The 144,179-nt window shown below is 40.7% G+C and overlaps 1 protein-coding gene across 14 annotated transcripts; it reads left to right on the forward strand.

Annotated features, from left to right (window-relative positions):
• Positions 1 to 2,196: 2,196 nt before the first annotated feature.
• On the forward strand, positions 2,197 to 92,087 carry EMSY (EMSY transcriptional repressor, BRCA2 interacting). 14 transcript variants are annotated; one of them, XM_004767996.3, is made up of 22 exons: positions 2,197 to 2,341; positions 4,072 to 4,180; positions 9,501 to 9,600; positions 11,107 to 11,181; positions 12,518 to 12,559; positions 15,819 to 15,994; positions 17,611 to 17,763; positions 20,118 to 20,377; positions 28,917 to 29,193; positions 40,669 to 40,923; positions 54,501 to 54,650; positions 57,367 to 57,537; positions 63,371 to 63,507; positions 65,928 to 66,101; positions 68,205 to 68,403; positions 74,364 to 74,528; positions 76,242 to 76,397; positions 77,532 to 77,573; positions 79,727 to 79,878; positions 81,751 to 82,314; positions 83,298 to 83,798; positions 87,603 to 92,087. In XM_004767996.3, the coding sequence occupies exons 2-22, from the start codon at positions 4,111 to 4,113 to the stop codon at positions 87,795 to 87,797; spliced, it is 4,014 nt and encodes a 1,337-aa protein (XP_004768053.1). In that variant the 5' UTR covers positions 2,197 to 2,341; positions 4,072 to 4,110; the 3' UTR covers positions 87,798 to 92,087. The 14 variants fall into 14 exon arrangements, with proteins under 14 accessions (XP_004768053.1, XP_004768054.1, XP_004768062.1 ...); XM_004767997.3 differs by having other exon boundaries at positions 17,614 to 17,763; XM_004768005.3 differs by lacking the exon at positions 83,298 to 83,798.
• Positions 92,088 to 144,179: the final 52,092 nt, after the last annotated feature.

The raw sequence follows: 144,179 nt of genomic DNA on the forward strand, positions 1-144,179 counted from the left end.
TTAGAAATAATAGTTTCTACCTCATAAAATTTTAAGGACCAAATGATTTATATGTGAGATGCTTATAATAATACTTGGCACCAGGTAAGCACAAGAGTAAGCTATAATTCTTGACTTATATGCTACGTATTATGGTCAGAGTCAGTTTTATAAGCAGCTTGTCTTTCCATTTCTACTCCATTACTGTTTCCTTGACATCTGATGTAGAGGAAGACACTTGAAGTCAGAAAATGTGGGGTTATAAAGTCCACTTCAATTCCTAGCTTTGTGAAATTGGGGGAGTTCTTCAATTTCTGTGTTTTCCTCATTCAAACGTGTTTGTGGGGGTGGAAGGAGGATCTAAATTATGCCTACCTGAGATGCTGTGAGGCTCAAAGAATGTATGTTAAACTAAAAACTGAAGTTTCTTTTTTTTTCTTTTTTTAAAGATTTTATTTATTTATTTGACAGAGATCATAAGTAGGCAGAGCAGCAGGCAGAGAGAGAGGAGGAAGCAGGCTCCCTGCTGAGCAGTGAGCCTGATGTGGGGCTGGATCCCAGAACATTGAGATCACCAGGACCCTGAGATCACTACAGGGGCTGAAGGCAGAGGTTTAACCCACTGAGCCACCCAGGTGCCTCAAAACTGAAATTTCTTTTACCATCTTTCCTAAAGTTAAGTAACCGACCTGAAAACAGGTGGGAAATAGATGGAACAGAATGCATTTTAAGATCAAGGAGGGAGAGAAGGGCCTGGGTATTATGTCCCAATTCATGACTTTCTGAAGGGGCAGGTTTGGGTTTCAACAGTAACAATTTTCTGGGACCTCAGAGACTATTTTTAGCTAATGGGTAAATAGAAATAAGAAACTTAGATGCTATTTATTTTCTCTTTTTAAGCTATAGCTCCATTCAAAATATCACCAGTCTCACACGTTTGCAGAGGTCTACAATTTACAAATAACTTTCTTCTATGTTGTGTATCACCAACATCCCCATAGGGTACGATTAACCTCATTTACATGAAAACTGTTATTATCAGAAAGTGTATTAAGAACCCCATTTGAGGGGCGCCTGGGTGGCTCAGTGGGTTGAGCCTCTGCCTTCGGCTGGGGTCATGATCTCAGGGTCCTGGGATCGAGTCCCGCATCGGGCTCTCTGCTCAGCGGGAAGCCGGCTTCCTCCTCTCTCTCTGCCTGCCTCTCTACCTACTTGTGATCTCTCTGTCAATAAATAAAAAATCTAAAAAAAAAAAAAAAAAAAAAAAAGAACTCCATTTGACTTGGGCATTTTAACCAGATCCTACATTCCCCAAAATACAAAATTTAAGCGGAAGAACAATCACAAAACTTGGGATTGAATCTTCTACAATACCAAGCACTGGCTTCGATTTTATGGCCACGAATAACTACAGACTGGGTCCCTTTTCTCATACGTAAAATAGGGGCAACAATACCTTCTTCGCACAATTGTTCTGTGATTAAATTAGAACAAAGGCTAGAAGGGTGAACCTACCACGCCGTAAGGCCTCTAATAAATACCTTCTCCTTCTTCCCTTTGACAGCTAAAGCACGAGATATCACTATCATTCCCACTTCACACGCGGGGAAACCCGAAGTGGAGAACGCTCGGGTTCTCCTTATCCACTGGCAACTCCGCAATCCCCAGATTGGGTTTGGGCAATTGAGACGTCCGCTATGTCGGTTCCTGTAGCGTGGATTCTCTCCTTGAGTTGCGTCTGGTGGGGGCTGGAGGCCGCTGGTAATTGCTCCCGTGACTCTGAGGAATCCGATACTAATCCTGAACGGCGGTTCAGGGACAAAGCTTCTTTCCTACGGTCCCTAACCTCGCCTAGAGTAAAGGTCGCGATAAACTCTCTGCTCCAGCTACCGACGCCATTTTGGCCTCTACGTGTGACGCCACACGTAGCAAAGAACGCAGTTGATTGGTTGGGAGACAGCACCCGGAGGAGAGGCGCGCGAACCCCGCGAGGAGGGTATGGAGGAGAAGCCAAGGAAACTACAATCCCGGCCTTCCTTGCGCCTATGACAGCATACCAAGAACGAAAGAGAAGGGAGCTTGGTTTCGGACCACAATTCCCAGAACCTCCCGCGATGTCTCCTCTTTCCTTTCAAAACGCGGAGGAAAAGAGGGACTGGGAGAACGGAGGCCTTCTGGAGTCCGCTCTCCGAAAGGCGGGAAAGGCGAACTACACCTCCCGACTGGCAGCGCGCGGCTGCGCTTGCGCCCTGATGCCTGTCGCCATCTTGCCCCTTCTGAGGCACCGCAAACAAACCCAATTCCTGGTGTTCCCTAGTCTTGGCGGAGGAGCCTTTTAGATGAGCCCCGAAAGGCCGGGCAGGTGCGTGACTCTCAGATAGGGTGCTGGGAAGAGCTGGCAGGTTAGCCAGGCTGGAGGAGCGCCGGGCCAGCCATTTGGTCCCTGGCTTGGGGCGCCCAGCCCCATCCTCCGTTGTCTCCTAACGGGATCGTGGGGCTCCCCGAGGTGGGCTGAGAGGGACTTTGGCAGGCCTGGTGCTGGGATCCTCGGGGTCCAGCTTTGGGAGCCTCCCGGTGAGTCTCGGTCGTCCGTCTGGCTGTCCGCGCGCCTACTCTCTCCGTTGTCCTCTCCGCTGAGGGAGCGAGCTAGGTGCTGATGCCGGCCGGGGCCCCTGACACCGGCTACTGGTCCTGAAGGGTTTGGGTAGTGGGATTGACATTGGGGTTGGCGCTGAGCGGCACCGGTGAGGAGGGTGGGCGGGCTGCTCTTGTTGTGGTGCTGCGAGAGAGTGCGTGTTTGGGGAGGGGGCGGGGCGGGCTCGCCTCCTTGACACTTGAGTGGGGGAAGGATTACTCGAGATCCCGGCTCCGGAGCGAGCTCCTGCTACTGCTGCCCAGATTTCCAGTGCGCTGCGGCCCCGCGGCGGGGTGCGCTGGCGGGGACGCGTCGGGATGCCGTGACGTGGTGCTTGATTCGGGCGGTCGCCGGCCGCCTCCAAGATCCTGTCGGGGGGCGGGGACTGGCCTGTGGAGGGAGCGGATTCCTTTGGCTCTGCCCCTTCTTCCTCCTCCCCACCCCTTTTCTTTATGTCATCCTCCCGGCTGGGGCGCGCAGTCCGGTTCTCCTTGCTCTGGCTTGGTTTGTAGCTGAGAGGACTATGGGAAGTCGGGGGAGGGTGGGGATCAACTCCGGGCGCAGAGCTGGAGTTAGGAGCCCCAGTGCCTGGAATGGGATGTAGCAGTTATTAGGGTTCGGTGCCTTTTTCCTCGACTAGACATTGAGCTGGCTCGTTCACTCACTCACTCACTCACTCACTCGCTTACTCATTCATTTTACCCACTCTTCTCTATCTTCATTCATCTACTTAACAAATATTTACACTGGGTCTACCGGGTGCAAAGCAGGTATTGTGCAAGCGCCCAGCGCTCTTGTCTTTTTATCCTTTAGACCAGGCAATTCCCAGTATGAAGTAAGTTCCTGACATCTAAACTTTTGGTAAATGATTCTTTAATGACTACAGAGTGTAAATTCATCGCTTATTGTTAAGACTTGAGAAGAAAGTTTTTAGTTAAGTTCCATTAGCCCATGTAACGTGGTAGGAGGTATATGTGTTTTATCTCTTGTAACTCGCAAGTGAGAAACCAGACACAAATCAGGTAACTTGGGCAAGGTTACACGGGTAGTAGCACCTATTTATTAAACAGCATGCCAGCCACTATCATAAGAACTTCACATACTGTTCTTTAATCCTTAAACAGATTGGATGATAGTACTTCTGTTTTACAGATGTGCAAAACTTTTTTTCAGATAGTCCACTTTACCAGGATCACTCAGCCAGTGAGTTGAAAGCTGGAACTAGAAACTAGAGATGTCTGACCCTAAAGCCTGTGCTCTTTCCACTGCCCTGTGCTGGAATAATAAGCTGCGGAATGATCGCTTAGTTCTTCATTTATCAGAAGTTGGAAAGTGTGGTAGTGAAATAGGATTATGAGATGTTCTTACTGGTTTTACTTCTTAGTGTGTGGATCTCCAGGTAAGTGGCCTTTGAATGTACTTTGGTAATTTGATTTTTGTTTCATTTGTTTTGGTAGGGAAGACAAGCTCTTTGGGGCTACCAAAAAGAAGCAGCAATGCCTGTTGTGTGGCCAACCCTTTTGGATCTCAGCAGGGATGAATGCAAAAGGATTCTTAGAAAATTGGGTACGATTTTCATTTTTGATGTTTATACCTTTCTATGATACTTTTCCCTTTCTGTTTTTGTCATGGCTGTTTGCCTGGATGTCATCTCATGCTGCATTAGAAATTCTTTAGAGGTGTACTTTTCGTCTTCTCATTATTTCCTCACTGCCTAGCATAGTGCTTTTTTTTTTTTACGTAGTAGATGCATGGACCATAATAATAAAAATAGTAGCTCAGAGTTCTTGAGGGGTACTGGGCTATTCAGAGTTCTTTACATTCAATATCTTATTTAATCCTCACTCAAATGGGAAAGGTGGGTATTTGTGTATGTATGTGTTTCCATATTACAGATGACAAAACTGAAGTTTAGAATTCAACATGATGCTGATAATAAGTCAGGGAGTCAGGACTGTAACCCAGGGAATATGATTCCAGTCTTTAGCATTATTTTAATCTTCATGAATGTATGTGTGAATTATAGACTGTTTCTGAATTCTAAGTAAATGTTAACTATGCTGACTTTCCTAAATTATGTTTACAGTCAGTAATAAAACACGCTCTATGTTTCTTTCTCAACTAGCATTTAGGGAGAGAATTAAGCACTAATCCCAAGCCTAATTTATTGTATGTAATGAACTGTATGTAACTTCTTTTTATGCATTTAGAATGGTAATAGTTTTGTACTATTCTTGAGAAAATTACTCAAATCATTTTTTATATTCTGTGGCTCAAATGAAGATCCTTGTTTGAGAACGAATGCTTTAGACTCTAAGGTCCAAGAATGACCTTGTGTCTTCTTTACCACTGTAGTTTCAGGCTAGCACATAGTGAATGCTCAGTAAATGAAAAAATAATTTGAAAAAGAACATTAAATGTTTTGGAAGTGGATATGAATTATTTGTTTATAATTTTAAAGGGGAAAGTGTGGGCCTTGAATTCAGAGGGACCTGGGGTCTTGGTCTTATCACTAATGACCCACAGGATCAAGGACAGTTTATTTAATCTCCTTAAATGTGTTGACATTTTTGTAAAAAAAGCATAATATCTGCCTCATAAGTTTGTTATGTGGATTCATTGTATATAAAAGGGTCCTACCATAGTGCTTGACATCTGAGGGTATAGTGTTTTAGAGCAGTTGCTTTCAGACATTATTTGCAGGAGAATCTTCAGAGGAAATCTTGCTTGGGAATTCTTTTGTGTAAATCTGAATCATAGCTGCCCTGGTGCTGTCTGCTAGTAACATTCTTTTTTATTTCCCATCAGGCCACTGGGAGGATTTCTCTTATTTTAAACTATTTCTTAGCATTGTATTTTAGCATGTTTAGAGAGCTTTTTTGGGCAGTCATCCATTATCATTTTTTTCCTTTAACCTTATATCCAAACTTTTAGTACTAATTCGAGGATGATTTTCTACACACTTGCATGCAATTGCTATTGCTTGCTATCTACCATTTATCGAGTTGGACTGCTATTTACTCCATAACTAAAATAATTGCAGATGAACAGATCCCAACTACAGTAGATTGGATTAGAGTTTCTGGGCTTTTGGGGCCTGAGTCAAGAGATTATGTTTAAATATAAAAATGGTAACCTTTAAGTCTAAATTTATCCTTAACTTTAGCCAGAGCTGTGTGGGTAATATTGCGGGAGAGCTGTTTCTATACAAAAGAAAACAGCCTTCCTACAGGGTAATGTCATCTTCAATGACCCTTCACTTTGGGAGGTGAGTCCTGATAGTGATTTGCAGAAAGACTTCCTCCCCACCCGTTGGCTCATTATCATAACAATGAAACTTTTGAATTGCCTTCAAACACTAGCGCTCGTTCCAAAGTTTAGAGAAAGTACTGTACTTAAGAATTAACTTAAAATATTTTAACAGTTAATTTTGTTCTTTTAAAAATAGTTAAATCATTTAACATAAAATGCTAAACATTTAAATTTTACTTAGATAAAAAACACTGAGATCAAGAATTTTTTTTTTAAGATTTTATTTATTTATTTGGCAGAGAGATACGGGGAGAGAGGGAACACAGCAGGGGAGGTGGGAGAGGGAGAAGCAGGCCCCCTGCTGAGCCGGGAGCCCGTTTGGGGCTCGATCCCACATGACCTGAGCCGAAGGCAGATGCTTAATAACTGAGCCACCCAGGCACCCCAAGAATTTTTTTAATACTATACTGAACATGCCAGTGATAGATAAATGCTTCCCTCTTTCTATCCTGCCTTTCCCATGCCTTATTTTAAAAAAACCATTCCTCAGTTACAACACCTACTTGGGGCTTCATGGACTGTAGTATAATTGAATGGCTGATTTGTTTAAGTGGAACGTTGAGTACTTTATAGAGTGATTTGGCGAATCTTTTTGTTTTCCGTGGTGTTTGCATGTATCTCTTATATTTATGTGCTATTAGAATGGCACCAAAACTATGAGAAATTCAATTAAGTTTGATATTTGTCAGAATCTGAGGATACCCATCAAAATGGAAATCATATGTCAGGGAAGTTGGGAAGTCAGTAAATGTTCTTTACAATGAGTGAATTTCTGGAGAATGGAGGAAGTGCCTCAGATTGTGTGACTATAACTGTGGTCTGAGTTCCGGTTTAGTGTGAGGTTACCACCTCTTAACTTTTGTCCATGATTTTTTAGTTAGACTTGGATTGAGACTTGAAATGTCAAAAACCTTTGCTGCATTTCTCTGATTAATTTCACTCTTTTTGAAGTAGTATCTTGATCACCATAAATTGCATAGGCCAAAAGTGAACTTCTTTTTCTTTTTCTCATACCATTTCCTCTCTCTGACCTCTCCATTTCTTTTTATGGTATTGCCCTTCACCTAAATATCTTGCGGACTACAAAATCTGTTTCCTTTCATTCTGCTGTTCTTCCACATTCAGTCAACCTCTGGGTCCTACAAATAAGCTTTTTAGCCTGGAACTAGAGGCTTAGTCTGGCCCCAAACTACTTTTCCATTTTATCCTTCTTTATTTCTATGTACAGGTCTCTTCTTTGATTTTAATGACCTTGAGGATAGGGACTTTGTCTTATTCATGTAGATATTCTCCATGGTACCTTGTAGTAGTAGTAAGGTGCAGTTAAGTTTGGTTTGAGTTAGTGACTATCCAAGTTCAGGCATATTTTTACTTATACTGAAGTAGAACTCCAAAAATATTCACTGACTGTTCCAGGAAGTTTGATGTCTGTATGAGACATTATTTGCTCTTTTAATGTATTCCTTCTGCATATTTGCATTTTTTTTCCTAATTGCTTAGAGCACATTTCTCTTTCTGATGAAAGCTTATACTTCTAGACTGGGTGGTGTGTTTCTTCTCTTTGCTTTTACCACTGTATTATAAACTGTATCATCATTGTCTGATGACTTGTTTCACTGTAGCTTTATTCTGGAGTTAACTTCTTGAAGGCAGGATTTATCATACTATCTGGTATATATAAAGGGACTCAGTACTGACCTGTTGAGTAAAATATTCCATAAATGAGGTGTAAACTTTTAGCATAGCGATTTCTTAGTTGGTTATTCCCAGTGTCTTTCTGAACTTTACTTTGGGTCCTGATAAAAGCTGAAATAAATGTTTCTTGGTACTAAGTATTTTCTTCACTATGCTAAGAGCAGGAAAGCTTTGTTCTTCCAGAGATACTCCATGAAACATCTACATAGTATTCATCATAGATTGAATATGCAAAATGTTTACACATGGGATAATTCAGTTGGATCAGACATTTCTTTCCAGCAGGGAGGAGGAGCAGGGGGAGAGGGATAAGCAAGACTCCCTATTGCTCAGGGAACCTGATGTGGGGCCTCAATCCCAGGAACCTGGGATCACGACCTGAGCTGAAGGCAGACACCCAACTGACTGAGCCACCCAGACACCCCATGGATCGACATTTCTGTTTAATATAGTCAGCTCACTCTTTTTTGGCTCTCAGAACTGTGAATAACATGAACTATACTTGTTTATTATTGGTGCAGTACCTAGGAGGCACATATGTATACCTTCATTATTTGTGCATCAGGCCTTGGGAAATACCAAATACTAGTAGCAGCTTGAATTGACTAAGAAGATAACTGTAGTTTGGACACTTATTCCCATCATTCTAGTTTGCTTAGATTTACCTGTCTCATAGTGTTAGTGGCTTAAAATGACTATTTTATTATTTCTTTTGATTCTGTGGTTGCTGGTTTTGCCCGAGCTCTCTCAGGTGGCGTATTCAGCTGGTATGTTAGCTGGTTTGCTGGGCTTAGCTCAGATGGCTGGGCCTCTCCATGCGGCTTTTATCCGGGGCTTCTTTGCAGCTTGGTTATCTCAAGAGAGATCTCAAAAGAGAGAGCAAGGCCCTGCAGGCAAATGTTAGTGAGCTTCATACATAATGTTTGCATTATGTATGCTGATGTTCCACTGGCCAGGGCAAGTCACATGCCAAGCCCAGAATCAGTATGGAAAGGGAGTATTCAAAAGTAGTACAGTTCCCAAGGAGTGTGCTGGGAGGCAGGCATGGTTCATTGGGAGCCAGTGAGGACTTTTTGCTTTTATATTTTAACCAGTATTGGAGATTGGCAGTTTCATTTCATAATGGTTATTGCTGTGGAAAGATAGTGAAATGAAACTGTCTGGCATTAGGGTTCAGTATATTATATGTTGGCTGCTATAAGAGCAACTCATGTTTCCTAACTGGTCTTAGTCATTTCGATCGTAGATGCAGAGGATCTTAGATCTGGAAGATACCGTGGATGTCCCTTCTAGATAAAGAAATTGAGGTTCAAGAGTGAGAAAGAACTTGCCCAAGGTCACACAACTAGTAAGTGGGAATGCTGGAGCCAGAATCTGGTCATTTGACTCTTGTTCTAGGAGTTTTCTATTGTGCCGTACTCATGGTATTCTCAATCCCAGGAGGGAGGTAGAACGTAGTTTGAATTCTAGGCAGGACTAAGGAATTATTTCAAGGATTGGTCATTGTAGGTAAACTGTCAGTAAAGCTAAAAATTTCTCTTAACAGCCTTGTATCACTTGGAGCCTGTTCCCAATTGTTGGTAGCATCAGAATTACATGTTCTTCAGTGATAATGTGTGAGATAAAATACTTACCATTAGATTTTTCTACCTAAACATTTTGTACACATGACTTCTGTGACACAAAAAAAAGATATACAATTATAAAAGCCACATTTTAATCAGTGCTCTTAGATAACCTTTTTGAGAGGAACTTTAAAAATTTTGTGTTGATTTTTTTTATTGATTTCTAGGTTTTTTTGCCCTGAAGTTTCACTATATGTAGCCACACTATTAAAATATTGAAGGCCTATCTTGATAAAATAATTTTCTTCTTCTAGAATTGGAGGCATATGCTGGAGTTATCAGTGCACTTCGGGCACAGGGGGATCTCACCAAGGAAAAGAAAGATCTTCTTGGAGAACTCTCAAAAGTTCTTAGGTAAATTATCATAAAAGTTTGTGAGATGTGACTCTAGAAATTTCATTTTGAGGAGTTTTAATACTTTTCATTCTCAAGTTGAAGACAGAGTTGTTCAGGTTGTTGGTACTTAGTTCATCCTAATTGTGTGCTTTTTACAGAAAGTTATGTAATTTATCATTTATTCTGTAACCAGAAAGGGTTTAAGGCAGGTTATCTTAGGTTTTGGTCACCTGGGAAGGGGAGGTATTTTTGACATGGGTGAAGGGAAGAAGACCTGGTAGCAACAAGATCTGAAGACTTGGAGTGGCCCATTGTCATTTGTTGGGAGGGAAGAAGGACATACTAGGAAGTTATTATCTTAATTTATAGAAATGGGTGGTTTTGAAATAGTCATAGCCCTGCAGATAGTTTATACCCCCATTTTCCTGCTAGAGTGGCACTTGAATCCATTAAAAAATTCTAGTGAGTGGAATTCTTTGATACCTGTCTTGATCCATTCTGACATCTTGAGCTTTCTCCGAAAATAGTGTTTTAACTGAAGTTTCCTTTCTACATTTAAAACCATTTTGTCCCGTTCTTTTTTTTAAATGAAAATAGAGAAAGAAGTTGTTTCCTATCTATGGAAACATTAATATAGGGATAACATTAATATAGGGATATTATTAAGTTAAATCCTTAATCTTATTGTCTTCATTTTTAATGGTTTATATATAATTTTTTGTTTGTTGTTTCTGGTTCCCCATAAATCTGCTTTTCAGCCCCTTACCTATTTTATATTTTAGTCCATGATACAGATTTAGCTTAAGCAGTAAAGATTACAATTTGAAGAGTGGTTATTCATTTTACTGAATATTTACTAGTGGAATGGGTGTAGCCTCTTTTCACTTTTTTAGTATTAACTTTACATTCATTTAGTCAGGATCAATATCTGCACAATTTGACTGGAATGGTAACAGTGTAATGTAGAAGACATACAGCTGAAGTGTTGAGTAGGGGAGTAATGTCTTGGTGTCAAATTTCATAGCATATAGCCACAGGAAACAGATTATCTTGCCACTTTTGTTTCTTTATTATATTCACTGAACATAAAATTATAGATTCTTAAGCTTTAGAAAGAACTTTAGAAGACTTGCCTCTAAGTGCCAACATCTCAGTAACCAAAATTACGGGTCATTCAGTGGCTGTTTGCATATTTAGATAACAGGAACTTCTGCTAATCTTGAACATGGTCTGACATTTCTGCTGCGTTTTGGAAGTAATGACTTGCTACCAAGCTGATTTGTCTTCCTGTGATTTCTAATTTGCAACTAATTCTTTCTGCAGTTACACAGAATCACTTTGAACCCTTTCCTATGATCTGAATTAAAGCATCTGAAGACATATATTAGGCCCCGTCTATATCTTTTCACAAATCAATCTTGTCTCCCCTCTTCCCCAAACAAAATGTTGACTTAAACATTAATAAAAATATAGAAAAGAGCTGCCTGCTTGGCAGAGTTCTATAATGGCTATTTTTTTTCATAGCATCTCAACAGAGCGCCACCGTGCTGAAGTTCGGAGAGCAGTAAACGATGAACGGTTAACAACAATTGCACATAAGTAAGCCATTAGTCATACAACCCCTGATTTTTATGACGTAGTATAATATAGTTTTGAAGCAGTCTTCCTGTTGTATAGCAGATTCCTGAGTCTTTTATCTTAATAGTAATATTTCTTTACTCGGGGATCCTGACCATAGAGGTGTTAACTGTTTATTCAGTTGGTTATGTTTTTGCATTTGGTTAGGCAAGCTTTAAGTACTCAGGTCAAATCCAGTTATAATGTGATCTCTGGATAAAAGGCCACCACAGTTTAGCAGATGATTTGCTTACTTAAAGCAAAGTTCAGTAATAAAGTAGTATGCTCCCCTCATTTGACAGCCCCTTAGAGGTTCTTTTGTAATGGTATGTGGTATACATATTGCTTTATAAATAGGCATTATATATTTTCTTTATAACTAATATTTCATGTATTTTGAGAGTCAGAAAAAAGATTGTAAGAATATATGGTCTACTTTTAAGAAATATGAATATATCTTAATTTACTTTAAAAAAGCCAACAAAATAAAATTATGAAGGATTCTTATCAAATTATTTTCAGATCATTATAACTATGTGATAGATGGGGGGGTGAAGCGGGGTGGAGGACTATGGGCAAGGATCAAACATTGTATGGAGATAGTGCCTCCTAAAGAATAGAAAGAAACAAATTATCCTTAAATGTTAATGCAAGATGACAGGAACATTTCATTAAAAATAAGATTTATTACAGTATAATTCATTTTTTAAAATTTTTATGTTTTAATGTGAAATAAAACTAAAGGAAAAAATTCAGTGCATTTCCATAATGTGATCAATAGTGTGTTTAAACCAGTTGGCAGTGTTTGAATTGACACTGCAGATTCATTAGCTTCATGTTGTGCTTCATTGTTCCTCATTTTACTTAACTTATAAAATGGGGTGCTACCTTTTTAACTGTGTAGTTAGAAAGCTTAGGTATCTGGATTTTGAGGTTTTTCAGTGGTGGGTATGTATGCATTGTAGAAGTTTGGAATTTTTCCAGTAGAGACATTAAGTATTTAGTTGTCAGGCCAACATGGTTGAACCATTCAAATATTAATGTGTTCCTTCTTTAATTTGCTCTAAACTTTTGAATTGGGTTGCTCTAAAAATAATGACTGAACCTAGATTCTAATTTGAGATGGTAATAGGAAACTTATGTGCTAGATAATAAAGTAGTAAACAATAGCTTAACATTCAGAGGCACTTAGAGACAGTTAGTACCTTAAAAGCACTGGAGAAATGTTGTGGGGCAATTAGTTGTAAGTTGATGCATCAGTTTCATACTTAAAGGATAACATTTATTTAGTCTCCTTTTCCTTTTTTCCCCTTTAAAGAATGAATTTATCCTTATATTTGGGTGAAAGACCAAGTTACAGGTATGCAAATAGGTTATTATTATTTCAGGCTTTTTCTTGTATTATTTCAAAATTGAAGCTCTCAATTATTCAGGGGCACATATTCCCATTTACGAATTAACCGTGCCCTCTGCTTTTCCTTCTCTTCCCCTCCTCCCCCTCCTAATACTGCCCACCCTTTAGCCATTTTGCTGCTTGGGAGTATCTCTAGTCAGAGGGTGGGAAGGGAGAGGAGGTGAAAATTTTAATTAGTCATTTTACTGCTTGTTAGTTGACCTGGAAATGGCTTGGTGGAAGAATTTACAAGTATTTACCAAAGTATTTTTGGATAATATATGGATTTCTTTAATCTGTTTGACCTCTCCCTTTCCCTCCTCTCTCTATTAGCATGGATAATTGAGAGTTGGCTTTTATCTGCCTGTGTTTCCTTTTTTCTCTCCTTTCTGATTTCTTTAATACATGAATTTAATTTTCTGAAGAGTTTACTTCAGCATATAATTTTAAAAGATTCTTAGGTCTTTCTGTATTCCTGTTTTAATATTTTATGCTGTGGTTTTAGTTTGACTAGGTGTCGTATTTTACTTGTTGAGCCCAGGGGTTGGTGAGTGTGGAGTGGTGAGGAAGGCATAGATCCCTTATTCTCTATACCTCCTCTGCCTTCTTTCCTTCAGAAGTAGTAACAGAATCTAAATCCAAAGATTATCTATAGGATGGCCTCATACTCTGAGCCTGAAAAAAGCGACCTGAGCCAAGGGGAATGCATCTGAGCTGACTACATTCTCTTCCCCTCGCCCTTCCCTCCCCCACTCAAAATCGCAGCTTAGGCCAGAAGGAATGTGGTTGAAAGGTGAAGAGAAAGCCGAGAAGATTGAGCACAAAGGAGGTGGAAACAAAAGGAGCTGGGTTTCTGGGATCAAAGAAAAGCCTTGCTTATGGCTGGAAGCATAACACGTGTTTATTATTTGGCACCAGACCATTTTTTAAGTTTGATACTCGAATTCAGTTTGAAACATGTCAGAATATTATAATATTAAAAGCCTGGAATGTCAAAGGGGCTTCAGAGTTTTTAATTGTGCCCCCACCCCCCTGCCAGTACTGTCTCTAACATTCAAAGAAAGTGGCTATCTGGAATTACTGTTCTTTTAAACTCCTTCCCCATAAGCTGGACATTCATAGGCTACTGTGTGTGAGTTTCTGTGTGAGGGTAGAGATTTTTTTTTTGCTGGTGCACTGCAAAGGATATGAGGGCCAAGGTAGTTTCATTAGTATCTTGTTAGATTTCTCAGGGAAGGGTTTGGAGCAAGGTTTCCACCCTCCCTTGCCATTCTTAATCTAAATAGGGAAGCGATCTTTATATTGAAACTTAGGGGCTCCAGGGAAGCCCCCGAGTAAGATGTAAAATTCAGTTAAGATGATTTGTGCAACTAATGCATCTTTACACCCTCATTACTAAGCAAATAGGAATTTCTTAATCTAACATAATTTTTCACTCACTTAAAAAAAGTTTGAGCATGTTTGCATGAGTAGAAATTTGGAAGATTTACAGATTTTTTAAAAAGTTGCAGTTCTGTCTTTTGCACTGCAAATTCTATCTTTTCAATAGCAAATATTCATGTGTTTCAATCTTCCATAATTTCTGCCACCATTTAAGCAATGCACCAGGTAAGTGTAGACATCACTTTATTTGTGTGTAAACAATCACCTAGCAAATTTACTAGTGATGTTCTAATAAAATGATAGCAAAACAGCAGTCAGAAAACACTAAATAGCTTTTAGAATTTTTTCCTTTGACAGTTAGCCAAAGCCCATTTCTGTTTCTCTTATTTATACCATTCTCTATTTCATAACTAGTGTCAAATTGGAGATTATGTGATGATAAATTTATGGAGTTAATTGGGGTTTTAGGAACTCTTCTTTCCCTCGTTTTAGGTAGGACTGGTTAAATAGTTTACAGATTTCTTATAGTAACCCAACTAGATTCATCAACTAGAAATTCCTTTCTGAACTGAAAGTAAATCTTAAGTTGTAAAGTAATTTATTTGTTCCATTCAGCAAAAGTGTATGAACTTAGGAAGTTATTTAACCTTCCAGTGATTCAGTTTTTCCATCCACAAAATGGAGATAATAATATTACCAATTTCATAGGATTATTGAGAGAATTATGAGTTAATACATAGAAAATGTTTAAAATAGTGCTTAGTTGATGTTAACTACCATAATCATCATCATCGTCATTATCATTATTCCATTATCCACTAACAAGGGCTTTTGTGTATGTTCTCTAAATATGAAGAATCAGTGGACATTTCAGCTCTTAGGCCTTAGATTGGGTTGTAGAATCCTTGGTTTGGAAAAGGTACAGAAATATTTCTGATGTAGTAAAGAGATTGATTAACTGATTCTGGTAATATTTTAAACCTTGACACACTAATCATTAGGAGAAGTGATGCAACTGCCTTTTGTGAAGCCAAATCAAGAGAAGTGACACAATTGTCTTTTCATATTTCAACCATATTTCAGTTGGATTCCTGGGATAAAATTCACTCCAGTTTTTAGAGGAGAGAAACAGAATAGTGTCTACTTACGGGGATAGTTCAGTGGTCTCAAATATTTCTTAAAGAGTGGTATAAGTAAAATTAAAGTAGTGGCAGGTTTCTTCTAGTGATCTCAGATCTAGTTTATTTTTTAATAGGAAGGATACTAATATAACACACCATCAATGACACATGCAGTTATATATACAGCCCTCTTCTCTCCCTCCATACTTGGTCTCCCTCGTTTACTGCCTCAGTTTCCCTTGTTTGAAAGCCTTAGAACCTCTGGCCATGCAGGCAGTTAGATCATTTTTGCAAAGATTCAGTGAATTCTATCCTCAATTATTGAAATCTAATCTTAAAAATTATAAATACCTTTTATCTTTTTAGTTGAATTACAAAATTAAGTCTAAAAGTAGTTGAGTACTAGTTTTCATTAGCAATGCCAGATTTAAAGTAATGAAAACAAGTTCAATATTTAGAAGGCATAAAACATTCTTTGGTAGTTTCAGTTGTGTTAGTTATAAGATTTAGATTCTAGAATAAAATGTGTAAGAACTTTGTGTGTGAAATCCCTTGAATTCTGATAATTATTCATAATTTTGATTTTGCTTGCTTAAAATAAAGTCTCTCCTATTCACTCAGGATAGTTTTTATAATTTAAAAAGTTATATTTGCTTGAGAAAACAGTTGATTCATTTTTAGTGATTGAGAACCCTTGTAGCAGCATTTTCTTTTTTGTTTAGTATGTCTGGACCTAATAGCTCTTCAGAATGGTCCATTGAGGGTCGTCGCTTGGTTCCACTGATGCCCCGGTTGGTTCCCCAAACCGCCTTCACGGTAACAGCTAACGCTGTTGCCAATGCAGCTATCCAGCACAATGCATCTCTTCCAGTGCCTGCAGAAACCGGAAGCAAGGAAGGTGAGTAGAAAACTGTACTTCTATATGTAGAGATGACTTTTCTCAGATTCTTCAAGGAAAGGTATTCTGTTTTTCATCTGTTTTTAAATTCCAGTGTACGAAGGTTACAAAAACACAGTAAGCAGCTCTTACTCTGAAACTAGAAACTGCTAAGTTTTTAGTCTCAGCCAAAACTAAATCTCCCTTTTATTCAAAGTGTGAATTCTATTAATCAGAAAATTGCAAAAGCCTTCTTGGAGAGAATTTTTGATATCAGCGTATTTTGTGAGAAGTACAGAAAAGGCCTTAATGGGTGATATAGGATGGAAATCACTTACCTGCTGGGGAAAGATGCCTAACTGATTACTTAGACAATAAATCTCTATTTTATCTTCTGGAGTAAGTGGTATATGGTGTTTCTCTGTTCTAGTCAGTGTTCTGAAGCTATTAGGGATTACCTGGCAGAGGAGAAGGCTTTTTTATTGTTATTTAATCTAGTAATTGGTATGTGCTTTACTTGAATTCTCTTGAGATCTCCAAGACTAATACTAAATTCGAGAGCTTGTATTCAGATTGATTCTAGTAGCTTAGTTTGGTATTGCTTGAAAGTAACCCTGAAAATAATGAAGTTGTCAGATTACTTTAGGGAATTGTCGTTTCTTGACTAGCAGTGGATTGTGGAGCAAAAGGAGACACTTCATGCATGCCAGGCTCTGTTTTCGACTACAGAAAGCTATATTTAGAGAGAGACAGGTACCAATATACAAAATCCTGTTTTCTTTGTTATAGGAGAGTTACCTTTCTCTCTTCTTTCTTTTACCTTTTCTATCCACCAGCTGTCTGGTAAAGTGAAAAGAATATAGGATTTCCAGTAGTCACATCTGCCTCTGAGTCCTAGTTAGCCATTTCTTAGTTATATAACCTCCAGCAACTTAAGTTTCTGTGAACCCTAGATTCCTCATCTTTAAAATGAGGATGTGGTGGTATGAGAATTCGTGCTAATATATGAAGAAGGATTTAGTGTAATGCATGTTATCAGTAAATGGTGTCTTACGAACTATTTTTCCTTCTTGTTGTCATTCAAGAAATTGACATATGATGTTGTGATTTAGTTGAGTTATTGTGGTACTGCTCGGATGGCAAGTGACTATAAGTTGTTTTATAATAAAGTAACCTTGCTGTGGTTCCCCCCAGTAGCCAACTTGGAAATTGCCAATTCCCTAACCATATGGTTAGGGAAAAATTACGCATCACTCCATCATTTGTGCTGCTGTCAGTATTAAAAAGGGAGTACAAGTATGTGCCTTTTGTCTAACTCTTGCCGTGAATGAAAAATTATTATTTTTCTCAGTATAGTTTTAAACTTGATTTCTTTATAATTGTGCTCTTTTCCATTGGCGATGTCACCTGTAGACCAGCTGTTAAATACTTGAGTAAAACCCAGTGAAGTGATGATTTTCAGGAAGGGTTATTAATACCTTTTAACTTAGTGGACCTAATACCTCGTAATGGCCTCTAACTTCTGATCACATGAAAATGTTAAAATTGGCCTGCAGTAAAAAAAAAAATTACTTTTCTGTATATGCGTGGACAGTTTTGGTGAAAGTTAACAGCAAACTTTCTTATCGTTCCTTCAGTAGTGGTTTGCTATTCCTACACAAGTACCACGTCAACCCCAACCTCTACCCCTGTTCCAAGTGGCAGCATAGCAACGGTTAAGTCTCCAAGACCTGCCAGTCCTGCCTCCAATGTAGTTGTCTTGCCAAGTGGAAGTACTGTTTATGTCAAAAGTAAGTGATATTCTCAGTGTTATCAGGGCCATCTTGGCTAAATGCTGCAACATAGGCTCCAATTAGATCTGCCTTCCTGGATTAAATCATCGGTCCACTGGCTATTAGCAGTGGTTAGTTTTTGAAGGTTGTAAATTCCTTTCTTTACATGTGACTAGGTATATATTGCTTTTTAATCAGTTCTGGGGGTTGAGAAATGACTTTTTTTGTTCTCCGTGGGAAATCTGTCTTGAACAGTGCTATCTTCCAAATATTCACTTATTTTTGTTGTCATGGAGTAGAAATGTGAATGGAAACTGAAGAAATGTGCTTATGTGATTTATTCAGCATTTACTCCTATAATTGTAATCTCTGTAATGTTCTTTAAAAAGTTATTTATATAGCATATCATCCAACTGTTACATTCAGTGCTACGTTCTAGAGAGTCCATCTTTTATATTTCTAGTTGACTGTAAGCTTTTGAAGTTTATTTACAGTTCTTAACCCCTTGATTCTCTCCTGTGAAACAGTGTAGAGACCAGATCATGTTTTGGTTTTAGTGTCTGTTATGTCAGTATTGCTTTACTTTTGTTATCAGCTGGAGATTACTAACATTTGAGTTTCATTTTTCTCAATATGGCGATAAACCTGATTTCTTTGTAACTTTTAGAGGTAGAGTTGCTGTTTTAGGAATGAGTTTAGGTCTTTGTCAGCCTTATTCAAATTAAAGTCTAAAAATGAAGGTATAAGTTTGTAAGGAGTTACATTTTATTAGCAATTCCATAAGTCCTGCTGTATACTTGTTTTTGTCTGTAGAGATTTCCTGTGTATGTTGCAAGGTTTTATATTTCTCACTTGATTTTTTTTTTTTTAAAGTCTGCAAAAATAGTTGAGGCTTTAGTTCATAACGAAGAAAACTAAGAATCTGGAACTGTTAAGTTTCTGATTTCTGTAGATTGAGCCAAGGTGATTGGAAGAGATCTGTTTTTTTGTTTGTTTGTTTTGGTAATCTCTATACCCAACATGGGGCTCGAACTCACAACCCTGAGATCATTGTATGCTCTTCTGACTGAGCCAGTCAGGTGCCCCACAATCTACTTTTTTTTTTCTTTTTAACCATTTTTTAAAACATTGAGAGTGAATCCCAAACCCAAGGAAACCTTTAAACTTAAAATGTTGTTTAAAGTAATGGGAAGTTTATTGCTTTATTCTCAGAAGTCACACAGGCAACATTAGTTGGAGATATAATCATTCATTAATCTAACTTCATATGTACAAGGCACTTGCCAGGGAAACAAACCAATAAGTCTTAGTCATTGCCATCTGGGAGCCCCTTAATAATGGGAAATATGCAGACCAGCAGCTACAGTGCCATGGGGTAAGTGATACAGAAGAGAATATACAAAGTGCTTAAGCTCAGAGGAGATGTGGATTAGTTTTGCTTAGAGGAGTAAGGGAGAACATCACTGAGGCGATGATTTGCAGGATGATGAAGAGTTCATTGTTGGTAGGTAGTATTCCCCAAAGAACAATAGTGTTTGGAGAGTCTGGTTGGGTAGAATGTGGTAAGGTGGCTTTGGGGAATCGTGAGCAGTTCAGTGTATCGGGATTACAGGGGTGCACAGGGTTGGGTAGAATAGGGTATAGTTGGCCCTAGAGCAATGTGGGACTAAGGAACGCTGACTCCCTGTACAGTCAAAAATCTGCATATAACTTGACTCTGCAAAAACTTAATTACTAAGAGTCAACAGTGGGCCAGAAGTCTTACTGGTAACATAAACAGTTGACTAGTATGTATTTCGTATATGTGTTATGTACAGTATTCTTACAATAAAGTAAGCTAGAGAAAAGAAAATGTTACTAAGAAAATCATATGAGAAAGAGAAACATTTACAGTAATGTACTATATTTCTCAAAAAAAAAACACATATTAGTGGACCTCTGCAGTTAAGACTTGTGTTTGTATTCTTGGAGAGCTATAGAACCTTGAATGATGTAGTAATGATTTAAGTGCCTCTTCTTGTAGGGAGATAAAAACTACTTAAGGATTTAAAGCAAAGCATTGACACCATTAGATATAACTGACAGCAGGATGGAGGGTTGAATTGGAGTGATTGGAAGCATGGACACCTTTTAGGAGGTTGCTAAAATACAGGCTGGGGATAAGAAGACCTGACATAGCCAAAGTGTTAGGGAAAGAAGGAAAGGGATTCAGAGAAAAATTCTGAGGGAGGATTGATAGAACTTACTGTTTGGTTGGGCTTGAGGCAAAGGGAGAGAGGTCAAGGACAGCTGATGACACAAAGACTTAAAATGAAGTATAAAATGCAGGGTTAGATAGTGATAAGTACAACAAAACTGTCATTTCCTTTCAGGTGTTAGCTGTTCAGATGAAGATGAAAAACCCAGAAAACGAAGGCGAACAAATTCTTCTAGCTCCTCCCCCGTTGTCCTAAAGGACGTTCCAAAGGCTGTTGTTCCGGTCTCAAAGACTATCACTGTGCCTGTGAGTGGCAGTCCCAAGATGAGCAACATCATGCAGAGCATTGCCAACTCCTTACCACCCCACATGTCTCCTGTGAAAATAACCTTCACCAAACCATCAACACAGACGACAAACACAACAACACAGAAGGTATGTGAAGGAGGGAGTCTCTGTCTGCCAATTGCTGTTTCCATCTCTTTCAGTCAGTATGATTCAGATTTAACAAACGCGCACTGAGTGCTTACTATGTGCTTGGCATTATGCTGGGAATGATCAGGTTTCTTTATTTCTCCACAGAAAGCTTTGGGATAGATATTACTAATTCACTTTTTGTAAACAAGGCTCAGAGATGACAAATGACTTGTCTAATGTCACACAGCCAGCAGATGTCATACTTCTAAGACTTGTTCTGTTTTATTACTGTAATGCCATTTGGGAAAAAAATGAAAATGTAGATTTTTTTAACCTGTATATGGATAACTTTACCTTTAGGAACTCAGTTTTTACTTTGCCAGAGTAACAAAGTTGTCAGAAGTGGGTGTTTTATAGAAGAAAGGAAGGATATGATTAAGTGAATAATTATTGTTGCCTTCTTTGTTTTATTCTTTGTATGGTATCTGTAGTTCTTTTCTGAAACTCTTCTTAGTATGTTCAAATCATCAGTATTCTGTCAGTTATATGTTATTAGAACACTAACTTTCCACACTAATCTGGATGCTGATGGCACCCTAGGCTTATTGCACACCTATATTTCTGGAGTCTACCTTCACTAGCATGCTGATACCCCTCCCCTCTTACGTTTATTTAGTCATTTGCTGGAACATCCTCTGGTAGCTTCTTGGTGTATGGGTGGATGGAAGGTACAGTTTTGGAGACCTTGTATGGTGGACTGAAAATGTCTTTATTTTAGTTTCCCACTTTCTTGATAGTTTAGGTAAAGTATTTTTTAGGTTGGAGGTACTTTTCCCTGAGAACTTTGAAGCTAGTGCTCCATTGGCAGTTGCCTTCAGTATTGCTTTTGAGAAGCCCAATGCTGTTTTAATTTCCGCTTTTCTCTTTGAAAACTCTTGGTAACTTTTAGATTTCTGAAATTTCAAGGTAATTTTTCTTGGTGTGGGTCTTTATTTTATCCATTGGTGCATACTCAGTGGTCCCTTTTACTTTAGACACTTGGATCCTTCAGTTCTGGGAAATTTCTTGAATTATTTCCTAGGTCTTTCCCTGTTCTCTCTTTTTGGATCAACTATTTAGAATGTTGAACTGCCTGGATCGATCCTTTTGCTTTTCGTTTCTTGTTCCCATTTTCTATTTGTTTGCTTTTTCTTTCTACTATAATAGTGGTTAAAAGCCTGGATTTTGGGAACTAGACTTCTGAATTTCAATCTCAGTTTTTGCCACTTAACCAGTTTTTTGACTGTGGGGAAACTAAATTCTGGAATTAAGTATTCTCATTTGAAAACAAGGAAGACAATCTATAAGATTTTGGGGTGTAAATAAATGAGATAATAAATATAAAACTGTTAGAATAGAGCCTAGCACGTAGTAAATGCTCTTTAAGTATTATTTTCTTTATCCTTTAATGTTATTCTTCACTACTTTTCTGGATTTGTCCTTTTAGCTATCATACTTTAAACTTCTGGTAACTCTTTCTTGATCTCTAAAAGTTCCTTTTTTAAAAAATAGCATCCTGTTCGTTAGTAAAATCACTGTATCCTGATGATACCGTGATTTTTTTTGTTTTAAAGATTTTTATTTATTTATTTGACAGAGAGAAATCACAAGTAGATGGAGAGGCAGGCAGAGAGAGAGAGAGGGAAGCAGGCTCTCTGCTGAGCAGAGAGCCCGATGTGGGACTCGATCCCAGGACTCTGAGATCATGACCTGAGCCGAAGGCAGAGGCTTAACCCACTGAGCCACCCAGGCGCCCCCGTGATTTTTTTTTTTTTTGATGTTTTATTCTTTTATGTTTTCTCTCTTACCTGTAAGTTCCTTGTATCTGTTTGTTTTGATCTCTGTTTCATTTTAGAGTTTCCTTAAATGCTGACTAGCTGTCCATTATATATGAATATGGGCACTAAAAACTGACAGAAAGCTGTGTGTATAGGGTGGGGCATGTTGGCTGGTGACTTTCATTGTAGACCTACCTAGACTGTTCTGTTGAGAAAAACCTACTACCCCTTTACCTCTATCAGTTACCAGTCTCGTTATGGCTTTATTATGGACCGGTCAGATTTCCCCAGAGAAGAATTTTCCAGTCTCCTGCTTAGAATAGTTAGCCAGTCTGCTAGTGTTTCGGGAGCAAATGGAGGGAAGGGCTGGGTAGTCTGACCATTCAGTATATAGACTTCACTTAACCCCTCTGTAGCATAGTACTCAGCTCCCTTGGCCCAGTGTTAGCAAATTCTCTTGGATTCAGTCTCTCCCTCAAGAGACTAAATTCCTAAACTTCCTTTAGGGTGGGGAGGATAGCTGTAGATATATATGCTGCTTAAGTATATTTTCAACTAATTTTCCCCTCTCTTGTGCTACATTTACTCCCACTTAAGACATATCTCCTGCTCTCAAGTCCTGAGTCTTTCTGGGGTTCTCTGTTTCCACTTTGAGGTTATGCTTGATTGATTACTACTTATCTGTTGTCTACTTTACAAAACTTCACAGCTGTTATCTTCTTTCCATTATCTTCTTTCCCTTTAAAAAAAACATTCCTTCATACCATTTTAGAGGGATTTGGGGGAAGGAAGGGAGAGGTATATTCTTATCTTCGGCAGATGATCTTTTCCTACCTTTGAACCCTCAGACACACAATAACTTTCATTTAAAGAACCCCTTGACTTTCCTGGAAAGATATCATTACATAATACATGAGAAATTACTTTCTTAGTAAATTGTAAGCGATAATGAGCTGATCTGTGGAATGTAATTCTGTTTTCAGTTTCAGGATGAGGCATTATGGTACAGTGTTAAAATCAAGCAAGAATTTTTGTAGTCAGGGAGGCCTGAGTTGGAACCCCAGCTCTTCTAGTATGTCTTTCTGAATCTGTTTTCCCATTAGTGAGATGAGAATAATGCCAGTCTTAAAAAGTTACTGTGAGGATTAAATGAGATTGGGTATTTTAAAGTACAATGATAGCTATATACTCAAAAAAATGTTAGTTCTCTTTCCTTGCCAGTATTTTATGTAAGGCAATGTTTTATTTATTTGCACTATTGAGAATGAGCTTTTCTAAATGAATTCATCAATTAACTGAAGCTTACCCCTTAATATGTAGAAATTGACTATTTTTGATAACTTTTTAAATGTTAAACTGAACATGATTTTTGCATTTGTTTTTGATGACTCCAAGGTAATCCTTCTGAATATCACTTTTCATATAATATAATACAGTTAATGCTTTCTGGACTAACCCTATATTAAGTGTTATCAGCCTCCTCTATGAGTTTTTAAGTCTGCTTACTGTAATTTTTTACTGCCTCCCCTTTTTTTGCTGGGACTTAACTTGTCTGTAATTCTTCTATCTTCCCCCTTCTTAACTACTCTTTTAATTTGGTATTTAAGAAATAGTGTAGCAAGGTTTTTGTTTTGTTTTTTTTTTTTTAAGATTTTTTTAAATTTATGACAGAGAGATAGAACACAGGTAGGCAGAGCAGCAGATAGAGGGAGAAGCAGGCTCCCTGCTAAGCAGGGAGCCTGATGCGGGACTGGATCCCAGGACCCTAGGATCATGACCTGAGCTGAAGACAGACGCTTAACCAACTGAGCCACCCAGGCATCCCAGTATATCTGAAAGAGCACCCATCTCCCATCATGTCTTTCTGTTTCTTTACTCGTTTTATTTTTATTTATTATACTTCTAACCAGTTAGTAACCTATTATATTTTTATTCATTTCCTGTTTCTCCCATAGAGCATATGTTGCTGAGGGTAGAAACTTTTATCTTATTCATCACTGTATTCCCTAGTATTTAGAATAGCTCGTAGAAGGTGTTTATTAATGTTTGTTGAATGAATGAATGAAAAAATGAATAAATAGATCTGATTCCTAGTTCTGATTCTGCCAGCTCTCTTGAGCCTCAGTTTCTATATAAAACAAAGATCATAGTACTTACTTCTAGAGTTATCAGGAATATTACACAAGATGATTCATGGAGACTTAACATAGCATATACGATGAATGCTTAGTAAATGTCACCTTAACATTTTTATATTTCAAATCTTCTTTGGAAGATAGACATAGATAAAAATATTTGTAAAAGATGGAAGGTTCACCTGTAAGTAAAGTTGGCATTTTTTGTTTTGTTTTGATTCAATGACTTTATCATATCTTTATTTTTGCTTTTTCTTCGGAATTGCCAATTGAGAATGGGTAGTCGAGTTGTCGACATATGATGCTTATAAGCCTATTTATCTCCATGGTCATATGAACCATACCAGGAGATTCCAAGCTCAAAACCTTAGATTTGTCCTACTGTACTTAAAAAATAAACATTTAAAACAAATTAAATTAAAAATAAAACTCATTCATTCCACAAATATTTACTGAGTATCTACTATGTTCCAGAGGCAAAACTATACTCTTTGATTTCATTTGTACCCAGTGCCATTGGTTTTGTTAGGTCTTGGACAGGCTGAGTATGGTAGCACTAATAGATCTTCTTTGGGATTTTTGTTTGTTTTTTGTTTTCCTTCTGCTGGGTAATTGGACTTTCTTAAAATCTCTGTAAAGCTGTTTTCATTATTGCATTCACCTTTGATTTCTCACAAATCCTATGTAAGTCAACTTAGGAATTATTTTAGGTAAAGTGACTTTACATTAAGTGTAATTATTTATGAATTTGTGGGCTTGATTCAAATTCAAATAGGTCATATATTTTCAGGGTAGACATATTTCCACCTACGTTAATATGGTGCCTTCATTTTAAGTATAACATTGGTACAGCACTTATATGAAAAAAGCAACAAAATATAGCTTTATGCTTTCACGTGCTTGATTGATATTTTTCATTTTATCCTTAGGGTGCAAGTCCCAGCACTCTTAAGGAGTTTTTGTGAGTGCTAGAAGGTCAGTAATTTGAATTATGGCCTGAATAAACACTGTTTGGTTCACTTGGTTTCAAAATCCCTTTATTTCCCCTGTTGTAATTCATAACTTTAAAGTACAAGTGCAATTTCTTTAAGGTGGATCTCTAATTTTGGATAACCCCCTTTCAGATCAGAAATCAACATGCAGACTGAAATCTTAAAATATATTTTATCATTTGTCTATAGCCTAAAAAATGCTCTTAAGGACTTCTAGATTTATTTTGCTGAAATTTTGTCATGTTAGAAGCCTACATGGATACTCTAGTTTTTAAACATGGGAATTATTTGACACAAGTGTGAATGCTTCCCCTTCTTGCCCATGACAGACATTATTAATTGACTGTGGCATACTTCCCTGCCAAGCCTTGGTGAATCCTTACCTGTGTCACAGAGTCCTTATAAACGCTGCTCCAGGAAGCTACTACCATGAGTTCAGAGTTGGCAGATGTGAAGATGTGAAACCTAATTACCATTACCACTATAATTGGTTTGACTGTGGTAGTAGCTATGAGTTCTTTGGATTCTCAGGGGTATCAGAATTTGGGGAAAAGATATATAGCATTTTATATGTATATATATAAAAGATATATAACATTTTTTAGTGGAACAAAAAAAGACTACATAAAATATATCTCCAGATTGAATTGATCCATTACACCTTTACTGAATAGTAGTAGTAATCTAATAACTGCTGTTTGTTGACTGCCAAATATTGACCACCTGCTATGTGCCTAGCACTATGTTAGATGCTTCACATCATTATCTCATTTAGTACTTGTAATGATTTGCAAGGTAGGTATTATTATCCCTATTTTATAGATGAAAATAGGAGTCCAGAGATTTTAACCTGTCCCGGGGCCTGCCATTTGTCAGTGGCCAAAGCAGAATTAAGCTCAGGTTCATTTGACTCTTAAACTTCTGGTCTTTTTACCATTTTGTCTATTTCTTCTCAGTTTATACGATAGCTTTTGATTGTTTTTGTAATAATGCTATATAGATATTTGCTGACCAAGTCTATCTAGAAGTATACTGGTCAACTCTATATAGATGTTTGCTGGTCAAGACTTAGATATCTGTCTAAACTCATCAAATAATTGACAAACTGCTTAAAGTAGTGGATATGTAGTTACGTCTTATAATTCTCCATGATACTGCAAATGTATAATAATGATGATATAGACAAAATAGTGATGATATAGTCATCTTTGAGGTGTCAGTATTGAGTGCAGACATACTCAGTAAATTTTGACCAACTGATGTAATATCAGGCCTTCTTTAGGACTAATATGAAAATGAAAGAGAATTTCTCCCTTAATTTCTTCGGATTTTTCAAAACAGTTTTCTGCCCTAGATAGGTAGAGGGAATTTTGGTGAAAGAACAAAAAGAAACTCTGCTCTGTTTTGGGAATCACCATACCACCATTATGCCCACCCAGAATAAAACCGTGATACTGTAGGTTTGTAAATGATTTTTGTGTTCTCAGCTGTAAAATGGGGATAATAATAGTGTCTGTGTTACAGAATTTTAGGGAGATTGAAATTTAGCTAATGCACATTAGCTCTAGGAGTTCATCTTGTTTATGTTATTTTCCTTAGGCCTACAGTTTCTCTATATCAAGTCCTATTGACTCTACCTCTTAAAAGAATCTGCATGTGATCACTTCTCTTTATTTCCACTATTAATACCCTAGTCCAGGCAGCCTCTATCATTTCCTGCCTGCTCTACTGCAACAGTTTATTTACTAGTCTCACTGCTTCCATTTTTGGCACTCACCACATAACAGCTAGAATCATCTTTTAAAATATAAATCAAATTTTGCTGTTTCCTCACTTAAAAATCCCCCTATGGCTTCCTGTTGTACTTAGTATAAAATTTAAATCCTTTACTCTGGCTTATAAGTATAACCTGGCCTCTCCTTACTTTACCAACCTCTCCTTGCTTTATATAGTTTTTGCTACACTGACTTTCTTTGTTTTTAAATACATCAAGCTGATTCCAGCTATAGGTCCTTTGCTCTGTTGTGTTTTTTTCATCTGAAATTTTTTGCCTCCCTCTGTCTTATACACTTTTCTAGCCACACAGGCTAACTTTGAAGTCTCTTTCCTGCTTCTTTTCCCCCCCTCCATTCCCCTGTATCAAGCTATGAGCAAATCCTGTTGATTTTATCTTTAAGTATATTCAGAATCTGTTTACTTTTCATCACTTCTGCTACACTTTGGTCACGACCATCTCTGCTTGCTTTATTCCAGGAGCATCCTAATTGTCTCCCTCTTTCTACTACCTTGCCCTACTGTACTCTTCATCTAGCAGACAGTAATGCTTTTTAAAAAATATTTTTTGGAATAGTTTTAGATTTACAGAAAAATTGAGGAGATAGTGCAGAGAGTTCTCATATACCCTATACTCAGTTTCCACTGTTCTTAACATTTTATATTACTGTGGTACTTTGTTGTAATTAATGAACTGGTATCGATGCATTAAGATTAACCAAAGTCCATGGTTTGTTCAGATTTCTCTCTTACAGGATACCACATTACATTTACATGTCATGTCTTCTTAGGTTCCTCTTGGCTGTGAAAGTTTCTCAAGACTTCGCTTGTCTGTGACAGCTTCTCAAGACTTCGTTTGACCAGTATTTTAAAGAGTACTGGTCAGATATTTTGTAGGAGGTTCCACTATTGGAATTTGATATTTTCTCATCATTAGACTAGGGCTTGGGGATTTTGGAAGGCAGACCACCTTGATAAAGTGCCATTTTCATTTATCATATCAAGGATATATAGCATCAACATGATTTTTTATCATCTGGTCTCCCATTACATCCCTGATTCTATCTCCTACTACTCTCTGTGTCCTAAATTCCGGTCCCATTCATTAAGTCCTTGAAATTTATTGAAGATACCAAACTTGCTTCTGCCTCAGGGCCTTTTTATTTGCTGTTTTCTGTGCCATTGGAGCACTTCTTCAAGGTGGCAACATGGTTCACACACCTGCTTCTAGCTTCTGCTCAAATGTTACCTTACCAGAGAGATTTTCATGGACTCCTGTATAAACAATAATACAGTACTCCCAGTATTCTTTATTTCCTACCCTACTTAGTGTCTGTTCCATTTATCTCTATATGACCTATATGTGACATATATTTTCTAATTTGTTTATTGTTTTCTTCCCCGCCTATAAGAATTTAGCTCCATGAAAGTATGAACTTTGTCTGCTTTGTTCATTCCACTATCCCCAGCATCTAGAACCATGCCTGGCACATAGTAGATGCTCAACAAATATTTATAAGTGAATGATTATCCAAATTACTTTCTAGAAAGATTGTGCCCATTATACTCCCTAAGCAGTATATTGAAATGCTTATTTCATGGTATCTTACATAGCATTGAACATTATTTTTAAAAATACTTGGTAAAAATTGTTTCTTTTAAACATATTTTGATGGTTACTAGTAGAGGAAAGCTTACACATATTTTTAGTTATGTATTTCTTTTTGGTAAATTGTTTCTTCATATTTCATAAGCTATTTTTAGATTATATGTAACTATGAGTCTAGATACATTAGTAGTATAGTGTGTTCATAAAAATAACTTATTTTTCCTTCCTTAGGTTATTATAGTGACCACATCACCAAGCTCAACCTTCGTGCCCAACATTCTCTCCAAATCCCATAACTATGCAGCAGTCACTAAGCTTGTACCAACATCAGTCATTGCTTCCACAACCCAGAAGCCACCAGTGGTTATAACTGCTTCACAGTCCTCCCTGGTCAGTAGTAGCAGCAGTGGCAGCAGCAGTTCTACACCATCACCTATTCCTAACACAGTTGCAGTGACAGCTGTGGTATCTTCCACACCATCCGTGGTCATGTCATCAGTAGCACAAGGTGAGTGGTGACCTGCTGTGTAATTCTATACCTGTGGTGTATGGGGATTTTAAAGACAACCAGCTGGGTATATTTTTCTGCTTTGGGTATGAGGATCCCTGCATTTTATATCAGCAGCTCTTAAATGAGGAACTTGAAATTACAATGGACTTTTGAGCAACACAGGGGTTAGAAAACTGACCCCTGGCACAGTTGAAAATCCATGTATAACTTTGACTCCCCCAGAATTTAACTACTAATAGCCTCCTTTGACCAGAAACCTTATTGATTAACAATCAATATATTTCATATGTTGTAGCCATCAAATACTGTATTCTTACAGTCAGTTAAGCTAGAGAAAGGGAAATGTTATTAAAATCATAAGGAAGAGAAAATACATTTTTCATACTGTACTGTATTTATTGAATAAATCTGTGTACGAGTGGACCCATACAGTTCAAACCTGTGTTCTTCGAGTCAGTCTTACTCAAGATTCTTAGGCGGGGGCGCCCGGGTGGCTCAATGGGTTAAAGCCTCTGCCTTCTGCTCAGGTCATGATCTCAGGGTCCTGGGATTGAGCCCCGCATCGGGCTCTCTGCTCAGTGGGGAGCCTGCTTCCCCCTCCCTCTCTCTGCCTGCCACTCTGCCTACTTGTGATCTCTGTCTGCCAAATTTTAAAAAAAAAAGAAAAAAGATTCTTAGGGGAAACATTAAGTATACAACTTTTTCAGAGTAAGTAACCCACTGATAAGAAGCAGGAGGAAGAGGATGAGTTCAAGGACATGACATTCACCTTTTCTTCAGTCTTCCTAAGTTTTTCTCTATGGTAGATGATGGGAGATATTAAAAGGAGCTAAGGCTGAACTGAAGAACAATTGCTTCTTAATAATTCCAGAGGAAAGGAAATGTGGAAATCTTAGTTCCATATTAGTCTAAATAAGTTTTGCTCTCTTCCATATCCTTGTCTTCCTCCCTATGAAAGCCAGATAGCACACTTTCAGTAATCTTTTTCATAGTGCTAGTGAGTCTTAAGATGGGGATGGGAGAGAAGTACTGTACAGAAATCACACTCATGGTTGTGGTCTATCAAAGGGAGCATAGAGACAATATGGAATACAACTTAGTTTTAGTTTTCATTGAATTTTACTTGAACAATACATAACTAAAGATAGAGTGGGACTTGAAAGTGTCCTAGTTTATGAGCTAGTAGTGAATGCAAGCACTAGCATAGGAAAACAGAAGTATTTTTCATCATTGTTATAGTAATGTATAGTTTGTTCTCTGCAGCTGCGTAGGCAAGGAAGAAGCTATATAGATGTGACACCATCAGTATTCCTTTACTTTATAGCTCCAGTGCTAGGATGTGAAAGCAGCTGTCATTATTTCCTGGCTCTTACACGTATTTAATGTCTCCATCAAGGACGGGAAAATAGTAGTCTTGAAATTTTCTTTTATTTGTTATTTTAAGTAATTAAAAAAAATTCCAACTTTTCTATTTGCATAGCGGTAAACTATAATAATTTTTATACAGAAAGTTTGTTGAAAATGTTAGTTACAAACATGATCCAAATTCATCATTTTAAAATCTGAAGGTGAGAGAAGGGGCGGCCACCTCTATCCTTACCTGAGTGACCCTTGTATCAAAACTATCATCCACTGATAATTATTTTTTCCTTCCAGTACTCATCACACAGTTTGTTGAAGTTTTATTGAACTATTAGAAGAATTACTGTTTTTCCAAAGGAAGATGTTATTACTTGAGATAAAAGGGGGGTTCCCTTGGCCACTAATGAAATATCTTTTTTTTTTTTAAAGATTTTATTTATTTATTTATTTGAGAGAGAGAGAGTGTGTGCCCTAGCAGAGGGAGGAGCAGAGGGAGAAGCAGACCACCCCATGCCCCAGGACCCTGGGATTATGACCTGAGCCAAAGGCAGACACTTAGAGACTGAGTCACCCAGGAATCCCATTACTAATGAAGTATCATTAGGCAAATTGAATATTCCATTCTTCTATTTCTCACACTATTTTTTCTAGGTATCCTCTGAAACTCTTGGGAATTTAGGACTTCCCTGTTTTCTCCTTTGCTTCTTATAGTATTCTGTATCTTTTTGAGCTTCAGGTAGTTATTGGGGAATTGAACAAAATATCTCAGAGGTTTCTTGGAAATTCACTAGAATTCGATAGAACATGAGAGCTATAAAAATAAACTCATGAATGCAGATACTCAGGGAAACTATGATTCTTTTGAGTCTTTGAGATATTTAATTTAGCTATTACTAAAATATTACTAAAAAATTAAAGCAATTCCTTTTAAAAAAGGTAAATAGTGGAAGTGGTAATATACAGACCAGAGCTGTCATTCTGACTATAGGGCTAATGTAGCAGCTTCTGTGTGGCTGACTGGGGGACAAGGGTATTCAGTGTCTACTTTTGTTGCAGACTAGAAACAGGCTATTTCAGAGTTGATGTATCTGTCTCTGGTTATTCTTATAAGGGCAGCTGGTGGTAAAGGGGGGAAGAGTCTTAATGGCGGCAACTTGGTAGGTGATTTCATGTTTAAAAGTGTAGAGATGGCTCCAAAGGTAGGGGGTATGTTCTTATGGTTGGTTTATGCCAAGGGGATGGAAAGGAACCCCTTAAATTTCAAATACGGGAATTCTTAAAATTTTGCCAATGAGAGTGGTTATTTGGGATTTGTCATATGAAAGTTTAGAGGATGATTTAGGAGTGCCTCGGTGGCTTAGTCAGTTAAATGGCTGCCTTTGGCTCAGGTTGTGATCTCAAGGTCCTGGGATCAAGCCCCATATCAGGCTTCCTGCTCGGCGGGGAGTTTCCTTCTTCCTCTCCTCTGCTGCTTCCCCTGCTTGTGCTCTCTTGGTTGTGCTCTCTCTCTCTCAAATAAATGAATAAAATCTTAAAAAAATAAATAAATAAAAGTTTGAAGGATGACTTAAAAACATTTTTTATTATGGAAAATTCCAATCACATGTAAGTAGAGAGACCAGTAGAATGAACCCCCATGAGCCCATTGCCCAGCTTCAGAGATGGACAATATATGGTCAGTCTTATTTCATCTATACCTGTTATTTCCCTCCACACACCGTTGACCTGGATGTTTGGAAGCAGATCCCAGACATTATATAATTTCAACTATAAATACTTCAGTATGTATCCCTGAAAAAAAGATCACAACTCACAATGCCACTATCACCTAGGATTTTTAACAATAATTTCTTGATATAATAAAATATTCAGTTCCTATCCAAGTATCCTGGATCATGCGTAAAAAAATTTTTTTAAATTGGGATCCAAAGTCCATACATTGATTGATATGGTTATGTCTTTTTAAACTTTATAAGTCTATCTTCCTTTTTTTCCCCCCCTTTGCAGTTTATTTGTTGAAGAAATCTGTCATTTTTCATGAGAGTTTCCCATAGTCTAGATTTTATTGATTTTTATCTGCATGGTGTGGTTTAACAAGTGCTCCTGTTCCATGTATTTCCTTCCATAAAACTGGTAGTTAAATCAAGAAGCTTGATCAGATTTAAATCTGATTGTTTTGGGGAGATGTGGGATTGAATATTTTTTTAAAAAGATTTATTTATTTGAGAGAGAGAGAACACGATTGGGGGAAGGGGGCAGAGTGGAAGAGGGACAAACAGACTGTCCCCTAAGTGGGGCTTGATCTCAGGACCCGGAGATCATGACCTGAGCTGAAGTCCAACACTTAACTGATTGAACATTTGAACATTTTTAATAATCTTTTTTTCCCCTTTAATTAGTTTTTTATTTGTTTTTATGTTTTTTAAATATGTAAGTACGTATGTACGTAATTATATTTTCTCTTTCTGTTTAATGGAAAGTAAAATACAGATACATACTGTGCACTTCAGTGTTGAAAGATAATTTTTAATTTGGTGGTTTTAAGTCTGGTGCTGGTAATACAAAATGATGGTGAAATGTGCTTTATGTGCATGGAAAGAAGTTTATTAGATGACTGCTTCATATTTGATTCATCTTCTTTTTTCTCCTGTAGATTGCATAGCTTTTTCTGTTATGTGTGTCCCTTCTTGTTCCTCATAAGCCACACAGGTTGATTACCGTGACCTTTCTACTTTTTATTCTACCTGCTTCTCAGATAAATCCTGATGCTATTGTCTTTTCTCATATTTTGGTGAGAGAAATTTTCTTTCATGTCATTCTTCAACTTATATTCTTTTGTGGACTTCATGAATTATTTACCCAATACTGAATCTGTCTCCCACTGACCTTTTATTTTATGTCCTTGACCCCACCTCAACCTGAGTAACATATTGCTTTCAGTTGTTTCCACTGAAAACTCCTGTTTTCTTCACTATATTGATTCTCTTTAGGGTCTCCCTAAATGGAGTTCCCGTTTTAACATTTCTGTTTCATGAAATCCTTTCCCTTATGAAATCCCCCAACCCTGTCATTTCAAAATGATCCTCATTTAGCACCTAAGTTTTTTAAAACCTCAAAGTATTAATGGATTAAATAATTTCAGAGAATAAAAGCCCATCAGTAATCCTACCACTGTATCACAATAGAGCTTTCCATTTTATGTATTAATGCATTTTTACCCATGTGAATAAATTATTTATTTATTTAGAATTAGAAACTCATACTCCCTTTGGTATTATACTTTCTTCAAAACATTCTTCTATTTTTCTAAATACCCTAATTATTTTCAATGCTATTTAATATTTCTCTTTCTATTGTAGTTTATTAAATTCTCTCAATGTTGGGTATTTAGAGTATTTCTAGATTTTGATATTATAGATTTACCTATAGCAAATATCTTTGTGAATTTAATTGAGCCCTCTCTTAAAATCAGTTTTCAGGAGCAGGATTACCAAATCAGAGGGTTGGAAATTATTTTTTATAAGTACTGTGTGAGTTTTTCTTTTCTTTTTTTTTTTTTAAAGATTTTATTTATTTATTTGACAGAGAGCACAAAGGGGGAATGAGAGGGAGAAGCAGAGTCCCCACTGGCCAGGAACCCCACTCAGGGCTTGATCCCAGACCTGTGGGATCGTGACCCAAGCCAGAGTCAGACACTTAACCAGCTGAGCCACCCAAGCTCCCTGAGGGACGGAATTTTGGGGGAGAGGTTGCTAAATATTATATTTTAGTTCCTTGAACTATATTATCTTAGAATATTTTACTAGTACGTTTCCACTGTTAAGTCTTTGTTCCTCCTATTCATAAAAGTTGGGAAGGAGTGTAATTTCTAGGATTAAAAAAAATTTTGAACGGCATACTGTTTAATCAGTCAGTTGTTTAATACTAGTTTTTTTTCCTTTAATCTCTATACAACAAAACACAGATAAGATTTTTAAAGCTATATACCTTCTTTCCTCTCCACTTAAATGATTTTTTTTTTTTTAGTGTGTTTTTGGCTTCATTCTTTCTTTGGGGCTCATGTTAAAACTCCAAGCAGTTCGTGTTTATTCAGATACCTGTGTAGCCTGAACTGTATTTAATGTCTTCAAATATGGCCTATTATGTTTGCTTCAGTGCTATTCACTGTTGCCTGTATTCTTTTGGCATTCAGATGTTTGATTGTTTTGGAGCTCTGGGTTATTAATACATAAACTGAATTGCAAAATTTGATAAGCAATTGAATGACTTCATATAAATCTGAGCAATTTTTTTTTTTCCTCAAAGATTTTGTTTATTTATTTGACAGAGAGATAGCATGAGAAGGCAGAGCGGCAGGCAGGGAGAGAGAGAAGCAGGCTCTCCACTGAGCAGGGAGCCCAATGCTGGGCTTGATCCTAGGAGCTTGGGGTCATGACCTGAGCCGAAGGCAGCTGCTTAACTGACTAAGCCACCCAGGCACCCCAGCAATTGGTTTTTAATAATAAATTTTTTATCTTATTATTATTTCATAAAACCAAAAGTTCAGAAGCAGAGAAGTTCCAATTAAGTTATTTTTTTTTTAAATTTTCTTTATTTATTTGAGAGAGGGAGAGTGAGAGCATGAGAGGGGAGAGGGTCAGATGGAGAAGCAGACACCCTATGGACTGAGAGCCTGATACAGGAGTCAGGGCTGGGACTCCAGGATCATGACCTGAGCCGAAGATAGTTGCCACCCAGGTGCCCCCAGTTAAGTTAAATAGCTCACTGAAGCCATCAAGAAGTTTTTTCTAGGCTTTCCTTGTATGTCAGCTTTTTTTTCAGGTAGCTCACATCATGCAGAATGAGTGCAGCAATTTCATGTATCGCATCCAGATATGACAGCAGGCACAGAAAGAAGAGACAATCAGTAGTACCCTTTTGTGAATCTGTCTTAGGAAAGAGAATACCTTTCCCAGAAGTTCCCAGGAGAAGGAACTTACGTCTTATTGGCCACAACTATGTCATACACCCTACCCTAAATTACTTCCTGGCAAGAGTAGTGGAGCCATCATGACTGGCTTAGATCAGTTAGAAATTGCCCTTTAGGGCTGGTTTGGGGTCCTCCATAAAATAAATGTCAGTACCCAGGAAGGTGGATCCTTTTGAGGGGAGAAAATGGGTTTTTGTTAGAAAGGACAAAAGGCAGAGGAGAAAGAATATTAACCGGGCAACTAGAAAGAAGTATATACTGCATTAGATTATTTGTAAATGGTTTTAGAAGAATTGACTTTTTATTTGGTCTTTTACATGTCAATGAGGTTAAATTGGTTAAAAGAATTGTTCAGATACCCTTTTTTTAATCTTTTTTTTTTTGGTCTACTTGTAATATCAGTTACTGAGAGAGGAGTGTAAATAACTTCAGCTGTAACTGTGGCCTTGTGCATTTCTCTTTACAGCACTATCAGTTTCATCTCCTGTATTTTGATCTCTTTTATTAGGTCCATGCACATTTAGGATTTCTGCCTTTTTATTAGTGAAGTGTATTTGACTTGTTTCTTTCTTTCTTTCTTTCTTTCTTTTTTTTTTAAAGATTTTATTTATTTGACAGAGATTACAAGTAGGCAGAGAGGCAGGCAGAGAGAGAGATGAGGAAGTAGGCTCCCCGCTGAGCAGAGAGCCCGATGCGGGGCTCGATCCCAGACCCTGGGACCATGACCTGAGCTGAAGGCAGAGGCTTTAACCCACTGAGCCACCCTGGCGCCCCTTTTTCTTTTCTTTTTTTTTTTTTTAAGATTTTATTTGTTTATTTGACAGATAAAGATTACAAATTGGCAGAGAGAGAGGAAGCAGGCTCCCTGCTGAGCAGAGAGTCCAATGTGGGGCTCAATCCCAGGACCCTGGGATCATGACTTGAGCCGAGAGCAGAGGCTTTAACCCACTGAGCCACCCAGGCACCCCTTGACTTGTTTCTTGATGAAATCACCCCCTTTTTATAAAATGTTGCCTTTTTTCTCTGATGATATTTCTTGTTTTAATGTCTACCTTTCCTGATATTAATGTAGCCATGCAACTTTCTTGTAAGTAGTGTTTGCATGATATATCTTTTTTCATCCTTTTACTTTTAACCCATCTGTCCTTTGTGTTTAAGATGCATCTCTTGGGGCGCCTGGCTGGCTCAGTCAGAGCATGTGACTCTTGATCGTGGAGTTGTAAGGTTGAGCCCTACGCTGGGTATAGAGGTTACTTAAAAATAAAATCTCTTTAAAAATTAAGTAAAGGGACGCCTGGGTGGCTCAGTTGGTTAAGCAGCTGCCTTCGGCTCAGGTCATGATCCCGGCGTCCTGGGATCGAGTCCCACATCGGGCTCCTTGCTCAGCAGGGAGCCTGCTCCTCCCTCTGCCTCTGCATGCCATTCTGTCTGCCTGTGCTCCCTCGCTCTCCCTCTCTCTCTCTGATAAATAAATAAAATCTTTAAAAAAAAATAAAAAAATAAAAATAAATAAAAATTAAGTAAATAAATATAATGTATCTCTTATGAACATTATAGAGCTAAGGCTTAGTTTTTTAAATCCATGACCACCTCTGCCTTTTAATTGAATTACTGAGTCTGTTTATATTTAATGTAATTATCAATATGATTGAGTTCAAGTTCTTCTATCTTGAGAATTGTTTTTATTCATCCTTTCTGCTCTTTGTTTCCTTTTCCCTCTTTTCTCATCTTTTGGATTTATTGATTTTTTTTCTAAAAAAAGATTTTATTTTATCTCTTCCATTGGTTTCTTAGCTCTGTGTGTGTGTGTGTGTGTGTATGTATACTTTTTTTATAGATACTTTTTAAATAGTAGTAGAGTTGGGGTCTCAACTGTCACATATGGACATTCTGGGCCGAATAATTCTTTACTGTGAGGGGCTAACCTGTGTATTATGGGATGTTCTATAGCATTTCTGACCTCTGCCTACTGAATAAATAGCAGTAGTTGTAGCCCGTCATGACAATGAAAAATGTCTCCAGATTGCCACCTGTGGAAGTAGGAGGAGGCAAGCTGCTCTTGGTTGAGAACTGAGCTCTAGAGCTTACATTTTGCATTTTTAATTTGTAACAGTCTGTCTTGAAGGAATATGCCACTTCCCATATTGCGTTAGAATCTTAGAATAGTACACTTCTATTTTATATCTCATCCTGTGCTATGGTTGTCCTGCATCTTAATTCTCTACATTACAAACCCCACATTGCATTGTTATTATTTTTGCTTTAGACAGTTTTCTGTTAAAGATATAATAAAAGAGGAGTAAAAAGTCTTATATTTACCAAGCTCATTTTGTACTTTTCCTCCTCTAGCCCTGGGGTCAGCCATTTTTCCAAGGAACCCTGATTCCATTAGTGGAAAGTAAGAATCTGAGTACTAGATATGCTACTGATATGTGTGTACATTTATATGTACACATATTTATATCTATATTTCTGTATATTGAAAACTGTGGGTTCATACTGATAAATCTAATTTCAATCAAACAGCTCTAGTTTTTTCTTTTCCCTTCTTTGATAGTGAAAAGCCTGACTTCCATTGTCTTCCATATATTGACTTATTTTGTCAGTTCCCAGTATGCAACCAGTCTGTTGTTGCTGTTGCCCCACCACCATGCAGTACCTCTCACTCCACTCAGGCTCTGACATCCTGTAGACTCCTGCATCACCCCACCTATTTCTGACACTCCCCACATCACCCTTTTGCATGGATGCCAGTCTCATCCTTCTCAGCTCTAATACCTATGGCTGGCTTTCCTCCCACCCAGAAGGCCTTTTCATTTAGTTTGGATTCTGATACTACCTTAGCTACCCCTTCCAGTGGACATTCTGCTAAAGCTTTGGGTCTGTTTGTTAGGTGGCTCACACTCACTTGCTTGGGCTCTAGCTCTACATGTGAGCTGTCTCCTGAACTTCCCCAGCATGGACACCCTCCTCATCCTCTCCTGATTCCCATGCTAGCCCCGTTTCTGCAGTGAGCTCTAACATTTCATGCTAAGCTACTCTTCTCTTTAGTTGCCTAGTTGTTCATCTTGCTTTGCACCAGCTGATAGCTTTAGTGCTGAATTGTTTGGGAAACAAAGGGCCGAAGGAAGAGGACATTTCACTTATTTAAAACAAAAATAGTCTTCATTACAGTTTATGGTAATAGATTTGTATAGTCATTTGATTATCTTCTCTTGTAACCTTTCTGAAGGTAAGGACTGTTTTATGAATACAATATGGTCCCAAGGAAATAGCATGAAGTATGTGCTCAGTAAATTTTTACTGAATGAACATTCTCAGATTAAGTACTTCAGTCAGGTCATACAGCTGTTAATGTGTTTATGTGTTGAAGGCACGATTTGGACATAGTTCTCTGATTCTAAAGTTATCCTAACTGCTTTTACATCACATACTTACACTATAAAAAACTATGGAGAACAGAGGGAGTTTCCCATGTACACAATTTATCTCAGTATAAGAGTTCATTATAGATTCAATATAAAGGTTAGAGCTTTTAAATAGTTTAGAAATAATATCATTCACTAATATAAAATTTTATATTCATGGAGTCATAAAATGTTGGTGCTGAATGGGGCTCCAGAGATAATCTCGTTCAGCACAGCTAAGCAATGTAACACAAACTTGTCAAATACTAGTATTTGGGGAGGGATGGGTTTGGGTGAGGTGGGAGAATGTGTAGGTAATGTGGATAAGCCCAGGTGATTCTGATTACACTCTTAGTCTCTTAAAATAGTTCTTAGTCTGTGACTTCACCTGATCCACACAGCAACCCTTAGAGACTTGCAGGGTAAGGAAAATTATCAGATGCAGGAGCTGAGGCCCCAGGAATTAGAATGACTTCCCGAGGTTTCTTTTCCATCGTTATCATTCTCCAGAAACATTTTACATAGGAACATGATAGTATTTAACATTTTTTCTATAATGCAATGTAATTGTCATAATGGGAGGTGTGGGAGAAGAAAGTATGAAATAGCCCAAGAATTTGGCAATTGGGCTAATAAATTTATGCTGTTCATTTCATTTCAGCAATGCTCAAAAAGTTGATGAGTTATATTCCAGGTTGTTAGGAAGATTAAATCATTTACAGATAATCATCCTGTTATGTAGTTGAGGAATTTTAAGAGAATTACTTGAGAAGTATCTGGGAGAGGGAAGGATTTCTCTCAAACTTGTACATCGTTAGTGTACGTTACTGGTACTTATCTATGCATGCTACTAATATTAGCATTGACTGAGAAGCAGTGTCTTAATACCTTATGTCATCAGAATTGTTTTGCTATGGATATATTGAGTATACCCGCTTGTAATTTTTCACAGATTACTTAATGACCCAGTTAGAGTTCTCAAGCAATGACTTTATTTTTTTTATTTTTTTATTTTTTTTAAGATTTTATTTATTTATTTGTCAGAGAGAGAGCAAGAGTGAGCACAGGCAGAGTGGCAGGCAGAGTCAGAGGGAGAAGCAGGCTCCCTGCGGAGCAAGGAGCCCGATGTGGGACTCGATCCCAGGACGCTGGGATCATGACCTGAGCCGAAGGCAGCTGCTTAACCAACTGAGCCACCCAGGCGTCCCTCAAGCAATGACTTTAATTTATAGATCATCAGAAATGAGATATAGGAAAACTGCTTTGCTATGCTGAGTAGTTCAAAAGATGAATGTTTCAGTGTGAAATATTTTCTCTGGCCTTGTTTAAATTGACTTGCTAGAACCTGAAAAGTAGTATTTTAAAAATGTATCACAAATAAGATTCAAAACTTAGTTTGCTGTGTTCTTATATTATTCACACTAAGAACTTGTGTTTTTCAAAAGAAAATTTATTGAGAGACATGTGAGTATTCCTCCTGTTATTTTCTCTCTTTTACTCTACTGTTCACCAAGGGGACATCAGTATTTTCAAGTGTGAGAGCAATGACACCTTCCTTGCCAAGTTTGAGGACTGTGTATCAAATATGTAAAACACCACATATTATGTATGACACTTAACAGGTGCTTGATCATTGTTTTTATTGATTTACCTAGTCTTTATTATCTACTACAAGAAGTAGCTTTAAGTATGCTTTGCTATTAAATAAATTCTTTGCTCCCTACTCTTTTGCAGGTGTGTCTACATCAGCGATCAAAATGGCATCAACCAGGCTTCCTTCCCCCAAAAGTTTAGTGGGCACCCCAACTCAGATTCTTGCACAGTTTCCTAAACAGCATCAACAATCTCCTAAGCAGCAGTTACATCAAGTGCAGCAGCAGACACAGCAACATGTGGGCCAGCCTGCACCAGTATCTCATCAGCAGCAACCTCAGCAGTCTCCTTTGCCACCGGGTATCAAGCCAACTATTCAAATCAAACAGGAGTCAGGTAACTGGAAAATGTTTATAAGATATAATTCTTCCCTAGTCACTGCTTCTCTGAAGACTATGAGTATATATGGATATACAGTTTCCTCAAGCACCAGAATTTAAATTCCAAAATATGTTTTGAGAGCCTCCTGTTGCAAATACTTATATAAAGAAGTAGAGCTTGGGCATAGAAATGAGAAAAAAAGCAATTTGCTCAGCAGGAAGTTATTTTCATTGAACTCTCCAGGGAGGTAAGGAAGCTGAGGAAGCAAACCCAGATTTTAGAATTATATTCTGGATGCATTGGGGTTATAGAATGTAGGCAATTGAAAAATTAGTCTGGAGTTTTGTGTTAGAATGCTGTATTATGAATTTGGCATAAAATGGTATGAGCAGAAGCGCTAGGATTATAAGACACTGTGTACAATAAAGTTTGTGGAATAATAATTTGGGAGTTTATTGAAAGCATCTCTAGGACAGTGGGAACTCAGGAGTAGGAGTCAGTTAGTTTAAGTTATTGAATCATAAAGTATTGAATAGAGGTGAACTGGGTGGCTCAGTTGTTAAGCGTTTTGCCTTCAGCTCAGGTCATGATCTCAGGGTCCTGGGATCGAGCCCCGTGTCAGGCTCCTTGCTGGAAGCCTGCTCCTTGCTGAAAGACTGCTTCACCCTCTCCCACTCCCCCTGTGTCTTCCCTCTCTCGTTATGTGTCTCTCTCTCTGTCAAATAAATAAATAAATTCTTTTTTTAAAAAAAGTATGAATAGAAAAGCAGGTAGGATGGGGATTCAAACACAGGGAAATTAGAAAGACTCTTAATATACTTTATATCTTTAAGAAATAGAAATGGCCTTTTTTCTTCCTCCAATGAATCTGGACTTTATTTGGTGGTAAAAGAAGTGTTTGAAGATGCCAGCATTTTCAGTTTCATTTGTTTTATTTTTTGATAGGAACATTTTGTTATTAGTTTTTGATATTTGCCTGACATATTTCAAACATTGTATTATAGATGTACAACATAGTGATCTATGTATATATTTCAAAATGATTACAGCAAGTTTAGTCAACATTCATTATTATACATAATCATATTTTTTTTCTTGTGATGAGAACTTTTAAGATTTATTCTCTAAGCGGGACACCTGGGTGGCTCGGTGGCTGCCTTCGGCTCAGGTCATGATCCCAGCATCCTGGGATCGAGTCCCACATCGGGCTCCTTGCTTGGTGGGGAGCCTGCTTCTCCTTCTGCCTCTGTCTGCCACTCTGCCTGTGCTCACTCGCTCTTGACAAATAAATAAATAAAATCTTAAAAAAAAAAAAGATTTATTCTCTAAGCAACTTTCAAATATAGTAAAGTATTGTTAACTATAGCCACCATACTATAGGTTACATGCTTAGGATTTATTTATCTTATAACTGGAATTTTATACCTTCTGACCACCTTTACCTATTTTGGCCAGCCCTCCATCCCTGCCTCTGGCAACCACCAATATTCTTTGTATCTGTGAGTCTTTTTTCTGTTTGTTTTTTTAAGATTCTACATGTAAGTGAAATCGTTCAGTATGTGTCTTTCTCTGTCTTATTTCACTTAACATAAGGCCCTCAATGCCCATCCACATTGTTGCAAATGGCAGGATTTCTTTCTTTCTTTTTTAGTTTTTATTTTAACTCATTAGTTAACATACATTGTATTAGTTTCAAGTGTACAATATAGTGGTTCTACAGTTCCATATATCACCTGGTGCTCATCACAAGTGCACTCCTTAATCTCCATTACCTATTTCACTCATTCCCCCACTCACCTCCCTTCTGGCAACCATCAGTTCTCTGTAGTTGAGTCTGTTTCTTAGTTTCTTTCTCCCCCTCTGCTTCTCTCTCTTTCCTTTTGCTCATTTGCTTTGTTTCTTAAATTCCACATTTCAGGGAAATCCTGCAATATTTGTCTTTGTCCAGCTGACTGACTTTTTTAGCATTATGTTCTCTAGCTCCATTCGTGTTGTTGTAAATGGCCAGATTTCATTCTTCTTCTTTATGGCTGAATAATATTCCATCACACACAAACACACGTATACACACACATAATGTCTTCCTTCTCCATTCATCTATCAGTGGACACTTTGGCTACTTCCATAGTTTAGCTATTGAAAATAATGCTGCAGTAAACACAGGGGTATATGTATCCCTTCAAATTAGTGTTTTTGTATTCTTTGGGTAAATACCCAATAGTACGATTGTTACATCATAAGGTAGTTCTATTTTAACTTTTTGAGAAACCTCCATACTGTCTTCCACAGTGGTTGCATCAGTTTGCATTCCCAATAGGAGTGCACAAGGGTTCCTTTTTCTTCACATCCTTGCCAACACCTGTTGTTTGTTGTATTTTTGATGTTAGCCATTTTGGTGGGTGTGAGGTGTTATCTCATTGTAGTTTGGATTTGCATTTCCCTGAGGATAAGTGATGATGAGCATTTTTTCATGTGTCTTTTGGCCATCTAGATGTCTTTTTTGGAGAAATGTCTGTTTATGTCTTCTGTCCATTTTTTAGTTGAATTATTTGGTTTTTAGGTGTTGAGTTTTATAAGCTCTTTATATATTTTGGCTATTAACCCTTTATCAGATATCATTATATTTTCTCCCATTCCATAGGTTTTAGTTTTGTTGATGTTTCCTTCACTGTCACTATACATATACAGAAGCTTGCTATTTTGATGAAGTCCCCAAGTTATTTTTGCTTTTGTTTCCCTTGCCTTAGGAGACTTATCTAGAAAAAAAATTGCTACAGCCAATATCAGAGAAGTTACTACCTGTGTACCCTTCTAGGATTTTTATGGTTTTAGGTCTCACATTTAGGTCTGTAATCCATTTTAATTTATTTTTGTGTATGGTGTAAGAATGTGGTCCAGTTTCTTTTTCTTTCTTTCATTTTTTTTTTTTTAAAAGATTTTATTTATTTATTTGAGATAGAGAACGGGAGAGAGAGAGAGAGAAAGCAAGCACCAGTGGGGGAACAGAGGGAGAAGCAGGCTCCCGCTGAGCAGGGAGCTTGATGTAGGGATCATTCCCATGACCCAGAATCATGACCTGAGCCCAAGGCAAATACTTAACCGACTGAGCCACCCAGGTGCCCCAAAAGTGGTCCAGTTTCATTCTTTTGTGTGTTGCTGCCCAGTTTTCCCGATACCATTTGTTCAAGATACTGTCTTTTTCCCATTGGATGTTCTTTCCTGCTTTGTCAAAGATTGATTGACCATTTGTTTAAGGGGTTTATTTCTGGGTTTTCTGTTCTGTTCCAGTGATCTTTGTGTCTTTTTTTGTTTTGTTTTGTTTTTTTAATATTTTATTTATTTATTTGACAGACTGAGATCACAAGTAGGCAGAGAGGCAGGCAGAGAGAGAGGGGAAGCAGGCTCTCTGCTGAGCAGAGAGCCCAATGGGGGCTCTATCCCAGGACCCTGAGATCATGATCTGAGCCGAAGACAGAGGCTTAACCCACTGAGCCACCCAGGTGTCCTTATGTGCCAGTACCACACTGCTTTGATGACTACAGCTTTGTATTATAACTTGAAATCTGGAATTGTGATGCCTCCAGCTTTGCTTTTCTTTTTCAAGATTGCTCTGGCTATTTGGGGATTTTGTGGTTCCATACAAATTTTAGGATTGTTCTAGCTCTGTGAAAAATGCTGGTGGTATTTTGATAGGGATTGCATTAAATGTGTTGCTTTGGGTAGTATAGACATTTTAACAACATTTGGGCTCTTAGTCCAGGAACATGGAAATGTCTTTCCATTTCTTTGTGTCATCTTCAATTTCTTTCATCAGTGTTTTACATTTTCAAAATATAACTCTTTTGCCTCTTTGGTTAGTTTAATTCGTAGGTATTTTATTGTTTTTGGTGCAGTTACAAATGGGATTGTTTCTTTCTTTCTTTTTTGCAGCTTCGTTATTGGCATATAGGAATAAAGCAGATTTCCGTACATTGATTTTTGTATCCTGTGAATTTTCTAACTTCATGTATTAGTTCTAGCAGGGTTTTTTTTTTGGAGTCTTTTAGGTTTTCTATACAGTGTCATGTCATCTGCAAATAGTGAAAGTTTGACTTCTTCCTTACCGATTTAGATGCCTTTTCTTTTTGTTGTCTGATTGCTGTGGCTAGGACTTCCAGTTCTATGTTGAATAAAAGTGGTGAGAGTAGACAACATTGTTTTGTTCCTGAACTTAGGGGGAAAGCTCTCAGTTTTTCCCCATTGAGTATGATTTTTGCTGTGGGTTTTTCATAGTTGGTCTTTATAATGTTGAACTTCGCTCTAAACCTGCTTTATTGAAAGCTTTTACCATGAATAGACATTATACTTTGTCAAATGCTCTTGCTTTGTCTACTGAAATGATTATATGGTTCTTATCCTTTCTTTTATTGATGTGATGTATCATGTTGATTGATTTGTGAATATTGAATCACCCTTGCAAACCAAGGATAAATCCCACTTGATTGTGGTGAATGATTTTTTAAAATGTATTGTTGGATTTAGTTTGCTAGTATTTTGTTGAGGATTTTTGTGTCTTTGTTCATCAGAAATATTGGCCTGTAGTTCTTTTTTTTTTTCCCTCCTGGTATCTTTTTCTGGTTTTGGTGTCAAGGTGATGCTTGTCTTATTCCAAAAATTAATTTTTAATTATCTCTTTTGAATAGCAGGGGTAGGAGATATTAAAAAATTTCTAGTGAGCAAGATGTAATTAATCACACAAATTCTAGTATAGCTCATAAAAGCTGTATGATATTATATACTTATTATGTTGTCTGGATTTACTTTTACTCTATGTGAAATGCTTATAAAAGCTTTTCTAGATTGACTCAAAAATCTGTCTGCTAACCCTATTTTCCCCATATGCCTTAAGCCTCAACTGTGGAGTCTTATGCCATGATTCTTTAGGAAGTCTAACCATCATAGGTATACAAGGAATATGTTATTAATAAAATTCCACTAATAGCTCTGAGTTGTTCATTCATACTAGATTTTGATTCTGTCTGGTTTATCAGTTTTTCCTTTTATGGATCATGTCTTGGGTATCAACTCAAAATACTTTGCATAGCTCTAGATTTTAGCATTTTTCTCTAAAAGTTTTATATATTTTTAATTATTTTTATTAACATAATGTAATATTTGCCCCAGGGGTATAGGTCTGTGAATTGTCAGGCTTACACATTTCACAGCACTCACCATAGCACATACCCTTCCCAATGTCCCTAACCCAGCTGTCCCTACCCCCCACCCCCCAGCAACCCTCAGTTTGTTTTGTGAGATTAAGAGTCTCTTATGGTTTGTTACAGTTTTTTTTTTTTAGTATCTAAGCCATAGTTTATTTTGAGTTAACTTTTTTTTTTTTTAAAGATTTTATTCATTCATTTGACAGAGACCACAAGTAGGTAGAGAGGCAGGCAGAGAGAGAGGGAGGGAAGCAGGCTCCCCGCTGAGCAGAGAGCCCGATGCAGGGCTCGATCCCAGGACCCCGAGATCACAACCCGAGCTGGAGGCAGAGGCTTTAACCCACTGAGCCACCCAGGTGCCCCTTGAGTTAATTTTCATATAAAGTATGTGAGGTTTAAGTCAGGGTTAATTTTTTTGCCTGTGGATATAGTTGCTTCTGTGCCCATTGTTGAAAAGGCTGTCATACTCTACTGAATTGCTTTGACACCTTTGTCAGAAATCAGTTGGGCATATTTGTGTGGGTTTATTTCTAGGTACTCCATTTGTTTCATTGATCTTTGTATCTCTCTCTTTGTTAGGACCATACTGTCTTGATTACTATAGCTATATAGTAAGCTTTAATGTAGATAGAGTGACTCCTTCCACTTTATTTTTCTATTTCAAAATTATTTTAGCTATTCTAGTTTTGTTGCCTTTCTAATTTAAGCTTAAATGTATCTGTGTACAGTAATACCTTACTGGGATTTCCTAGGAATTACATTAAACTTCTGGATGAGTTTAGAAAGAATTGACATCATGTTGAGTTATCCAGTTCATGAACAGAGTGTGGCATTCCATTTATTTAGGTCTTCTTTCACTTCTTTCATCAGTGTTTCACAGTTCTCAGTATGCAAATCCTGTACAAGTTTTGTTACATTTATACTTAACATATTTCATTTTCTCTGTGTTGTTTTATTTTCATTTCTCATATTGAGAGTGAGTTTGAAAAACTCTTTATGTTTGAGAGCCCTTTGTATTTCATTTTTTTGTGTACAATCTGTATTCATTGTCCATACTTCTGCTGTGGTATTTTTCTTATCAATTTCTGGGAATTTTACTATATCAGGATAATTAGCAAACCCTGTGTGTGTTTCATGATTTGCAGGGATTTTCCTCCCAGTTTGCTTGTCTGTTAACTTTATTTATGAGGACTTATGCTGTATAGATCTTTTTTTGTTTTTATATAGTTGAATTTATCAGTGTAGTCTTTAATGCTTCTAGATTTTTAGTTATGATTCACATTTTCTACATTTAAATATTTTTCCAATTTATCCCAGTATGAGGAATTGATTACGTATTGCAGTCTTGGGAAGTTGGTCTGTAGTTTTCTTTTTGTGTACAGTCTTTGTTAGGCTTTAGTTTAATATTATGTGCTTTTGAGAAAGAATTGCAGTGTTTTCTTTCTTAAAAATGCTTGGAATTAAAAAAAAGCTTATTGAGTTTTAATTTATATACCATTCAAATAACCATTCAAGTGACAGTTTAGTAGTAGTTAGTATATTCACAGATATGTGTGACCATCACCACAGTTAATTTTAGAACATTTTCATCACTTCAGAAAGAAACCCTGTAACCTTTAGTTATCATTCTCTACTCCCTATGACAGCCTCTCCAGCCCTAAGCAACCACTAATCTACTTTCTGTTTTTGGATTTTTATATGAATGGTCTCATGTAATATGTGGTCTTTTGTGACCAGTTTCTTTCACTTACCAGTGTTTTCAAGGTTCATACATATATTGGTATTTAATTTGTTTTTGTGGCCAAATAATACTTCACATTTTGTTTATCCATTTGTCCACTGATAATACATTTGGATTTTTTCCACCTGTTGGCTGTTATGAGTATATTCTCTGGAAAGTATTCATGTGTAAGTTTTGGGTATTCAGTTCTCTTGTGTATATATTTTGGAGTGGACATGCTCAGTTTATGGTAACTATAATTGTTTGAGAAACTACTAGACTGTTTTCCATAATGACTGTACCATTTTACATCTGCATTTGTGTATGAGGGTTCCAGTTTCTCTGCCTCCTTTCCAACACTTGATATTCTCTGACTTTTTGATTTTACCCCTCCTAGTTTCTATGAAGTGGTATTTCATTGTAGTTTTGATTTATATTTCTCTGATGACTAATGATGTCAAACATCTTTTCCTCTGCTTATTGGCCCTTTTTATATCCTCCTTGGAGAAATATTTATTTATATCCTTTGTCCACTTTTAAATTGGGTTGTCTTTTTATCAGTGAGTTGTAAAGATTTGTTTGTTGTTGGTTTTTTTTTTTTTTTTTAGTTTACATATTTTTTATATTAAATCCTTGTTATTAGATACATGATTTACAAATATTTCCTGCCATTCTGTTGGTTGTCTTTTCACTTTCTTGGTGATGTCCTATTACAGAAGTTTTTTTTTTTTTTTTTTTTTTAAAGATTTTATTTATTTATTTGACAGAGAGAGATCACAAGTAGGCAGAGAGGCAGGCAGAGAGAGAGAGGGAAGCAGGCTCCCCACTGAGCAGAGAGCCTGATGCGGGACTCGATCCCAGGACCCTGAGATCATGACCTGAGCCGAAGGCAATGGCTTAACCCACTGACCACCCAGGCGCCCCTACAGAAGTTTTTAATTTTGGTGATGTCTAGTTTATTTTTTCTAATGTTCCTTATGCTTTTGGTATCATGTTTAAGACTCTTACCACATTCCTGATCATAAAGATTTATTCTTTTTCTAAGTGTTCGGTAGTTTTATCTCTTAAATTTAGGTCTTTGATCCATTTTGAGTTAATTTTGTTATGTGTGAAGTAAGCCTCCCATTTTGTTTTTTTGCATATGTCTATCCATTTGTTCTAGTACCATTTATTAAAAAGACTATCCCACCCCACCCTGCTGCCTGCTCCGTTGAATGGTCTTGGCATCTTGTTGAAAAATCATTCGGTTTATTTCTGTGCTTTGAATTCTATTCCATTAATTTGTATGTGTATCCATATGCCAGTGCCACATTGTTTTGGTTACCATTGATTTGTAGTATGTTTTGAAACCAGGAAATGTAATTGCTATTATCTTGTTCTATTTTTAAAGATTGTTTTGACTGTTTGGGTTCCTTGAAATTCCATACGTATTTTGGAATCAGCTTATTAGTTTCTGTAAAGAAGTCAGCTGAGATTCTGATAGGGATTGCATTGCATCTGTGGGTCAGTTTAGGAGTATTACCATCTTAATAATGTTTTTTGACCCATGAACACGAGATGTTTTCCCATTTATTTAGATCTTCTTTAATTTATATCAACAATGTTGTGTGGTGCCTAGAGTATAAGTTTTACACTTGTTTTGTCGAATTTATTCCTAAGTATTTTTTTGAAGCTACCATGAATGAAATTGTTAATTTCATATTTTGGATTATTCATTGCTGATTTATACAAATAAAACTGATTTTTGTGTTGTTTGATACCCTGTACCTTTGCTGAAGTCATTTTTAGTTCTAATAGTTTTAGGTGAATTTCTTAGGATTTCCTCGTAAAAGATCATGTGATCTACAAATGGAGATGATTTCTGCTGTTATAGTCTGGATGCCTTGTTTTTTTGTTTTTTTGGAGGGGGGAGGTTTATTGTTGTTGTTGTTATTTTGCCTAATTTCCCTGACAAGAGTCTCTAGTAAAATGTTGAGTATAACTTTTAAGAGTGCGTATCATTGTTTTGTTCCTTGTTCCTTCTTTTCATAGAACTTCTTTTAATGTCTTTTGTAAGGCAACACATTATTACTAGCAACAAACTCCATTTTCATTTACCTGGTAAAGCCTTCATCTTCCCTATATTTCTGAACGATAGCTTTGCTGGATATTGGATTCTGCATTGGCAGTTTCTTTGAATACTTGGAATAGTTATTTCTTAATAACTGCTGAGAGGTCAGTTATTAACCTTAATGCGGTTCCTTTATAAGTGACGCTTTTTTTTTTCATTACTTTCAAGATTTTTCTGTTGATTTTGACTTTCACCATTTTTAGTATGATGTGTCTGTTTGTAGATCTCTCTGTGTTTATTCTGTTTGGTGTTTGAAGAGCTTCCTGGATGTTTAAGTTACTGCTTTTCAATAAATTTAGGACATTTTCTGCTATTTCTTTGAATATTTCTTCTCTTTTCTTGCTGTTCTTTTCTTTTGGTAGTTCTCTTACTATAGGTTTGAGCACTTTTTCGTGTTCTACATTTCTCTGAGGTTCTGTTCATTTTTCTTCATTCTTTTTTCTTTGACATTTTTCAGCTTTTATAATCTCAGTTGCTCTTTTTTATTTTTTTAATATTTTTTTCTTTGTTGGAGAGAATGAGAGAGAGAGGGAGAGATAGAGAGAGAGAGTGCGCGTGAGAAGGGGGAGAGTCAGAGGGAGAAGCAGACTCCCTGCCAAGCAGGGATCCAGGGAGTCCAGGATCATGACCTGAACTGAAGGCAGTCACTTAACCAACTGAGCCACCAGGCGCCCCACATTTGATTTTTAATTTTTTTCCTGCCAGTTCAGATGTACTCTTAAGCCCCTCTAGTGAATTTTTTATTTCCGTTATTATATACTTTTTAATCCCAAATTTTCCCTTTGGTTCTTTTTTTGTAATTTCTTCTGTTTTATTAATATTCTCTGTTTGATGCAACTTTGTTGTCATACCCTCTTTTACTTTTCTATAATCATGCTTTCCTATACTTCTGTGAACATGTTTATAACGGCTACTTTCAAGTCTTTTGTTGTTAAATCTGACATATGATGCTCTCATAGGGAATTTCTGTTGCCTGCTTTTTCCCCCAGTGTATGGGTCATATTTTCCTGTTTCTTTATACATCTCCTTGTAGTTTGTTGGAACTTAACACTCTAGATATTTATATTGCTAATTGAATTTATTTTACTTAATTATTTTTTTAAAAAGTAGATTCCTTGTCCAACATGGGCCTTGAACTTAGCCTGAGATGGTCACATGTTCTACCAAACTAAGCCAGCTAACAACCCCTTGATATTTTAGATATTAGACATTATATATTGTAGCTATAGACATTATATATTGTAGCTATAGACATTATATATTGTAGGTAGACACTGGTCTTGTACCTTCTCAATCTGTAATTTTGTTGTTGTTGTTATTTACTTCATTAAATGTTGTTTAGTAATTAGGTCACTTATTTTAGTGAAGTAATCTTCTGATGGTGTTGCTCAGGGAATCACAGCTCTTGGTATGCCCACAATTGTTCTGAGATGACAGTGATTCTCTCCTGCTCTTTCTCTGACCACACCCAGCTGTCAAACTACATTAACTGCTCTACTGTTTTCAAAAGTGTCTTGGAGTCTTAAGTTGCTTTGCGAACTAGTTTAAATTGTGGCTTCTTTGAAGGAATAGTTTCAGAGGTGTATTTGTTCCTACCACAAGAAGGTTCCTTCCAGGGACGCCTGGATGGCTCAGTTGGTTAAGCAGCTGCCTTCGGCTCGGATCATGGTCCCAGCGTCCTGGGATCGAGTCCCACATCGGGCTCCTTGCTTGGCAGGGAGCCTGCTTCTCCCTCTGCCTCTGCCTGCCGCTCTGTCTGCCTGTGCTCACTCTCGCTCCTCTCTCTCTGACAAATAAATAAATAAAAAATCTTTAAAAAAAAAAAAAAAAAAAAGAAGGTTCCTTCCAGCTTCATTATACCTCAGTTCTCTCCTGCAAGCTATCTGGCCTATTGTCTTGAATGTTGGTGGTGGTTTTTTTTTTTTTTTTTTTTAAGATTTTATTTATTTGAGAGAGAGAGCAGAATGAGAGAGGACATGAGCAGGGTGAAGGGCAAAGGAAGAGGGACAAGTAGATTCCCCTCTCAGCAGGGAGCCCTACTTGGGCCTCAATTCCAGGGCCCTGAGATTATGATCTGCATGAAAGGCAGATGCTTAGCCAGCTGAGCCACCCAGGTGCCTCGAATGTTTTTTTCTTAAATCCATAAATTTTCTTCCAGTTGCCACATCCTTAGCTGTTCTTGAGAGGTTGAACTTCTTCATGTGGTATTACAAATGAAGTCAGTTCCTTTGGGAAGAGATTACAGACTATCTGTTTTATTATCTATTTCTACTCTCAGGCAGCTCTGGAGCTCTTCTCTGAATGACACTGCTGCTCTAGAGGCTTGAGCATTCAGTGAAGGCAAGGGTTGGAGTGTGGGCAGTAACCTGATATACCGTCTTGGCTTGCTTCTCTAGAGCCACCACCTCACAAGCCAGGGCAGTGGTGATTAGGATTCCAGTTTCTCAGTAGCGTTGTGCCCAAAGTCTAGCCTTTGTTCCATAAGTTGGGGGCTTGGCCAAAGAAGGGAATGCTCACTTCTTGACATCACTTGCCTGGGGCTTAGCAGTACCTACCTGGGGGCAGGATGAGGTAAACTGAAGTCTTGGGGCTCCTCAGAAGTAAACCCTCCAACAAGGAGCTCAATAAGCGGAAATCTTGTGTTCTTGACTACAGCAGTCTGGAGAGGAGTTTGCCTCATTCGTAGTGGGTAGGGAGGGACAAGTCTTAGTTTAAATACCACAGATCTCTCCTTTCTTTCTTTCTTTCCTTTTTTTTTTTTTTTTTTAAAGATTTTATTTATTTATTTGACAGTCAGAGATCACAAGTAGGCAGAGAGGCAGGCAGAGAGAGAGGAAGGAAGCAGGCTCCCTGCTGAGCAGAGAGCCTGATGAGGGACTCCATCCCAGAACCCTGGGATCATGACCTGAGCCAAAGGCAGAGGCTTAACCCACTGAGCCACCCAGGCTCCCAGATCTCTCCTTTCTTACTGAATTTTTCTGCATATTCTTGAATAAATTTTTCCTCATTTGTCCTTGGGACTATTTCCTGAGCTTCTCATTGGTATCATTTTACTAGTTCCATTGGGTTAGCAGATTAGCAGAGCTCCTCATGCTCTCTTGTCAGAAATTGATCTCTGAATGGTTTTTGTTTTTAATTGAGATATAATTGGCATATAGCACTATTAGTTTTCAGTGTATAACATAATGATTTGATTGATATATATATATGTATTATTAAATACTCACCCCAACAAGTTTAGTTAACATTTATCACTGCACATTAACAAATTTTTTTTTTTTCCTGATGATGGGAACTTTAAAGAGGAATGGTTTTAAAAACATTGTAATTATCTTTTTTTTACAGGGCTGTGGAATTGTTCTGTGAAACTATCTGGGCCTGCTATTTATTGGTGAAGGGGGAGGAGTTCCTTAAAATTTATTTTAAAGAAATTTGTCTATTTAGATCCCTGTCTTTTCTGAAGTCCGTTTTGATAACTAATATTTTTCTAAATAATTATCTGTTTGATCTAAATTTTCAATCTATTTGCATAGGACTGAGCAAAGTAATCTCTTATGATTCCATTAAGTTTTTTCTGACTATGGTTATTGGGGGGGTAGATGTAGTTATTTTTATATGTCTTAAGCATTATTATAATTCACTAATGAGGTAATACTGGAAAAAAATTTTTTCTCTACAATTTGTCTGGTTATGATTTATTATAATCAGGATTTCTTTATTTCTACAATAATAGTGCTTTATTGAATTCTTGCTGTGTATTAGGCACTTTACAATTTTGATTTATTTAATCTTTATAACAATCCAAGAATGTCTATACTCATAGTATCTTTATTTTATGGATGAGAAAATTGAGCTATAGAGAAAATAATTTGCCCAGTTATGCCTAGGTGATGATCATAGTTTTAACTTCTTAGTTGGCCTACAGAAATGTAAAATTATTTAAGGTTGTTAAATAAATAGATGTATTTACTTCCTAATGTCTCAATCTAAATCACTATCCAAAAATTAATATAATTTTTAGTTGTCTATGACAATATACTCCATCCCATGGATTTTTTCAATGAAGTTAGTGGGGTGAAAAGGGTTACCAAATTTTCCTTCCTCAATTAACAATTAGTACTTAAATTTGTAGTTAGCATGAGGGATTCGTTTTATTTTTTATTTTACTTTTTTGGAGAGCTTTCTTTTAAATGGATATTTTACATTTGGAGAGTCAGTGTAACAATTAAAACACTTAAATAAAAATTTTGAAAAATGTAAAAAAACCACATTATTACACTAATTTGGTTTGAAAGCTCTTATTTGACATGATTATATACAAAAAAATTTTTAAAGAAATTGTTAATAGTTTCTGTAATATCTTAATTATATTCTTGAATGAGAGAAGTTAGGAAAGATAGGAATTTAAGGAATAAAAATTGAGAGTGTCATCATTTTGGAAAAAAAAAACTTCCTGTTTAGGCAAGACTGAGTAAATATGTGTAACTACTGCCCTCTTGGGTTGGTATAAGGAACATGTTTTTCAAAATAATCTGTGTTGAGATTTCTCTTTCTTCTTTTAAAGGTGTTAAAATTATCACACAACAAGTTCAACCAAGTAAAATCTTACCCAAACCAGTGACAGCAACTCTGCCCACCAGTAGCAATTCCCCTATTATGGTGGTTAGCAGTAATGGTGCAATTATGACAACTAAACTGGTAACCACTCCCACTGGTAAGTTTTCTTGAGCGTCAGTCCATTCATTCATCATTTTTTCATTGACTAATTTCTTTGTATCAACATAGTGCTTGACACTGGGAATGTAGGGATTAATCAGACAGTTCTTTAAGAGGCTTTCCCTCCAACTAAAATTAGCTTTCTTTTATTATTGTCATGGTCTTCTGTTTTTTTTACTTTATAGCACATACTACAGTTTCTCATTTCTTTGATTATTTGTTGATTTACTGTAGTTCACCTTGTTATACCATAAGCTCCATGATAAGGGACAGTCTTTGTTTTATTCACCATATATATGTTGAGCTGGTCTGAAAGTAGGTGTTTAGTCAGGATTTGTTGAGGGACTGAAAACATACTCTCTCAGCCCAGAAGGATTGTAATCTTAGGAGGTTGAAAGTCTATATTACATTGTGGTGTAGTAAGCATTACTCTGACTGAGAGAAGCACAGGATGCCTTTTTGCCCAGATATGAGAGCACCCAGGCTATGTCCAAGGAAGTGACAGTGTAGAACATTTTAAATAGTACCACCCTTTGTATCCTTGAGCAGTTTACTAATCCCTCTAAGTCTTTTCTCTTGTCTATTAAATGGGCTAACAATACCTGTACCATAAGGTTATTGTAAGTATTAGAGGAAATCAGGTATGTAAAGTCCCCAGCAGAGTAATAGCTGTTATTATTAATTAACATAAGAATTAGCTATTACTATTATTTTAAATTTGTATAACTCTTACCAGATTTTTTTGAGAAGGGCCAGTACGTAGATGATAGAATCTAAATAATGTAAAATGATACCCATCTCAAGTTTATAAAGCTATCATTTATTGGCCAGTATGTAAAGTTCTATGCAGACATACACTTAATCTCCCTTAGGCTGATATCTCCACTTTTAGCGGCAAAACAGAGACTGATGTAAAGCACCTTGCCCAAAGTCATGCAGCCAATAAAAGCAAGATCTGGGATTTGAACCCCAATCTGTTTGACTCCCTTTTTTTCTTTTAAATTGTGACAAAAACATGAAATTTACCATTTTAAGGGTGTAGTTCATTGACATTCAGTGTCGTTCATATTATTTTATACCTATCAATCACCATTAGGCTTCAGAACTTTTTCATCTTCCCAAACTGAAACTCTACACATTAAACAGTAACTCTCCATTACCATCTTCCTCTAGTCCCTGCCAGCCAGCATTCTACTTTCTGTCTCTTCAAAGCCTGTGCTTAAAAACATGGTATTCTTGCATTAAATTTATCATACTCCACCCTCCTCGCCCCCTGCCCCAAACTTTTTTCCATTTGGTACAAAGATAATAGTGTTATCTATATATAATTCTTTACCTTAGCGAAAGGTAGTAAAAATAATAATGTGTCTGTGCCTTTGTATCTATGTTAGACATGGTGTTTCTATTTTTAAAACAAAAGCTTAAGTGGAAAATGTTTTGTTAAAATTCAGCTGATTCACGTTATGTTTGTAGCATGTTTACTTTGCACTAGATTTTTTTGAGGGGGATTCATATGTATGTTTGTAACCAGTTTAAATTAATTCTACCTAATGTTCTTTGTTTGAGTTGTGATTGTATTAAAAAATTTTTAAATATCTTGCTAAAAGCATTTTTGCAGGATAACCATTGAAAACGGTTATTACGATGACCATGAGAAAGCATAAAAAAATGCTTTCCTATCAAAGAAGGTATATTCATTCTTCCCCAGACTAATAGTTCTTTTTTTTTTTTTAAGATTTTATTTATTTATTTGACAGAGATCACAAATAGCCAGAGAGGCAGAGGGGGGGAAGCAGACCCCCTGCTGAGCAGAGAGCCTGATTCGGGGCTTGACCCCAGGACCCTGGGATCATGACCTGAGCTGAAGGCAGAGGCTTTAACCCACTGAGCCACCCAGGTGCCCCCAGACTAATAGTTCTTAGTGCAAGAATAGTATTTCTGAGTTACTGGACTTTTAGGAAACTATGACAGGCTCATCTGATTAGTTTTTAATTCCTGTTTGGGGAAAGAAAGAAGTCCTTAGGATAGTGGGCAAGAGTGCCAAATCCTTTGAGAGACATGAAGAAAAATACTCTCACAGGTCAGTTAGAGTTGAGGAAATATGTAAATAGTGAACTTTTTTGGCTAGAAGAAATATTTCTGGCAACTCTTGGCAGCTTCAACTTTAATCTCTAGTAAAATGATGGGATAATTCTTTAAAAGATGGAAATATATTTAGAGAGTAGCAGAGTACAAAATAGTAAAAGTTTATAAAATTTTAAGCAAACAATACTGCCTTATTTGCTGAGTGCTGACATTGGGTTTGGCACTGAGAAAGCATAAAACAGATGCAGAAACCTTAAAGTCTATAACAGAAATATCTAAAATGCTCTGGCAGGGAATATGATTAAACTTGTTTCTTTTGGCATAGAACTAGTGGAAGAAGGGTAGTGGAAGAAAGGAACATAGCTACTTGTACTTTTTCTTGAGGTTAGTAATTTGATGGAACACATCACAAAATTTTATGTGTAAAATTAATTCAAATTGACTTGGCCTTAGTTTTTGCTATGTGCATTGAAAACTGGCTATAAATTGTTACTTAATGTCTTGACACCTTGAAATTCCATTTTCAAGTTAAAGCAATGTAGATTACATTGAATTATAGCTAAACTGTATAAATTGTCATTCTTCTATAAGTAATGACAAGTTTTTCTTCGGCTTTTCCCTTTTTATAGGCACACAGGCAACCTATACCCGGCCGACAGTGAGCCCGTCCATAGGTCGGATGGCTGCAACCCCTGGAGCTGCAACTTACGTGAAAACTACCAGTGGTAGCATCATTACAGTTGTACCCAAGTCATTAGCCACCTTGGGGGGCAAGATAATTAGCAGTAATATAGTTTCTGGTAGGTATATCTGAAATATGTTAAATCTATAGGTAACTTGTAAGAGGAAAAAGCTTTTCACTGTTGAAGGATTCTTTTTGATCTGTTTTCTGCTTACGATTCTGGAGCTTTATTTTTAGTCCTGATGTTTAGTGATTTTAATCTAGTTTTTTATTTCTAGTATTGAGTTTTCACACATTAAGTTTTTGATTTTAAAATAGAACATTTAGTTGTTTTTCATCAGAATGGAAATACTTTGATTTACATTTGTATGGAGATTTTTCTTTTACTAAGTATTCTCCCATTTGTCAGTCCTTTCAGAACAGATAAATCCAAATAGTTGGCATCACCCCCAGTTGACAGGTACAGACAGATTTAAGTTTAGAGATTGAAGTTTAGAGAGATGAGATTGACCTATCCAAGACCACACGAGCTAGATAGAGGAAGACCCTTTTTTCATAGAATAATCTTATTTTCCTATTCTTTTAAATGTATCTTGAGAACTCTGCCCCCACTTAATGGCTATTCATCTAAACATGTTTGAAGGACTATATCTCATAATTTCATTTACTAATGTCACTTTAGCTTGTTAAAAATAAAGATTATTTGAATATCTTTTTATTTTCTTTTCACCATTATATTGATTGTTTACTTTTAAGAAATATTTTACTCAGATAGTGAAAGCTAATACTTTACTGGTATTCTGGGACTTTACCTGGTTTTTATCAGCTCATTAATTCCTGCAGTATTGGACTATGGACTCTGAAGTGGAATGTTAACATAGCATCTATTTTCTTCATTAGTTTTTAATTAAAATTATGTAAATAATCTCTCATCAACAAGCCCTGTGAACTTCAACTGTCTACCATTTTTGTGGACTAGCCATATTTTTTATGCCCCTGGTGAGTTGTTCTGTGAAGGGATTGAAGTACCTGGTAATATATGATGTTGCTGATATCTCAAGGACTGAAATAAAAAAAAAACAACAAAGCAGGGCATGATATTGGCATAAAGCACAGTATTTAAAGCTGCTAATATTGGCTCTATTTTTAAGTGTAAGTGAGAAAATCTGATGTTTGCCAAACTGAGGAAGGTGAAACCAGTAGGGAAAGAATCATCATACTCCAGCTTTAAGAGGATTTTTTAAAATAACACAGTGAAAACTCAAATTATGATTTATTACCTGACAGTATCTTAATGGTATAGAGCACAGTCTAAAACATTTTTCAAAAAGTGATCATTCTTCATTGGTATGTAGCTTTTTATCACTATAATAGTTTTTCTTTACTTACATATGAGTTCATAATAACTTTACAGCTTGAAGGAATGTCTAGATGTCATGAGGCCACTGTTGTTAGACCTTCTTCATGATTTAGCTGCTTTGTACCAGGTTAGAGCGGTACAGTAAGCAAGCATATTTTTTCTGGAAGCCAGAGATCTGTATCCTACACATGTAAACATTTTATCTACCTTTGTATGTAAATATAAAACAACTCATGGTTAGCTGCTATTTCAAGTACATATGGTATACATGAGAAGAGTTCTTAAACTTTCTAGCTATAGGATATACTTGGCACAAAGTTGAAATGGTGCTATTTGTTGTGTGGAGCTCATTTTGTGCCTACTCCCACCTCACTGACACTTTTATTTTAAGGAATCTCTCATTTCTGACTGCTCTAAGCTGATCCTTATTGCATATCAATATCCCTTATGAAGACAGTTCTCTTATTTTGTAATGTTTTTGTTACTTCGTGATAGTGGGATCACAGTTTAGTTTATTAGCAGTTTTCAGACCCTGGTTATCTATTCATATAGAACTGGTAAGCCTAGTTGGATGAATTTGGGTAATCCATAATTAGATGCTGAATTCTAGAGTTTGTGCCTACCCTACTCCCTTATCCCCAAACAAAAATGAAACACTTTTCTTAAAAGACACCCAGACATCTGGGGTGCCTGGGTGGCTCAATCGGTTAAGCAGCTGCCCTTGGCTCAGGTCATAATCTCAGGGTCCTGGGATCAAGCCCCACTTTGGGCTCCCAGCTCAGTGGGGAGTCTGCTTCTCCCTCTCCCTCTCTCCCCCCTGCTCATGCTCTCTCTCTTACTGTCTCTCTCAAATAAATAAATAAAATCTTCCAAAAAAATTAAAAAAAATAAAGATACCCAGACAGCTAGCTGTAAGAATAGAAGGCTTTAAAAAGGAAAATGGTACTTTCCCCCTTATCATGGGTAATTTGGAAAATACAGAAAGATACAACGAAAATTAAAAACATGATTTTTACCATCCAGAGAACTATGGTAAAATTCAAGTGTATGTATTTCTGTTGGTTCCATTTTCTGTTCTTTTTTTTTTTGGTTATAAGTGAATGTATGTATATTTTAAAAATTACATTGAAATCTATTATAATCAGCTTTTACCCTTTTTTCATAGAATAATCTTATTTGCCTTTTCTTTTAAATGTATCTTGAGAACTCCTCTGCCCCCATTTAAGGGCTACACAATGTTTCCTTATATGATGCACCATAGTCTAGCCATTTTCTCATTATTGAGTGTTTTAGGTTTCTTCCAATTTTTTTGGTTATTATAAATCAATTATGTGATGTTCTTACTTCCTTTTCTCTAGAAAGCAAGGTCATACTTCCAAAGTGCTTTCTAGAAAGGTCAGGTTTTTCCTTTCATTAGAATAAACTAAATGGAAGGCATGACTATTTTTGTAGTTATTTAACTCCTCAGAATCAGATATTTACTTCTATGTATATATGTAGAGAGGCCTATCAGATATGTAAGTTTTTTGGTGACCTTTGTTGAGGGTTGGTTAAGGAACCATGGCTATTTTATACAGAAGATTGTTGCATCCTTCAGAGATGAACTCTTTAACAAATGAACTTTTATAAGCTCTGTTGTAGCATGAGAACTGTAGACTGACTACAATGAAAGTGTAGAGGTAGACCTTTATTTTAATTTTTTTAGATTCAATTATTTTAGAGAGAGTGGTTGCCTGTACAAGTGGGCAGAGGAGCAGCAGGAGAGGGAGGGAGAGAGAATCTCCAGCAGACTCCCCTAGAGTGCAGAGCCCTATGAGGCGGGGCTCAAGTGGGGGCTTGATCTCACCACTCTGAGATCATGATCTAACCAAAACCAATAGTCTGATGCTCTGAAACCAAGCAGTAGTCTGATGCTCAAACTGAGCCACCTAGGCACCCCTAGAGGAAGATCTTTTTTTAAAAAAATGAATAATACTTGTTTCATCCATACAACATAGTTATCAACTGAAAGAAACATGCTCACTGGAATTTCACACTTTAATAACTTGATAATTCTATGTTTTAATATGACACTGTACTTTTCCTTACGTTATGCCTTTTTCTTTTGTTTTCTACATTCTCCCCCCCACCCTTCATTTTGTTAAGCTGGTGAACTTAATTTACAACTGTTTAATAAATTGACAAATCCCTGTAATGGAAAGTTTTAGACCATGACTTAGATACAAATATAAGGTACTTGTTTAGCAAGCTTTTCAAAAAAATGGTCCTTGTACTTTGGTGAAAGCTTAGTTTATATTTCCTTGAGATAATTTTTAATGCTTACTTTCTAAAAACATTTTTATAAACCAAATATTTAGTGAGGCTGTATTGTTGAAGGAGTCATAGTAATCAGTCATGTATGAAGGATTGAAGTTAATTAAGAGTTGAAGTTGATACATATGAATAATGGGCAGTGTGGTCTTTGTGGCTCTTAACAGCTTACTATTCAAAAACTACAGATAGATGGAAAATCATTTGTGAAGCTGGTGTTTGGATAAAAGTGTGTTTTTATGTAACCTGATGGTGTTATCTTGGACAGACAAGACATTAGATGATGGCAAGTGTATTATAAAGATATATAAAGTAATAAGCAATAAGATTGCCAAGAACTGACTAGAATATTCTTGTTTTTAGTGTAACCTTATGTCTAAAACTCTCATTATGAATGCTGTCTTTCTTGTAGAAAAGAATATAATTTTGTTTAATTTTTCTTCTTGGGTACTTATTAATCCATCATGTTTTTAAATGGTACCTGTTCTGTGCTTAGTCATTTGATAAATGATATGCAAGCCTAGAAAAGAAAAGTATGACTTGTCTTCATGGGCAGAGGAAATCATAGGCATAGAAATAGCATTATAACATATGCTCGAGGACCAATGTGGAAAATAACATACTCAAGGAGATAGATAGATAGGATAGTCCTGAAAATTAAAGTCTGGCAAAACCTGGAAACCTAAGAGGAATTTGGGCTCTATGTGACAGTTACTAGGAAACCATAGTGAAGAAGTTACTAGACGAGAGTTTGTGTTGTATATTATGGAATAGGAACAAATAAGATCAAGTAGGTAGATTTAAGGATCGGGTCATGTAGGATTGTGAAATCTAAGAGGGAAAGTTAGATCTAGATAAAATAGGGATTGGGAAAGTTTGTTTTGTTTTAAAGTAATCTCTATCCAGAATAGGGCTCAAATTTACAACGCCAAGAGTCGTATGCTATACTAACTGAGTCAACCAGTAGCCCTGGGCAGGTTTCTGACCAGTTTTACATTGGGTTCTTGACATGATCAAACTGGTTTTTTAAAAAGAATGTTTGGGGGGTGCCTGGGTGGCTCAGTTGATTAAGCAACTGCCTTTGGCTCAGGTCATGATCCTGGAGTCCCGGGATCGAGTCCCACATCCGGGTCCTTGCTCGGCGGGGAGTCTGCTTCTCCTGCTGACCTCTCTACTCTCATGCTCTCTCTCTTTCTCTCTCTCAAATAAATAAAATCTTTAAAAAAAATAAAAATAAAAAGAATGTTTGATGTAGCAGGAGCATGAGAGCTGTTTGTATGATACAGAAACTTGAAATAGGGAGAAAATATGAGAAGCCAAAAGAGAAGAGGATCTGTTGACATTGATAACATTTTGAAAGAAGACATAAGTTGATGACAAATCGAGTTTGTTCACATACTCATTGAACAACTGTTACTGAGTAATTCCTATACAGTCTGTGATAGACCCTGAGGAATTAGGGATGCAAAAAGATAGAGTTTGGAGCTCCAGGGGCTTTCACAAAGCAAGATTTGCACCAGGATTTCTAACTGTGACAATCAGAAGAATATAGGGTACAAATTTGATAGGTATAAGAGAAGTAGGTTGTGGAAGGATGTAAGGAAGAGAGCACAGTAATATGTTTGGATCAGTAGATGTAGATCTACTGAATAGATATTAATGGTTGAAAATATAGATCCATTCATATAAATATGTAAATTGGAGTTTCATACTCATACTCTTCAGAGTGCTACAGATCACAAGAGCATGTGTTTAATTTGTGCCTTGGCCTATGAGTGTTTGGTTTTTTTTTAATCACATAAACATAAATGGCTTACTTTCATAAATTTTCTATACAGTCTAAAGTTATGTGATTTTGTTAAGTATTTACCTCTTTTTAATGTTCTTTTTTGAAGAGTTTTTGCATCACACTAGTCAAATAAATATAATACTGGATTTGGGGAAACTTTTGTCGTGGAAGGCAGATTTTTATTTGTTCCAATTAACTAGTCAGGGGAGGAATATTGACGGGGAAACTGATAGTGATATTTTAGATTTTGATTTTGGTGTACAGGTTTTCAAATTCCAAAAAGATGATTGCTGTAAAGGTTAATTCTTAATATTCTCTCATTCTGGGCAACTTCTGCTTACTTTTCCAAGCCTTCATTTTCATCCTCATGACAACTTTTGTGTCATCTGAGAATGACATTAATATATGTATTCATTATATACTGCATAAACAGAAATAACCAAATATCACTAGTCCTTAACTCAGGCCTCCTTTTCTCCCCCCTTCTCTAAGGAACGACTACCAAAATCACTACAATCCCAATGACTTCCAAGCCTAATGTGATTGTTGTGCAAAAGACTACGGGAAAAGGAACGACTATTCAAGGCCTCCCAGGCAAAAACGTTGTCACAACATTGCTAAATGCTGGAGTAAGTAAGAGCTTGTACTGCAGACCGAGCAAATCCACTGAGGATTTTAAAGACCAGCTATATAAATATTTGCCTAAGGACTTCAGAACCCCACAATGGCCTGTATGGTTTGATTTACCACTACTGTGATGTAATAACTGTTAAAATACCACCAGCTGATGCCATTTTTCACAGTAATTTCTAAAACATGTTGCTCATAGCTGCATTGCTTATGACCATGATTTAGAAGCTTAGCTTAGTCTAGATGGAGGATTTCACTGGCTTAACTACAGGGAGACCTCTGTTAGAGGACAGTTTTATTCCTGCCTCTGGCCAGTAGACACAAGCCTAGTATTGGCCCACGCTGGGCAAAGTGAAATATTTGGAATGAAGAAAATTAATTGACAGGAATTTACTTTCATAATTAACTGCTTCATTTGTAGTTGTGAAGGCAGTTGTGCAGAAGTTTGGAGTTAGACAAACCTGGGCTTTGTCTCTTAGTATCATAGTTGTTTGACCTTGGCAAATTTACTCAACTTCTGTCATCCTTAATTTCCTCATTTATAAGTTGGGGATGATGATCTTTACCTCTGAGTTTGTTCAGTAACTGGTAGCTGTTTTGAAAATGCTTAGAACAGTGCCTCGTGCGTAGGAAGTTCTGAATAAGTAGTTTTTTTTCTTACTGTTGTTATTCTTGGTACTTAACTATTTAGGCTTGGTAATGTCCTGACTTTGCTAGAAAAAAAAAAAATGCTGTACTTCATTTTAGTAGATTTTGAGTATCTATCTCGAGTAGATCTTGAGTAGGCATCACAATCTTTATAATGTTGGCATTAGATCTTTTCATCATGTGGGAAAACATAGCCTGAGTTTACACGGAAGCCAAAAAAGCCTGGATTAGAATTCCTATTTTCAGAACCCTTTTATAGTCTGGTTTACAGTTTCATAGAATTTGATATGTAAGAGGGGATGCCATGTACCCAAAGTCCTGTGGTCATATACAGCAAAGAGTTGTGTATGAATCCTAGCTGCTAGGTATATCTAACAGCAGGAGTTTGACTCAGGAAATACTAGTAAAATAGAGCAGAGCGTAAGACTACACATATGTATATGCATCTGTACTCAACAGCTTGTTTACGTGGGCATGTCTACACACATCAAAAGAGCATCTTCAAATAGCCTGCTAGTTGGTTTTGATAAGCTTTGAATGAGTCATTATACTTGGACAGGGCCCATTAAGCTATTTGATAGGTAGGCATGCCCACTTGCAAACTAATGGCTCTTGGCTTATGAACTAGAGCTCCTTCCAAAGCTGCTGCTGTGAACGGTGTGTTTGTATTAAAATAAGTAATAACAGCAGTGATAAACACTTCATATCTCTCTAAGATAACTATCTCCCTTACAACAAATAGTTAAACTTGTGATTTTTATAATCCTATTTAGCTCTAAATTCAGAGTAATTACCTTCTGCCAGCTCAGCTGGGTACTTTGTTCTTACTGGCTGCTAAATTTAGATGGCCACACCTTCAGATGATGATGACTAAAAGTTACAAACCAAGAAGGTAAAAATTTTTCTTTTCAGTTTTATGGATTTTAACTTTAAGAATGAATTATTTAGTAAAACCACCATTTTTGAATTTTAACTCAAGTGTTGACTCTATAAATGACAGAAGTTACTTAAGAATAGAGCAGACAAAAGTGAAAAAATGGTGAAAAGTTAATGGGCTTAAGCTCTTTAGTTAATAGACTAAAGTGATATTAATAAAACGTAGGAAATGACCTAAGTTTGTTTTCTGTATTTTCCTGTATGACCTCAGAACATTTGTTAATATCTGATTTCATCTCTTGCCCATGCTTTTTTGCATAGAGATTGCTGTGTGTCCTTATAACTTTGTATTTGGGGAGCTTATTTTATTTGTAGGTATCCATTTAGCTATTGGTATAATGCATAATAATTTCTTATTGTATTAATGTCTATTTTGGCTAAATTAGAAAATAAAGGTAATGTTTATTTTACCCAAAATAAAATTCGGGTAAATTAGAAAATAAAGGGGGAGACTTATAATCCCAACTCTTAGAGATAGCTGTTGTTAACATTTTAGTATATATTCTTACATAATTTCCTGACTATTTTAATGTATGTATTTTATGAATGTGACATGGTAGTAAATATTCTTATGTGAGATAATTTTTAAAATACACTTGTCAAGAAATAAGTTGTGCTTTCTTTGGACCAAAGTTGGGCAGATGACTTTTAGGACTGTCTCAAATATGTCTAGGATTTTTGGTCACCTGAAAACATTGTACTTTGCTTTTTAATTTACAGTCCTCTCCTGATCATCCTGGTAAAACCTTGCTGTGTGATTTTTCAATAAAAGGATTTTTTAGTTTTTGTCATTTAAATACATATAAATCTCATATATTCACTGACTTTAATTTAGGGAGAAAAAACTATTCAGACGGTGCCAACAGGAGCAAAGCCAGCTATTATCACTGCTACAAGACCCATCACCAAAATGATTGTAACTCAACCAAAAGGAATAGGTTCCACAGTTCAACCAGCAGCTAAAATCATCCCGACAAAAATTGTTTATGGGCAGCAAGGGAAAACACAGGTATGCTATAAGAAATGGTGGCTTTTGGGGCCCCTGGGTGGCTCAGTTGGTTAAAGCCTCTGCCTTTGGCTCAGGTCATGATCCCAGGGTCCTGGGATCGAGCCCCACATCGGGCTCTCTGCTCAGTAGGGAGCCTGCTTCACCCCCATCCCGACGCCTGCCTCTCTGCCTACTTGTGATCTCGGTCTGTCAAATAAATAAATAAAATCTTAAAAAAAAAAAAAAAAGATACAGTGGTTTTTCTTGGCTCTGGCATATTTCAAATTCCTAAAATTCCACGCTAGAAATTTGAATGAGAAGATCAATATAATCTTTTAAAAGATCCGATTGTTAAGTTATGACCAAATGTGCATAATCATCTGTTTTCAAAACCTGTGTTTCTCTCTTCAGTACTTTTTTTTGGGAGGGGGGTATCTAAATATTTGTGCCATGTCATGAGCAAAGTTTGGGGAAATAAACACCCTTGGAATAAAATCTGCTGAACGGATATATTGTTATTTAAGAAGTAGATGCTTGAGGCAGAGTGGTAGTTATTTGGAATCTCTCAGAAACAAGTATTTTTTATAAGCTGGTATGGATTTTGAAAGCACTTTAAATACTTAAAAAATTTGTTTTACTTGAAACCTAAGTGATAGAGTAGCTAGAGATCTGTTCATTTTTCAAGCAATAGAAGAGAAGGCAATTTTTCTGGAAATTTGCCTAGAAAATTGAGGCTAAGGATTTAATCTTATGTTGCTAGACTTCTATTTATTTTATATAGTTCCTACTTTAAATGCTTTATGAGAACAGCAAAGGAAGTAATGTCAACTTTGGTTGAGAAATGTTATCCTAGAATTCTTGTAAAAGGTTTTATTTTACTTTAGTAATTTGCCCTTAGGATCAATTCCCTTAGAATGATAGTGAAATAGTATACACATTTAAACAAACAAGTTTTGTGATTAGAGATAAGTCCAAATTGCCTTTAAGTTTTAACTGGTGGGGCACCTGGGTGGCTCAGTGGGTTAAAGCCTCTGCCTTCGGCTCAGGTCATGATCTCAGGGTCCTGGGATCGAGTCCCGCATTGGGCTTTCTGCTCAGCAGGGAGCCTGCTTCCTTCTCTCTCTGCCTGCCTCTCAGTGTACTTGTAATTTCTCTCTGTCAAATAAATAAATAAAATCTTTAAAAAAAAAAAAAGTTTTAACTGGTAATAATCCTCATTTGCTCCATCATTTGCATCATAGAATAACCCGTGTTTTCATTCTTGAATTCTTGGAAATGGGTGAATTAGTGGTGTCAAAATAGGTTTCGAATCTTACATATTGGAGAAATTAAAACTAAATGTGCTCAGTCAACCATTTTTATTCTAGGCACCCAATTGAAGTCAGCTCCTAGAGTTCAGATTTTGAAGTGGAATGGTTCAGTTTGAAATATTTCTCCCATTTCACTTATTTTAATGTCTGTGGTTTTGACCTTTGCCAGGAATTGATCTACCACATGTGTCATAATTGCTTCTAATAACAGTTGTCTAAGTCAGTAGTGTTCTGGGGATCTTTCGAAGATGACTTAGATCCCCACCATTTTGTGCAGTTATCTCCATTAGGAATTTCATTTGGTTGTTAATGATAAGAAGCCTGAAGAAAAGTGGCTTATATAAATAAAGTTTTATTTTTATTATGTTAATAATAATGTTTTAATTATTTTATGATGTTAATAAATGTTCAGAGGGAGAAAATTCTAGACTATTCTTGTGGCATTGGGAATCCAGGCTCCTTGTGTCTTTCTCTTCTGCTGTCCATAGTGTATCGCTGTCTTTCTACTATATAGCCCACACAGATTGTAAAATGACTTCTGAGGTCATCATAGGCAAGAAAAAACAGGGGAGAGCCTCTTGTCAAAATTGTGGCTGTTGCAGTCTGGCATGTACCACTTAAAATCTTGTATGTGGCTTGACTCTGATTTGTTCATAGATTGAATTAGTTTTTGATGGACAGTGTTGTGCCCAAAGCATAATAAATATACAGAATGCAGCTTCCCATGTCAGGAAAAATTCTTCATGACTTGAAGTTTGGCATTTTAAATAGTGCTCTAAAATTTAAGCTGGGTGTATTTCTGATTTTCTTTTAGGTTCTAATTAAACCCAAACCAGTGACATTTCAAGCCACAGTTGTTAGTGAACAGACAAGGCAGCTGGTCACAGAAACATTACAGCAAGCATCTAGGGTGGCAGAAGCTGGTAATTCATCTATTCAAGAGGGAAAAGAAGACCCACAGAGTTATACAGATAGTAGTTCCTCTTCTACAGAGTCCTCCCAAAGTTCCCAAGGTAAGATCCATTTTACTTCTGATTTATGTAATTGCTTCTGACATAGTGTCCCAGTTCCAAAATAGTTGAATCTAGGGGTTTCAAACAAACATGTATGGTTTGCTTTGTTGATTCTTTTGATTTTATTTTCCTTTGTTTGATATGTAATCAGTGAGCTGAAGTTTTGTTTTTGATAAGATTTTACCATTCTTTCCTGTGTAGCTTATGTTCATCAAATAATTGGTAAAGTTTAGATGGTGATTTTGGCAGGTAGGTGTTAACCGAACTTGAATAATGCTGTGGTTCTTCTTGTTTCCTTTTGGGTAGTAAGAGAAGTAAGTGGGCAAGAAAGCAAATGTATCTTTTGAATGGTGACTGTTGAACCTTGAGAAAGAATCAGGGTGGCCAGAGGTGGGCCATAACTGAGCTATAAGTAGAGTGACCATACATTGCAGTTTGCAGAGAACAAGTCCTGGTTTATATCTGTTCCAGCATAACTATTAATAGCATTCCTTTTCACTCTCAAAGGTATCCCAATTTACATGATACTGTATGGTTGTCCCAATTATAAGGAAGGAGCTATGAAGCCAGACTCTACAGTAGGGAAGCTCTTTATCCTCATTGTTGTTTTAATTATGTAGTTTGTCTAGGATATCTCTTGAAATAAATTCTTAATCATAAGCTCTGAGACCTACAAATCTAGTACTAATGTCTGTCAGTTACCTTGACTGCACCCTTATTGTCAGATGGTAGGTATATTTATGCCTATGCTTGCTTATATGCTCCAATGCATCTACTAAGCAAAGCTGTTTATCTTCCCTTGATCATTCCTCACTCACTCCATTCCCTCTCCTTACCCCCCTATTATTTTTTCTGGAGTACTTTCTGAACATTTCACTTTTCTAATGCAAATTCTTCATCTTATGCACTTTTCTTATTCTAATTGTTTAGCAGAGTCTTTCCAGATTAATGGGAAGTTCAGATTGCTTACAGGGTTCAAATTCCTGATTAGTCCATTAATAGAATTTGACATTTATATATATGTCTTTTATACTATGTATTAAGTATTATGCTAGGCCCTATAAATGTTGAGTAAAATGTAATTCTTGTTAAAATCTAGAATAGGAGATTTAAAAATACATGTACAACTTCAGTATGAGTATAATAAGTTTATTAGTAACAAATAAAAATGCCAAAGACTAAAAATTCACACTCCAGTGAGGAGAGAATAAGAAAGCTTCATGAGGACATAGCATTTGAAGTGGTCTTTGAAAACTCCTTAATTAAAAATAAATAAAACTGTTGATTTTAACAAACAATATGACACTCATTTTAGAGAGTGGATAGTTTTCTTCAGCATATTATCAATGTTAGTAATATTTTCTGGATCAGTTTACTGAGAAGATTCAGTTTATCATTCTGTATTGATTATGAATCAGTCTTTGTACAAGTTACAATGGAGTGATGCCTCTTCTGTTTCATTTGATCTTTATTTCATAATGATTTGCTATTTAAAGATTCCATTCTTTCTTCCACACATCAGCTGTATTTTTCTTTTTTTTTAAGTCTCTGGTTCCTTGAATAATAATGTCATTTTTTTTCCTTGAGAAATATTTTTATAGAGGACAGGTAAAATGTTTAGCTTAAGAGTTGGTCCTAAAAGGGGGGCATGAACAGTAGATGTTTTTATATCCATAATCTCAGGTTATCTTACGAAATTTCAAGTCTTTTCCTAAGGGAGCTGTAAGCCAGTCTTTACTTCCCAAACATGCCATTTCATTAGGCAGTCTTAAGTGTTCATTCTAAGAATGGGACAGAAGTTTGGATATTTTTGGAAGTGATTGAGTGGAAGGTTTTCTGCTTTTCAATCTCTTATTATACATCTGTTTCATCTGTTTTTATTTATTTGTCATGTATCATTACATATTATTTTTAAAATATTCTGTAATACAGAAAAAGTTAACAATTCGGAATACATATATCTAGATTATAAAGCCAGTTTTTATCATCCTTATCCCACTCATATCTTTGTATAGCTCCTTAGTGCATTCTCACAATGACTAATGATCTATATGCTGTGATTTAAAGAGAAAGGGATAGATTTTGGTTAGTCTAAGATCATGCTGGCATTCAAAGTATATGAGGGTTGTACCTGTTGGGAATGTAACACTACATAGCAGTTCATTTTTTCCTTTATATTTTATTGTAGTTTTTGCCACTCCCTCACCTTTGGTAACTTCTTCTTTTAATGTAATTTCAAACTTTCAAGAAACTTGCAAGAAGAGTTAAATTAAAAAGAGAGAAATGTTAAAGATTTTTTTTTTAAGATTTTATTTATTTAGTTATTTGACAGAGATCACAGACAGGTAGGTAGAGAGAGAGAGAGGAAGGGAAGTAGGCTTCCCGACTGAGCAGAGAGCCCAATGCAGGGCTCAATCCCAGGACCCCGGGATCATGACCTGAGCCAAAGGCAGAGGCTTTAACCCACTGAGCCACTCAGGCACCCCCTAAAGATTTCTTTATTTAAATTTTGTTTGTTTCCAGTAGGTTTAAGGTGGATTAGGTAGAATATAAGATTATGTGAAGTGAAATGGAAGGGAGCAAGGAGAGAAAACCAAGGGTAGGGATTTAAGATGGAACAAGGTATGAGGCAGATACAGAAATGCATTGTATAAAGACATTGCTTTAAGGAGGCCACAAATTGGTTTCTAGGATGATTTTTCCAGAAGCTTTATGATCTTGGTAGATCATGGTGAGGGTGGGTTATCCAGGTTAAGCAAATCCAGGTTAAACAAAACATACTTATTGCAAAATTTTCCAGAGCTATTATGTGTTAATATATATTGTGAAAGATGAATAGAAGAGTATATAATGTAAACTGCTCCCCAACTTTTTTGACCTTAGAACCCTTCTTTTACAGAACATCTTTAGGAACTAATGTTCTCTGAAACATTTTGAGTGATGCTGTCTAGGCAGTTTAATACAACGAAGGACTAGGGCTTTGTGACAGTACTTCAGTGGAAAAATACTTATTACATCATAGAAGGGACATAGACATCTTGGGTTTAGTGTTGTGTTTTTGTTTGTTTGTTTGCTTGTTCATTTGTTTTTTGTCAGAGAGAGAGAGCACAAGCAAGCAGAGTGGCAGGCGGAGGCAGAGACAGAAGCAGGCTCCTGCTAAGCAAGGAACCCAATGTGGGAACATCCCAGGACCCTGGGATCATGACCTGAGCTGAAGGCAACCGCTTAACCAACTGTGCCACCCAGGCATCCCCTGGGTTTAGTTTAGAAGGGGTGTTTTAGATGAGTAAGGCATCTGGGAATCATTTTATTTGAGAAAGTGTTGTTGGAAACAGGACATTTATTATGGAGAAGAGAAGATGAGGATTGGTTTGGGCACACTGGGAGCTGTCAGTTTTCTTGACTGTGACATGCAAGAGGGAAAAGAGTTGGCCTTTGTGACTACATGGGTGGAAACTAGAACCATTGGGTAGAAGTCACAGGAAACCCTGCCCATTTAAGAAAATTTTCTAATTGTCATAACTGCAGAAATGGGAGGAAGCTATCTTAGGAAGTAGTGAGCTCTCTGGTGTTGCAGTTCCTGGATTGGGATACTGTGAAGATTTTTGTATAGGATTGCTGATAGCGTGAAATGTACTTTTAGATCCTGCTAGCTGAGAGGTCTGAACTTTTCCATGAAAATGTGATATGGGCCTTATATGGTAAAGTTACAGGAGACATTCTTTCATAGAGATGCCTGATCTGTCCTTGCATATAACAGTACAGTGTGTATTTCTGGTACCTAACATGTAATAGACATCCAGTAAATATTTGCTAAGTGACCTGGGGGGAAAGATACCTGAGGGTTAGCAGACAATCATTCTCAAGACAGGGGAAGTCTATGATGCTGCTGTGAGATCATGTTCTTGATGTCTCTGTCATTGCATTCTGACCTCATTCTCAGACTTAATAGGCAATAGATTTATCTAGTCTAAGGATAAAAGCCAAAGTAAAGAGGAAAATCACTTAAGGATTGGTTTCTACATTGAGAAACTTTGTCATAGCTCTTGGGGTTGCCACAGTGATACTGTGCAATGATCAGCTACTTTTTGAGTATGGGCGGAAAGAGTGAAGAATCTCTAACTCCTACAGGATAATGTTATTTGGGGTGATAGGTACTCCCTTGCAGAGATTTGTTTTCTTTTTTTAGTCTCTTTCTACCTTATCTCTCTGCAAATGTTATCCTTGCTTTATTCTGGATATTTAATGAATATACAGAATTGAGTTGCAAACATTCTTTGCCATGGGTCCTCTCACCTACCCAAATGGGTGCTTACATCATTGTGAGAATTTCGTAAATGTGAGAACTTGGTTTTATAAAAAGAATTATTTCCTAATAAAATTACTTTTCTTAAGGGTAAGTTCTATTTGTCTACTTAAAACGAGTAAGGGGAAACTGTAGTATGCATCACATGACATTTGGTATTGAAGGATAGTGTCCCATAGCTATCTAGAATTTGGGGAGAAGTTTAATGGAAATTATACACCCCTCGTGTGTCGTATATTCTGCCTGGTATTTGGGTAACTGGTGATGCAGTTTGTTAATGGTAATTAAAAATTCCATGTCTATTATATATTGATTTTTCTTTGGGAAGGCTGTTTTTTAGTTTGTTTTGTTTTTTAAGAGTCATTTCACCTCCCCAACCTTTTTCGTCAACTTTGTGGTGTTCAAAAATAAAAGGTTCGAAGAAGGTGAACTTACATTGAATTTATTCTTTTTCTTTTTTTTGGAGGGGGGCTACATTAATTCTTTTCATTCTTCTACAATGCTTTCACTGACTAATCCAAATCAAAGCAGTCTTTTTCTTTCCATGTATTTGTCTTGTTTGCCCTAGTCATTTGATTTTACCCAAGAATACAAAGCTATATGTGTATTTATTTTATTCTCCTCCATTGTAATTTAAACTTGGGAGTGGGATCCAAAATAATTTTTGTCCTCTGTGGAATCCTGACAAAGGAGCAATAGTCTAGTCCAACCTGCTTATTCTGTAGGTGGAAAACTCAGTAATTTTTTGCTTGTTTTAATACGCATTTAGTATTCACATGCCTACTTTCATTGTATAAATATAATAAACCTTGGAGTTAGGGCTCTAATTTATTTTGAAACTGACTAAGAGTCTCAGAATCAAGAACTTTTAGGAAACAACAACAATAACATTTCTACTGTCCTTCGTAGTTTATGGAGCTCTTTTACATGTATTATTTCATTATATCCTCAGAATTCCTGTGAGGCAGAGAGGTAATTTTATCATTGTCATTTTAGAAATAATGGCACTAAAACCTAAAGGCTCAACTTGTGAAGAATTGCTACAGCTGGGGCTGTAACCTAAGACATTGAACTCCAGATGTTATATGTGTCCTATTAAATCATCCTGTTCCTAGATCATTTATCCATTCTTATTGTTGGTGGACAGGATTTCTTTCCAGCAATTCAGCCATCCAGTAAGTGTTGACTGGATGCTCAGGTTGTAATACAGAACACATTTTCAGGTGTACTGGGGAAAATAAGACTCCTACAGTATTTTGCTCTTATTATACACAAACATGCCTCTACTTACACAAATGCACACCTATATATTATAGCAATTATAACATTAAATTGTAATTTGTCTTTTTACATGTCTGTCTCTCCAGCCAGATTATGTGCTTCTTGAGCATCCTCTGATTATCCTGTAAGCTCCTTTATATCCTCAGTGCCAATATAGACTCCTGCTTATAGGTGCCTAGTTTGTTGAATCAGTGTATAGGAGTGAATGAGTGAGTGAATACAGACATGAAAGATATTATGCCCTCTGGGGGCTTACAGTCTTCTTGGGGAGATAAAGCATGAAGTTTACAGTAAATACAAAGATTTTGTTTTTTTTTTTTTTTAAGAGAAACTTTGTTTATAGGGTTTTTTTTTTTTAACTAATATAAAACAGATTCCCAGCCTGTAGTTCATGTAATTGCTTCCCGGCGTCAGGATTGGTCAGAACATGAGATTGCAATGGAGACTAGTCCCACCATAATTTATCAGGATGTATCCAGTGAATCACAATCAGCTACTTCAACAATCAAAGCTCTATTAGAACTCCAACAGACAACAGGTATGAATTCACATGCTCGATTGAATGAAGCATGTTTTCTCTAGAGATGGGTTGTGCTAAAATACTACCACTGTTATATTTTCTTTGTTATTATTTGAGCACATTTCCCCCCTCTGGACTGGTCTATAGTCATTGCTGCAATCTGTTTGCTTGTCAGTTCAGTAAGAATACTTAATTCAGTTCAGTAAGAATACTGCCCAGGAATACTGAAGGATAGGCTAGTCAGGGAGAAAAAAAGGGCAGAACTCTTTCATTTCTGTCTCCTGCTTAAAAGGGCAGTCCTTGTAGCCTCTTGTCACCAGAAGTCAGTAGTTTCTATCATTTCTTAGCACAAGGGTAGATTCAGTATAGCTACTAGTTCTATGTAAGAATAATAGTAGGAAGCAGATTGAAGAGCCCCTGCCATCCTCCTCGATACGGGTTGGGCAGTTTTGTGGACATAAAACACCATTAATAGCCCTTGCTAGCATTCTAATTGGTTTTATCTTTCTAGTTCATTGTATAATTTAACCACTTGAGCTTCCATGCAAATCCATCCTTATTTAACAAGATCCTATCAGTATTTCTGGTTATTTAAATATCTTCAATAAACTCCAGGCAAAACCTCTATCAGTTATACTGACTTACCTGTTACAGTAAGTCAAAGATTATTAGGTTACTAAAGGGACCTTAGCAATGATCTCATCCAACCTTCATTTTATGCGTAAATAAACTGAGATCCAAACATGTTACCTAGTAGGCTAGTGGCAGAGCGAGACTCCATGTCTTTTGATTCCTAATTCAGTATCTACTCTACTTTTGGGGTGACTGTGATATTATTTTGGTTTTGTTTTGCTTTCTTTGTTTAAATGATTAGCTTGATTTTGTCACATTAAACTTCATGGGAATGATCTGAATGATCATTCAGTGGACTTAGTTACTGGTAACTATTTGCCATAACACCCACTTTACACTAGCCAAAGAATACTAGCATTTAGTATCTTTGTTTAATCTTTCTATTGGTGTTATTTTTGGCCTTAGGTACTTCTTCAGCTTCTTGTCTTTGACATACTCAGCCATTTGCATTAATGACTTGTAAGGGTAGAAACCGAATGAGTAGATTTTATAGAAAAAGTGTTAAGATAGAAAGTAAATTTATTCATGGAACCCATTCTTGTTTCCAGGCCATTCCATAAAACATTTTTGTAGGAACAGAGAAACACTGAAAATTTTTATTCTTTAAGAGTCATTGAAGACTTAGTAAATTTCTTTGAAGATTATCATGAATTTTTAATAGATCAGATTAAACCGGTCATTGTATTGTGCTATTCTGGGTAGGTCTGCCCTAGAGCAAATCATGGTGTATACTGCTTATTCACCCTTTGTTTTCAGGTTGGTGAACTCAAGAAAACCAGGGACTACCTTGAAGAAGGGTAAAGGAAATGTTCTAAGAGGACTGTGTATAAGAGAAACAGATTATTTGGCCTAGTCATAGTAGGGGGGAATTTTAGTCTGAATGCATATGAGTTCTTGCCAGGCTGCTGGGTATGGCTGTACAAGTTGTGCATTCTACAACCATACATAGCAGTCTGCTTTTTTTCTTTTCAATTCACTATTTCCTTAGTCACTGCCAGTATAGCACCCCAGAGGTCTGGTTCATATTCCCATGGACAACTCTGGTTTTGATACTTGTTTGTAATAAAAGTTAACTTTTCCCCTGACTTTTTTATGCAGTAAAGGAAAAATTGGAATCTAAACCAAGACAACCCACTATTGACTTGAGTCAGATGGCAGTGCCTATTCAGATGACCCAGGAAAAGAGACATTCTCCTGAGAGTCCATCCATTGCTGTGGTAGAGTCAGAACTAGTTGCTGAATACATCACTACTGGTAGGTGTCCTTGTAAAAAGTAGTATTAAGGTAGGAGAGCTACCTTTCTGGATTTATGGGATGGTTGTTTGGGGGAGAATATAGTTTTTATATTTCTAGATCTTTTCCAATTTGGTCTGAGAGTACATTCACATTGTCCTTGGGACTTACTCTATCATTAATGACAAGGGGGAAAAAAGCAATTGGTTGTTGCAAACTGCAAATAATAAAGAATTGAAGGTGGCCGTAAATGAAATCTGTGGTTATAAGGTGACAGCTGTAAAGAGGATAAAATACCTTTTATATAAGGATAGATATTCTGATGCATCTGAATTTTCTAGTTTGGGGTGAGGGGATGTGGGTCAAGGGAGAAAGAAGGTATAAAACCCAATGCTTTTTTAGCATAAAGAAAAAAATGGAGACCTTGAAATCCATGTAAATACTTAGGAGTTCTGGTGGAAAGCAAATTAGGTATTTCTTTAAAATGTGCTCTGGCCATAAAACACTAATGAGATTTTTAGATGGCATAGATAGAAAAGTGGAGCAGGAAGGATCATAGATTCTTTCTCTCATATTCTGGTGAGACCATTCCTAGAATACTGCTTTCTGGTTTGGACACTTCATTACATAGAGATTTGAAATAGTTCAGAGGATAGTAATGTGAATAATTAGGGGTTGGGAGAAATGACTTATGAAGCAGTATGTCAAGAACACCTGTCTTAAGTTTTCTTAAGCAGTGATCAAAGGAGAATGTAAAGTTAAAAATATTTAAAGGATGTCAAAAATACTAAAGTGGAAAAGGAATTCTTTGGTATCATTTTTAAGAGATATTTTTAAAGATTAATGGGTTATGGTGAGTGCTCTGATTTGTGTAAGTCTGATGAATCACAGACCTGTACCCCTGAAACAAATAATACATTATACGTTAATTTTTAAAAAAAGATTAATGAGTTAAAATTGCCAGAAGGGAGAATCCAGTTAAAGACTATGGAAAGCCATCTAGCATCTTTCTTTAGAGATATTTAGCAGAAAGCTAAATAAAGTAGAGGGCAGTATGTTGGGAATATGAGTATTAACCTCTGGGTATAGACTAGATTATCAGATGGTAAATGGAGGAAAAGACCTATGATTTCTTCCCTTACTTATCCTTTTCAGAACGCACTGATGAGGGGACAGAGGTTGCTTTTCCCCTTCTAGGTAAGTGGTGTGCATCCATTTGTAGTATAACTGAAGGTAAAAGATTATTGTTTGGGGGGAACCACTTAAATGGATGCGCTCTACTCTGATCTGGTAGAGGAAAGGTAAGCTCCACTCAGTAAAAAGGAGACTTTCTTTTTGCAGGATAGTGAGATTCTTTCTCAGAAATGAGCAGTTTGACATTGAAAAAAATAAGAGCTATTTAAAGAAATAAGTGACTGTTTTATGCTGTTGATATGGCCCAGTTAAGGTCACTTTCAGCTGTTTTCCATATGTTCACTCTCTGACTTCCTTCCATAATATCCTCCCCATCGTATCCTCAGCCACAGTAAGCATTTTCTTTGACTTCAGATCCAGGTTCCTGGCCCTGATGTCTTGTATTATCCTATAATAGGCATTAGTTTTCTCTGACTTTCCTGCACACTGGGGAATTACTATGAAGGGGTTTATAGATCTTGAATGAGGATTATTCTTAAATGATTTTAGTTGATCTTCTATTAAATCCATTTCCTTTCTTAATAAAAAATTTAATGTTATAATCATGAAGATTATTATGGGCAGCAGAAATGTTCCATATTAATCTGATAATTTCATAAGAGATTATTATATTTCAGATGTCACTCATTTCTGATGATGCTTCTGTCAGTTAAAAAACTTAATTTGTTTAATTTTAATACTAGTATGATTTATTTTTTCTCCTTAGTCACATTATAAATGATTTCAGTAGTAGTTCTAATATCACTTTTTTTCAGTTTGAGTTATTTGAGCATTAGAATCGTGGGTTATTCAGAGAATTTTGATATTCTCAAAATCCTTACCTAATCTTACAGATTTGTTTTACTCTGTTCTTGATTCAAAAAGTTCATTTCCCAATAACCATAAGCATTTTTTTTTAAAGATTTTATTTATTTATTTGACAGAGAGAGATCACAGGTAGGTAGAGAGGCTGGTGCAGAGAGAGAGAGAGAGAGAGGGAAGCAGGCTCCCTGCCGAGCAGAGAGCCCGATGCGGGACTCAATCCCAGGACCCTGAGATCATGACCCGAGCCGAAGGCAGCGGCTTAACCCACTGAGCCACCCAGGTGCCCCTAACCATAAGCATTTTTAAGGCTTTGTAGAATAAGAAGTGGTGGATGTTTTACTGTTTAAAAAGTTGAAGTTGAAACTGGTAAGAGATAGTTTGGCATCAGTGTAGACCTTGTTTTACATCTGTTACATGGATATAAATGCCTACCTTATTCCTTTGGACTTATGTAGTGAGAGAATAAGAAATGGAGTTGTTTTCCTGTTACACTGTATTCTCACCCATTTATGTCAGATGAACAAAATTTGTGATTTTTTCTATTCCTATGTTTACTTTTAAGACTTAACGATTTAAGGACCATTTTCAATCTGTTACTTCATTTGATCCTCTTCTAGGTAGAAAAAAATTTTTTATTTTCCTATTTAAAAAAAACAAAAATAAAACCTGTAAGTTTAGAGACTAATAGAATTTAATGACCTGTTCAAATTCACATAGCTGGGGTTGGTGGCAGAGTGGGACAGAATCCAGGTGTGACTCTTGGTCCAGTTCTTTTTGCAGTATCATCTTGACCTCTTACATCCTTAGGAACTATAAGGCTGCAAGGCAGTGTCACTTCATGTAAAAGACTGAATGCTTCTGGGTTTTATATTGCATTAGGAACTGAGACCAATAAATTAAAGTGTTATCTTAGTAAATTTAGTATTATCTTCATATCCTTAAAGACAATAGCCTGGATTTGATTGCAGAAATTTATTGTTGTTTTGTTACCTTAAAGGGGTGAAGGTTGTTGGAGAAATTAAGTACAGCTCACAAGAGGCTGTAACTTTACGGGGTTTGTTCCTCCTTTGTGATAATAGTTTTCACGGTGCTTCCGCATTTCTCATCTCATCCTTATAATGGCTCTGTTATTCCCATTTTACAGATGAGAACACAGAGTCTCAGAGAAGATAAGTGACTTTCTCAGAGTCACACATCTCATAGATGGGCAGACTCTGGTCTTCTGCCTCCTAGTTCACAGTACCACACATTCTCTCTGTGATGCAATCTCACAGACATTTGTTTAAAATGACTACTGGTTACAGATGCTGTGGTGATTTCTGGAGAAATATCATCACCTCCTCTATTTTCAGTCAGCCATCGCTCCCAGCCCCAACAGCCCTCCCAGCCCCAGCGGACCCTGCTCCAGCATGTGGCTCAGTCACAGACTGCAACACAGACTTCAGTGGTGGTGAAGTCCATCCCGGCATCTTCCCCTGGAGCAATCACCCACATTATGCAGCAGGTTGTATCTCTTCTTTCTCTTCTTACCTTCTGTTACTGCCTCCTTCCTGAAATAAGGTTCAGTTTCATTGATTATAGGAGAAGAAATAACTGAATTGAAGAGCAGTTCTTTCCTCTGTGAGGACTGAGTAGAGAAAATGAATTGAGAGTCTTAAAACACTGGAAAGTAATTAAGAAACAGTATTCATGCATCTTCTGTAAAATTGGAACATTTGAAAAGGGTGGGATTATCTAGATGAATCTGTGACTTCAGAATTGGTCACTCTGTATACATTGTTACGAAAGCATTTATCACTGAGGTGAGATTTTTAAATGAAATAGAAGTTAGCTTGTTTAGCTGTTTGTTGCTAGGTGTTTTGGTTTTAAAATGAATTCTCATAGGAAACATTATTTATAAGTACATATAAATATCTCACTTCTTTTACTATATGTGACCAATTGAGGAAGAGACTTAATGGGGGAGGAGAATGAGTTAATACAAAACAGGAAATCTGGTATCAAGGATAACAGGGAAAAAGAATATGTTGATAAGCTGATTTTGTGTCAGATACTGTGCTTTGAGCTTTAAAATACATTAATTTGTTTAATTCCCACTATGATCCTGCAAGGTAGGTGTATTATCCCTCTTACAAATGAGGAAACTCATGCTTACAGAAGTTAAGTAACTTATTCTGGGTGGCAGAGCCAGGGTTTAAACCCAAAGCATCCTGCCTCTATACAAAGTGATATCATAGATGCCAGATTTAAGTGTGACTTCTGATTAGTTGTCACATAAAGCACCATCATTTGACTGGTAGCAGTTGATCCTAATTGTAAGCAAACTAACCTGAATGACAATAAATTGTTGCATTAAAAACCTGTATGTGTAAGGTCATTATGAGATAGAGGAAGGTTTCAAATGAATCTCAAAGTTTTTAAAGTTTAGAATAAAGGAATAGCATGACAAAGAAGCAGGAAGAATAGGGTTGGGGTGAATGTTGTGTCACTGAGGAAAGCCAGGTGGCCAGAGGTTTAGCTGAGTATCCGATCTCAGCCTGGTTGCTGGCAGGTTCTGACATTGAGCTTTCTCAAGACCCCCAGAGAGGTCAAACAGGCTGGCCCTAACTATGTCCCTCAAGATCAATGCTTCCTCCCATCACTGTTATAACTGACACAGAACAATCTCTCTTTCCACGGACAGGAGTGCTCTCCATCCCCTCCCGGGTCTCCTCCCCACCTGGCAGCCCAGTCTCTGGGAAACTGTTGCCCAATGGACCCAGATGACCAAAGTGGGGAGGATGACTAGTGCAGAGGGTTATTCACCAGGCCTTGGTGAAGCCTGAGGACCCATTTCCACTCTGAGCAGAGAGGCCCTCTTTGGGGACCCGGATGGGCATGTCCCTCAGACAGTGACTCTTCCCTTCTGGACAGGGTTGGACATACACACGGCCAACGTGGGCTTCTCTAAACCTTGGCTTTTTTCTGGACACCTCATTCCTGGGTTGCTGCATTCTTTTCTTGCTTGGGTCAGTATCTCTGATGACCAGGCAAGAGAGCTGTGTCCTGAGCCAGAGAACCTCTCCTTTTCTGTGTTGGGCTGTGCTTGCAGGGCAACCTTACTCCTCCTACCTATACATTCTGGGCTCTCAAGGACTTCTCTTAAAGAAGTGAGTAGATCAGTTTTTGCAGTCCTTAATGTCTAAGAGTTGAAATTACAAGAGTCTCAATCTAAAGACCCCCCTTTAGGTTTAGAAAACTTGAGTTTCTTGGTCTTTTTAGGGCCTTCTGAAAATTTTTGAATGAATCTCATAACCAAGTCTCTTCAGTTTGAGGAAAATGTAGCAATGTAGGTGGTTTTCTTATTTCATTCTTACTTTGTGCCTTTTTTACTTAGGCATTAAGCAGTCACACTGCTTTTACCAAACACAGCGAGGAACTTGGAACTGAGGAGGGCGAGGTTGAAGAGATGGACACTTTAGACCCTCAGACAGGTCTGTTTTACCGATCTGCTCTGACTCAGTCGCAGTCAGCTAAGCAGCAGAAACTTAGCCAGCCCCAGCTGGAACAGACTCAGCTGCAAGTGAAAACTCTGCAGTGCTTCCAGACTAAACAGAAGCAGACCATCCACCTGCAGGCAGACCAGCTCCAGCACAAACTCCCGCAAATGCCCCAGCTTTCCATCAGGCACCAAAAGCTCACCCCTCTCCAGCAAGAACAAGCACAGCCCAAGCCAGATGTACAGCACACACAGCATCCCATGGTGGCCAAAGACAGGCAGCTTCCTACCTTAATGGCACAGCCCCCGCAGACTGTAGTACAGGTGCTCGCAGTGAAAACCACGCAGCAGCTCCCTAAACTGCAGCAGGCTCCGAACCAACCAAAAATCTACGTGCAACCCCAAACCCCCCAGAGCCAAATGCCGCTCCCAGCTGCATCAGAGAAACAGCCGGCAAGCCAGGTAACGGAATATTGGTAGCATGCAAAGCTAAACTTCTCTGTTCACGGAAAAAATAAGAACATCATGACCCTGTCGTGATTAGCAGTGCTTTCTCCTGGCAAGAGGAAACTCAAAAGCCTCATTTATGCTGGTATTACTTTACCCCATCAGAAGGTTGATATTAGGGAAGAAATGTATGCATTAATAATAGGAAGAAAAAAAAAAGCATAGCATGCAGAACTTGATTTTCCAGACAGTTAATGAAATCACTTCAGCATTGGTCAGCAGTGCATGGAAGCAAGATCCCTAAATTATTTGTATTTTTTAGGTATAAAATATTTTTTTTTCCTTGCCTGTAAACTCTTATATCTGTGGCAGTAATGCTAAGTAAACTACAGTCTTTTAAGAAGCTTCATTGAACATCTTCCTTTGTAGTTTACATCATTATCATCTAGTTAATAAATTTACCTTCTAGCTTTATCTTCTAGATTATAGAGGAATTATCTGGATAATCAAAAGAAAAATTCTATTAAGGAAAACCAGTGGCTTTAGAGCGATGTATATGTGTGTATGTGTGTATTATAAATACGTATATAGAGAATATATTTGTATAGGTGTATTTTGAAGCAAAAAATTGAAAATCCTACTTTTTATTTTTAAAAACTGAAGAAAATGCAAATAATTTGAGAACGGGTTGAAGGTATACCTTCCTTTGGGATATAAATCCCAAAGGAAAACAAGGCTGCTGTGACTTTTTTTTTCCTTCATTGCTGTGAACCTTGGCTGGCTAGACAAAGGTTCTTTTTACCCCTCCTCATTCCCTAGGTTTCTTAAAAATAACCACATACTTTCCCATCCAGCCCTCTTTTAAAACACCAAGCTTCATTCAGAATGTCTTCCTAGTTTACCGCACGAATGTTTCTTTTGCCATATTATCTGGGGTGTTGGATAGGTTTTCTCAAAGAGATGTAGCTGTAACACACACAACCCCAATTTGTTTTCAGGTGGAGCAGCCAATTATAACCCAAGGATCCTCTGTTACAAAGATAACTTTTGAGGGGCGCCAGCCTCCCACAGTTACAAAGATAACTGGTGGCAGTTCTGTGCCTAAGCTGACATCACCAGTTACAAGCATATCTCCCATTCAGGCCTCTGAGAAGACAGCAGTGTCAGACATTTTGAAAATGTCTTTGATGGAAGCTCAGATTGATACAAATGTAGAGCATATGGTAGTGGATCCCCCAAAGAAGGTTCTTGCCACTGGTATGCTCACTGGTGAAGCAGGATCATTACCATCCACCCATGTGGTGGTGGCAGGGATGGCGAATTCCACTCCCCAGCAACAGAAATGTAGAGAGTCCTGTTCAAGTCCATCTGCTGTTGGCCCTCCCTTAACGACAAGGAAAATCGATGCACCAGGAGTGCCTACGACAGGCCAGTTCATGCGTATTCAGAATGTAGGCCAAAAGAAAGCTGAAGAGAGCCCAGCAGAAATTATCATCCAGGTAAGAATTGGAAGGAACATGAGAAGTATTGGGCATCTTGGGGGTTGTGGGTTTGCTGTGATTGGGGCTATCACAGGAAGAGTCATGCCAAGATGGCAAAAGATATAGCAATTATTTTTGAGATGGCATTTGAAAAATTGGGGTTTAATACCTATTATAAATATACAAATTTTTATTTTCTGGAAGAGAATTCTAGAAAATTGGTGGATGTTATCACACCCCCTCTTAGAGGTAGTCAAGGGCCCTGAGCCCATATGTCAGCTTGACAGTCTTGACAGTCTTGTCTTATATCTTGTAGATATAAGACATGCTTGCCAGGGTTAACTCAGTAAGTCAACCCAGAAAATCAGCAACTTGATGGGGTCAGTCTCCCTGGTCTTTGCTCAAAAACTCCTGGGATATAACTGGATTGCACTTTTATTTCAAGTCAATTTCAGGGACCCTTTCCTTGGAAATACACAGCTCTTTATCTTGATCTAAGTTTATGGTTTTTAGGACAGTTAAACCTTAATTAACTGCAATGTCTGCAGAAACATGTTGTAAGAAAATGTTTCTACATAATTTAATTTGGGATTAACCATAAAGCTTTGCTTTTTATTTCAATCATTGTTGAAAAATCTTGTTATGTTTACTGTCCTGCCTTGGTAAGTACAGGCAAGTGAACATAATGAATTATTCATTGGCAGTAGATCTTCTGTGCTTCACATTCCCTTCATTTTGAAACTCATCTGTCATCATGCATAATAGATCAAGACTAAAGAATTACTGAGTCCAGACTAGCCTTTAGAAGTTGTGTTTTACTTCCCTTTCTCCTTGCAGGGTTTCAGATTGTTTTCTTGTCACTTTTCATTTTTTTGGCTACATTTGTAAGATGGCTTGGAAGGTTATCAGCACAGCACATTTTATTTAATGGAGAATTTGGATTCATTGCAATGTGGATAATCTAGGATTTACCATACATTCATTGTTGTGTGACTTGAAAGTTTCTATGGTAAACTTTCCCTTTTCCATGATGCCAGGCTATAAGAGAATACAAATTGACCAATATTATATTTATTAATATAAATAAGTATGGGGAAAATGCTTAAAGGCAAATAGAACTGGCCATTGAATTATTAAATGATTTCTTCCTCTATAAAAACAGTTGTTAGCGTATTAAGTCATTCTTGACAGGGGGAGTCATTGGTGTGTCGCTCCCCCCACCCCACCCCCTGAAAATGTGGGAAAAGACTTCAAGTTTCTAGCTTTGCCACTCATTGTGTGACTTTAGGCAGGGCTCTTTTACCCCACTCTGCGTTAGTTTCCTCATCAGTAAAAATGGAAATAAGGAGTGCCTATTTTACATGATAAATGGGAAGATTGTACAAAATTTAGATGAAGCACCTAGCATAGTACCTGGCTCTTGGTGATTGCCCAATAAATGGTAGCTGTTAACTATTTTACTAAAATTTACTGTGGCTCCTAAGAGTTTAAATTGGTATGCCAACTATATTGGAAATAATTTGGGATAGCTTATTTGGAAATTATTTTCTGTATTTTATGAACAGGGCTGAAAATTGCTTTGTGTATCAAGGATAGTATCTAATGAATCGGCTCTCTACAGAACATACAACTAACTTTCAGTGTATATATACCATGTGCTAGGTGGCCACATCAGAGGGAAGGACAGTGTGGTTGTTAGGAACCAAACTTTTGGAGTCAGAAACACCTGGGTTTGAGTCTCAGCTGTACTCCTTCTTACCAGCATTGTAGTTTGGAGCAACAGAGTTCACCTCTGTACCTCCATTTCATTCCCTGTGAAATGAAGATCATAACAGTTGCTCACAAGGTTGTTTCAAGGATTTCATGGGAAGCTGTATGGAATATAGCTAGTTAAGTGTGTGATACAAAGGAACACTCAATAACTACAGCTCCTCTTACTATAATCATCAGGAATATATTGTTGGGATATTTTCAGATCTTCTAGTTACACTTAGCTTTGACTGGAAGTATTGATTTTATGGATTCAGTAAAATAGTGTGGGGATGAATGAAAGAAGTCTACAGAAGTGCTTTGATTCCTTGAAGAATGTTTTATAAGAATTCAACATGTTTAATAATAAATACTTTGAATGAAAAGCATTGTTCTTTGTAGACAACTGTATTTCATTCATTTGTTCGTTCATTCATTCATTCATTCATACCACATGTATTACTTAACCTCTGTGTTCTAGGTGCTGTGCTAGGTGCAGGCTAGAGGAGTAAACAAAACAAATATATCTTCTATTCTGAAGGATCTATATATGTGGAACTTATAGTTTTAGAACCCTGAGATCTTTAGAGTATATCTTACTGCACGAGATTCAAGCTCAGTGAGGTGAAGTGACTTGTTCAGAGGTCCATAGCACATCTGAGCCAGAATTGAATTAGAATCCAGGTCTTCTGACCCCACCTCAGACTTCTTCACAGTGACCAGCTATATGGAACAGAGGGGGAAAACAAGTGACAGAAGACTCCACTAATCTAGATTGAGTGCCTTGGCATCTTGCAATATTTTCTTTATAGTGTTAACATTATATTTATATCCCTCTCCCCATCAGTTCCCACCCTGGCAGTAGAAGACTGTTTTGGTCAGGTATATTTCCTGATACTCAGTTTTGCCCTGGGACTTTGAATGTTAAAGATAGGTTAATTCATTTGGCAGGTGTTTATTGAGCAACTAAGGCATGACAGGCCCTGTTCAGATCTCTCAGCATCTAGCAATGAAAAAAAGTAGTCAAGTTCTGTGCTTACATTCTCATGGAGCTTACATTCTAAGGGTGAGAAAAAAAATTTAACAAAAATGATAAATACAATGAAGAAAAAAAACAATGTAATAGAGGTGGGAGTGGGACCTACCCAGTGATCTGGTTTCATGGTCATAGAAGAAAAGCTTCTCAAAATGTTTTACTCTAAGCATCTGAGCTAAGATGCAGATGACAGGATGGAACCAGCCATGCAGAGATTCAGCGAAAAATTATTCCAGGAAGAGGGGAGGAACCTAGTGCAAAGGTCCAAGGTATGAGTGTGCTTGGCATAAGCCTAGAGTTATGACAAAAAGTTTGATTTTATAGCAGTTACCATAGGAAACCGTTGTAGAACTTTAAGCAGGGGTATTATGTGAACTGATAGACCTGATAAGGATGAGAAAGAAGAACCTGACAAGGCGATATGGCCATAATATGTGTTTGTCTACTCATATTTTAAAAGACAGTTTTGTCCTCTTAGGAAAGAGAATTAGTATGTCACCCAAATAAATAACTTCTCCTTTGAACTACCAAAGGGTTACAGAAGGCTACTGAAGGGTTTAAAATATATTGTGGTGTCAGCAAATTAATCATATACCTTGCAGATAATAATGACTGAAAACTGACTGCATTTACATTTAAAATTTGCTTAATGATCAAATGATCAAGTCTCTCTCTTGATTTAGGCACAGACTTCAGCCTCCTTCACTGGACGAGGTACAGTCAGGAAGTGAAAAGATCACTTTAAGTTGTTAGAAGACTTGAGCTTGAATCCTGGCACTTTAACTTTGACCAACTGTGTGACCTTGATTAAGTCACTTATCCTCTTAGTTTCCTCATTTGTAAAATGGGAGTAACATTTTTCTTACAGTGTTGTTATGGGGATTTAGTAGAGTATCATGTGTGAAAGCACCTAGCACAGTGCCTGGCGTGTAGTAGTTGTCCAATGTCAGTTTCCTTGTTTCCTTCCTTAGTGTTGGGGAAATCCTCCTGTTTCTTCTTTTTACCATAAAGCCTCTCTCTTGTGTCTTCTCTTCCAGGCCATTCCCCAGTATGCTATTCCTTGTCACTCCAGTTCCAACGTGGTTGTAGAGCCCAGTGGGCTTCTTGAGCTGAACAACTTCACTAGCCAGCAGTTGGATGACGATGAGACGGCAATGGAGCAAGACATAGACAGTAGCACAGAGGATGGAACCGAGCCCAGCCCCTCTCAGAGTTCTGCTGAACGGTCCTAAATTTTTGAAAACAGGCGTGCACTTTAAAACCTACTTGGTTACCAAGTGTCCAGGGAAGCCCTTGATTTTTGATGTCTAAAGATAGCACTTTGCCCATGCTTAGGCTATGGACCCCAAAATCACAGTGTTTCAACAAGAGCTGCTGCAGGAGCAGCATTTTAAAACAAGATAAAACTCACAGGGGAATGTACTTTAAAAAAAAAAAAAGAAAGAAAAAGGAAAAAAAGGAAAGCTAAAAAAAAGAAAAACGTGCACATCTGCAGTGACAAAAGACCCGATATCCTTTCTCTGTTGGACCACGGCTGATGGTAAAGTATGTCATGCAGTGGAAAGAGACTTTTCCTGTGAATGTTCAACTGGTTTCTGCTGAGCAAAACACCATCAGAAAAGGAGAATGTGAATAGTTTGTATTTTGAAATGGTGTGTCAGGAACAGTTTTTTAAAAACCTTGTATGTTTTTGAAAATCTCTGAAAGTGTTGAATTGGTTAAAATTTTACATTTGCTCAGTTTATAGTTTATAAAATAACTAGAAAAATACTGGCATTAAAGAATCCTTGTTAGATGGTGGAAATCAGATCCCTAACCAGTGGGAAGTGCTTTTTGGGTGGCTTGTACATTCTCATCATTTGTATGCTAATTTATTGTGTTGTTGTTCCTTTGTGCTCTAGGCAGCACACTTGCCTTCTATTTATTTAAATGTAAACATTTCAAAGCAGGCCATATTCTGACAGATTTCCTGTAAACCAGGATTTGCCTGCCTTTTCCACCTCCCACCCCTCCCGCTCCTTTAAGAAAAGAGAAAATGTTTCATTGTGAAGGAGAGGAAAAGAAACATTTTCTAGCCCAAAGGAAATGTTCAGCTATGTTCAGGAAAAATAACCCATATGATGCTATCTTAACATTGAAATTGCACATTCATATTGGACTGAGACTTTGAAGATAACTTTTACGTACTTTTGTTTAAACCCCTTTGAAATGTATAAAAATTAATTTGCAGTTCTAAATGTAATGTTTTTAAGCATTCTGCCTTTTTAGGACACAGTTTGTTTAAGCAATATGTTTGGGTCTTGTGATCACGGTCTGTCACAAGTAGAGTGAGGGGTAAGAGGGTGGGAGGGTAACGGTCAGTTTTGACAAGTTGTGGCAAAGGAAGCAATTCTTTTCATTTTTTAAAAAATGTAAATAGAAAAGTTTTTAACGGTTTTATATAGATTTCACTATAAATAAGCATTTTAAGACTGACAAATGTTGAATTGTACATACATATCTCAGCATAACTGCCCAATTTTTTGGTGCTGAAGTACTGTAAGTAGATTTCACCAACAGTCTCCTAATTTTTGCATCTATATCTAGAAAAAAAACTGTGATACTGTAGTTAATAAATTCCCACTAGAGTGACACTGAAGATTTAAACACAAGCATTTATAAGATGCACTGACCTCTGGTAGTCGCCATCATTTCTCCTGAGTGGTTAACGACTTACCCGTAGATGGGGCTGTTGGATTTTATTTTATTGTACAAATTCATGTTTAAAAGACTTTGTGATTGTTTCTAGTTAAGTAACTTTTTAACCTCTCCAGTCATAGGCTTCTTTGAAAATCTGATCACACTATGAACTCTCCCCAAAAAGACACACATGCCAATATACATGTTAGATTTTACATACAATCTTAGGGGTTTGTGGGCCCCTAAGCCTAACCATGTATTCAAGGTTAAGCCCTCTGTTATGGTCAGTCCATTACTTACAGATGTAAGTTTTTATAAAATAAAATATCTTTTAAATATTCATGGGTCAGGTAACAAGAGCAAACTTGAATAAAGTTATTATGTCTACTTCTACATATTCTGGCAGCATAGCATACCTGTGTCCCTTTTGAGAATTTAACCTTAATATGTTTTCAGCAACTAGAATGGCAGACGAAACTTCCATAAGCTACACTTTTAAAAATTAGTTTGTATATATTAACAAATTATCAAGTGAGGGATTTAATATTTTTTTTTTCCTTCAAAGATACTACTTTCAAGGAGACCATGACTTCTTTTGTTTATTCAACAAATATTATTTGAACATCTACGGCGTGTTGGGTACTGTTCTAAGCACCAGGGATTCCACAGTAAATAAACAGAAAATCCTACCCTTATGGAGTTTACAAACAGAGCTTCCTGCTGAAGAGTGGATGCCAGGGCCAAAGGAAGGAGGAAACTCAAGTTCCTACTTAGGTTTCTTGCTTAAGTGAATGGATGGTGGTGCTGTATATGGGTCTCCAGGTATCCTTTTACTGAAAGTCTTAGCATTATTAAATGTAATTTTAAATCAGTCCTTGTGAAAGATATCCAGAGATTATGCTGCAAATATTACAGAATTATTAGAGTCCTAACAACTGTTACAGGCAGTGGTAAGAAAAATTCATTTGGTTTGAAGTAAACTTTGTAAATGCTTTGTATTGCAGAATGCAGTTTATGCTGAACTTAGGGAACTTAAAAAAATGTTTTATTGAAATTAATTCACATGCCATACAATTCACCCATTTAAAGTGTACAGTTCAGTGGTTTTCACTGGATTTACTGAGTTGGGCAGCCATCACTACAGCCAGTTTTAGAACATTTCCATAACCCTAAAAAGAAATCCTGTACCCCTTAGCTGTTACCCCTGAAACTCACCCTGCCACTCCAGCTCTAGGCAACCACTAAACTACTTTCTGTCTTTATGGACTTGCCTATTCTGGACATTTCATATAAATGGAATCATATAATATGTGGTCTTCCGTGACTGGCTTCTTTCATTTGGCATAGTATTTTCAAAATTGTAACAGGTTTCAGTCCTTCAGTCCTTTTTATGGCTCAGTAATATTCCACCACATGGATAAACCACATGTTCTTTATCCATTCATTGGTTGATGGACATTAGGGTTTCTACTTTTGGCTTTTATGAATAATGCTGCTGTGAACACTTGTGTATAGTTTTTACATGTTTTCCGTTCTCTTTGGTACATTTCTAGGAGTGTAATTGCTAGGTCCTACAGTAACTGTTTAATGATTTGAGAAACTATCAAACTCTTGTCTACAGTGACTGTACAGTTTACAGCAGTATAGGACAGTTTGACCTTTTCTACATCTTCACCAATGCTTGCTATATTTGTTTTTTGTTTTCATTATTTTTCAAAATTATATCCATTTTAGAGTGTGCAGTGGTACCTCATTATGGTTCTGATTGACATTTTCCTGATGGCTAATGGTAAAAATCTTTTCATCTGCTTGTTGGCCATTCACTGATCTTTGGAGAAATGTCTTTTGCCCATTTTCAAATTGAATGATTTTCTATTATTTAAATTGAGAGCTTTCGAAGTACAGGCAATAATACCACTCTTAAAAGTAACCTGTTCTCTAGTCATTAATTCATCACCCTTAAAACCTTAATCACGTTTGACTTCCTCTCTAATGTAACAAATTGCTTAACATTCTTAAAACTGTGTAGAGCTAATTGAAAACGTTTTTAAATACATTTCTTTGTGAGGTTCTCTCAATGACCTGCTTGGATGGGAGACATAGTACAAAGGAAATAATACCCAAGTGGTCTGGATTTGAGTCCCAGGCTCCTGTGTTAATGGATCATATGAACTTGAGCAGGTCCCATTTCCTGTAATACAAAGTGTGAGTTTCTGACCCACTTGGGGTTATCGTGAAGAGTGCATGAAATAGTGCATGTAAAAAATGCCAGGCACAGAGGTGCTCTATTTTTTAAGTCTAATAGCTATTAACAGTCCCACTTTATAAATAGAAAACGAGGGCTCAGAGACAAATGAAGTACCAAAACACACAGATTATATGCTAATAGGCATCATGCTGATCCCCAAGTTGATACTTTCTATATGGGAGTGTATGTGTGCCACCAGACACAGAATTGGCCTTTGGAAAGACAGGGGAACTTGATGTTGGCCTGTAACATAATCTCTTTGTCTGTCTTGGGTGCCTTCACACAGAGGTGCTCACACACAAGTTTGTCTTTTGATTTGTCACAAATCCCAGATAAGAGGAAGTAGAGTGAAAAAGCACCATGTAAGCAAGGCCTTTCCAAGAAGAGTGAGAAAACAGTCTGCTGCCTCTGCTTACAGGTTTTATAAGCCTTTAAGTGAGGCCTATGACCTACATATTGAAAAAAGGATTGAAACACCATAGAATCAGATTTGTACTTGTGAGAAGTCTTGCTCTGCTTTCGTACCTCTTCCTTGCTTACACAGACTGTAACTGAAAACAGGGCACTTCAGAAAAAAAAAAAAAAAAAGCAAGCCTAAGTTTGAATCCTGACAAGCCATGTGCTGGACAAGCTCCGAGAGGCTTCAGTTAGCACAAGATGGAATGAATGGTTTATACTATGTCACCTAATACCCATTTTTAAATGTCCTGACTTTTTCTTTTCCTTCCAACAAATAGTTACTGGGCACTTCTTATGTGCAGACGTTGGGGATATAATAGCCAGGGAAAGACACCTCTACCGTCTTGGAACTTGAGCCTTTATCTCCTTTAGGATGCATGAATCAAAGATTACAGCTAAATATATTCATTGCTAGTGCTATGGTGGAAAATAAGTAGTGCTAGGATAGTGTGTAAATACGGAGGTTGGGGAGTTGTACTCAGAAAGGGATTCTTTTTTTTTTTTTTCCTTTTTTTTAGAGAGAGAGCACAAGTAAGCAGAGCATCAGGGAGAGGGGGAGAGAGAGAAGCAGGCTCTCTGCTAAGCAGGGAGCCTGATGTGGGGCTCGATCCCAGGACTCTGGAATCATGACCCGAGCTGAAGGCAGCCGCTTAACCAACTGAGCCACCTGGGTGCCCCCAGAAAGGGATTCTTAAAGTGATTTGAAGGAAGGGATTTAACTAGACAAGAAGGATGGGGGTTGGGGGCAGAAGGATAGCAGCTATGAAAGGCCTGTGGTAGGAAGGGCTTGGGGAGAGGGGAACTTGAGTAGGCTAATGTGACTGCAACGCAGCAAGTGAAGGCAACAAGCGTGGGAGCAGAAAGTAGAGACAGACCTATATGTGGATCTTGCAGGTTATGATAAAGGTTTGAGGTTTTATTCTTAGAACAAGAAGTCACTGAAAAGTTTTAAGCCATTGACCCTGGCAAAATGAATTAATATATGTACAAACTACTTGGAGTTAAGTTCATTAGTACAGAAAAATAAATTTAACTTTTTTTTTTAATGCCAGTCTCATCTCCTTATGTCTGGCATTCAAGGTTCTTAGAGCTGCAATCTACATCTGTAGATTCATAACCCATTTCACTACCCCGACCTACTGCCTGTCTTCCCCATCACACATACAGTTTATGCTCTGTAATTGACAGGCTCACTCATTTCCCAAAGCCCTGATTAAAAACCACATCCTTCACCAAGACTGCCCAGATGTGTTGCAGGGGAACTTAATCCTACCCGACTGCTGAGTTCCTCTAGCATTTTGTGAGAAATACACGTTTATGTAGCACTTACCATTGGTTCTTTGCTGTGAATTAGTTGCAATTTTTACAGTATGCCTCTGGGAGAGCCCTTGAAATGCAGTATTCTAAGGAGTCATTCTAAATTCTTTTAGCTTAAGTAAGAGATGCTGAGCTTTCTGGATTTTTTTTTTTTTTTTTTTTGGTCTCTGATGCCCTTGAATATCAAGACTTAATATTCAAGTTTGTTAGAAAGAGTTTAGTGAGATCGTTGGTAATCTTAAGATTCACTCATTCAAGTCAGTAGCATCCTGTTTGGTTCTCCACAGGATCAACTGCTATTTCCTTGCATGGCAGTGTTCACCAGGGTCTATCATCTATGCTATCACTTTGACCTCTACCATATATGGATTAATTAATTAAATCACTGAGTAAATATTGAGCAGTTATTGTTACCCAGACACTATTCTAGCCACTAGGGATATGGCAGTGAACAAAATAGTTGAAAAATAAAGCAATCTGTGTTATGTAGCTTACATTCTACATGGGTTATAAGTGTAAATTAAAAATAAATGGTATCTTATGATAATTATAACAAGCAAAGTGGGAAAGGGGAATATGAAACTCTAGGATCTGTTGGTGTTAAATCTTAAATGAAATAGACAGGGAAGTTCTCACTGAGAAGGTAAATTGGAAAAAACCTCCAGGACATGAGGAAGTCAGCTGGACTGATGTCTGCAGAAAGAGTGTTCAACGTGAAGGGGACAGCAAGTACAAAGGCCCTGAGATCCGTGCCTGGCATATTCAAAGAAGAGCCAAAAAAAAAAAAAAAAAAAGACCAGATAGGGTTAGGGTCAGAGTGAATGGGGATGGAGGGAGTTATGTCTTCTCTCTTTTTTTCTTTGTCATTACCTAAAGGGTTGTCAAGTTTGATGATCTTTTCCAAGAGCTGACTTTTGGTTTCTTTGATTCTTTTGTTTTTCTATTCTCTATTTCATTTATCTACATTCTAATCTTTTTATTATTTTCTTGCTTTAGCTAGCTTTGGGCTTTGTTTATTTTGTTTTTCCCCCTTTTTCTAGTTCCTCAAGGTGTAATGTTAAATTATTGATTTGAGATCTTTCCTTTTTTGATGTAGGCATACACAGCAAAATTTCTCTCTGAGCACTGTGCTGCATTCTATAAATTTTGGTATGTTGTGGGGCTTTTTTTTTTTCACTCATCTCAAGGTATTTTCTAGTTCCTCTTATGATTTCTTCAATCACTGGTTGTTTAAGAGTTTGTTTAATTTCCACATATTTGTGAAATGTGCAGCTTTCCTTCTGTTACTGATTTCTACCTCTGTTCCATTGTGGATGTTCTGTCCATGATTGAAAGTGGTGTACTGAAGTCTCCAGAAGTCTCCATTATTGTGAGCTGTCTGTGTCTCCCTTCAGTTCTGTTAATATTTGGCTCATATATTTTGGAGCTCTGTTTAGTACATGTATGTTTATAATTGTTATTTCTTGGTGAATCAACCCCTTTATCAGTATATAGTTCTTCTTTGTGTCTTGTAACAGTTTTTACTTAAAGTGTATTCTGTCTGATATTAGTATAGTCACCTCATCTCTTTTTTAGTTACCATTTGCATGGAATATATTTTTCTATCCTTTAACTTACAGCCTATTTATGTCTGCGTTGAAAGCCAGTCTCTTATGGACAGCATATTGGATCATTTTTAATCTAATCTGCCAGTTTTGGCTGTTGATGGGAGAGTTTAATCCATTTATTTTCAATGTAATTAGGAATAAAGAAGGATTTACTTATGCCATTTAATATTTGTTTGCCATGTCTAATACTTTTTAAAATTCCCTATTTCCCATGGCCTTCTTTTATGTTTAATTGATTTTTTTTTTGTATTGAGATGTTTTTATTTCCTTCTCATTTACTTTGTGTAAATTTTTAGTTATTTAGATATTTCCTTTGTGGTTACAAAGGGGATTACATTTAATATCCTTAAGTTATACCTAGTTTGAATTGATACCAATTTTACTTTAGTGGCATACAAAACTTTGCCCCTCTATAGCTTCATTCCCCCCTTTATGTTGTTATCATCACAAATTACATTTTTATACGTTGTGTGTCCAATAACAGATTTATAATTATTTTTATGCATTTGCCTTTTCAATTATGTAGGAAATAAAAAGTGGAATTACAAAACAAAACTGCAATAATATTGGCTCTTATATTTTCCCGTGTAGGTACCTTTATTGGAGGAAATTATTTCTTCATATGGCTTCAACTTACTGTCAAGTGGCCTTTTGTTTCAATCTTTTATTTTACTTATTTATTAAACATGGGACTTGAACTCGGGATCCTGAGATCAAGACCTGAGCTGAGATCAAAAGTCAGATGCTCAACTGACTGAGCCACCCAAAAGCCCTTGAAGGACTCCTTTTAGTATTTCTTTATGGGAAGATCTAGTGGTAATGAGTTCCCTGAGCTTTTGTTTATCTGAGAATGTCTAACTTTTCGCTCATTTTTGAATGACAGTTTTACTGGATATTGAATTCTTGATTGACGGGTTTTATGTTTTTTCTTTCAGCACTTCCTGCCTTCCTAGGCTTCATGGTTTCTGGTGAGAAATCGGCTGTTTACCTTACTGAGGAGACCTTGTACCTGACAAGCTGCTGCCCTCTTATTTCTTTCCAGATCTTCTTTTTGTCTTTTGACAGTTTGACTCTGACGTGTCTTAGTGTAGCTGTGTAAGTTTATCCTACTTGGAGTTAATTCAACTTCTTGAATGTGTAGATTCATGTCTTCCATCAAACTTGGTAAATTTTCAATTGTTTCTTCAAATATTCTTTCTGCCCCTTTCTCGCTTTCTCCCATAATACATATATTGAGCCTTTTGATAGTATCCCACAGGTCTCAGAGCTCCTTTTAATTTTTCTTCTTCCCCCGTTCTGTTCCTGGATAATTTTGTAACTGGATAATTTCAGTTGTCCTATCTTCAAGTTCACTCATTCTGTCTTCTGCATGCTCAAATTTTCTAGAAGTTGAACCCCCTCTAGTAAAGTTTTTTTTTTTAATTCATTTACCAACATCTCCCCATTTCTGCAGCCCTTGGCAGCCACCATTCTACACTGTTCTGTGAGTTTGACTTTTTAAGATTTCACATATAAGTGAGATCATGCAGTATTTGTCTTCTGTTTCTAACTTATTTCACTTAGCACAATGTCCTCCATGTTCATCCATGTTGTTGCAAATGACAGGATTTTCTTTTTTAAGGTTGAACAATATCCCACTGTGTGTGTATGTATACACACACACACATACATACATATATATATGTATGTATATATACATATATATATATACACATACTGTATTTACTTCATTCATTCACTGATGGACACTTAGGTTGTCGCCATTGTGAACAATGCTGCAGTGAACAGATACTGATTTCATTTCCTGTGAATATATATCCAGAAGTGGTATTTTTGGATCACATGGTAGCTCTTAATTTTTTTGAGGAACCTCTATAGTGTTTTCCATGGAGTTTTCATTTCAATAATCATACATTTCTATCCAGAATTTCCATTTCGTTCTGTTGATAATTTTTCTTTATTGAAATTCTTATTTTGTTCTCAAATCACTTTCTGTATTTCCTTTAGTTCTTCATCTTTGGCTCTTTGAACACATTTAAGACAGTTATTTTAAAGTCTTTGTATAATAAGTCCAGTGTCTGGGTTTTCGTGAGAACTGTGTCAGTCAAGTAATTTTGTTCCTTTGAATAGGTCGTATTTTTCTGTTTATGGGTATACTTCGTGATTTTTTTTGTTGAAAAGCGAACATTTGAATATTGTGGTGTGGTAACTAGAAATCAAAGTTTCCCTTCCCCCCCCCCCCCCAGGATTTGCTGGGTTTTTCTTTCTTTTTTTTGATTGTTAAAGGCTGTAGTGGTTCATTTGTCTACTGACATCTTCCCCCACCCCAACCCGACACTGTATTCTTTTCATGTGTGGTCACTGAAGTTTCTGTTCCACAGCATGTGTTCGACTAGTGTTTGACAGATTTCTTTGAACCCCGGGAGCTACGCAAACACACACATACACACACCTCTTGGTCTTTGCAGATTGGCCTTGTGCTGTGGTCCTTCTTCAGCACTTACCCAGACTTCCACTGAGTCTAGGGATCAACCTAAAGTGAAAGCTTGAGATCTCAGTTCTTTTCTAAGCGTGTATGTGGCTTTGTAAATTCCTCTTTATTATTAAAGTGCTTTTGAATGTCCTAATTTCTCAAAGGAACTCTCCTGATCTTTTCCTCCCAGGCCTTAGGTGTTCTTTCATACCTCAACTATAATCTTTTGCCTTAGCAGTCTGCAGATGTGGCTTTGTAAATTTCTGTCTGTATGTGGCTTTGTAAATTCCTCTTTATTATAAAGTGCTTTTGAATGTCCTAATTTCTCAAAGGAACTCTCCTGATCTTTTCCTCCCAGGCCTTAGGTGTTCTTTCATACCTCAACTATAATCTTTTGCCTTAGCAGTCTGCAGATTGTTTGTCGGCCTTGTTTTCAAACAATGTATTCTGCATTTCCAGCATGACCGAGTTCTGAGTTAGGTGAAACAGAAATGATTGCCTTTCTTCAGTCCTTCAAATAGCCCCGAGGCAGGTTAGAATAAATGTACACAGTAATTTGCAAATAAAGTGTCCTGTGTTCCTTTCAAAAGCAAGGACCAGTGCCTCACCCTGGCAACATGGGCATCCTTAAGGTCATTGCTGAGCCAGGGAGAGGCTAGGGTAAAGGCCAGTAGAAATGCCACAGAGTTTTCCTATAGTTTTGTTTCTGTCTCATTTTTTTAGGTGGCAAGATAAACATGATATAAAACTTAACCATTTGTAAGCATACAGTTCAGTGGCATTATGTACATTCATATTGTTCAATCATCACCACTGTTCTTTTCCAGAACTTTTTCATCATCCCAAACTGAAACTCTATAGCCATTATATGATAATTCCCCTTCTCACCTCCCCTAGCCCTTATTAAGCACCCTATACTTTCAAAGTTGCCTTTTTTTTTTTTTTTTTTTTGATTCAGCATTTGGTGTTGCTATATAAAACTTTTTGACTATTTTCCAGAGTTCTGACAAAACTGGTTTGGGTAGTTTCTGCTTGTGTTTCAGTTTCTGTGAGCTTGGAGCTATCTACTATGCCATTTTGCTGACATCACTCTCAACACTACAGTTTTGTCCTGAGTGATTTGGAAGAGTAGACTAGCCATTTACTGATAGGAAAGACTGTGGGAGGATCTAATTTTGAAGAATATCAAAGGCTCAGTTGGGGATAAATTAAATTCAAGACACCTATTAGACATCAAGTGGAGAAGTCAAGTAGGTAGGTAGAAAAGAAAAGAGCTCCCAAGGGCTGATCCCTAGGTGGTCCAGCACATAGCAGTCAGGAAGATGAAGGAGAACCAAAAAAGAGACTGAGAAGGACTGGCCAGAAGGATGGGAAGTAAAGCTGGAAATTGAGAGTCTTGGAAACATAAGATGTTCATCTTGGGGACAGATAAAGCTGCTAAATCAAAAAAGGTGAGGACTCTGGGAGTGAGCCATGTGAAGTCATAAGTGACCTTGGATAATGCAGTTTTGGTGGAGTTGGGGACAAAAGCTAGAAGAGGTTGTGAAGAGGGAATTACAGACTGAGAATACAGATACTTCAATGAGTTGCTGTAAAGAGCAGTGATACGGAGCAATTGCTGGAAAGGCAAATGGGGTCAAGAGGTCTGCTGTTTTTTAATTTAAGGAAATGGGATTTCTGATGAGATTGATCCAATGGAGAGAAGAAAGTGTTTGTAATGCAGAAGACAGTCAAATCGCTGGTGTACTCTTAGAATAGTGGTAGGAGCTGGGATTTGTGGAGGTTCTGGGTTCATCCATTATAACAGAAGAGAAGATATGCAGGGGCAGAAGTGGGTAGGCAGGTAGCTACATCTGTCTCCATTTTCTAATGACTCCCAGTTCCTATCTATAATTGTTATCTCTTCCCTGGGCCAAAGCCTACTGCCTTGAGACATCCCTGACTGGATTTCCTACAAATACTCCTACAAATACTTTATGTTGTCCCAAATGAACTATCTTCTGATTCATGCTCCCTGCTGTGTTACTACCTGTCCATGGCACCCAATCCGTGCTGAGAAGAAGAAAGGCCAGCTTTTGGGCTGGGGTGTAGGCCTCAATAAAAAGGCAGCCCCAGAGCTGAGGCTGGAAGAAGGGTGGATTTCCTCTATGGGCAAGGGAGTAAAGTGAAGTAAAACGAAGTAGGCAGAGCAATCTAAGATGGGTGTCTGGTGACCAGATGGCAGTGTACTCAGAGCAGTTACTTGGAGGTGGTTACAGGATTTAAAGAGCTATTTATTTTGAGTTTTTCTTCCTTAGCGTTAGATTGTTGTCCTGCTGAAGAAGAATCCTGACAAGTCCTTTCGCACTCTGTGTCTGGCACAGGCTGTTCCCTCACACACAATGCACTGACCTCTGATTATTGACCAGTCTCCTCTTTGCATCCCCAAGGTCACCTGGCATGCTTCCCCTGACTCTTTTTCTTTGCCTCCTCATCTCTATCTCCTTTATGACTGTTCTACATCTCCTTTATGGCTCCTAATTCTTGTTCCATGGAAGTTTTGCTCTGAGAGTTGGATCGTCTTCATGGCATTAGGAAAAAGTACCTGGTGTGTAGGAGGCACCGTCGGGTCTGTTGACTGGCCGTGTAGAAAACTCCCAGACTGGCCCCGAGGCCTTGCCCACAGGTGTGCAGATGCTTGTTAACTAAAATGCACAAGCAAATCCAGAAATAACATCCCTATTGCAGGTTGTTTTGGGATGAGGATGTTATTGTTGTGAAATGTTTGTGTATCAGTCACTTTGGACACAGAGGACAGTGCCCATCTCCGTTGTCATTTGTTCTGTCACTTCAAAGTACAGGAAAACCATGGGTGGTGATTTTAGAATCTTACTCAGAACCCTCAGGGAATGAGTCATTTTGTACTGACGACTTTTCCGGATTGCCACAGTTAAAATAAATGAAGCAACAGGACATCGTTGTTGTTGTTGATTTTAACCCATTTTTTTTTAATTTTTTTTTTAAGATTTTTTTTTAAATTTATTTATTTGACAGAGAAAGATCACAAGTAGGCAGAGAGGCAGGCAGAGAGAGGGGGGCGGAAGCAGGCTCCCCGCTGAGTGGAGAGCCCAATGCGGGACTCGATCCCAGGACCCTGAGATCACGACCTGAGCCGAAGACAGCGATGGTAAACTTAAGAAATGCATTATCATACTTTTCTGAACATGATTCTACACATTCTTTGTTTCTTCAGAATCGTTATCATGAACATCGTTATAATTTTCCATCTCAGCTACAAGAATACAGAGCCTCGCTAAAGGAATAAGAGGAGGAGTAACTCGGGCTCGGTCTCTCCCTGGAGCAGATCCATACTAGCATCCAGAATCTGAGGTGGAGGTCTCTGAGCTGCCCCAGAAACCTGAGGGCTGAGTGAGGGGAAGAAGCAGAGCTTGACCCCAATGATAGGGCCGGTGACTCTGCCTTAGTGTGCAGTTGAGCCCCCTTGAGGAACTTGTTAAAATGTAGTTCCTAGTTCAGTAGATTTGGATTCAGTTCTAGCCTGGAATCTGAAGTCTGCATTTTAAACAAGATTTCAGGCAATGTCAATGCTGCTGACCACAGACCACACTTTTAATATCAAGTCTTTATTTGACCCCCTAGAGCTTTTCTTGTGACCTTTAGTGGGTTTTATTGGGAAGCTTATCTAGCGGCTCTTTCTTTGGGGCATCTTAGAAGCACCACGTGGCCTGTGGTGCTAATAATTCCTCCATGTGCACAGTGCTCTAAGGTTTATAGAGGGGTCTCATGTTCCCTGTTTCTCTTCACATTCTCACAATAGTCCTGAGAGGTAAGTCAGCACCATTTCACCAGCTGGGAAACCAACTTGACATTGTACAGCTGAGTAATTGGCAGAACAAGGGCTCATGGCTTCATGTTTAGTGCTCTTTTCACTATTTCTTGCTGTCTCCACCATGTGTATGCTGTATCCCACACTGTGGGAATGCTGTGGGGAAAACAGTGCATGCACTTGTCCCTGTGTGCCAGTATTAAAAGGCTTATCAACAGCTATAGCACATGGGACCCATGCAGTCTCAGGTAGGACACCCAGACCGAAAGTCACATTTCCTCTCCCCTCAAATCTCCATCTTTACATGATGACCTTGACTCTTGTGTTCAAAATGCTGGAATCCCAGCGACCATCTTAGCACGTGCAGAAATGCTGTCAGTGCCCCACTCTTTGCCCCTTTGAGCCTTTCCATTTCAGGACAGACTGGCCAGCTCCCTCTGCCAGCAATGGGCCTCTCTGCCTGAGGGCTTTCTCTGGCCATGCAGGCACTGAAGCACTGGGAAATTCATGCTGCTCAGTCAGCCAAGGATTGGTAGGAGTGGATGTAAAAATAAGCCAACTCTCTCTCCTCTTAATTCAGGGCAACTCTGGGACACTTTCTCCCCACTAAGCCCCAGTAACTATATATAAGCAAGTTATAGTGGTAACTTGCTCAATAATGTTGCCTTTATCAGCTGCCTTCCTCTCCTTGCCTGGCTACTCTAATCCTTCAGTAATGTTTCCTAGGATCGTCTTCTAAGTGACTTACAGACACCCTAATCTCAGGGTCTATTGGGGGAACCCCATTAAGACACTTCTTTTGGGATGCCTGGGTGTCTCAGTCTGTTAAGCATCTGCCTTCAGCTCAGGTCATGATCCCAGGGTCCTAGGATTGTGCCCCACGTTGGGCTCCCTGCTTGGGCCTGCCTGCTTCTCCCTCTCCCTCTACCACTCCCCCTGCTTGTTCTCTCTCTTTCTCTCAAATAAATAATATATATATTTTAAAAAGATACTTCTTTCAACCACTCTTTCTACTGATCCACTTAGATCTGGACCCACATGCCTGATTTTCCCATAGTGGTAATGGAGAAAGTATTCCAGTTCCTTAATAAGGTCACATATCCTCTACCAGGGACCTAAACTACTTCCCTCCTGTTTCTTAAGGTTTTCTCTCCTGCAATTATCCCTTTTCTCTGCAGCATCATCCCTTCATGTTTTTCTCTCCTAGATCATTCCAACCTGCAAACATGCCTCAGTATGTCCCTTGAGGCCACATGCTTCTGATTTCTGGAAATATGGAGTAACAGAAACCAAGATTTTTCTATCTTGCTCGAAACAACAATCAAAATATATGAAACAATGGTTTTCAAGACACCAAACATCAAGCCTCAAAGGACAGTGATTCTTGAGAGATAGGAAACAAACGCACAAGAGACTTTCCAGGCCCCAGCACTTGGGAGGAGAACCCAGGCAGAGCCTGATGGACTCCCTGAGTTGAGGAATACTGAACTAAGAGCCCAGAGAGACTAAGGTAGATCAAATGTGCAGGACAACGTACTGGAAAAGGGAGAGCATCACAGAGAGAGCCCTCCTCAGATCTGCAGAGGACTCGAGCATTCACCAGAGTACTGATGTGTATATGCATGTGAAGAAACTATTCAGGAGTAGGGACAGAACAACCTGGACAGATTAGAGGAAACACTAGGGGACACTCACACAGGGCCGGGAGTAATATTGACCAACCAGTCTGCAAAACTTTGTATTTCCCAAGGCTTCAGGTAGAGCACTCGGAAAAGTCTCACCTCAGTAGGGAGGAGTAGCAGGCCCTAGACTAAATGCTGCTCTAATCTTAAACCTCACACATCTTAAAAGAAATACCCTAAAGGGTCAAATTATTTCCAATGACTATAACCGCATCTCGGGACAAAATTCATGAAATATTTATAGAAATACAAAACTATCCAGCACTCCACAAGGTAATGTTCACTATTACTAGCATCAATAAAAATGATCAGAAATGCAAAGAAGCAGGAAAATACAACCTACAATGAGAAAAACCAAGCAATCAAAACAGACCCGGGACCACCACAGATGTAGAAATAAGCAGACAAAGACATTAAAAAGTTCTAACAGCATATATGTGTTCAAATGTTAAATGGAGACGCAGAAGACATAAAAAAATCCAAATCAAACTTCTAGAGATGAAAAATTTCAATATCTGTATATGTATCGTATACATACGTATGTAGAGTAAAAGGGGTTAACAGCAGATTAGACATTTCAGAAGTGTACTTGATGACAGTAATAGAAATAATACAAATGAAACAGAAAGAAGAAACATTTTATTTTATTTAAAGATTTTATTTATTTGACAGATCACAAGTAGGCAGAGAGGCAGGCAGAGAGAGGGAGGGAGAAAGCAGGTTCCTTGCTGAGCAGAGATCCAGATGTGGGCTCGATCCCAGGACCCTGGGATCATGACGTGAGCTGAAGGCAGAGGCTTTAACCCACTGAGCCACCCAAGGCACCCCAAGAAGAAACATTTTAAAAATGAGCAGAGCATCTGTTAACTGTGAGACGACTTCAGGTGGTCTAACATGAATAATTTGGTATCCTGGGGAAATAAAAGGCGGAGGAGCCAAAAAAAAAAAAAAAATCCTGAAAATAATGGCCAGCATTTTCCAAAATTTGATAAAAGCTATAAACTCACATATGCAAGAAGCTCAAAGAACTCCCAAGAACAGGAAGCATGACAGTGTACACCAAGACACCTCACAGGCAGTTGCTCAAAACCGGTGAAAGAGAAAAGGAAAAACCCTAAAAGAACCAGAGGTGAAAAGACACAATACAAAGGAGCAAAAATAAAGATCGTAATAGTTTCTTTTGCAAGAAACACTTTCTAGGCAAGAGAAAGGAGCAGCATCTTTAATATACTGAAAATAACTATCAACCTAGAATTTGGAACCCACTGAAAATAAGTTTTAAAAATGAAGGTGATGGTTTTGACAACACACTGTGGTTATATAGGATGTTGTCATAAAGGGAATCTGGGTGAGTGTACATGGGAACAAGAAGTGATAGATCAAATAGCAAGATGATAGATTTAAACCTAACCAGATAATCACACTAAATGTAAAAGGCATAGATCATTATATTAAAAATAAAATCAAGACCCATCTATATGTTATCTCCAAGAAACACACCTCAAAATTAAAGTAAAAAATAGATTAAAAGTAAATGGATTGAAAAATATATGCCCAGAAAGAAAGAATACCAAAAAATTTGGATTGATTATATTAATAGATAAAGTAGATTTCGGAGCAAAGAATATTGTCAGAGGTAAAGGACACCAGTTCCTAATGAGAAAGAGGTTAATTCATCAAGAGGACATAATCCTAAAAGCATATGCACCTAATAACAGAATTTCTAACTGTATTGGAGAAAACTGATAGAATTGCAAGGAGAAATAGACAAATTCACATTTATGCCCAGGGTCTTCAACATTCCTTTCCTGTTAATAGAACAAACAGGAAGTAAGTAAAGGGGAATAAAAAGAAGAAAAGAAGTAAAGAAAAAACTTTCACACTAAGAAAGCCAAAAAACCCAATCCCAAACAAACAAATAAAACATTATACTAATGAAAGAAACCAGTCACAAAAGATGTATAATTTCATTCATATGAAATGTCCAGAATAGGCAAATCCATAATGAAAGTAGATTGGTGGGGCACCTGGGTGGCTCAGTGGTTTGGGCCTCTCTGCCTTTAGCTCAGGTCATGATCTCAGGGTCCTGGGATCGAGCCCCGCATCAGGCTCTCTGCTCAGAAGGGAGCCTGCTTCCCCCTCTCTCTCTGCCTGCCTCTCTGCCTACTTGTGATCTCTGTGTGTCAAATAAATAAAATCTTAAAAAAAAAAAAAAGTAGATTGGTGGTTGTCTAGGGCTTGGGAATAGGAGTGGGAAGGAGTGACTACTCGTGGATATGGGGGTATTTCTCTCTTTATCTCTCTCTCCCTCTCTCTTTCCCTGTCTTTTGGTGTGGTGCAAATGTTGTAAAATTGACTGTGGAGGTGACTGCCTAACTGTAAATATATATTAGATTGTGAAAATAATTTAGTTTTGCACTTGACATATGAATATTGTGGTTTGTGAATTATAGCTCAATTCAGCTGCTACTAAAAAGTAGTTCTAAATTTTGTAAATATCTCCTGGGTTAAGTATCAAACAAACACCTGCTGGCTTCTCATTGCCCTTATCATAACACTCCAGTCCCATCCCTGGTGTGACTGATCCTTGCCCGCCTCTCCAACCTCATCTTCCTCCGTTCTCTTCATTCACCATGTTTCAGCCACAGTGTCCTTCTCTCTGCCCCTGGAGATGGCAAGCTGATTCCTGTCTCAGGACCTTTACACTTACTGGCTTTTCCCCCAACTCTTAGAAGGCTAAAGAGCTAGCCTAGAAGGCTTTTCTCCCAACTCTTCAAACAAACCTGCTTCCTTTTCATCAGTTGTGTTTCATCTCAAGTATCACCTCAGAGAGGTCTTCCCAGATTATCCTGGAAAAAGCCTACTTCTTATTTCACATTACTCTATTTTACCTATTTCACTGAACTTGGTACCTGAAACCACCTTTTGTTTATTGACGTATGTGTTTCTTGTACTAGAATGTAGTGTGAGCTCATTGAGGAAAAGATTTCTTGTCTTACTACCTACTGTATCCAGTGTTCATGGAGTAATGGCTGGGACACAGTTGTTGACAGGATAAGAGCTATCTGGGCCAGAGAGAATTGCCAGAAGTCTGCGCTGGTGGTAAAAATAGTGGCACTAGGAAGCAAGGCATGAAAGTTCGCAAGAGTGGATGAAGGTTGTGCCTAAATGACACCAACATTGCCTCTAGGAGTGGTGTGGCTGGAAGGAGACAGATCGATGGCTTTCTGGAGGTTGGCAGGCTAAAGTGTCTGGAAGGAGGCTAGTACTGTAGGAATAGATATTTCTATACTCTTCAATAATTTTTTGGTTTAGAAACACATGCAGAAGAGTGTACAAAACATATATACACAGTTTAAAGAATAACTATAAAATCAAATATTCATGTAACTACTCTCCAGTAGCCGCACATGTCTGTGTGACCTTTCTTGTTCACATTCCTCCTCTCTTCTCAAAAGAAAACCACTCTTCTGATTTTTGTTACAGTCATATTTTGTTATAGTCCTGGAGGTGGCTTTCCACAGTCTTTCAGGCCTCCTGAAGTATTTCTTATAAGTATCTGGTAGAGGTCCATGGGAAGGAGCCTCGAAATATGTTAAAATCCTCCTTGAGTCTGGGGCTTGATGCTAGCTATGTCATGCTAGCTAACACTTGGCCATGAGCAGTTATGAAACTTATAGCTGTTGTCTGCTTATCTGCCTGTATAGGGGCCGTATAATGTCTCGCTCTGTCTCAGGTGAGCTGGTCCCTGGTTTCATCTCTCCTTGGAGACGCCTGTCCCTCCGGACGAGTCCGAGTACTTTGTTGTCCTCTGACCTCAGATCTGTGATGAGTTCAAGAAAAGTTCTGATTTGTAGTTTATCGTGTGTGTGTGTGTGAGAGAGAGAGTGAGAGAGAGAGAGAGAACGAGCGCAAGAGGGGATGAGAGCCAGTCTCCAGCTCACTACATCTTGGACAGTAGTGAAACCTCCCTCCTGTATTCTTAGTAAACAGGCTTCATTTCTTTCACCGAGTCCTTCGTCCTCCCCGCTGCCCTCTGATCTGGCTCTTTGCTGGCTGCATTCCAGCTCCATTTCCATTCCCAAAGTAAAAGACCCTATCTGGTGCTGCAAGACCCCCCTGCCAGGGCAAGGATGGGAAGGAACTGGAGGGAAAAGGCAAAGACTTGTCAGTGGGCAGGGTTTAGGGGCAGCCCTTGATATTCCTGTGTCAGTCTTGTTTGGCCTGCCCCAGCTTTAAATAATACTAATAACAAAGAAATAGTAATTGGGATGTGAAGGGTCCCCATCCTGCCAACGGGAGCCCGGGGAGGGACCCTGCAGTTTCCCACTTTATTTTCCCTATTGCTGGATAAGAGGCCAAGTTGATCCACGTAATAAAGGACTGGGGGCGAGGGAGGAAGAAAGGTGGATAGTTTGGGGTTGAAGTTTTCACAGCGTTTGAGGAGAGATAAGTCGAACCAGGCAGAGGATAGACATGAGCAGAAGAGTGGATCCTGAGAGCCTCGCACCGTCTTTAGATTCGTTTTCTCTTTGCAGGAATCAAGTAAACAAGTGACTTATTTTATTTTATTATATTTTATTTTTTTAAAAGACTTTAATTCTTTATTTGACAGAGAGAGACAGTGAGAGAGGGAACAGAAACAGGGAGTGGGAGAGGGAGAAGCAGGCTTCCCACTGAGCTTGGAGCCCAACATGGGGCTGGATCCCAGGACCCTGGGATCATGGCCTGAGCCAAAGGCAGATGCTTAATGACTGAGCCACTCAGGTGCCCAAGAATGACTTATTTTAGATTATTTATTATTACTTAATAATATAATTATTTAGGTTATTCTAAAGGCTTTATCTGTTTAGGAGCGCCGTTTTTGTTTTTGTTTTTGTTTTTGTTTTTTTTAACAGAGAAAGTGAGCTCGAGAGGCGGGGAAGGGGAATGGGGCAGAGGGAGAGAGGGAAAGAGAGACTCTTAAGCACCCTCCACGCCTAGCAGAAAGCCTGATGTAGCTCTCTTTATCTCTTGACCCTGAGATCAGTACCTGAGTGGAAATCAAGAGTCCGTGGCTTAGTAAAACAGCTTAGTTAACCAAGCCACCCAGGTGCTCTGGGAGCGGATTTTTAAAAATACAATGCCAGGACGCCTGGGTGGCTCAGTTGGTTAAGCGGCTGCCTTAGGCTCAGGTCATGATCCCAGCGTCCTGGGACCGAGTCCCGCATCAGGCTCTTTGCTCAGCCAGGAGCCTACTTCTCCCTCTGCTTCTGTCGCCCCTCTGCCTGCCTGTGCGCTCGCTCACTCGCGCTCTCTCTCTGACAAATAAATAAATAAATAAAATCTTTAAAATGCAATGCCCCCAGAGGCTGAGCTGTGAGTATCTCTAGGCTTGTAAGGCTCACACTGCAGGCTTAGCATGTAGCACCAGGCTGTGTCAAGGACTTTACTGGTGAGGAAACTGAGGGTCAGAGATGACGGGCGCCATGCCGCCAGGCACCCAACTAGAAGATGTCAAAGCCTGAACCAAACTCCAGCCAGGTCTGGCCTTCTAGCCCGAGGTCTTTCCATCTTGATGATCAAACATTTCTCCCCAATCAGCTACTGACTGTGCTCACACTGCCGCCCTGCATTTACAGGGGTAGGCCTTGCCTTGGGGCCAAGCTGGGCCTGCACCCTACCCAGCTCCTGCCATGTCGACCTCTAGAGACATCCCTGGCCTCCCTGTCAGTGAGAAGGAGAGAAACTTCTTTGAGTCCCGACACTCCCCAGACAGCCAGGCCCCAGGGCTTGCAGCCAAGTGGAACCCCTCCGGGTGCCCCTCGCCGGGGCTCTGGGTGTGCTCCCCGTCACAGCCCAGGAATGTGGGCATCCAAGCAGCAGCAGCAGACACGCTGGCTGTCAGCCGAGCCAGGGGCCCTGGTAACTGACAGGAGCTGAAAGAACCATTGCAGAGGACAGCCTGGTCGTGGGGCACACTTCAGAGTCGCCTGGGTGGGAGTGTAAGGCAGCCAGAGCTGGCAGCCTCAGGAAAGCCACTACCTAGCAGGCCTCAGTTTCCCCATCTGTAGAATAGGGATGAGATTTCTTGGTCTGCCTGCCTCACCAGGCACCTGTGAGAAAATAAATGTACTACCTGATTGCATTGCCTTCAGCTCAACTCAGAGAACCATGGAGGAAACTGAGGCCCCAGCAGCGCAGATCATACCTTGAACTGGTTGCAGAGCTGGGACCAGACTCCAGGCCCCCTGTCTCCTCAACCAGGGCTCTTCCACTCCAGTTTCAGTCCTTTCCCTTTTGAATGCACCCAGGAAGAGAAGATGGCCTCCTGCATGGGGGCCCAAGAGGAGGTGGCCTTAATCCTGGGATACCGGCTGGGGCCCGGGGGTTCAGCGGCAGGGTTAGCATTGCCGCCCACTTGCTATGGGAATCTCCTCGTGGAACCTCCCTTTCTTTTTTATTATTTCTTTATTTATCAGACTTGCACAGGCTTATGAATCACGGGGATCTTGGTAAGAGTCAGATTCTGATTCGGCAGCTCTGGGGCAGGGCCTGAGAGTCTGCATTTCGAATGCGCTTCCATCATCTGTTGATGCCGCTGGCCCTAGACCACATTTTAAGCGCAAGAGCCTGGAGGAGACCTAAGGGTTTCCCGGTCTAGTCTTCTGAAAGCTAATGCCCCCCTTTCCCTCTTCCCAGCACTCCCAGTCCTCGAGCTCTTCAAGGGTTCCCATAGCTCCTCCTTGGGAATAAGTCCTTCCTTCTGGGCCATTCTCCACTCAGTCTGCTCCTGCTTCACCTTCAGGATCAAGAAGTCTCAAGTTTCTTCTCCCTCCTGCTGGGATGGCCTCACAAAGACCCTCTTCCAGCCTTTTGTAGGAGACAGAGCCCCGTCTGCACTGGGGAAGCCGGGAGCTTGTTAGACAGCTTTCCAGCTCCCTGTGAAGGCTGGGATGCATCAGAGGGAAGGCTCCTCGCAGCGTCCCTCCCAGAGCCCTGGCCCCTGCCGCCGCCCTTTCCTGCCCCCATTCCACACCCACCCGCCCGACAGCAGCCGCCGCTGGAGTGAGATTTATGTGAAGGCCGTGGAGGGGTTTGTAAAGAAAAGAGGGTGTGTGTTCACAAGGAAGGAAGAAACCCAACACTTATTAAGGTCCTATTGTGTGGCGGGCACATTCACAAACATCACTTCCGCCGACCCCTTGGCCCTGGAAGGTCCATTTGCCTGGAAGGTCATTGAGAGGATGAAATAGAACGAAGCATGTGAACGTCTTGAGTGACGGGTCAGCAGCCAGAAGAGGGCACAGAGGCCAGCCTGGCTTTCGAGCACGGGAGGAGGAGGCTGCAGTGGGCGGCGGAGGGTGTCCGGCGCAGATGGGGCCTGCAGCCCTCACATGCAGTGGGACTTCCGTCTGGGAGCCATGGGAGCTGGTAGAGGATTAGACAAGTTTAGGGCCAAATCAGGTTGGCTCTCCAGACATACAGCGTGGCCCCTGAGTGAAGATGGACAGGAAGGGGGCCCAGCCAGAAGTGTGGAGGCTGGCGGGGGTCTGGTGAGCCCCCAGTGAGGTCCCTTCCACTTCTGGGATCTTTTGCAGGACCAGCTGTATGGCGGTCCTGTCCTGGTCTTCCTCATCCCTACAGCACATTCATAGCCATGAGCGGGGTGTCCCTGTCAAAATCCCCAGGAGGGGGCAGCACAGGCCTCGGTCTCCCCTTTCCGAGACAAGGTCTAGGAGCACTAAGGGTATCCTCAGGCCTACCCTGGGATGAGTCACGAGGCTGGGGTTGGAACCTAGGCTCCCAGAGGCTGTGCTGCTGCCAGGGCTCTCTGGTGGGCCTGGGAGGGAGAGAGGCCGGAAGCCTGGGGCCCAGCCCGGGTCAGCCAGCGTCCATCACCAGGAACATCCCCCGGCTGGCCCGGCTCAAAATAGCTCTCCAGACGCAAGGAAATATTTTATCCTAGTCTGTTTTCCCATCATAAATAAATAAATAAATAGATAGATAGATAAATAAATAAATAAAATTAAGTAAACATTCCCAAATATCAATGGGGCCAGACTCCAAAGAGGGGGAAAGGGAACAAGAACATGCCCGGCTGCGTACTGAGAAGTCCAGTGTCTGTCCTTTTAGTTCTTTTCTTGAGGGTCAAAACTTTGCTTTATGACATGAGTGTGGAGACTCCCACGGCTTTCCCAGTGACTGGCTTTTCTCTTGGTATCAGGCTGTCCTTTCCCAGGGTCACTCATCTCAGACTTGGTGATCTATGAAAGAGCTAAGAAATCTATGACACAACTCTGTTCTCAAGGGGCTTACAAGCTGCAGGGTGGCAGGGCTGGGCTTCCTCTCTCCCTGAAGCGCTCGTGGAAAGTGGGGGAGAGGGCACTAATACTTAGGGAGAGCCAACTCTGTGCCTGGTTATACCAGACACTTCCACCTAACATCATTCCTTTCGACCCTCCCAGTAAGCCTTTGTATATTGTTACTACCCATTTTACAGATGAAGAAACTGAGGCTCAGAATGGGTGTGATCTGTTCAAGGTTTCACAACCAGTGTATGGGAGACCCAGGACTGGATTTTATATTACTTGGCTCTAAGACTGTGTTTTGCGTTATACTGGTTCTCACCCATGGGGGCTGGTGGGTGGACAGAATGAGACCTGGACTGACTTGTGTGCAGAGTTCCCCTTCTCCACAGGCTGTGGGTAGCCCAAGGTCCTGCGATAGCCCAAGGTCCTGCAATACCAAGACCCAATTCGGGGTCAGAGGGAGGCTGGCGTTGTGGGTTGAATTGTGTCCCCGCGAAAGACATGTTGAAGGCCTTAGTCCTCCACCTGTGATTGTGACCTTATTTGGAAATAAGGTCTTGACAGCTGTAATGAAGTTAAGATGAGGCCGTTAGGGTGGCGCTAATCCAAGATGGCCGATGCTCTCCTAAGATGAGGGATGACAGCAGTGTGAGGACAAAGGTAGAGGTGGGGTCCATGTTGTCATGAACCAAGGAATTCCTGGAGCACCAGAGTCTGGAAGAGGCAAGGAAAGATAGCCTCCCCTGGAGGCTTCGGAGAGAACATGCCCACCAACACCTAGATTTGTACTTCCAGCCTCCAGAACCGTGAGAGAACACATTTCTGTTGTTCTAAGCCATCCACGTGTAGTCCTCTGTTATGGCGCCCCTGGGAAACTCAAACAGCTGAGGTGGTTCTCCTGGCCTCCTCAGGACACAAATAGGCTGGGACCGGGGGCAGAACAGAACCCGATTCTCAGCTTCATGTGGGGGAAAAACTTTCTCCCAGTCAGAGCGAGTCCTCAGAGGAGGTGTCTGCTCCTGGGGAATGAGCGCCCCATCACTGGGCATATAGATGAGGGAGCAGGTGGCCATTAGGTGGAAATATGAAGTGTGTCTTACTGAGTTTGGGAATTCATAAATGTATCTATAGATTGAAAAATAGATTGGCCTACTGGATAATAAATTTATTATGTTTTGTTCTATTTATTCTATTTTGACTATGTTCCCTAGTCTGGGACTTGTATTTTCCTATTCTATGTGAAGCTTTGTAATGAACAGAGGGTCTTCATTTTAACATTGTCAAAGTTACCCATCTTTTCTCTTTATGCTCTGTGCTTTTGTTGTCTGCTTTAACAAACAATTTTTTTTATAAAACACTTTTTTATAAAAACCCTTTTTTAAAAAATAGATTTTATTTATTTATTTGACAGACAGAGATCACAAGTAGGCAGAAAGAGAGAGAGGAAGAAGCAGGCTCACCACTGAGCAGAGAGCCTGATGCGGGGCTCGATCCCAGGACCCTGGCATGATGATCTGAGCCAAAGGCAGAGGCTTTAACCCACTGAGCCACCCAAGTGCACCTAAAAACTCTTCTATAAAGCCTGGGTGGCTCAGTTGTTTGAGTGTTTACCTTCGGCTATGGTCACAATCCTAGGTCCTGGAATTGAGCCCTGGGTTAGACTGCTTGCTCAGCGGGGAGCCTGCTTCTTCCTCTCCTGCCTGCTGCTCTGCCTGCTTATACTCTCTCTCTCTGTCAAATAAACAAATAAAATTGTTTTTTTTAAAACGCTTTTATTTCAAAGTTATAAGAGAGGCTCCTATATTTTTCCAAAAATTTAAAATACTTCCTTTCACATACCTCTTTAATTCATCTGGAATTGATTTGTGTGTAGGGCATGAAGTAGGGTGCTAGTTTCATTTTTAAAATATAGATAAGCATCTGTTCAACATCAATTTATATTGCTTGTCACCTCTCTCTTCTGTCTCTGTAACAACATCTCACAATATTCGTTGCTAGAATTTTGTACTAAGTCTTAATATCTGGTAGGACAAAACTCCCCCATCTTGTCTTGTTCTTCTGTAATGTCTTTGCTCTATTTTTGGTATCTTTTAAAGGTCATTAAAAATTTCTTAGCACTGTCCATTTATATAAAATTTCTCTTAACATAATACTAAAATGAATGATCTACTTTAAAATTTGCAGACCAGAGAAAGTGAGAGTTTGACACTTTGGTATATATTTTTATAAAATGTTTTCAGTGCAGATAGGAACACACACAATATATACATTAAATATATATTTATGTGTACATTATGATAAAATTATTCTTCACATACTATTCTGCCATTTGGTTTTTCAACTAAGAAATATGTCAACTATGTTTTCATATTAGAAAAATAGAACTGCCCCATTTAAAAAAAATACCTATGGTGGTGCCTGGACATGATCCTGGGGTCCTGGGATGGAGCCCCACATCAGGCTCCTTCCTAACCGGGAGCTGCTTCTCCCTCTCCCTCTACCTGCCGCTCCACCTGCTTGTGCTCTCTCTGTCTCTGTGTCAAATAAAAATAAATAAAATAAAAATTTAAAAAGTATTTACAGAGTGTCCTATTTTAGAAAATACAGGGTTTCTCATATAGTCAACCAATTCCTTATTGAAGTATGTTGGTATCTCCAAAAAAATCATTTTTCAAAATCGTCATTCTACTTCAATAAACAAATTACTCTGCAAGAAGACCATAGTGGTTTATACTCCCACCAGCACCACATCCCATTGTGGGTCCCAGTCACCAACACTGTTTTTAAGGAAATAATTACACAGATACCATTAAAGTAAAACAAAGAACACACTGGGCGCTGTGTATCCACCACTCATATTTGCCACATATTTTTTTTATAAAGCTTTATTTATCTTAGAGAGTGTGTGCGTGTGAGCTGGGGGAGGAGCAGAGGGAGAGGGACAAGCAGACTGAGCAGAGAGCCTGATGCAGGGTTTGATCCCACGACCCTGAGATCATGAGCTGAGCAGAAACCAAGAGTCAGATGCTTAACCGACTGAGCCACTCAGGTACCCCATTGCCACATATTTATTACATTAGCTTTTTCTTGCATTTTCTTTCTTCCTTTTTTTTTTTTAAGATTTTTATTTATTTGACAGAGAGAGACACAGTGAGAGAGAGAACACAAGTGGGGGAGTGGGAGAGGGAGAAGCAGGCTCTCCACTGAGCAGAGAGCCCGAGGTAGGGCTCAATCCCAGGACCCCAGGATCATGACCTGAGCTGAAGGCAGACACTTAACGGCTGAGCCACCCAGGTGCCCCTCTTGCATTTTCTTGAAAAAAAAAAATTTTTTTTTAAAGGAAATTCCACACATACACAAAAGAAGAGTGAATGGTATAATGAACCACCTCACCCAGCTTCAACAATAATCAATTCATTGCTAACTGTGCTCCATTTAGACACCCAACTCCAAATTATTTTGAAGATGTCGTGTAGTTTCACCTGCTAATACTTCAGCAAGTCGCTCCAAAAAGTAAAGACTTTCACACCTTAAAAATTAATGATCTTCTCTGGGTGCCTGGGTGGCTCAGTGGGTTAAAGACTCTGCCTTTGGCTCAGGTCATGATCTCAGGGTCCTGGGATCGAGCCCCGCATCGGGCTCTCTGCTCCGTGGGGAGCCTGCTTCCCTCCACCCCTCTCTCTCTACCTGCCTACTTGTGATCTCTGTTTGTCAAATAAATAAATAAAATCTTTAAAAATTTTTAAAAAATTAATTATTTTCTCATATAATCAAACATTCAATGTATCAAATTTTCCTAGTTATCTTTTTACATATACGTATATGTGTGTATATACGTTATGTGTGTGTGTGTGCAAAGTGTCTGCTTGAATAAGGATCCAAACTAAGATTCAGATGTTGCTCATTGATTCTGATTGCGTTTCAAAAAATTTTTTTTAAATTCAGAAACAGTCACAAACACAGAAAAGTTGCAAGAATGTTACAAAGAACTTTTGTTCCTGTGAGCCTTTTGAGAGTGAGTTGTGGACCTGGTTTCCCATCAGCCCCCCTAATCTGTATGCAGTTTTCTACAATCAAGGACTGTCTTCTCTCTAACTACAGTACAACCATCAGTCAAAGCCAGAGGCTTACCATGGAATCATCGCTCTCATCTATTCTTCAGACCCCATCCAAGCTGCCAATGGCCCCAATAAGGTTTTTTATAGTCAAGGATCCAGTTCAGACACATGCGCTGTATTTGGTTTCTTCCAGTCTGGAGAAGTTCTTTTCCTTGACTTTTAAAACCTTGACATTTCGAGGGCGCTGGGTGGCTCAGTCCGTTAAGCATCCGACTCTTGATTTCTGCTCAGCTCCTGATCTCAGGATCTTGAGATCAAGCCCCAGGTCGGGCTCCATGCTAGGCATGGAGCCTGCTTAAGATCCTCTCTCTCTCTCTCCCTCTCCCTCTGCCCCTCCCCAACTCCCTCCCTTCTCTAAAAAAAAAAAAAAAAAAGTAGACCTCAACATTTGGGAAGTTGTTTTGTAGATCTTCCTCAGTGTGAGTTTGATGTTTTCTCATGATTATTTATCTTTCACACAATAATCAGGGACGTGACCCTGCGTTTTCCACACTGCATCTTCAGGTGGCATGAGATTTTGATCTGTCCCATTATTGACAGTTAAGATGATGTCCACTAGTCTTCTCCACAGTGAGGTTACTCTTTTCTCCTTTGTGATTTTATAAAGATACTTTGAAACTATGTAATTATCTCATTCCTCATCAAACTATTCACTCATTTATATTAGGGTGGACTTATGGTTTTTTGTTTTATTCAATGGGTTATAATCTGTTACTATTATTATTTATTTTGATGCTCAAATTGTCCCCAGTTTGGCTGGTGGGAGTCCCTCCAAGGAGCCTCTGTATCCTTTTGAAAAATGCCCATCATTCTTTGAATACTTCCTTGCTTTCTGGCATAAGATGTTCTAGGTGTATCTTGTTCTTTTCCTGTCCCTATCCTGTAGTGAGACATTCTCTAAGGAAATGCAAAATGGTGCTATTCTATTTTTCTCTTTGTTTATTAGCTAGAACCCTTTTTAATTACAAAAAACAAAAACTTCCTTTTCATCAATTACACTGGTTCATTTCCTTGAGATACAGTCAGGATAAATGTTGGAGTCCTTCCTTTTACACTCATTTTCATTAACTATGAATTAGTTTTCTAACATCTTCCAAAGGTGATTAATAAGGTTTTTTTTTTAAGAATTGTTATGAACTTACGAATTTTTATGCATTTTGATCTATTTATCATTATTGGTATTGATGTTCGTATGATCCCATCTTTGATCAGTGGTAGCCGTCTTGGACTTTTACTCCTCCAGATAAAACTAATCATGAGGAAACAGGTGACAAATGCAAGGCAAATTTTCTTCCATTGAAATTCTGGGAATTTTGTTTGGGATTGCATTTAATCTATAGGTCAATTTGGGGAGAATTGACAGCTTTGAGATAATGAGCCTTCCTGTTCATGAATGTGGGGTGCAACTCCGTTTAGATCCCTTCAATAATAAAATTTTATTATCATCCTTTGTTAGATTTATTTCAAGATAGTGTATATTTTTATAGCTAGTACAAATTGTATTTTTGAAGTGCATTTCTAACTGGAAAAAAAAACGGAAAAATGTTAACTTATTTTTATGTATTGATTTTACATCAGACATTTGCTAAACTCTCTTATGCAGTCCTAATCATTTGACCATCATTTGCTTTTTTGTTTGGAAACTCCTACTGAATCATAACACAAATCACAACCTAGTTCTGTTTCTTCCTTTTCAGTCCTTGTAATTTATTTCTTTTTTATCTTATTGTGTTTTTGGAAGCTTCTAGTTCAATGTAGAATAGAAATGGCAAGAGTAGGCAACCTTATCTTAGTCCTGTTTTTAAAGGGAAAGTTTTGAATGCTACAGAATTTGTAATGTGTTTTGGTTTTGGTAGATGTCAGGTTTAATAAGTTTATATTACTGATTTGCCAAGTACTATTTAGATGGATATTGGATGGATGATCTAAATAATTATTGAAATAATTTGAATTTTTATCCTTTAATCTGTTAAGAAAAGGCTATTTATTTATAGATTTTTCTCATGTTGAAGCCTGGGGTCAGAGAACATGGTTTGTATGAAACTGGTTCTTTGGAATTTGCTGGTGTTTGCTTTATAGACTAGTCTATTATCAGGATGCAGAGGTAGTCCTCCATGCTTTAATATCAGATTTGTTCTCCAGTCATTGGATGTATGGCTCTGTATGCATGTATTCAGTTGCAAAAGTCTTCCTCATGATTTCTTTTTTTTTTAAATGAGCTATCAAATCCCAATAAATCTCCCACGATTTGTCATATGTATGTGTGCATATTACTTGAAAGTAATAGATACAGACTGTGTGTGTTTTATAAATAATAGATACAGACTATATATGAAGTGATGTTTTTAGATGTAAATGAATTCAACAGTTTTATATCTTCCTGGTTAACTGAATCTTTGATCATTTTGTGATGGCCCACTCTATCACCAATGATGTTTCTGTTTTCAAGCCTGTTTTATCTGCTATTAATATGGCTACACCAGATTTCTTTTGGTAATATTTGTTTCATCCTTTGACTTTCAACTTTTCTGTGTTCTTAGAGCTATTTTTTTTCTTTTACAGTCTTCATCTTATTGTTGTGATTATTGATGTATTCACTTTGTTTCAACCATATAGCGCATAGTAGGTCATTGTCGAATCAGTCATTGTCAACTCAGGTCTCTTAGAGGGCTGTTCAGGCAGGGAAGGGAAGGGAAGTGGGGCCTCTTCTCACTCTACCTCTTAGTCTGGGGAGCCTACAGGACATGGTTTTCCTGAGAAAAGCATGGCGTTTCCAGAAAGACTTGGCTGAGAAAACCCCAGCTGAGTCTGAGGCCACATAACTGTTTCCTAGAAACAAGATGTGAGTGAAACTCGGCCGGTGCCCGAGTCACAGCATACATTTCCTGTTTTTCATCCACGAGCTAATAAAGTTATTTCCTTCGTAGGCTCTGCTGCTGAGCAGGAAGGCCCCACTGCCTCAAGGCTTGAGGCCAGCAGTTATCCACCACCGGGCTCCAGAGGGAGGAAGCCGCCTGGGCTGGCCTGGGGGAGGGGCTTCCTCAGCTCTTCTCCCTACACGAGCTCCTTGTTGGAATCAGAACCATCTCTACCCCAATGGTATCCAAGACTCAGTCCCTCAGCCTTCTGTGGATCACCTGACCCATCTATCTGCTTCCCCCTTCTTTGGGAAGTCTCCCTGGGTGTCTGACCAGTACCTCAGATCCCACATGTCCCACACGGGTCTTCTCTGGCATCACCCATGTTCTTCATGTTCCGCAATTCTGGTACTATCACTGTCCATCCAGCTAATCAGAATGAAGGGCACAACTGCACACCCTGCCCAATCCCTCTGGCCCGTAAGCCAGACATCTTGGTCTGGGCTCCCCAGCTCTGTCCCAGACTCCATTCATTACTGGGTGGGAAGGGGTCTTGTCTGGCCGAACTGTCGCCTACTCTCTGCACGTTCTCCAGGGACAGGTTGGGTTCACCTCTGTGCCCCAGTGCCTGGCAGAGTGGGACATGGGAATCCCAACTCAGGAAAGCTTATTGAGCAAATGAATGAATGAGTGTATGAACAAGCCAGCCCTTCTGGAATTTCTCCATGATAACACACTGCCATCTCCCTTCCCCCGACCATCTTCTCTGGTTGTGGTTTCCAGAACCCCCTGCCTTCTGCCCCTTCCTGAACCTGTTCCGAGCCTTTACTTTCTTCGCCACATGTGCAAACGTTGTTCTGGTTACCTCTTGGGAAAAGGGTCCTGGCTCTGTCTCAGGGGTGGCATAGTTCCCACACATGCAGTGTTGGCTTAGGTGCCAGAGATATTTCACTGGGTCCCTTATTCTTTATTTACTCAAGCTGTCATAGAGCCCAGAGTATGTGTCATAACAAAGGTAGATAAGGTCCCTTCCCTCTTGAGACTTACTCACAAGAGCAGGGAGCAGAGGGCCCAGCAGCATCCAGTCGTCAATGGTGTCCAAGTGAGCTGGGGTGTCTTCAGGGGTATGATGGGTAGAGCCCACCATAATGGGACAGGAGGGCTGTGGGGAGCATGTGCAGGCCACAGCCCAGAGAGCAGGCTGAGCTGCAGGTCTGAGTCTAGCTCCCAGAACGAACTGTGCTGGAAGGATGAAGGGCAATGGGCCTCAGCAGTCGGGTCCCACCACAGATGCCCCAGACAGATGGTGAAGTGGACAGGTCATGATCTAGGAGTCAAGCAGCCCTGACACTCCAAGGAGGTTGCTCTCTGGGCCCAATTTCCTTTTCGGTGGAATGGATGTTCATAATCCCTACCTCACTAAAGGAGGGAATAAATGCCCACCAGAGGAGGACCCTGGCACATATGAGGGGCTCGAGCTGGTGCCAGGGGAGGTGGTGAGTCCTGAAACAAGGGTTGAGGCCAGAGCTGCTCAAAGTCCTCCTGTCCTCTTCTTCTCAGGGAGGTGTCGAAGCTAAGACAGGGCCAAGACGGAAAGGTGGAAGGGCCGGAGTTCAAGAGGATTAAGTGCCAGGGTTGGGGATAAGGGGAGATTCAGTTCTGAATTGGGCAATTCATTTGCATGAATAAAATCCTCACAAGCCTAAGGTGGGATACGTGTCACCCCCCGGAAACTGAGGCTCAGAGAGGAAGTGACCCACCACAGGTGAATGCAGGGCTGGGTTCACATTCAGATCTGCAAGAACCCTGTACTCCTGCCCCTATCTTGCGCTGAGGTCAGGGGCTTCCCGGCCTTCATCTCCTTTCTCACAATCATGCAGTGGGGTCCTAAGCGGGTTCGCCCTGCTGTGGCCTTGAACGTCTTCTTTTTCCTTGATCAATTCATTGTTTGCACCCCAGCCTGGAGTCCTGCAGCTGCCTGCTGGCCCCTGGCCTGCCCCCACAGTGGGCTGTCCTCATCTTGCAGTGTCCTCTGTGCTGAGTCCCTGGAGGGCTACAGCCACCCCTCCTCACCCAGAACTCGGCATGGAACAGGAACCGGAAAATGTCTGCTGAAGAAGGAAGGTGCAGAGGGTGGCCTGAAATACCAGAATGCCCCACGTTGGGGAACTTCCCCACAGGGCGGAAGAAGAGAACAAACATCAACTATCAGGCGTGGTGACTCCCAGTCCCAGGTGCGAATCCCCCCCTTGGCCACCCTTGTTTCCTGAGTGGCTGTGTGCTCAGTTCTTGACGTGCAATCCCTCGTTCACTCCTCACACAGACCTGGCAGGTGGCTTTGAACGCAGACTTTGCAGATGAGTAGAGAGAGTCTGAGGGAGAACTTGCTGCTGTCTGTCCAAGCCACAGGCCCCTCCCTGCCTCACCCCTCCTCAGGAAAGAGGACCCCGGGAATATCATCTTGTCCCCACGGGCCCAGCCACCCTCTGTGCCTGGTTCTGACCTCCCGCCAGACTGGGAGGCAGGCACCTGGAGGGCAGGCACGGGGTCCCTTAGAGCCAGCCCCGCACGGAGCCTGTATGAGTGAACGAATGAATGAGTGAATGTGCGAAGGAGACAAAGCCAGGACCCCTGTCCCCAAGGAGCTTGTGGCCTGGTGGGTGAGCACAAAAAATGTGGCTCCCCTTCCACACACGCAGGAAGCTGCTCCCCTGGCCTCCGGGCCCTGGCAGGGGTCAGGTGAGGACCGAGGTTGAGGACTAAGGGAACAGAATGGGCTTGGGCACCTGGAGCAAGAGAGTGGTGCACCTGCTCTTTGTACGAGGAGGAAGCTAAGGCCCAGGGGAGACGACTTGGCCAAAGCCACACAGCCAGTGGGCAGCAAGGCAGGTTTGGGGTCCGGGTCTCCCAGCTGCCCACTGGCCGAGATCTTTCCCTCAGTGCCTCGTCGTCTGGCATGGACCACCATTACCAATATCATTATGGGTGGTCTCTCCTGCTGGGGCACATTTTTGAGGGGCTGACTTGTGCTGCCAACATGGGCGCAACACTAGCTACTTCGGGGTGCACCCCACTTGGCCCGGGAAGCACAGCCACATCCATTTGCTTGAGTCCTACAACAAGCCATGGGCATGGGTGTGCTCTTTGGGGTGCAAAGAAGGGTACTCTCCTGAGGTCACGTGGGCCAGAGACACGGCCCCACGTCTGGCGTGCTGACAGTGTTCCAGAGATGGCTGGTGGTGATGGTTGCACAACACTGAATTGTACACGAAGGATGAAAATGGTAAATTTTATATTATCTCTTTTACCACAATTTTATTATTTTTTTAAAAAGATTTATTTATTTATTTGACAGAGGTTACAAGTAGGCAGAGGGGCAGGCAGAGAGAGAGGAAGGGAAGCAGGCTCCCCGCTGAGCAGAAAGTCCGACGCGGGGCTCCATCCCAGCACCCCGGGATCATGACCTGAGCCGAAGGCAGAGGCTTTAACCCACTGAGTCACCCAGGTGCCCCTCTTTTACCACAATTTTAAAAATTGTCCCTCCTTGGGGACAGGGGTCCTGGCTTTGTCTCCTTCGCACATTCACTCATTCATTCGTTCACTCATACAGGCTCCGTGCGGGGCTGGCTCTAAGTTGACCCCGTGCCTGACCTCCAGGTGCCTGCCTCCCAGTCTGGCGGGAGGTCAGAACCAGGCACAGAGGGTGGCTGGGCCCGTGGGGACAAGATGATATTCCCGGGGTCCTCTTCCCTGAGGAGGGGTGAGGCGGGGAGGGGCCTGTGGCTTGGACAGGCCGCAGCAAGTTCTCCCTCAGACTCTCTCTACTCATCTGCAAAGTCTGTGTTCAAAGCCACCTGCCAGGTCTGTGTGAGGAGTGAACGAGGGATTGCACGTCAAGAACTGAGCACACAGCCACTCAGGAAACACTCAGGCTCCTGTGAACACCCTACAGGTTGGGTGAACCCCCAGGGAAATGTTGCATATATGTGTGTGTGTGTCTATCTGTCTGTCTGTCCATCCCTCAGCCAAACCCTTCCTGGCACCTGTTGCAACACAGCGTTTGTCAGGTGCTGGGCCGCAGATACCACATGAGCGGGCTGCTGGGTTCTGCGTGGTGCTTCTTGAGAACCCTCGACGATGCTTATCTGCACTAAGCTGTGGTTCTCAGAAGGGATCTGCTGTTGGCTGAGCACAAACCGTGGGTCTAGGGACCCAGGAAAGCAAGGTCCAAGCCCCTCCCTCCAGATCCTTGGCCTTGTGGGGAGAAAACAGGTGTGAAACTTCAAGTGGCCTGCCCTTTGTGGGCGGGGGGAGGGGGGGAAGTGTGACCCCGGGCCCTGCTTCCCTGCCTTCCATGCAGGAGTGGGTAGGGTGCTGCGTGGAGGGAGTGATTCGACTGCTGGATAGAAGACAGGACCAAAACTGAGGTGAAGGACTGTTTTGGCAAATTTAATGTTACTTCTCCTAATACCACCACCACCACAGGCACCCACACAGGCATACCGTTTAGGTTTTAAGTCTAGGATTCCCATTTCACAGATATGGATGCTGAGGCTCAGACACCTCATCTACTTGCTGAGGATCACACTGCCGGCAGGTGCCATGGTCAGGAGTTGAGTGCTCACGGGTGTGACACCCAAGGCCACTACACCGCACTCTGTTGCGTCAAAGAAACTTTCTCTCTCCGCCTGTGGCTACCTGCTCCCTTCTCCTTCCCTTTCCACCACCCTCCAGGTTTCACCTTAAAACCACAGGACCAGAAGGCTTCCCCCACCCCTGTCACAGATCACCCTGTGGGGACTTCTTGGCTGTGTTCCTCAGGAAAGCAATGGCTTCGCAATCCCCGCTTGCCCACAGCCCCGGCCTCCGGCTCACACTGGGCCCAGGTACCCAGGCTCCACCTGGGGTGTGGGAGCTGAGGACAAACCCTCTTTGTTCTCTCACTTGCCCCCACAGGGCCCCGCCCCAAGCCGCTCCGATGTGGGGAGGGCTCTGGGCAGTGGTGAAAACCAAGCGTGGGTTTGCCGATGAGACAGCTGGGTCCATGCATCCACAGATTTAGCCCATGGGCTCTTGTCCCCACCTGCGCAGCAGAATCACCTAGGGGCTTACAAAAAAAAATCCCCATGCCAGAGCCCCACCCCAGACCAATGAAACCAGACTCTCTAGGTGGGGCCTGGGCCTCTGCATATTAGGAACTCTCCTTACAGACGCCATGTGCAGCCAGGTCCACCCGGGTTGGCCATAATGTGGTCCTAATGATCATGGCAGGGGGCCCAGCTGGGACGATAATTTGCATTGATCCTCAAAGCTCCCCTGCAACAGGTTTTATATGATTTCATGTTATGGGTTGAGTTTTGTCCCCTTGGATTCATACAAAGTCCTAATTCCTGGTCTTTCAGAATGCCACCTTATTGGAAGATGGGGTCTTTGCAGAGGTAGTCAAGGCAGATTGGGTCATCGGGTTGAGGGTGGGTCTTAACCCAGATGATAGGAATCTCCATATAAAGGGAAACTTTGGAAATAGACCTGTACGGGGCAAATGCCATGTGAAAATGAGGGCAGAGGCTAAGGCAATGTATCTAGAAGCCAAGGGATGCTGAAGAGGACGGCCGACCACCACAAGCCAAGGGAGAGGCCGGAACAGATTCTCCCCTGTGGCCCCCAGAAGGAACAGCCCTGCTGGCACCTTGATCCTGAACTTCAGCCTTCGAAACTTCCCAACAATACATGTCTTCCCTTTAAGCCACTCACTCTGTGTGGCTGTGTTACAGCAGCCCTACCTAGCAAACCAGTCATCTCCTTTTGACAAAAGAACAAGAGCAGGATTATTTGTGACTCTCCCAAGGTCACCTGGGCACCGTGACTGTCTTTGGCGCTTGTTTCTCTGACACTTCTTAAATGCAGATCTCTGCCCCTGCCCGCACCCCCTCCCTGCCCCGTGCCCCCAACTCTGTGCCCTCCGCTCTCCAGGTGTTCATCCATCCATACACCATACATACATACATCACCAGATGACGTTCAGAGAGCAGGGGCCCAGCAGAAAAACAAAAAACAGATGCGTTCTCCGTCCCCAACACCCCACAGGGAGAGCAGATAATATGCAAAGTAAGTGAAAGCCAGATTAGCAGCAGGTTCCATGCTCTCCGTGCTGTGGGGGCACTTGGGGCAGGGCAGGGGCAGAGAAAGTGTGGAGGGGTTGGGGTTTTGAACAGGATAGTTGTGAAGGTTAACCCAGAGGTGACGCTCCTCTGGGACTCACCCCAATCTGAACTCAGGCTTCCCCTCTGTGTGCTCCCTGACCCAGTGCACATCCCAGCAAACAGCACCACCATCCACACTCAGCTGCTCAAAACAGAAACCTGGAAGCCCACTAGATATGCCCCCCTCTTGTGCTTCACCCCATGCAACCCTGGGAGCTGGAGGTGTTCCCTCCACAGCTGCTGGATTTGCTGGCTCAGCTCCCTCTAGTTTGGGCAGAGGACTCCAACTTGGGAGGCAGGGGTATTTCTCATAATGGTGGATCCAGTGCTGTTCTGATCACCGGTACAGACCTTCCTGCCACTGTTGGTGGCTCCAACTTCAGAGGTCATAGTGGGGCCCTGATATCTGTAAATCTGCCTCCTCTTCTGTACTGACCAAATGTTGTATCCCTTCGACGGGGTCTTCCATGACCTGTCCAATACAAGCCAGCAGAAGAACCAAGTTCCTACTCTTACTGGGCCTCGGTCTTCCCATCTGCATAATGGGCACAAATCCCTGCAGGGCTAGCCTCTCAGGTTATCCGGGCTGAGCCCATGATTGTGAATGACAATGCTCTAAACAGTGGGTACAGGTGGATGGGCTGGGTGAGGGGAGGATGGGGCGCGATGCCATATGAGTTGATTTGGACCAGCCAGAAAAGGCAGAGTGATCCAGGCTAAGGCGTCCTCACAACATGCTCTCTCCCACCCTTGGTTTCTCTATGGGCCCCTTCCTCGGCAGAAGGGCTCTGGCCCAGACACCTGCCTCTAGAGGCCACACTGTGCAGAGGGCATCTCAGCTGAATAATAAGATGGGGTGGGATGGACTGAACTCTGGGGTCTTAGGGTTTTCCTGGATTTCCCAGGGATGCTGGAGGTTTTTATGGGGGAAGAAAGGGAGACCCAGACCTGTTCCTCAGATGGCAACATTGTACATTCTCTTGCCTCTGAGAAGCCCCAGGCCAGAGCAGCACAGGTCCCAGGGTACGGGAGAGAAGTGGCAGGCTCTGACCAGATTACCACATTTGGTGTCTCTGAGGCCTTGACCCAGAGTGGGTGCTCAAGACAGAGATGTTACGTATCTGAAGGCGGGGAGTCAGGGGACTTTTGATCTTATGTGATGCTCTTAGCAGATGACTTAGTTTCCCCATCTGCTGAAAGGAGCTGTCTACTAGTCCCTGTCCAAGTTGAATGGCATCCCTTGCTCTGCTCTGTGTGTGTGCATACATGCGTGTGTGCGCACACACACACACACACACACACACACACATGCCTGTGTAGAAAAATGGAAAAGGAAGGAGAAAAGCCACATCCTAGCTGGGCCCATTTGGCACCATCCATACCAGCTTTCAATAGGGCAAAATGAGGAAGAAAAAAATCTGTTGCTGTCTATCCCCTTCCTGGTTCCCTACTTTCATACAAAGAGAGGTTGACTGAAAGAGGCTCCCTGGGTATTGCCTGTCCCTCACTTGCTGGCCTGGAGATCAGTGAGTTCAGCGATCCTGGGGTGAGGGAGTCCTCCTTTGTGCATCTGTGAGCCTGGGGTGGGGTGGGCTGCAGCAGTCTGTCATTGCTGGGGGAACAACTAGCAATCCCATCCTGCTGTGTGGCCTTGTGCGAGCCACTTGACTTCTCTGGGTTGGCTTCTTCATCTAGCTAGCAAGGTAATAATACTTATCTCATGGGGTTGTTGAGGGGATTAAATGATACATGACCAGTACCTAAATCCCTGCTGTCACCTCTGGGCCTGTCGCCTGGCCTTCACCTGACACTGTGGCTCACCCTCTTCACTCCCACTTGGAAAGCCAGTGGCCTCAGATCACTCCTGGGCACCCCTTTGTAACTGTGTTCTCCCAGTTGAGTAGCCGCTAGCCTCATGTGCCCATTCAGCATCTCACAGGGCGCCTTGTCTGAATGGTGTGTTGTCAATATAAAATGCACACCAAATTTCAAAGACTTAATATGAAAAGGGAATAAAATATGTAATTATGGGGGCGCCTGGGTGGCTCAGTCAGTTAAGTGTCTGCCTTCGGCTCAGGTCATGATCCCAGGGTCCTAGGATCGAATCCCACATCAGGCTACCTGCTCAGTGGGGAGTCTGCTTCTCCTACTGCCCCTCCCCCTGCTCATGCTCACTCTCTCTCAAATAAATAAATAAAATATTTTTAAAATGTGATTAATGATTTTAATAATAATTACATGATGAAATGATTAGTACTTTTTACATACTGCGTTAGATAAAATATATTAAAATTAAGTTCCCCCATTTCTTTTTACTTTCACAATGTGGCTACTAGAGAAATTTGATTAAATATATGGCTTGCATTATATTTTATGGGATAACACTTGCCCTAGAACACGAAAGGCCATTTTCAGTGCATCTTCTTACTGGCTCCCAGAAGAAGCGGCCTTTGGAATTCTCACTGAATTCCACTCAGCCTCAGCCACTGAGGAATGTCTGCTTTCCAAACAGCCTGTGGCTTCTGGAGCCCACTCTGGGTGGCCTCACTCACTTCTCCCCAATCCCCAAGCGTCACATGGCCTCCCAGGAGGCTGAGACCCAAGCGAAGAACCTGTGTCCCCTGGGGACAAATGTGGCCAGCAGAGCCTGCAGCCCCCTCCTGCAAACCCCGGCTGTCTAGCTGGTCAGAAGCTCGGAGCTGTGTGGGAATTTCCCAGTGTCACTTTCTCCCCCCACAGACCCCAAGGATGTGGCTTCCTTGCCCCAGGCCCTGAGTCGGCTCCAAGGAATCTCTCCTCTCAGGAGGATAATGAGCGGGGAGAGGCAGACTGTGTGATGCCGGAGAGCGGAGAGCGTGGGAGCTGAGAGAGAGCCATGCACCAGCTGTGTGGCTGGGACAGGTCCCCTCAGCTTTCTTATTTCTGCAGTGAGCATCGTCATTGTACCTGCCGGATGCACAGCCTCGGGCACACTCTAATTGGGAGAGGGACAGGAAAGATTTAGGGATGTGGCTTTTGGCCACAGCCTCTCTCATCCAGCCACAGGAGGAAGGTTCCGGGGGGGCTAGGCCAGGGGTGGGAAGGAGGCAGTGGACTGCAGTTCCCTTTAGACTTTGGGCTAGATGTAGCCCAAGACGTAGCCCATAACCCGGCTGGCCCATTTTCAGGTGAGGGAATTGAGGTTCATCTAGATGAAGTGACTTGCCCAAGGGAGCCAATAGGGCTGCTTGTGAGGGCTGCCTGTCTCCGAAACCTGTGTTCTTTCCACTCCATGGCACAAGTCTGAGCCTGGTCTGGAGGGTAAATGGACTCAAGATAGTTTGAGAAGAAACTTGAGCTAAGATAGCCTCTTTCCCACTGGTGACACTGAGTCTTTGAAAGAAAGAGAACCTTGCTCCTAAATCGGGTTCCCCCAAAGCAGGGCCTGGGGGCAAGGACTAGGGCGCAGGTCGCTCATTCAGGAGGTAACCCCAGGAAACACAGGAAGGGAAGGAGAAGTGAGAGGGGGAGGGGGAGAACCTCAGAAAGTGTGTTCAATGAGTGGGCCCCCTTACAAGCTGGTGTACACAGCACACATCGGAATTTCCAAACCAAGGGGCTGAAGCCTGGGGTGTTTGTCCTGCTTCCATCTCTCATGATCAAGGATTGCCCCTGGGGGTGTGGGATTTCTAGCACTTCCCTGCACAGGCGGAACCAGATCCTTTGGTGCTGGAGGAAGCTGTCCTCGGGTAAAGAGAGAGGAGCAGAAACAGGCAAAGTCAGACTGGTACGGGGGGGGGGGGGGTGTTCAGGACCATTGGCTGGAGCGCCCCATGCCTGCACCTTCCTCTTGAGAAAAAGTTTCAAACTACACAGGGAGAGTCTTGTGACAATTAAAAAAAAAAAAAAATATATATATATATATATATATATATATATATATATGATGGTGGATACTTAAAAGTAACCTAAATATTCAGCAAGAGGGGATTGGCCTAGTAAATGAATGGTGCCATCAGCAAACTTGAACATCCCATAGCCCCACATGAAGACTCTGTTGCAACATGAAACACATGCACACAGTGTTCTGTGAATGGTGTATCATTGGGCCTCCATCAAGGAAGCAGAGCCAGTAGGAGGCAGGAGGACTGGCTTGGCAAGTCTGCAGGACTCAGTTGGGGACCAAGAATCCTGCAGATATCCAGCTGCATCAAGTTGACACGGCTCTAGACCCTTCTAGGACCTTCTCTCCCCACCCCCACCCATGTGAGGTGGCAGGGTGGGATCACTTTCTCTTGTTTCTCAGCCTTGGCCTCAGTGAACATCGCCTCTGGGCACTGTGCCTGGACTGAACCAGCACAGTCCCCTCCCTCATCCCCCTTATCTTCTGGGCCTCTTGGAGCTGGGCCAGGAAGTCTGTGGTGGCTAACAAGACTTTTAACACATGGATCCCATCAGTGACCTCACTCTGAGTGGCCATCACTAGACTTTCCCTGGCTTAAGAAAGGTCAAGCTTGAGGCTGTCCTCACCCTGAGTGTGGGATTTGTACACTCCAGCCCCCTCAGGATGGAAAATGAGTCAGGTTTGATGGGTTGCGTTACTTTGGGCGAGCCCCTCTCTGGGCACTCTACACTCTCCCATGGAAGGTGTTTGATGTGCCCCTGTTAGCTTCTATGCATGTTGGGGTTGGTGTCCAGCATTGAACCACCCAAAGCAGGGCTGTGTGGACATGGGAGTTGGGCTGGCATCAGCTGGGACCAGCTTGGCCCGGGGTGTGGGCATTTATGCCTGGAGTCTGATCTGTCCTACTCAGCTCACCAGACCCAGGCACCCCGTAGGACAGCCACAAAGAGGCACTCAGTGAATAGAGAAGAGAGAGAGAAAAAGGGAGGGAGGGAGGAAGAGGCAGAGGGAGTGGAGAGGGATGACAGGAGAAGACTCCTGATGGCCTGTGGGACTGAGGCGTGCCCTGACCAGCCAGTGCGTTGCCCGTATAGCCCTGGGTGCCACTGGCTCAGAATGCAGAGCTGGAGGGCAAGGCCAGCCCCTTCTACAGAGGAAGAGATTGTGGTGCAGGGAGGAGAGGGGCAATACGTGAGGTTGCACGGAGCAGAGGCAAGGAAGGATCAAGGTTCACCATCCCGTGCTCACCCCACCTCCCGACACTGTCCTCACCTTCGGACAAGCGGTTTCCCTAGAGACAAGCTGAGCCTAGAGGAACCGGGATCCAGGTCCTAGGGGGTGAGGAGGAGACGGAGGGGCTCCAGACCCCTGGGCCTGGGAGCGAGCCAGGAGGGAAGGTGTCCTCGGCAGGCGAGGCTCTGAGAGGCCAGCAGCAGGACTGTCACTGCTCCTGCCCCGGGAACTAGGCCACTGTGGCAGCACCTCCGGGCTCACAGCTGCTCGGAAACCTTCTGCTCGGCTATCGTCCCTCCTCTGGGAGGGTCCCCAGCCTCCTTCTCCTCCTCTCTCGTCTCTCTGTTCCGCCTCTCCCTCCTCTCTGAGATTCCATCTCTCCATGCCTTTCACTCCCTGTTGTGCTATGTCCCTGTCGCTCCATCTGATGGCCCCCCCAGTAGTCATTTCAGCCTCAGTCCCCATCTTGCCGTGCCGTGCCTCTGTGTGTGTGTCTCTCTCTCTCTGTCACCTTCTGCCTCTGATTTTCTCCCCGCCTATGTCTCACGCTCCCTCCTTCAAGCCACCAAAGGCCCTGCTGGCTGCTCTGGACGGTGGCCCACCCCTGCCCTTCTCCCTGCGCCCCCGTCTTGCCCACCTCTGGTAACAATTATTCTGGGCTGGAATGGAAACCTCCAGTGCCCCAGACAGACCCACAGGCAGCACATGGGAACCAGATGGTGACAGACTCTTCAAGAAACTAACCACTTCGGGCAGGGGAGAGGGGGCCCCAGGGAAGGCCTAGCCAGCCAGAGAGCAAAGACCCAAGTCCTGTGGCTGCCAAACCCCACCCGGGAGCCTCTTGGGCTGCTCTGGCCCCCGGGCCCCCAGGCACAGGGGACAGTGCCAGACTCCCAGGGCACGGGCACGAGAAAGCAGAGGAGCCGAAGGCGAAGGAGCAAGGATGCTGGAAATCAGAGTCCTGCCCCTAACTGCGTGGACCGAAAGTCAGAGTCCAGACCCCTTCGGTGACCCTCTGACGGTCACCGCACCTGGGCAGCAGGCCAACGCCTCTTGAGTTAGAACATGGGCTCTGCTCCCAGGATTGAATTGTTTCCTTTTCGCCGAGTCTCACCCTGGAGCCAGACTCCTCGGGGTCCAGGCCCAGCTCCGCCTCTTCCTGAGCCCTCAGTGTCTCCTCCTGCAAGTGAGAAAGAGCAGCAGCAGGGCCCACGGGCAGCTTTGTGAGTTAGGGTGTGTGAAGTACTAGCACAGGGCTTGGTCAGATCGAGAGTTCGATCAAATGGTAAACAATATGATATAATTATAAATAATGATTATGATTAATCTTCCTAAAACACAGCTCAACTCAAGCCGCTGCTCTGCTCAGGAACCTACCAGATCCGCGCCCCCACCCCCCCACCCAGTGTCCATGGAAGAAAGTCCAAGAAAACCACAGTGATCAGTCTTCTGCCCCCATCTTGCTCAACTTAGCAGGCTGATGCTTGGAACCAGAGGCATTTCGTTCCCTGGCCCAGGGATTCTGCCCACCCCACTGGTGGCTTGTTGTCCCTCTCCTGCCAAGGACCCCTGACCATCACCATTTACCCCTTCAGCACGGCCAGGACTGGGGCTCTTTCCCCGCACACACTACCTCGGCCATCTCAGGCGAGCAGCGGCTCTCGAGGTCATCGGCAGGCTGGGCCTCTCCCCTAGCTCCTCAGTCCTTCAGGCCAGTGTCTCATTGACTTTCACACTGGACTCGTCTAAACCGAAACTTGTGATTTTCTCCGCTGACCCTTTTCTTCCTCTGTCCCTCCACCCTCCCAGGACGTCACGGTCACTCTGGAGTCCCTCTCACACCCTGCATCCCACACATCAACAAATCCCTCAGCTCAGCCTTCAGAAATACACTCCGAAGCCACCCAAGCCGTCGCACCACCCCGCGCCACCACCACCCCTCACCTGGGCCATTCCAGCAGCCTCTAGCCAGTCCCTCTGCAGCCACTTTTGCCCCTTCCAGGCCTCTCTCGACTCAGCAGCTTGTGTGACCCCTTTCAAAACCAAAACACGAGGTTTCCATGGCTGTACACATTTGTCAAAACCCACAGAAGTGTGTGCTAGAAAGGATATATTTTACTGTATGTAAATTACACGTTAACTTTAAAAATGGAACAAAAAACAAAACAGACCACATCATTCTGCACGAACCTGTCCAATGGCTTCTAGTTCACTGTACAATGGTCTATAAGGCTCTATGCCAGTGTTTCTCAAACAGGGGACCATGACGCTTTAGTGGGTCAGAAATTCGATTGAAAGATCATAACCAGTATTATCTTTTAGATTAGATAAGAAAAAATAAAATATATAATAAGACATAAAATAAAATATATAATATGAAATAAAATATATACCAGGTCATACATAAAGTAAAGGTATGTTTTATGAAATGTTTACTTTGGTGGGGTTTTTAAAAAGATTTTATTTATCTGAGAGAGAAAGAGAGAGAGAGACAGCACACAAGTGGGAGGAGGGGGAGAGGGAGAAGCAGGCTCCCCGCTAAGCAGGGTGCACGACGACATGGGGCTGGATCCCAGGACCCCGGGATTATGACCTGAGCCGAAGGCAGATGCTTAACCGACTAAGCACCCGGCACCTGGGTGCCCCTACTTTTGTGTTATTTTTGTATGTGCATGTTCATGTTCAAACTGGATTGTAATATAAAATTTATGTCTTACTATGGGTTGTAATCTACAGAAATTAAAAGACACTGGGGGCGCCTGGGTGGCTCAGTCTGTCGAGCGTTGGACTCTTGGTTTCGGCTCAGGTCATAACCTCAGGGTCGTGAGACTGAGCCTCTTGTAGGGGCATGTCACGCTGTGCCTGGCTCCCTCTGCCCCTCCCCCTTGCTTGCATGTTTTCTTTCTCTCTGTCTACAAAATAAATAAGTCTTTTTAAAAAAATTTTTTAAAAATTAAAAGATGCTGTTCCACATGATCTGCTCCCCAGCCTCCATTATCCCCACACTTCTCTTCCTTCCCACCATCGCCCATTCTGTTGCAGCTTCTTTCTGGTCCTGCCTCACTCCTGGCACACTCCTGCCTCAGGGCCTTTACACTGGCTGTTTGGTCTGCAGCACGCCTCCTCTAGATATCCACACAGCTCCCTCTCTCACCTCTTCCAGGTCTTGACCCAAATGGCAGTTCCCAGAGGGAGGGTGTCAACCTTCCAGCCTGACTTGTTTAAAACAGGCACCCCTCCCAGCCTCCTTGTAGTCTCCCTTGCCTCACTTCATTTTCCTTCAGAGTGCTTATGGTTCCCTGGGATAGTACATATTTATTTGTCCACTTTCCTCCACTAGAATGTCAGTGCCAGGAGGGCAAGGCCTAGGCCAGCCTTACTCACTGCTGCATCCCAGTGCCTAAAACAGAGCTTGACATATGGTGGACATCACGGTTACCGGTGAAAGGTTACTGTCCTTGCCCTGAGGGAGCATGCAGTCTGGTGGAGACGGTAAAGCTTCTGGGAGCTGCCTCCGACCTCTACGGAAAGGAGAGAGGGGCACACCCGAGAACTCGTCGGTTTCTCCCACCGGGAGAGACGTGACCATCTTCTGGAAGCTTTGTTGCCTCTCTGGAGTCCAGCCAGAACTGACTCCCTCTCCGAGTTCCAGAATACCTCTGCTGGGATTTCTTATCCTCCTGCCGAGGTCCCGGCAGTGCTCTGTTGAAGTAAACAGCATGGAAATGCTGTGGTTGGGATGTCTCATTCCAGCTGACAAGACTTGTCGGCTGAGCACGGTGGCTGAGAGAGAGCAGAGAAACCTGAACCAGATGGCTGGTGAGGGGGAGGCCTGCCCACACGAAGGCTGCCTCACCGGTTTGGAAGCCAGCCCCGCCACAGCACCCCATCCCAGGGGCAGCAGCCAGAGAACCCCCTCAGGAGCCCACACCTGCCTCGGGACCGACTGGCTTTGTGGGGGCGGGATGGGGAAAGGAGGGGACCACACCTCTAGGAGCTAGAGGGTCAGAGAGAGTTCTATCTTCCAGAATGACCTAATTCCCCCAAACAGTGACTCCCTGGTTTAGACGGTCAGGAGGGCCCATCGAGGTCATGAAATACAACTTCTCCATTTCACAGGCAGGGAAACCGAGGGCCAGACCCAGGGACAGCACCCCCAAAGCCTCAGGGTAAGCTGAGGCTGGAACCTTCATCCTCCAACCATCAGTCTGGGCTTTTTAACTGAGAAGAGGCTCTTGGGAGGGCAGGTCTGGGGGACCAGGGACAGAGAGCCCCAAAGCATAGCCCATTCCCCTGAGCGGGCTGTAGGAGGATCTCTGAGGGTCAGGTAGCATTTGAACTGATGTTTTGCAGACTAGCTGGATTTCAACAGAAAACAAAGATATTCCTGGGGGGTGGGGAGGCAGCTGGTTCAGCAGAACAGTGTGGCTAGTGTCAGGTTGGTATGGGGGGCCATGGTGGGAGATGAGGGGGACAGCCTTTTATTCTGGTGGTTCATGGTCAGCCTTATACACAGTGGAAGAATTAGGGGCCGAGGACTTCATGCACATAAAGGGTCAGGGAACACAGGAGTGTGTGCTAGCTGGGAGGTTTCTTCCCAGGCATCCAACCCCCCCAATCCCGCCCCACCACTCCCAACCCCCCCCCCACCACCACCATAGCAGCCCCAGGCAACTCTGTCTCTACAGGTGGCCATCCCTTCTTGCCAAGTGCTGATGCTATTTTGGGATGCGGAACCTGCCAGTGGAGGAGGGCTGGGGCTTGGGGCCCCACCTCCTGCAGGGATTCCGAGGGTCTGGGAAGTGGGAGCAGGGCCTGGGAAAACAGGCCATCAAAGCTGCCTGGGCAATTCCCTCCGGCCACGGGCAGCAGAGGGCTCCAAGGTCACAGCAGAGCGCTAAATATAGGGACTAGGAGGTGGAAGTGGTTCCTGCTGGCTGTAGGGAGGTGTCCAGTCCCTTCATCAGAGGGGCAGGGGTGAGGCTCTTGGGAACGGTGTTTGTGGGTTGAAGCTCTGAGAGCTGGGTCAAGTGGCGGGCTCAGGCGCCTGGGGCGGGAGCTCAGTCTGGATTTGGTGTCCAATCTTCCTCTATGGCTGGGGTCATGGCTTGGGGTTACCCCTGTATTATTTGTTAATTCCAACCTTAATTGGCCCCTTAATCTGCACTACAACTGGGTTTGGATTTCAGGCTCAGCAGTCTCTACTCAGGAACAAACATTTTCCTGGGGAGACCAACTTGTAAATAACCAACCACCTCTAGGTAAATGGAAAGAGGACTGACCCTAGAACATCAGCCTCTACCCCACTAGGATGCCAGCTCCCAGACAGAGAGATTTTTGTCTGTTCAGTTCAGTGCTATAGACCCAGCAGCCCCTAGAGCAGTACCTGGCATATAGTAGTTACTCAATAAACATTTGTTGTCTAGTTGAATAAACAACTTGGCTGGAGAATTGGACTTTATGGATGGGTAGCCTGGGGCTGGCTCTCAAAGAAAGGACAGACTTTTGAGCCAGTCCACTGGGACTGCGTATCAGGCAAAACACCTTGTCCTGAAAGGACAAAAATGTGTGATGTTCTCAGGAACATTGGATCTAGCTTTGCATGGGAACCAGGGTATGAGAAAGACTGACGCAGATCCTGAGTAGCTGTGAACATGGCCAAGGACCCAACTGTGTAGCCAGAGGGGTCCAAAATGGGGTGCACAAGGTGATCCATTCAAGTAGAAAGAATATCCTAGAACTTCTATGTAAACTACCTTTTACCTTTTTTAAAAAGGAGGAAAAGTTAAGATCTACAAATACTTAATAAATAGCCTGACATCAGTGCCCTCATGTTGTTTACATTGTGGAAGGTCACATGTTCCATATCCCAGGTGTCCTGAGGAAAGCAGCGTGGGGTCCACTGTGTGGGCTTGCCAGACAACAGCATTCCCCTTTCCCCGCCGCCAGGCCCACAGAGATGCTTCTAGTTGAGCTGCCACAGGACTCACCCAGGCACTTAATTTTATAAAAAACAAAGTCCTTAAATTGTAGATTCTTTGCCCGAGTTATTATTGACAAAGGCAAGGGCCACGAGAATCTTTTGTACCATGCAGAAATCTGCTGGCTGTTTCATAGCAAAATACTTCATACCCCCCCTTAAAGATGAGTTGTGCCTTGCTCCTTTAGGAAAAGACAAGTGATACAAATGTGCTGGGTCTTTCTGTGACAACAAGGGTACGTTGTCCAGAGTTACTAAAACAAATACCCAGTACCCCAGGCAGAGACGTGGTTTCCCTTTTGGAAAGAAGCAACACCTTGCAGGCGGGTGTTCTGGAATGATCTTGTTGCTAGCGTGGCTATCAGAGTACCACCTGTCTATCATACATTTTAAGAACAGGGACATAGAATTTTGTAACCTGTTTTAAAATCTTCTAAGTAAAGAGTTTCAGGGAGTTTTGAATTTGTCAAAAAAGGATTGAAAAAATAACACTTTTGGATTCGTTTCCAATAACCGACCAGTATCAGTTAAACCAAATTTCAGCAAAAACCTCTCTGCAGGATTGAAAATCACGCCTAACGCAACCAGGGACACACTTCTTCCCCGGCTGCTTCTGCTCTCTCGATGTGTAGTTTTCACCTACAACAGGCATTCAGCCAAGTGAAAAATGTGGAGTTCCATACCAGATTCTCAAATGAGCGTAGCACATCATTAAACCAAGATTGTATTTAGAAATGAAACACATTGGGAACTGCCTCGCTGGCTCAGCTGGAGAAGCATACGATTCGATCTTGGTGTTGTGAGTTCAAGCCCCATGTTGGGTGTAGAGTTTGCTTTAAAAAAATAAAACTTTAAAATAAGTAAATAAATAACACAATCACAACTTTTGGTAAAAACAGAGTAAGAAGCTCTGGTTAATACCATTAAATACAATGAAAACAAAACATAAAATAAAATGTATTGACTCTTCCGTGGTTTTTTTTTTCTAGTTTCTATTTTTTGGTATGTATTTTATAATTTGTCCACTATATTTGTATGATGGCATATGTATATAATTTATAAATAAATAAATGCTATATTGGTTAGATTGCATGAGCTTTGCTTTTCCTGGTGGGGGCAGTGGTGGTGGATGGGGGCACTCGGGAGGGATTCCAGAGAGAAGAGACTGGATCCATCCCAGACCACTTTGGGGTCTAGAGGCCTGGAGTCTAGAGGGAAGGCTGAGCTTTGATCGATACTGACTCAGGAGGTGGCCTGAGCTGGGCACCTGGGCTGAGGGCAGCAAGGAGTGGGGAGGAGAGAAGGCCAGAAGCTCTGTATCAGGGCAGAAGTACGGGCTGTGGTGAGGGATGGGAGGGTGGGAGAGAGCCTGGGAGGTAGCCATGCCGCTGCGCAGCACCCCGGTCCATGTGAAGAGGTGGCCATGGGGGGCCCCGGTAGGCTGAGCCAGCCCCAAAGGCCCAGACACTTCCTCCCCCTGCCTTATTCTCCCACACAGCCGGGCCGAGCCAAAGAGGGTTGTACTCTAAGTGCTCAGGCCGGCAGCCAGTAAGGGTGGCCAAAGCCCCAGGTCTCAGGCCTCGGGGTCTGGAGGTCGCCCTGGCAACAGGCTCTGTTGTGATGCTTCCCAGAGCCAGGGACTCGTTAGTCAGCGCCACACAGGGAGGTCGCCTCTAGCCCTGGCAGGCCAGAGTCCCCATCTGGACACCCCTGGGAGAGGTCCAATGACTGACCATTGTCGGGCCTTTCTGCCGGGCCAGGAGAAGGGCAGCTGGTCCGAGGGGAGAGCTGGGGCCAGCAGAGACTGGGGTGCACAAATGGTGCTTAGCCAGCAAGCAGATCAGGCCTTACCTCGATGGGAGAGGGGGATCCGTGTGTACTATGTGGGATGCTCTGTAGGGTGGCCCCAGAGCGGCTAGGATGTGCCCTTCCAAATACACTGTCCCCGTGGGAGGGTGCTGCATTTACCCCGGGAATGCAGCTGGGGGGAGGGCCACTCACTTCTGATGCCAGCTGCTGTTTTCTAGTCTAACCTGGAATAGACAATCCCCTTTGCCTCCCCATAGCGTGCCCGCGGGTGGCCCAGGAAACCTGCCCCCAGCACACCCTCAGAACCAGCCTCTGTCATCGGACCCTCTACAAGCCCCCACTCCATACAGAGCTTCACCCGTGCCACCTGCACACGGTTCCAGTCTGCAGTTTCTCCTACAGGGACTGTGATGAAGGCTATGGGAGACCCTCCGCCCAGCCACCCCTCCCAAGACTGGATTGCTGTCCCCAGGCTGCAGTTCCCGTCACCCCCCCCCCCAGCCAACTCCCCCCCCACCCCTGCAAAACACAGACAGACGCTCCTAGGGGCACAGTCTCCAAATGACTGGCCTCAGTGGAGGCACTTCCCTCCCCGAGTCTCACTCAGTTTCCTCCTCTGTGGAAGGAGGGTAGTGAGAGTGACCTCACCGGAAGGAGTGACATGGCAGACTTAGCTCCCATGGTTCTGATCACATTTAAGGAATTATTTTTATTATTAACGTGGGCGTCTCTTGTTAGCCTTTTTGGGTTGTTTGATGAATAACTTGGGCATGGGTCAAACCCCACTTCCCTTGATCCTCCTGGGGACTGAGGAGCTGCGGGGGTGACGGGTAAGAGGCCACGCCCTCCAGGAACCTGACCCTCAACACGATGTCAGGAAGCTGTGTCAACAGCAGTGTAGACCTGAATCACGAGGCCCTCCCCATCCCTTGGGAACTCTGAGAATAGATCCAGGAGCCCTTCCCAGAAGCAGCCCAGAGCACTGGCAAGGCACGCAGGCCCCAGTTAGAACCCTGCCTCTCCGGATAACTCAGAGCAGGTCACCTGAGCTCCCCTCAACCCCCAGCGGCATCCTCATCCCTACCTTCTTCCTGGACTCCCCTCCATGAATCTCCCCACCCCAAAGGCTTCCATCACTGTGGGCCCTGTGGTTTCCTGCTGCCGTACTCTTTTTCTTTTTCAATTCTTTTTTTTTTTAGACAAAAGAGTTCAGGGGCCCCTGGGCGACTCTGTTGGTTAAGCGGTTAAGCATCTGACTCTTGGTTTCAGCTCAGGTCATGATCTCAGGGTCCTGGGATGGAGCCCCAGGCCGGGCTCCTCGCAGGGCTGAGTCTGCTTGTCCCTCTCCCTCTGTGCCCGCACCCACACCCCGCTGTCTCTCTCACACACATCCGTGTGTGCTCTCTCTCAAATAAATAAATAAAATCGTTCAAATAAATAAATAAACCAAAAGAGTTCATCCATTTTTACCACCCCTCACCTCCTGCCTCTGGCTGCCAGCGATCTGTTTTCTATATCGATGAGCTTGGGCTATTATTTTTTTTAAGATTCCACCTATGAAAGAGATCATACAGTCTCTGTCCTTCTGTCTCATTTCACCTAGCCTAATGCCCTCTAGGTCCAACCGTGTTGTCGTTATAGCAAAATTTCGCTCTTTTTTTTTTTTTTTAATGGTTGAGTAATACTGCATTTTGTATAAAAAGAGATACATCAGTATGTATCCACACAGATCACGCTTTCCTTATCCATTCATCCACAAATACATACTTTAGTTGTTTCCATATCTTGGCTGTTGTGATTAATGCTGCAGGGACCCTGAGGATGCAGATCTCTTTTGGAGTTAGTGTTTTCATTTTCTTTGAGTAAATACCCAGAAATGGAATTGTTGGATCATGGGGCAATTCAGTCTTTAATGTTCATTTTAAATTTTTTGCGGGATCTCCGTACTGTTTTCCACAGGGGCTGCCCCTGATTACCTTCCCGCCAACAGTGCAGGAGTTCCCTTTTCTCTACGTCCTCGCCAACACTTGTGATTTTTTGTCTTTTTGATTCTGGGCATTCTGACAGGTGCGAGGTGGCAGCTCATTGCGGTTTTGATTTGCATCTCCCTGATGATTAGTGGTGTGGAACAGCTTTTCACCTACCTGATGGCCATCTGCGTGTCTTCTTTGGAAGACGTCCCTTCAGATCTGCCCTTTTCTCAATCAAATTGTTTAGTTTTTTTACTATGGAGTAGTAGGAGTTCTTTGGATATTTTGGATGCTCGCCCTTCGTCAGATATATGATTTGCAAATATTTTCTTCCATTTAGTAGGTTTCCCTTCCGTTTTGTGTGCGGTTGCCTTTGCTGCGGGAAGCTTTTTAGTTGCTTATAGTCCCAACTTTTTCTGCTTTTGTTCCTTGTGCTACTGTCATGTTGTTGCTCAGGCTGTTGCCTCCGTCTTCTCGGTCCTTCCTGGCCCAGCCACCACCTTCAGGAAGTGCTCCAGGCTCCTCCACGAGGAGGGGAACATTTCCTTAGCACCTAATAGACCCCAGATCAGAGCTCCGACCGATCAGAGCACACGTGAGAGTGGGAGCACGTCTCATCTTCTACTTTGCAGATGAGGAAACTGTGGCTCAGAAGGGCTGGCTAACTTGCCTGTACCTGAGAGAAATCTGGAAGCCAGCCATCCCCTCCTTATGGGCCTAGATCTGCTCCTCACAGGGACTAGGCAAGTCCTGCAGGCCCACCTAAAAACCTGACCTGTACTAAGGACAATGTGACAGCTGCTTCCCTGCAGGGCTCAGAGGGCTGAGGTCCTTGCTCATTTCACCCTTGCGGCAACCCAGCCATGTGGGCACCTTTACCCTCATATTGTGGGGTCGGGGAAGACTGTGAATCAGAGAGGTTGGTGATAACCCCAGCAGCTCTTCCTAGCTCACAGCTTGTGTTCCTAGCCTACCGAGTGCGGACCTTCCCTCCTGCAGTGGCCAGACACCTCCACCTAGGGGAATCCATAGTCTTCTTGGTAAGGGACCTGGCTTGGAGGGGCTTCTCGTTGGGCTCTCCTTTCTCCCAAAGGCCACAGAGCTTGGCTATCCCCCAGCACCTTCCAGTCTGGTCCCATCCCCGTGGTCACAGGGACAGTGACTCCCCAGTAGTGCATTAGAGGCAGCTATCAAAGGGAGAGTCAAACTCAAAGTCAGGAGCTTGAAATTCAGGTCTTGGCTCTGCCACCTGTTTGCTGTGCCCTGACCTTGGGTGAGTAATTCTCCTCCCTAGGCCTCCCAGGGATCGTCTCCTGGGTGAAATGAAGGTATGTAGGTGATTTGGGCAGGAGCATAGCAGGCCTCCTTGGAAGGGAGCTTGGTCTGATATCAGGGTGGAGGGACAGGCAGGAGAAGACTCAGCCCAGGAGGCCAGGCCATTCCAGGTCTGGGTCAGGAAACTGAGGAGGGACAGAAGAAAAGCAGGAGAACAAAGACATGCTTATGGGTGGTACTCGGGCAACCTCAGGGAGCACTGGGGAAAAGGAAGAAAGAGCTTTCTCTCTTGGAATGTGGCCCTTCACCTCCCCTGTGCTGCAAGACCCAGACCTCTAGCATTTGGGCTGAATTAAGAACCTCAGACATCAGCTGCCTCTGAATCACAGCTGCTCTCAGCTAAGCCTGGGAAGCACGTAGGAGCATATCCTGGACGGTGATTTTCACAGTGTGTCCTGTGGGCTCCAGGGGATCTCGGGTCTACAGTTCCCTTTATCTATGTTGTATGTGAGCTTCCTCTTATTTCAAGTGAAGAGAAAGTTCTGCATCCCCGCAGAGGAAGGAAATGAACCACCTGTGTGTCCAGTGGTCTGGTTTAGAGTTCCAGAGAAGTCACACAGCCAGAATGCCCTCTCTGTGCTAGGCATGGTGCTGACCACGAGGATTCAGTAGAAGCCACAACAGACAGGATTCCTGCCCTCAAGGAGTTTGAGGTTTAAGGAGATGACAGTGATCAGTAAGAACTCATAAATTCAATCTTATTATCCCCTACCAGGTACCTTAAATACATCAACTATCACGACAACCTTACGAGGTAAGTAAATCCTCTATTTGCAGATGAGGAATTTGAGGCACGGGAGGCAAAATGACAGAGCAGGCAGCTAGGAACTGTCAGAGCTTGGATTTGAACCTTGGCTGTCTGCCTCCAGAGTCTGTGCTCATGATTACTACATTATACAGGTACATAAACGTCGTTTATAAGCCACCGTGCTACCTATGCGTTTTATATACACAGGAGAACCTGTGAAGCTGAGGATGAGCATTAGCAAAAAAAGTGTCCATGAGGAAGTGATGCTTGAGTTAATATGGAAGGATCACATTGAGAAGCAACTGATTTTTGACAATGATGTCAAGACCATTCCATGAAAGAAAGGATGGTCTTTTCAACAAACAATGCCAGGACAAGCAGCCATCCATGTGCACAAGAATGAACTCGATCCCCTATCTCACACCATACACAAAAATTACCTCAAAATGGATCGATGACCTCAATGTAAAGACAAAAGCTATAAAGCTCTTAGAGGAAAACATAGTTGTAAATCTTTGTGACCTTAGATTAGGCAATCATTTCTGGAATATGACATCGAAAGCATAAGCAACAGAAAGAAAATTGGAAACCTTGGATATCATCAAGATGAAATACTTTTGGGGCTCCTGGGTGGCATATCTGACTCTTGGTTTCAGCTCAGATCATGATCTCTGGGGCGTGAGGTGGAGCCCTGTGTTGTGTTCTGTGCTGACATGGAGTCTGCTTGAGATTCTCTCTCTCTTTGCCCCTCCTGTTTGCGTGCTTCCTCTTTCTCTCTCAAAATAAATAAATAAATCTTTAAAAAATGATTAAATACTTTTAGGCTTCAGTTTTGCAAATTGTATATATCTGATAAAGGATTTGTATCTGAAATATAAATGGAATTCTTAGAACTCAATAGTAGGAGGACAAATTTAAAAATTCGCAAAGGATCTTCATAGACATTTCCCCAAATAAGGTGTCCCCATAGCCAATAAGCACATGAGAAGATGCTCCAGCATCATTAGCCATCAGGGAATGTAACTCAAAGCCACAGTGAGATATAAGTTCACACTCACTACAATGGCTTGCAAAGTGACATATCAATAATAAAAAGCACTGATGAGCTTGTGTAGAAATTGGAACCCTTTTACCCTACTAGCTGTAATGGAAAATGATGCAGCCTCTGTGGAAAACATTCTGCTGTTCCTCAAAAGTTTAAACATAGAGTTGTCATATAGTCCAGCAATGCTACTCCTGGGATACCTGCAATAGGAATGAGAACACAGTCAACACACGAATTTGTGCATGAATGTTCATAGCAGCATTATTCACAATGGCAAAAATGCAGAAACAACCCAAAATGTCCCTCAATTTGTCAACGTATAAATAAAATGTGCTATCATCCATGAGATGGAATATTATTCAGCCATGAAAAGGGACAGGGTGCTGATACCCTACTACAATATGGATAAATCTTGAAAACATAATGCCAAGTGAGAGAAGCCAGTTACTGAAGACCATATATTGTAAGCTTTCATTTATATGAAATGTCTAGAATAGACAAATCCATAGAGACAGAAAGTAGATTAGAAGTTGCTAAATGGTATGTGTGGGGAAGGGGCGAGAGGCAGGGACTACTAATGAGTACCACATTTTAGAGGGTGACACAAATGCCCTAGGTCTGATTGTGGTGACAGTTACCCAGATCTGTGGATATATTAAAAACCATTGAATTATATGTTTTAAATAGGTCAGTTGTATTGTATAATATATGAATTATATGTCAAAAAAGCTATTATTTTAAAAAGATGGAGGGATGAAGAGGCATTAGTTGTGGACATGGCAGGGGCTGGGGGCTTGGGGCATGCCTTCTAACTGAGGGAACTGCATGTGCAAAGGTCCTGTGGCTGAAGGTCTGGAATGTTTAAGAAAGCAAAGAAGATGGTGCCTGGGTGGCTCAGTTGGTTAAGTGACTGCTTTCGGCACGGGTCATGATCCTGGAGTTCTGGGATCAAGTCCCACATCAGGCTTCTAGCTGTGTGGGGAGTCTGCTTCTCCCTCTGACCTTCTCCCCTCTTATGCTCTCTCTCTCTCTCTCAAATAAATACATAAAATATTTGAAAAAGAAAAAAAGCAAAGAAGACCATGTGGCAGGAGCTCACAAGGCAAAGGGGGAAGAGAGGAGAGAAGAAGCCAGAGGGTAGGCTGGGCTAGGCTGTCCAGGGCCTTGAGGGCTACGGCATGGCTGCAGGTCCACGTGGAGGCAGAGTGACTAGGACTAGGCTCCCGCAGGCGTTCAGGCCATGGCATTATGGCACGCAGATCACCAGGTTCAGGCTGTCCTGCACTTCCCTCTTTCTGACCTCTCCCATTGGCCTGGGGGACCCTAAGATCAGATGTGAGTTCCGGACGAACTGTGGGAATCCTCAGAGTCAGAAGTCTCTGCAGATGACAGGCTTTGTGGCAGAGCCAAGGTCAGAGTCCCAGCTCTCCGAGCACTGTGGGACTTCGGGCAAGCTATTTTCCCTTCTGAGAGCCCCAGTCTCTGCATCTGTACGGTAACAGCTCCTGCTGTTCTACCTTCTTCGGGGGCCAGGGGAGTCCGTGTGATGGTGTCCAGCGTTCTGCAGAGAGAGTTTAAAAACTCAGACAAAGGTCATTGTCTATCTGCCGCCAGCTGCCTCCTTTCTGAGTTCTGGGGTTTGCTGAGAGTCGACAGGGCCGCCACACCCCTGCTCTGGGGACGAGGGGGCTTCTCTGAGCAGCTGGCTCTAATCCTGAGATTGGAGGGAAAGCCTCAGGCCTGCAGGCTCTCTCCTCTCCAGCTCCAGGCCACTGGGGGAGGGAGGGTCAGGGAGTGGGAGAACTGGGAGCAGACGGGCGGCATCCATGTCCTAGGAGCTGACTAATTGA

This window comes from Mustela putorius, unplaced genomic scaffold (genome assembly GCF_011764305.1).
Source record: "Mustela putorius furo isolate JIRA1106 unplaced genomic scaffold, ASM1176430v1.1 tig00003987_pilon_pilon_pilon, whole genome shotgun sequence".
NCBI lineage: Eukaryota > Metazoa > Chordata > Mammalia > Carnivora > Mustelidae > Mustela > Mustela putorius.

Bases quoted from the DNA above. Each gene is read 5' to 3' on its own strand.
- EMSY (XM_004767996.3), top strand. From the start codon at position 4,111: ATGCCTGTTGTGTGGCCAACCCTTTTGGATCTCAGCAGGGATGAATGC. The intron at 17,764-20,117 runs GTAAGTGATATT...ATTTCCTTTCAG, and splicing joins AAGTACTGTTTATGTCAAAA to GTGTTAGCTGTTCAGATGAA. The intron at 20,378-28,916 runs GTATGTGAAGGA...TTCCTTCCTTAG, and splicing joins CAAACACAACAACACAGAAG to GTTATTATAGTGACCACATC.